This window comes from Cyprinodon tularosa, unplaced genomic scaffold (genome assembly GCF_016077235.1).
Source record: "Cyprinodon tularosa strain WSP-4 unplaced genomic scaffold, ASM1607723v1 ctg45, whole genome shotgun sequence".
Taxonomy (NCBI): Eukaryota; Metazoa; Chordata; class Actinopteri; order Cyprinodontiformes; family Cyprinodontidae; genus Cyprinodon; species Cyprinodon tularosa.
This window is the reverse complement of record NW_024039174.1, coordinates 646,411-787,840: the sequence shown is the minus strand read 5'-3', so window position 1 is coordinate 787,840 and position 141,430 is coordinate 646,411. Positions and strand designations below refer to the sequence as shown.

Below are 141,430 nucleotides of genomic sequence, written 5' to 3'. Positions count from 1 at the left end.
TACAGATATTTTAAATGCTATCTTGCAAATACTTATAGGGTATTTCCAGAAACATTAAAAAAGAAACCACTGGACTTGTTTTCCAAGTTTGAAGACATTTCGCTTCCCATTCAGAAAGATTTCTCAATTCAAAATGTCTGGAGCAGCATTGAGTTTCAGGCTTAAATTGTGGCTCAAACAAAAGCCTTAGACTTAGAAAACATGCAAATTGAACTGAATTCATTTTGAATTGAGTTACACCACACTTTAAAGATAGTTTTGCAAAGTACAGTATTGTCTGCATGACTTTTATTAAATGTTGTTATTCACCTGAGCATCCCTGTTAGAATCAGGATTTAGGAAATTTGGGGCCCAAGGCAAAGACAGGCAGGGGGCCCTCTGAATTGAGAAGATAATGCGTAAAACAGACGCATTATACAGATAGAGAAATGTTAATAGAATAGACATACATTATTTGTTCTAGGTTTTGTCCCTCTCTTCTTATCTTCCTCTCTATGTTTTTGTACTCAGCTCACTTTTCATGCTCTCTCGAAAGGAATGAAAGATTTTTTCCAAGCACTAAGCTCACTTAGCTGATTGCTGCTTCCTGTGTTTCCAAAAAGGCGATGGCAAAAACAAATAACCCAGTCCTTCTTTTCACTGTAGACAAGCCATGATCTGCTTATCTGTTCTTCATTTTTCAATTGGATAAAAAAAATAATAGCTGCATGAATCATGACAGCAGACAAGATAGCGAAGAGCAGGAGGTGGGGTTAACAATCTACTTGCTCTGGAGAGCAGAGTTTGCTGCTTTTTGATGTTGTCGACAAAGTCTCCATTAGCAGAAAAAAGTCGCTTGATTTGGCTCTAGGCGTTTTTTTTTTAAATCAACTAGAGGGGTCTGAGATACACTTAATATTATAAGCATTCTGATGGAATTTTAGCCAAAGGATTTTTATCAAAAGCATAATTAATGTGCACAAATAAGGAATAGTTGTAAAAACCATACATGTAAACAGAGTTTTATGGGGCCCCCAGGAACTTGGGGTCCTAGGCAACTGCCTAGTATTGCCTAATGGTAAATCTGCCCCTGTTTAGAATGGCTTTCCCTGGTCTCCTTATGAGCTTTCTCCTGTTGTCTGCATCCAAAGGAGTGAAGTTGCAATGAGGCTCCCTCCCATTAATGAGGCCCTCCTTCCCCTCATCAATGTTTTATCTACCATTTGAAGCGCTTGTGCAGCAGAGGGTGGAGTTAGGCCAAGATAAGTGATCGAATTGCGGAAGCCATGCACAGGTATGATGAACTGGGAAGGGTCAAGACAGCTGTTAACACGAAAAGAGAGCTATGGAGTTTCACCTTCAAAATAAAAGCCTGGCTGTGGAGACTCATTACAGAAGTCTAATAGAATCAAATAAAACTGAAATTGTTTTACAGCCCAGATACGCATATAAGAAAGTCATAGTGCATCCTAACCTGAAATCTGAAAGGGAACTTCAATGCATTTTATATTTCATGCAATGATTATTTGATTTTATTAACTGAACTCTTGGGAAATCTTTAATGTTTTATTATCACCACTGACCTCTTGTTAGGAACATATATTTATTTAGCAACATGGAGCTGAATATTTTTATGAAGCTTTGTTGTACACAAAAAAAAAAAAAAACAGAACAAATGTTATTGTTACTAATGCTTTTAAATTTTTATCGTCATTCATGATGTTAACTTAAATTATGCAGCATTTTTTATACCTATGCTAATTTGCTCATGGTAGAAGATAAAAGGTTTAACTGTTTTGAGCGTTTATTGCACATTGAGTTAAGAGTTAGTGGCATTTTAAGTACTATTGCCCAGTTATACTCCAAATTAAAAGAATGGTTGCAAAAATAAATGTTTAGTTTCATTATAATAAAATACGAATAAATGGTTTAGATATGTACAGACACATTTTTATTATTTACACAGAGTAAATTAATTAAATCCAGCTCAGAATTAAGGCAAGTTTATTTGTATGGCACAGTTCAGTACATGGACAATTTGAAGTGCTTCACATGAAGATAAAAACAAAAACATAAAAAACATGAGTAAAACAAATAAAACAGTTGGAACACAACCTTAAAAGAATAATACTTCAGTTAACAGTTTAACTTCAATGAACAAAGGCAGCTCTAAACAAATGGGTTTTTAATTTAAGAGCTTATGCTTTTAGCACTTTTACAGACTTCTGGAAGTTTTTTCCAGAAAATTGGAGCATAGAAAATAAATGCTGCTTTTCCATGTTTGGTTGTAGGTCTGGGCGTACAGGGTATGCTGGATATCCAAGACCTGAGTGGTCTGGGAGGTTGATACACTGACAACAAATCTGTTATGTATTGCGGTGCTGATCCATTGATTTATGGACTAACAGGAGGATTTGAAAGTCTATTCTCTGAGCTACAGGGAGCCAGTGGAATGACTTCAGAAACAGGCTGATGTGCTCTACTTTCTTAGTTCTAGTGAGAACACTGGCAGCAGCGTTTAGGATCTGCTGCAGCTGTCTGATGGATCTATTAAGCAAACCTATGAAGACACTGTTGCAGTAATTAATTCTACTAAAGATAAATGCATGAATGGGTTTTTTTCTAGATCCTGCTTGGACATTAGTCCTTTAATCCTGGAAATGTTCTTCAGTTGATAAAAGGCTGACTTTGTACCTGCCTTTATGTGCCTCTTAAAGGTATAGTGGGAGATGTTCTTTTTCCAGATGGATCATCAAAATAAGTGGTCCTCCTAACTGTCAATCATTCTGATGTTATGTTTACTTAAGGCAGTCCTATGTGCTCATCCCCATTTTCACTAACCGATGGTGAGTCTGACATAGTGGAAAAATTGCAAATCTTATTTTGGAAAGTATGCTTGATGAGCGATGCAACAACAGCTTTTAAGCAGAGCGTGCACGAGGATAATGGGCTTTAATAGACGTTCCCTCTCTAGAACGGGTACAGGGTTTTGCATGTGCATTTTTTTTTTAAAGTGGAGAGGGTAGGTTTGTTTAAAAAAGTTGCAAAAAATCCTCCACTATATCTTTAAGATTTCAGCCATAATAAGTGGTTTCTAGCTGTAGGAGCTAAAGCTATGAGCTAACTCTGGATCTCTTCTCCTAAGGATACCAAATAGCTGTGTATGTTTTCCCTACTAATACTGAAAGCCCCCCCCCCCTAAAAAAACAACACACAAAAGGCTACCACAGTATGATTTCAAAGAATACATAAAAACAATAGTTAAAAACAAACTACCCATTCTGCTCTGCTTGGATTTAGGTGAATTTACAGCAGACTACTTGTCAACACAATAACTTAGACCAGATTTTGATTTTGAAATTTTAAAAACTGAGATACATTAAAGTTGCAAGACTTTCAATAATGACCACCAAAATATACACACAATCCAAGCCTGTCAAGCGTGATTCAAACAGTGAGGGGGTTATCATCATGACTTCTGCATGTTTGCCTGCACTGATCTCACATGCAGGGGCGGAGCTAGATGGGGGACCAGGGGTGGCCATGGCCACCCTTAGCCAATCATTGGCCACCATTACCATTTATTTTCTCTTAAGTAAAATATTCAAAACCATTTAATTTTATATTTATAAAAAAAAATTCTTGACAACAAAAACACTGTGGTTTATGATGTACATCAATATACCAACATTAGAGATAATCAGTACAGAATTCATGCTCTCAGAACAAAATTTTGTGTTATATTAGATTAGATTAGATTAGATTAGATTAGATTAGATTAGATTTAACTTTATTGTCATTACACTGGTACAGGTACAAGGCAACGAAATGCAGTTTAGGTCTAACCACAAGTGCAATAGCAGCAAGTGCAGGATAAATAATGGTTCCATAAATACAGGACATGGGTTTCTACTGAATACGTATAGAGATGAATACCATTATGAACAGAATCTTACTGATAGATTTGTCCTATAAATATAATATATAGATAACTAGTGTTATGAACCAAATTTACATGCCATTTATATGCCATAAAGAGAAAATTATGAGTCTTCAGTGAAATCATATATACTGTAAATAACTATTTTGGTAAAAACCTTTTTAAACTACCAATTTATGTAGATATTAGTACTTGTAAATATCAATTTAATGCAGGATGATATTTTTTATCCAATATACCTTTTTTCCGGACGGATGTTTAAATATATGCGTTTATTTGTTAGCAAAGGCTGTAGGAAACTATAGTTTGTCTTTTTTAGAAATATGGACGTTGTGTTTGTTCCTGTTGGAACAGTAGATTGACCCTGAGGTTCTGGTGCTGATCCGCTTTTGGCACCTCCTCAGTGTACATTGGTTATTGCCTGGCTACCCTTATAAAAATGTTCTGGCTTCGCCTCTGATAACATATGGTTAGAATGTTTTGCTGCAGCCATGAAAAATAAAAACAAAACACCACTGTAGGAGGAATTAGGTTTTGATAAGGGAATAAAGGGAAACAATAATCACAATGAAACACAACAAAAGGACAAGATTAGATTAAATTAGATAAGCTTTATTGATCTCACAGCGGAGAAATTCACTGGTCACATATTGGCATAGTAATTAAAGAAGGTGCAAACAAGGAGGAAAAAGTTGCATTAAGAATAAACAATATATATATACAGTATATCAAGATAAATAAGGATTAAGGTGAAAGTGTACATGTATCACACACAATGGAAAACAAAATAAAAATAAGAAATAAAAAAATAAGAAAAAGCTAGTGGCTTTTATATTTTATGGTGCCCCTAAAGGCTGGTGTTATTTTCAATTTATATTAGTTTTGGTTGACTAAAGAGAGAAGCAAACTTGTTATCCCTTGCTCTGTTGGTGACCATTTTTGCTGACAGAAAACTGTCTTAAATTTTATTTTGAAGGTCGTACCGGAAGTTGGGTGGATCTGCGTCTTTGTTTTGACGTCACCTGCATGGATAGACGGTATTTGGATTTTCAGCCAACTGAATGCGGCCGTGTGTTGGAGGGGATCGGTTAATCGCTTTATTTTTTGTATTTACAGACATTTTTATCGAGGTAGGCCCGTCATTTTGACACGTAAACATAAAGCCACGTAGGGTTGAGCGCGTTGTTTAGTCCAGCTGTCTCCATTAAAAGCGTTGGCAGCATCCAGCAGAGCAGGTTAGCTCGGTCCTGTCAGTCTCTGGTTCCTGTTCAATGACCTGCAGCATCGACTTAGGAAGTTTAGTGATAAGAAACGTTACTGATAAATTGTTATTTGTTATTCTTTTGACGTCGAAGTGATTAAAGTATAGTAACGGTCGCTGTTGTCGATCAAATTCAGTGTGTCATCGGATGTAATGCATGTTTAAGGTCAGAGAGTGCTGACATGTTGCATTTTTCTTTCGCTTTAGTTGGGTTTTTACGGTATGGACTTAGTTAATAACGTGGTAGTAACTCTGCGTTAAACAAAGCTGGATGTGTGGATACAGGAAGTGCAGTAAGCCGTGTGTCTCTCCTCCATACATCCACAGCCATGTCTCCATCAGTCGCCCTGCAGGAGATGATCCGAGCCATCCGGTCGGCCAGGACTCAGTGTGAGGAGCGGGGGGTCATCCAGAGGGAGTGTGCCGCCATCCGGGCCCAGTTCAGACAAACCGACAACGGCGGGCGTTCCCACAATCTGGCCAAGCTGCTCTACGTCCACATGTTGGGCTACCCAGCTCACTTTGGTCAGGTGAGGGGAGATTTGGCTAATTCCTGTCATGGGTTCAAGGGTTGGAATCCATCAAGGGTCTGGTTTCAGTTTTATACTTTCATTCACCAAGTCTCAACTCCTGCATGCTGGGCAGTAAGCCCTGTTGGTGTAGGTGAAATAAAAAAAAAGTACTTTTAATCCCCTGTGAAAGCACTCAATTCAATTCAGTTTATTCATATAGCGCCAATTTACAACACGTCATCTCAAGGCACTTTATAATTCAACCAGATCATACAGTCATATTGATTCATTTTTCTACCTCATTGACTCTGATGCAATCCCTCACACTAAGCATGCTTGTAGCGACAGTGGAGAGGAAAACTTCCCTTTTAACAGGAAGAAACCTCCAGCAGAACCTCCAGCCGAGGCCAACTGGGGTTCAAGGAGACAGAAGCAGAGATACAAAAAGCAGCTGTAAAAGGCGGCCCCGTCCAGGAAACATACAGCCAGGCAGACGAGCTCCAAGCCAGCTCCCATTTCAGAGGATGAAGAGAGCACATCCAGCCAGTCACAGTCAGAGAAACAGGACTACATTGGAAAAACAAGCTAATATCCAACATCTATAAACAAAGGTGTTGATGGCAGCAGCACAGCTGATATTTCTCTCCAGGATGGTGTCACAGCCAAACAGGAACAGATGAGGTGAAGCTACTATGAGAAAAAGCAGAGAGAGCATAAGGTTAGAGATTGAAGTAACAGATTCTGCAGAGTGGAAGAATAGATATATAATTAAGCAAAATGATGAAATAGGGGTCCCTATGTCCTCCGGAAGTATAAGCCTATAGCAGCATAACTTTAGAGATAGCTCCGGATAACCTGAGCCGCTCTTAACTATAAGCTTTATCAAAAAGGAACCTTTTAAGCGGAACTTTCCTTCTGTTGTGCAGGTTTTCACTACTTTGTTTTCATCTAACAAATAAAATCCTTAATAGAATTATGAAAAAGTGTTAAAAAGTTAGGAAAACCTTTCAGAAGAATCAGTATAAATTGGTAGGTCCATGTCTTTTTATAACCTTCAATAAACTGTTTTCTGACCAGTTTGAACTGTGAGGAAGTCCCTGAAGCAAAGCCTGTCAGAAACCAACAAATCTCGTGTTTGCAGCCCACTAACTCTCCCCTTTCCCCGCTCAGACTTCCAGGTCTGCTCAGAGCGGAGCAGAGACTTTGCCTCTGGGCTTCAGCAAGCGTCAGCATTTCAAGTCGTTCCACATATCACAGAGCTGTTGCTTTTCATTTGTAGATGGAGTGTGTTCGGATGATCGCCAGCCCGCGCTACAGCGAGAAGCGTGTAGGATACCTGGGAGCGATGATGCTCCTGGACGAGAAGCAGGATGCGAGCCTGCTCATCACAAACTCCATTAAGAAGTAAGGACAGTTGGTACTGACTATTTATATGACAATCTGGGTTTATGTAAAAGAAGTGAGCCTTAACAGCTTATAAATACAGCAAATGTTGACATTAGTGCAGCTTTGTTTCCTCTGTTTATTGCTAAATGTTGTAATTGTGTTTTTCATACTAGAAATGTAATCACAGGCAGTGCTGCCTTTTTATATATTTTTATTTTGGCCTTTTTATCGCACCTTAATGTTTCAGATATTTTTAAAAGTAATTTTCACATCAAAAGTAAGACAAGTAAATAAAATATGCAGTTTCAAGTAGGTATGCACGATATTGGGATTTTGGCCGATATCCGATATGCCGATATTTTAAAACTCATCTAGCCGATAACCGATATCGATACCGATGTTAAAGCTGGACAAAAATAAGTAGTCATTGAAAATAGCAGTTTTGTTTTCCGTTTCTGACACTTTGAAAAATAATATACTCAAATATATTTTCATATGCTGATATCAAATAGATTTTTAAAAACGTGGTATCGATCTATTTTACTTTCAAAATCTCGTGAAATTTCATTGTTCTGTTACAAACTCTCGTGATATTTTGCAAATTCTTATGAGATTTTGTTAGGAAAATAGATCGATACCGCGTCAATGTATCAACATATAAAAATATGGCAAAATTTTGTGATGATAACGATGACATATAGCAATATTTCATTAGTAAAAGAGATTGATATGGTGTTTTTAAATGGCAATATATCAGCATATGAAGATATTGTGATATTTTAATGTATCAATATTTTTTTCCTCGTCTTTAGAAGTTTTTAAGTCTGTAAAAAAGAAGTTTTTGAGGAAGAAGTAGTAGTATATATATATATTTTTTTTTAGACTTTAGAAACTCAGAAGCTGATCAAATATCGGGTTAAATATTGGTGGGGTGGCCGATGTCCGATATTCAGTTTTAAGGCCGATACAGGCCGATACCGATAGGGGGCCGATTATATCATGCATCCCTAGTTTCAAGCTTTCTAAGGAGTAGTCCTCCAAGAAATGACTGGAAAAAAAGAGTTAAATAGTTTTTGGGTTAAAAAAAAGCCTACTCTGGTACTGAATAACTGATCTGCTAACAACTACACATCAAAACTGATTTGATATTCTAAAAAAAAAAAGTAAAGTTGCAAAAAATATATATTCTTTTTTATGTAAATGCTTTTTAATAAGTGCAAATGCTGTTTTTTTCAAAGAATATTTCAAAAATAGCTCCCATCCACCCCTCGTATTCCTGGCTGTGGTGAGTGGGTCGCTTCTTCATCTCAAGTGGAATACTTAAAATATATTCCGATATATAATGTATTGTTTATTATAAAAGTGAAATCAATAGTCACTTCATTTTATGGCGTAAAGTTTAAAATGGGGTAAGTTATTTCATCATATTTTTATTCAGGTGAAAGTAATTAGTACAATGGAATAAAAATCCCCCTTAAAGCATTTTTCTAAGTTACTCAAATAAATGTAACTCAGTAAACATAACTAGCTACTAACATCATCTGCCCTTGGCAGTAATGACTTCCATCAAACAAAATTCAAGACATCATGGCGCCACATCATGGCGGCGGCCAAGAACAGCTCTCAACAATTTCACGGAATATGCCGTTCAAAACGTTACAAACCAGGCAGACTGCTAAATGCTGCATAAAATGGGATAAAAAAAAAAAATCGCTGAATGTTGGAACTTTAAATCATATACCAGTCTTATGTTTGCATTTTATCACTGCTGCACTTTAAAAATAGAAATGTCTTGTGAGCTCTACTGAACAAAATTTCATCATAATAATAATTTAATCTTTCAGTAATTTTTTTTTATTATCATCAATGGCCTCTTTATTGTAAAACTACAGTATCTCAATTGTAAATAAAGTCCTGACTTTGACTAGGTCCCTCCAAACAACCTCAGTTTTTATTTTCAGGAACCAAGTTGTTGGGTTCCTGGCTTATTTTGAACAAGAGGTTTAAAAAAGCAGCTTCAGACCAACGCACTACAAATAACATATTTGATGTTTTTGTTTCTAAAATGTTCACTTTGTAAAGGTTTCCCCATGCCTCACTGATTAACAGACTTCTTATTGTAAAACATTATTTTTCTGCCCGGCTGTAGCTAATGAGAGTAAACCCAAAAATGTGGTTGACAACAGTAAATGATTTAACAAGAGAGCTGCTTAGTTTGGCCGGTTTTTCTCTGTTATTTAAAACAACATTTGAATGAACTCTTCTTTTTTTTTTTTTAAGATTAATGTTTTTATGTTTGAAAATGTTTTTAAGAAAAATGACAGAGGGAAAAATAAATAACTTATTAGAAAAGTTTCATGATAAGACATGAGTATAGTAAAAATATGTTTTTATTTTGAAATAAGCTCAGTTCTGTCTTGTGATCCGTCTTTTTTGTTGTTTAGTGACTTGTCTCATAGCAACCAGTATGTGCAGTCTCTGGCTCTGTGCACACTGGCCTGCATGGGATCAGCAGAGATGTGCAGGGATCTGGCCCCAGAGATCGACAGGTTGCTGCGATCCTCCAACTCTTACATAAAGAAAAAGGTAAAAACACACATAGGTGTATGGTTTTATATCCAGTTTCCTTGGATGTGTGTTTATCTTTTTGTTGTTTTTTTTTGGGTGCTTCTATTGTGAATATTTAAAAGTGATCATTCCACATAGTTTGGTTCAGCAATGTTGGAAAAAACACTGCAATAATGAGGGAAACATGTTTGGTAGAGAGAGTGTTTTGTGTTTTACTTTGAACGATAGTTTAAAGGTAATTGGGGCTGAAGCAATTAATCAAATTAATCATGATTAATCGATTATTGAAATAATTTTCAACTAATTTAGTCAATTAATCGTTAAATTGAGTACAGAGACTGTTAAATATACCTTTAGCTGAAGGCAGCAATTGTAACAATATTGTACAAAATATATAAAAATGTTGCATCTAAGAAAAAAAAAAAAACGTTTTCCTCTGTCAATATGCTCTTTTTTAGTTTCACCTGGTTTAAGTTCATAAAAATGTCCTTAAATGAACCTTTGGCTATCAGATTATTAATCGATTCATCGAAAAAAATAATAAACAGATTGATCGATTTGCAAAATTATCGTTGGTTGCAGCCCTAGTGAAACATTTACTGCATTCTCTGTAAAAAAAAAAAAAAAAGCAAGTTAGCTATCTAATTCTTTCTTTCTTTCTTTCTTTCTTTCTTTCTTTCTTTCTTTCTTTCTTTCTTTCTTTCTTTCTTTCTTTCTTTCTTTCTTTCTTTCTTTCTTTCTACATTATGGAAAGGGTATATTGTAGGGCTGCAACTAACGATTATTTTGCAAATAAAGTAATTTGTCAATAATTTTTTAGATGAATCGATTAATAATCTGATAGCAAAAGTTTCCTTAAAGAAAGCTTTTTACTGAGTTAAACCCGGTGAAAGTAAAACTTTTCTACTTGAGGAGTTCTGGATAGAGCATATTGACATATATACTTAATACTTAATATTGATATCTTGAATGCAAAATTTTTATAAATTTATTTACAATTTTTATATAATTGTTGCTCTAAGTGGGTTGCTCTGTCACCTAAAGGTATTTTTTTTACAGTCTCTATACTCAATTTTATTATTAATTGATTACTAAATTAGTTGGTGATTATGTAAATAACCGATTAAGCCGATTAATTGTTTCAGCCCCAGTGTATTTGCAGAAGCTATAAGCTTATAATGCTACTGGTCTTTGCATGAAAAATGCAAATTCAGAACAATTGAAATGTATTATCTATCAGTCACTGCACTCTAAACAGTGCTCTGGGACATGAACAATGCACACATTTATCATGTGATGGGAATGTGTGATTTACTGATGGTTATTCTGTTGTTTTACTGCTCCTCTAGGCTGCTTTGTGCGCCGTTCACATTGTGAGGAAGGTCCGGGATCTGGGAGAGCTCTTTGTCCCCTCTGCTCGCTCCCTCCTCTCTGAGAAGAACCATGGTCAGTAGGTTTCATCACCGTCTCCTAATAGTTGCTCCAATCACCGTCATGTTTTATTGTTTTTTTTTTTATCTTTTGCCTGCAGGTGTGTTACATGGAGCTGTTGTGCTCATCACTGAGCTCTGTGGGCGGAGCCCAGAAACACTGGAGCGCTTCAGGAAGGTGAGAAGTTTCCTGATCTGATGGAGTAGTGTGGTTTATCCAATAGATTAGTATAGTTTATTTATTTCAGCATCAAATAATTCAGTGAAACACATGTTATAGATTATTTACTGGTGTTTTTTAAGCTTTTTTCCCTGGGGATTTATTTTGCTAACAGAGAAAAAAAAAACATTTCTAATACAGAAATGGGATTTTAAATGTCAATTCTGATTTTAAATTACAAACTGAGCCTCAACCTGATGGCTTGTATGTGTGCTGTGACATTAATGTGTATTCTGCTTTTCAGACGGTGCCAGATCTAGTCCAGATCATGAAAGGCCTGGTGATTTCAGGTTATTCCCCGGATCACGATGTTGCAGGTGTCAGCGATCCATTCCTACAGGTCAGTCTTTTATTTTCAGATTTATACTTTTTAATGGAAGCTTGCACTGCAAAAAAGGTGTCAAGACAGATAAAAACACTAAATCTGAGAGAAAGGGTACCCACAACAAGTGTCCGTGCAGCAAGGGGATTTTATTTGACCTTTCAAAACCCACCGACCCGTTTTAAAGCGTTTACAAATAATAACTCTGGTAAAATGTTTACCAATATAAACATGTTAGACATCGTTGGAAAGCTTAAATTCTCCACCAGTTAATTGCATGGACATAGCGAGCACCAAAGCACAATTAACACAGATATAGCAGCATGTCAAAATGTAAACATGACAAAGCAGCCACAACAAGCAAGCATGTCTTTATTACTGCTTTTCAAAAAAGACTTATGATTTTCGAGAATAAAAAACAACAACTTTGAGTCATGTTTGAACTGATGCAGCTTGGGTGTTTTACTCACCCAATTTTTATGTATATATTCAGAAACTAGAAGGTGTTAGCTTTCAAATAAGGTATCACACATGTAAATTGGGCTTACAGTTCCTCAGTTATTTGCTTTTCCATTTGAGTATGCAAAATAGGTGAATTTCCCAGAAATTAGGTGGATATTAAGAGGTTAAGGATGTTTGTTGAATTACTATTCAAAGTTGGAGAATTGCAAAAAATTCACTCTTAAAACAAGCTTGTTTATCTGTCTCTTATAAATCTAAGTTATTGTATTTTTATCTTTTTGTAGAAAAAAAGATTTTCAGGCCAGTTATCCGTTTTAATGTCACCGCATATTATATGAAAATAGCATTGAAAATAAGCATAAACCCAGCTTGGCGTCTGTCATGCTTTATAAATCTCTTGTCAACATTTGAAGGTTAAATGTTTGAGCAAACCTCTTCATAACCCCCTAACCTTTTCACATTTCATCATTTCAATCCCAAACTTCAGTCGGATTTAATGGGTTTTATGTGACTGGATCTTTCTGCATGGGGTCTGCATGTGCCCATAGCTGCCTGCATTGTTTTTCGCCCCCCAATAAACCCCATGGATGCAACAGTGAACCACTGGTTTTCTGAAGTTGTATAATCTGACCCTGCTCTGATCTGCTGGTGCACAGAAGCCTCCTAACAAATCTCTAAGGCAGGGGTGGGCAGCTCCTGTCCTGCAGGGCCTGTATTCTGGAACTTTTAGACATGTCCTTGACTTAACACACCTGATTTGAGTAAATAGATAATTAATAGGACTCTGGATAAACTGATTGCACACTGGGGAGGTAATTACACCATTTGATTCAGGTGTGTTGGACCAATGAGGAATCTAAATGTTGCAGGAAACCGGCCCTTAAGGACTGGAGTTGCCCACTCCTGCTCTAAGGGCTTGATGGAACAGCCAGATTTAACTTAATAAATTAAACATGGTTTCACATTGAGATGACTCCTACGGCACTTGGTGGCACAATATTTTATTTAGGGGTATCAGAATAAAAGGGGTTGACTATTTCCTTTTCTTTTCACAACTATGCACAACTTTTCAATAGCTACATGAATACAGGTTAACTGCCTCTCCGTTTGGTCACCTCTGAGTCAGTGTTCCTGCTCTCCCATCTCTTCGCTCAGGTACGCATCCTGAGGTTGCTGAGAATCCTCGGTCGGAACAACGAAGCAGCGAGTGACGCCATGAATGACCTCCTAGCTCAGGTTTAGTTTTTCTTTATGTTTCCAACCAAGCACCATCACTGAAATCATGAGAGATATTTTGTTTTGGACGTTTTCCTCGTCTGTTTCAGACTGAATTGTTTCTGTTTTCTATTGCTAAATGTATTTTATTTTATTATTATTATTTCCAAAATTTCAGTCATTTTTTCTTAAAATAGGAGCATTTTTTTCTTGAATTGAGGAGGTAAGTGAGAAACTTTGCCAATGGAACAAGACAATTTACATTTAAAATAAGAAAAAAACAATTTAATTGTCTTATTTCGAGTGTATATTATCTAATTACCTTATTTTAAGAATAAAAATCTCCATTCCATTGGCAAATCATCTTATCAGCCTACTCAAATTAAAGATAAATCATCTTAATTTAAGACATTTTGACTAGATCGTTTTTGCAGTGTGTCACAGCTAGCTGAGTGATGTGTGATTTGTGTCTAATAGGTAGCGACCAACACAGACAGCACCAAGACTGTGGGTAACGCCGTGCTCTACGAGACTGTTCTCACCGTTTTAGACATCAAGTCAGAGAGCGGCCTCAGAGTGAGACGCGCTCACCTTTTCACTCTATTATTACATCAGGAATGATTTACTTAATGACCTGCCGCTCATGTGCTTCCCTTTGCTCCTCTATAGGTTTTAGCGGTCAACATCCTGGGAAGATTTCTACTGAATAACGACAGGAATATTCGGTCAGTTAACTCCTCTCACCACTGATTTTCTCTGATCTCACTGGATCCATTTGCATTCTGTTTCAAAAGTTCATGCTGACTCTTCTCCTCCCCAACAGGCTGTTATCATCTAAATTGAATAAATACTTCCCTTTTGAGCACATGCTTAAGATCCACAGTAGCTCTTAGATTACATGTGGTCACCGTGTATCAGCTCCTAGAGGCTTTGTTAGTGTTTTCCACATAAGCCTTGTGGTAGAACAGGTCAGTCTAGTTTGCTCCTGCAGAACCACTGATTGTCTCTGTGATTGGATGACAGGGATGGGATTGTTTTATTCCCCTGTTAAACCAGCCTCACTGGATGGTATCTTTCCAAACTTGATTACTCATTGCGATGTTAGAACTGCTATAAGTAATGTCACTGCCGTAGAGCTCAGGTTTCATCAGAGCCTGCTTTAAAATGTAATGTTCGACTTGCCACATTTATGCATATGCAGATACATCGCCATGACATCTCTTCAGAAGATCGTCGGGACGGACCATAATGCAGTTCAGCGGCACCGTGGGACTATAGTCGACTGCTTGAAGGACCAGGATGCCTCAGTTAAGCGGTAAGCTTTAACTCCTTTGTGATTTGGGTGGATAAGACTTAGACTTAGACAGATTTTAATTTGTCATTTTGTACACACAAGTGTATCCTAAAAGAAATAAAAGAAAAAAAGAAAAGGATAAGCTGTTAAAGCAGATCTTGCATCTTGCGTCAGTCTGAGATGTAGATATGGGATTTTTATGGGCAATAAATCCATGTTTAGTTGTTTTGATCATCCAGTTTGATTATATGCATGAAGAAATCTGGCTTTACCACAGTCTAATCTCTAATAATGTACAAGGTATGTGTTAGATCAGATTTAGCATAACTAGGTTATACCTTGTCGACAGGATAGGAAATAATGCAGTTTTAAATAAATTATCTCTAAGGTTTAATTTCTGGTCAAACTTTCTGATACTGTTTTATGTAAAATTTAATCTTTAGCTCAGGCTGGAATGTCACAGATCATTTGTTTTGCTCATGATACAAAAAATAATGAAAGCTGTACATCTGAAAGATGCCCATGCATCACTGCTGGGGAATTTATGCACATGCTACTCAAATGTAAATGTGTACTTCGAGTTGCATTTCTTCAGCATATTTAAAACTAAAGATGAACAGGATGCTTTATAACATAAAAACAAGCAGCCGAGGAAGTTAAATATACAGCAAGAAGGAAAACAGATTAATAAGATGCAGTTTGACTAAATAAAGGAGATAATCACAGAGAAAACATCTGTAAACAAGATTTTTTTAAATGTCACAATTATAATCCCCCTGCAGAAGCTGTTTATGCATATTGTTTTTTTTTTTTGTCATTTTGTGGGGGCAAAAGTTTCTCTGGAAAGACAGAAATTCTCTTTAGATGGAAAAGTCTTATTAATCAAGTATTAATCATGTTTATGGTTTTTTTTTTTATTGAATATGAAATTGGTCAACAGAAATGTCTTTCAGTACAACCATCAGTAAAGTCAGGCACAGGCCGCCTGTGATTTTGCCGCTCTGCTCGATATAATTAAGCTTCTTATTTTGGTACCGTATTTTCGCGACTATAAGGCGCATATAAACGTCTTTTTTTCCCCTCAAAATGTGCGGCGCGCCCTATTGTGCGTTGCGCCCTATTTGTGTTGTTATTGCGGATGTTGTTGAGACCGCCATGAGAACGTTAAAGGGGGAAGTGTGGGCGTGGATTTGAAAGATATTTAAGAGAAAGACTTTGCCTAAAGCAGTGGTTCTCAAACTTTTTCTGTCATTCCCCACTTTGGACAAGGGGGAATTTTCAAGCCCCGCCTGTCCCCATCGCCCCAACACAATGCTAATGAAATATGAAACAATCTTAAAATGTTCCAATTTTATTGAAGTAACAAGTAGTATCTAAATACAAACTATCTACATCAAATAACAGCAAGCTCAAAAATAAAGAAAATAAAAATGCAGCTGTGTCAAAATTTGTATCAAGCTCAAAGATAGAAAAAATTAAACTGCCACTCTGCAATCTGTTAATAAAAGAAAAGAAGTGAAATCCATCTGGCAAGACAGGTCTATTTATCCCTGCATTAGTGGCTGCAATGAGCCTGTTTTGCATTGCACAGTTTCTCAAAACGGGGTTGCAGGCTTGATACTGCCACTCTCAAGTCATGCTTTGTTTTCAGTGAAGCAACAGCTGAAAAGCCCATCTCACAGAGATATGATGTGGCAAAGGGAAGAAGAATGCACACAGCTCTCTGCCCGATGAGTGGATACTCCCTCTCCACTCCAAACCAGAAACATGAACATGTGGCTGTGTGAATCAAACGCCGTTATTCATTTAAGATAAAATATTTCAAATTCAGTTATTTATGATCAACCTACACCGTCAATCCCGGCGCATGTGCGCTTTATTTGCAGTCTGGACGCTGAGGGTAAACATGCTGTGTCCCTTACTGCAGCGCTGAGAGGGACTCCTGCGATAGCGGGGGAGAACGGGGTTGGGAGGGAGGAGGCGCCCCACGGCAGCACCTGCCGCTGGAGGACAAGAAAAGGAACAATACGTGCTTTCCCGTAAGTACGACGGAGTATAAGGGCCACACATGAAGAGAAAAAATATTTTTGCCATGTCGACATTAAACTCAACATTTCGAGAATAAAGTTGAAATGTCATGTTGAGTTTAATCTCGCCCTGTCGACTTTAAACTCGCCATTTCGAGAATAAAGTTCAAATGTCATGTTGAGTTTAATCTCGACGTGTCGACAATAAAGTTTAAATTAGTTCAAGAGAGCCAACCGCTGCACAGGTTACATGCACAGAATCCTATACAGTTGCAGCACGTCAAAGACTACCTTCACTCTTAAAACGCAGACTGCAGCTGTGGAGCGCGGTTGCTCTTTTCTCCAAACTTTGGAATGTCGAGATTAAAGTCGCCACGATATATCAACTTTATTCTCGAAATGGCGAGTTTAAAGTCGACAAGTCGAGATTAAACTCAACATGACATTTCAACTTTATTCTCAAAATGTTGAGTTTAATGTCGACATGTCGACTTTAAAGTCGACATGTCGAGTTTAATCTCGTCATGGCAAAAATGTTTTTTCTCTTCATGTGTGGCCCTAATACTCCGTCGTACGTAAGAGTCTCCAAAAGTCGCTAGATTTGTCGCTACTCGCTTTTTTGAAAAAGAGTCGCTGGAGGGGTCTGAAATATAGCGACAAAGTCGCTGAGTTGGCAACACTGGGGCGCGAAAGTTTATTCCGTTACAAATAATATGCCGACGTCACGTCAGTCATTATTTTGGCACTTCAGTTCCAGGTGAAATTTTTCTCATATCTAATGTTCTTTTAATTAGACTGCATGTAGGCTAGTAATGATTACTTTGTGGGTTTGATTGGTCTAAAAAGCGGCAACATACAGCTATAAGGACAGTTTGCTCTCACAAGTTCTACATTTATAGTCACACAACACACACACACACACCGGAACTTGGCGCGCCCCACCTGTCACGTCTCAATTCCCCACCAGTGGGTCGCGCCACACACTTTGAGAACCGCGGGCCTAAAGAGACTTTTCCAGCTGGAGTCGTTATTAAGGCAAATGAAAAGGGCTGGATGGATGAGGAGATGATGAAAGAGTGGCTGAGGCAGGTGTATGTAAGGTGGTTTTTTCCACTCATCACCATCGCTGTTAATCTGTGACTCCATGCGTGCCCATCTCACAGCCGATGTGAAAAAAAAGGTGAAACAAATGAACGCTGTGCTCGCTGTTATCCCGGGAGGTCTGACAAAGGAACTTCAACCGCTCGACATCGGTGTGAAGCGGCCGTTCAAAGTAAGGCTGCGAGCGGCGTGGAAGCGATGGATGACCAACGGAGACCACAGTTTCACGAAAAGTGGGAGGCAGCGCCGGGCAAGTTTCGCCACAGTTTGCGGATGGATTGTAGACAAACGTGTCTGCTGGCTCTGTTGTTCGAGCTTTCACAAAAGCCGGCATTATTTCTGAGGAGCCGCGCTGCACAGAAATTGACTCTGACAGCGAAGAAGGGGAAATTGGCATGTCTGATTTAGCGCAGCTGTTTAATTCAGAAACAGAGGATAATGACTTTGATGGGTTTGGTGAATACTTTGTAATAAATACATATATAAAGCACAGTCATACTCAGTTTTGCTCCCACTATATTTTTAAATACGCAGTAGAGGTATTTAAACATAGTAGAGGACATGTACCGGTAAATAACACCTGCGCCCTATAGTCCGGTGCGCCTTATGTGTGTGTTAAATACAGTAATGGCACACATAACTGAGACTGCGCCTTTTAGTACGGTGCGCCTTATGGTCGTGAAAATATGGTACCTGTTTTGTCATTGCCATCCATTTTCATTTGTATTTTATTGTTTCTTTTTTTTTTTTTTTTCAGGGAAGAGGGGAACAACATACATTAAGAACAAAACTATGTACATACAATGAGTTTGTCACATACATATTCATACAATAGGAAACTTTTTACATTCTGGTAGTATAAAGGCTGTTAGGCCACTTGGCTGGAGCAAAAAAATACAGTTTTTTTTATTGTTAACGGGAAAGGTTGTGCATTAGTACCCAAAGTTTTTATTTTATTTTAATCAGCCTTCATTGAATGAACATATAAACCTTCAAAGTGTCCCTCAATCATCACATTAAGAGATGAACCTCAGAAATGAATATTTAAAGATGTTTCTTTTAATGTCAGTGAGGGCTGGATTAATTAGCACCTTTGATCCTCCGCTCCCATCCATGTAGGCGGGCTTTGGAGCTATCCTTGGCTTTGGTGTCAGCCTCCAACATCCGTTCTATGATGAAGGAACTGCTCATCTTCCTCTCCTCCTGCCCTCCAGATCTCAGGGCTCAAGCTGCCAGCGGCATATTTAACGCCGCCGAAAGGTAGGCGGCCATTTTCAAAGAATCTTTGGTAGATTCCAGTTCGTCTATAAAATAAGCTCTGTAATGACTCATTTATTGCTGCCATATTGAACGTATGCCAGCACAGATACTTTACATCATACATGCAGATAAATTAAACATGTTTTTAGGGGTGGGGTTTGGAGCAAAAGTGGGCCGGTTATTGTGCTTTACAGTTTACTGATCCCAACGGCTCGCTCAGTGACAGTACTGTCAGACAGACTCTGTGACAGTGAAAGCCTTCTGTGTCTTTACTGCACAGCACTTATTAACGCATCAACAAAGCAGAGACAGATTCAGTGCTTGTCTCGCCACTGCTCAGCCTGCTGTGTGTGTTTCTGTCAGGTATGCACCCTCCAAACGTTGGCACATTGACACCATCCTGCATGTTCTCACCACGGTAAGTGCACACCTACCCTGCTGCCTCTCATCAAGTTTCCTCCTTCTAGTTCTGTTGGAGGACTGGATGTAGTAACACTTACAGAGCCTTGTTGTCTAACCACTACAAACTTCAGTGAATCAGTAGGATTTTACAGGACGTATCAAAAGCTCTGCTGGTCCCTCAGGCTCAGCCTTTTTCCATGCATTTATCTGCATTCTCTAGTCCTGCAGAAGAGAGGTACTCACACAGCATGATGCCCCCACTCCTGTGTTCCACTATGATTGTTACATATTCTGGGGACAGGCATAGCCTTTTGAGTCATATTTCTTTTTTTTTTCTTCATATTTTTATATTTTTTTCTCTATATCAGTTGTAACTAAGGGTCATTTGCAAGATTTCTTTTGAACCTTTCTTATGAAGGGAATATTATTGACAATATGTCTGGAAGAAGGATGTCTGATGAATGCTGGACCAGCCTCTAAGCTAAAACGATCCAGCGCATTTTCTGTTTGAACGGATTTGTGTAATTTCTACCCATACAGGCAGGGGGCGATGTCAGAGATGAAACTGTGCCTAACCTGATTCAGCTCATCACCAACACCTCAGAGCTGCACTGTTACACCGTCCACAAGCTCTACCGGGCGCTGCTCACCGACATCTCTCAGGTCTGTAGGTCAGATTATATTATTCCAGCTTAACTTTAGGTCTGAGTCCTAAACTGTTAGATGGAAACAGATTGGTGTTTGAAAAGCAGTGAGGTGTGCTGCCATGTGTGGATCGGCAGAGTTGATCAGCTTCTAACACGATAACTGTCTGTGAAATTTGGGAGGATTTTTGCTTCAAGCTGTTTTCCTTCTGTGGTTCCTATAAAATTCTTATAAGAACATTTGTGTGCACAGCAACCTCTGGTGCAGGTGGCCTGCTGGTGTATAGGAGAGTATGGAGACCTGCTGCTGAAAGGAGAGTGTCAGGAGACAGAAGCTGTGCAGGTAAAGTATTGCAGATGATGGAATCATGATATCACCAGACGTAAATCTTTAATCAGAAAAACGCTAATTGCTGTCATAGAAACAATGTTTATTTTTCCAATTATCCATAGATTAAAATGTGATTAACTTCCAAAGAATTAAAAGGAAAACAATATTGAAATATCCTTTTTTTATTTGCTTTAAAACTTAACTAAAATTATATGTTTTGTAATATGTTACAGAACAGTTCTTATTAAGTTGTTTCTTATTTGCCTCTTCCTCAGGCCACAGAGGATGACGTCCTGGATGCTTTAGAGATAGTTTTACAGTCACACATGTCCACTCCTACGACCCGCGGCTTCGCGCTCACCGCCACCATGAAACTGAGCACACGCATCACAGATAATGTGGAGTAAGACAACAACCTTTTTTTGTCACTAGCGTTGCAGAGTGCAGCAGAATCATACGGAGTCCACCATCAGCCCAGATTAACTCAACATCTGCCTAAACAATAGCTCTGCTCTTTCTCCCCCATGACTGCCGCTGTCCTCCTGCAGCCGCATCCGAAGCATCGTCAGCATCTACGGCAGCTGCATAGATGTGGAGCTCCAGCAGAGGGCGGTTGAATACAACGCACTCTTCAAAAAATACGACCACATGAGGTAGGATGGGAGCAGAGGTGGGTAAAAGTAACCAAACATTTTGCACTAAGTAGGAGTGAAAAAGTATTCATCCAAGAAATGACTCATGTAATAGTAAAAAATAATCTGTAAAGACGGCTAGTCAAGTATTTAATGCTGCTTTCATATTTAAATGATAAACTCATCCAGTTATGTCAAAGTCTGGTATTTCAAGCTATTCAATAAATATACCGTAATTTTCGTACTATTAGCTGCACCTGAATATATAAGCCGCATAAGCTAAATTGCATGATTTGTACATATACAAGCCGCACCGGACTATAAGACACAGGTTTTTTTATGTTTAACACAAACTGTCTTACGCTCGCAATGTCCATCTTTCTCGCTGTCGTTCCGTCTCGTACCACTCGCGGTAGAAGTCTGCTTCCGGAGGACCTCCGCATTCCCGTGCGCGTGGCTGCCGTACTTGTGTGTTGAAGTAAATGTGATGTCAACATGGTGGATGGTAAAATCCATAGATTTAGGTATTACCCTAGTGGCCGTTAGCTGTAAAAGTCTATAGATAAGCCGCATTGTTATATAAGCCGCAAGGTCGAAAAATGGGGAAAAGGTTGCGGCTTATAGTCCGAAAATTACGGTAAGTAAATAGATAATGATTCCAAAGTCACAAATTTATTGCAGAAAAAAAACATGGTTTCAAATCTTTACAATACTGCATATATGTCAGGAAGGCATAGGCAACTTTAACTAATGGGCTGTAGATTGAGCAGAAATGTTACTCATGTAACTTCATACGATTATTGCTTTAGTAAAAGTAAAAAATACAGTAAAGTAAAACTAAAAAAACATTTTTTTTCTAAGAATTACTTTAGTAAATGTAACTAGCTACTGCCCACCTCTGTCTGGGAGAGATAAGCATCATGTTTTTCTTTCTTATGTATTTGTTATGTTGAACAACTAGCTTACTTTACCTCACATGAGGTTTTCTAAGGTTTGGACTTTATTCTGGCTTTTTAAGCCTTCTGGATAAATATGACATTTATTTTATATCTATTCAATCACTGCTTTTTTTTTGCCGATTATGAATATTCTAATTATAAATAATAATAAAAGTTTAATCACTGTTGAAAAATTGTCGATTCATGGTTTATTTTTGCATTTTTAATTGAAGTACACAGTAAGGTACAAAAAAAACCCTAAACAATGTTTCAAAAAAGTAAAAAAAAAAGAAGAAAAAAAATGCCCGTAATGACTCTGCCCAACTAAACCTGAGTTCAACTCAACCCTAATTCTGACAACGTCTTCAAACTTGGAAGCAAAGTCCAGTTGATTTTTTTGTATTTTTTACTTTTTTGAAACCGCTATGAGCTGGATAACTGAGAATCTTCGCCAGCGTACCCCAAACCAATGGAAATATGAGTCAGAAAAATTAGGGAATTCTGACCTGAAATAATGTGCAGCAAGCAGGCTACACATTATTTCTTCTAAATGTTCATTCAAGATATTTGGGCCGATTTCTGCCCTGAGTTTCCCCCTTCAATAGGGTCAGATTATTGATGAGAAAACTAGGGCCGCTCTGATCCTAAATCAGAGAAATTTAACATGTTTTTAATGACCCAGTATGATAGCGTATACCCACGCTGTCTGTGGTTCCTCTATTCCTCTAAAGGAGGGTGATCCTGCACCTTTTAGATGTGTCTTTTCTTCCACACATTAAAATTGAATCAAATTGCTTCATTAACTCCTCAGTGTGCAGTCGGGCTCTCCAGAGACCTGCTGATGACCTGATTATTTGACTTAATTCATCAGTTTTGATCTGTTACTAAAATAGTATTAACTTGAAAAAATATTCAAGACCAAGAGTTATGTGCTTATTGATTTTCGCTGTAATCAATCACAGAAGCTACACTTAAAACAAAGCGTGCATTCCTGTTTGTTTGGACCAAATAAAAGAGAAATGACCTCCAGCATGTCGACTCCCAGCCTACGCTGTCTCCACTCCTATACCCTGTGTCTTTTTCTTTTGATACAGCTCTGCATGTTGTTAATTTTAAGATTTTGTACCACATTTAAATTTTGTATTGAATGTAAATAACTTTTCCATTTACAGGCACAAAACTGTACTAAATGCAGCATTATTTTACTAATAAAAAGGTGAGCAGCTAATTATCTGTTTAACTGAGAATTAAACTGAAAAGACAACATTCCTTTGACTTAAAATGTTCCTTTTTAAAGAGCAAAGATGAAAAAAAAAACTTATCTCACTATTGCACTTCTTTTGTAACCTCTTAAGAAGTTTGAATTATAGAAGAAATTTAATTGGATTATTTAGTGATTTCAATACATGACTTTTGTTTATCTTGAGATACTCAGCAGACTTTGCTTTACCTTTTATATAGAACAAAATACAGAGGGATGGATTAGTAGTTTGGGTGGCTACTAGAAATCAGCAAGGCTATCCAGCAAATATCTCTGGTTTTTTAACTTGGGAAATGCTACTTCAATTGTGTTTAATTAAGTCTTCAATGTTTCACTTCTACAATTTACTGATTAACCATAAATACTATGTTGTTAAATTTGACTGAGTTTTAATGCTTTTTTCCCCACAGAGCAGCTGTGCTGGAGAGAATGCCTGTGATCCAGAAAAACTCTCTGGGTCAGACCAACGGGGAAGTTAGCGAGGAAACCATTAAGGAGACGCAACCTGGCAAAGTCAAACAGGAAGAGGCGGCTCAGCCACAGCAACCAGCTGGCCAAGTATTAGACGTTTAGACTTCTTCCTAATTTTATTTGTTCTGTTACGGTTTTTTATTTTGATTGTCAACAGGAGGTTTTATAATAGAGCGGTCAGGCTATGTTTTGATCATTTAATGTTGCTTCAAAAAAGAAAAATAGAAAACAAACAAACAAAATATGGGCTATTGGATTTTTGCTTTTTTTTTTAAAACAAAGTTTAAGTAAAAATGCAAAGGTTTAACTTTTCCTGTATCAAAAACAGGTGATTGAATTTTTGAAAACAATTAAACTTTCATTTTGCATTTCAGATACAAGAAATAAAATAAAATAAAAATGAATCTAAAACAGAAACCAAAGTAAAACCCCCTTCAAATTAGTTGGAAAGTTTTGCTTATCCCTTTTCGACAGAAAAATAAAAAAGCTTTGTATTTTAATTTCACTTTCTGTATTTCAACGTTGTTTCGTTTTCTGATATGTGTTTCTATAAGAAAGCCAAATGAGCAAAAGATTTACAGACGCAGAGAAAACATGCAAAAAATTTTATTATTCTGTTTTAAATTCTCTCATCAGTATAAAATGTTTTCAGCTCCATAAAAAAAAAAAGAAAAAAAAAAAGAGTTTCTTTTGTTTGGACGTAGATTCTGTTATTTATGTTCCTCCTCCAACTGTACCGTCCGGCTGGTTTTGATCTATTTTTACTGAGGACACATCAGATATGTATTTTCTTAGCTCTATGCTCTTTATTGTGTTTTATTGCCAGGTGGTTGACCTCTTGGACTTGCTGGGTGGTTCTCAGGAGCCTTTGGCGCCCAGCTCGTTGATAAGTATCACATCATCAGCTCAGCCCATCACTGCCACCGGCAGTGCTGGAGGGGACCTCCTGGATTTGTTGGGTGGATTGGAGCCCACTCCTCTGACACCAGGTCAGTCCTTCGGATGCAGACTGTCGTCCCTTTTAGACAAAACCTATTTGACTGTTTCTCAGAATGGATGTAATTCTTAAATATAAACCTATGTCTGCTTGTAGCATGTTTTGAATGCTCTCTGCTCTCCTCAGCTCCCGGTAAGACAGTGTATGAGAAAAATGGTGTGACTCTGACCATAAGCTGTGAGCAGCAGTCAGACTCCGGCCTGACGGTCATGCTCACCGCCTCCAACTCCACTGACTCAGACATCAGCAGCTTCACCCTTCAAGCTGCAGTACCCAAGGTCTGTAAGAAACATTTTCCTGCGCTAACCCCCCCACTGCTAAACGCACAATAGAGTGAGAGACATTACTAGATGGAAAGTAGGTTTTAAGTTATTGGAAAGAAACGTCTTAGTAAGATGATCAACAACGCTGGTGGGAGACAGGGTAAAATCATTCATGAGACAATGATTTCATGAAATAATGTTTAAAAAGGATTATGATATAAAATACTGGCTTTTTTATTTAGGTTTTTGTTTTATCTCTCTAAAAAATAACAACTACCAAAAAGACTTATGAAGGCAAAACAACCTTGTTTTATTTATTAGTGGACATTCTCCCCTCAATATCTAGAACTACACCATTTGCTTGGAATAAGTTTAGTGAGACGCATCCTTCTATGTGTCTGTGGCTGAGGAGAGGTTTCTCCGGCTGTTTGATGGGTTTAGGGCTGAAGCGAATCATCGGAATAATCATTAAGCTACAGTCCTTTTACACTCCTGTTGGTGGGGGGGCCTTCAGGGCCCATCATTTTCTTGTTGGTATACAGTAGAATCAAACTAAACAGCATGATTACTGCAAAGCTTCCCCTTCACAGTGTTCTTTTCTTTCCTCCAGAGTGTGCAGCTACAAATGAAGGCCCCCAGCAGAGACTCTCTTCCTGCGAAGGGTGCAGCTAAACTGACCCAGCTGGTGGTCCTCAACAACCCGAACAAGGTGGGTTCATAGAATAGAAAAGCTATCAGCAATATATGTTGGAAAACCTGTATTACTTTTATCAGAGTGAAAATGCTGCTTTTTGTCCTGTTGTTTAGAGAAAAGGGTTGTTTTAATCTGTTCATACTGTATCTCTGTTGGTCATTTCGCATAATGCAGTACTCGCCATGGACAGATGTGATTGGAGCCGGCATTCCCAGGCCAGTTATACTTGCAGATAACCGAAGAGATAAACATGACACCATTAGACATCTAGAACTCAGGGGTAATCAGATGTCATCCTCTGATGTCTGGGCTGATTTCTCTTTAATTTCCCCACCATGTCACTACATGAAGCAGTTTGTTGTTAAGTAATCCATGTACAGACGAGCTTCCATTTAACTTAAATTGTTTCGATCAGTACCTTATAAGGCTAAAACATTATCTTGTTGACTTGGAATTCAATATTAAGCTCCTAATTGACTAAAACAGGAGTGGTCAGATTTTATAGCTGAGCTGAGGTAGGATGCGGTGAACTGCCCCAGTGCTCTTTAGGAACCATGTAGCTGTTTACTGTGATCAGAGATGAAGAATTAATGTGTAATAAATTGTTGCTGATGTTTCAGGTAAATCTAAAGATGAGGATACGTGTCTCCTACAGCAGCCTTGGCTCGGTCGTCCAGGATACAGTTCAGGTGGATTCCTTCCCAGGAATCAGTGCTGCTGGACTCTGAAAGGAAGCGTCTGTCTGAGTCTAGTTAGGTGTTTTTTGTTTTTGTTTTCTATATCTGATAATACGGAATCCACGGACTTACTAAAGGAGTTGGGTTTTGTTTGTTTTTTACACCTGACAGGTAAAGAAAACAGGTTTGCTGATTTTATATGAAAGGGTGGGGCATTTAAAATGAAATGATCACTATGTTTGCAGGGAGTTTTTTTTTTACCTCAGTGTTAGTCACTTTGAAGAAAATAAATTAAGCAAAAAAGAAGGACAAGCTAAAAATGGTGAGAGAGAGGGGAAATATTTTGAAAGTAAGTTAAATATTTGTTGAAAAACTTGTATAAAAAAAAACTAAAGAAAAGTGACATTAAAACAAAATTAAAATGCTGAGAATGAAGTTCAGAAAGCTAATTTTAAAAACAGGAGTAATTAAAAATGAGACGCTGAGGTTGTAATCATTAAACCTCAGGTAGAAAGGCCCAGGTTGGTTCTGATTAGTGTAAATGAGGTTCTGACAGAACACAGGAGTATCCACATCTATTCCTTTTCCTTTAACATGTTTCCTCGTTACTCTTAACATGCAGTTTTTTAAATTAAGCATTAATTAAACAAGATTTATACAACAAAGACACTACCTGATTATTTTCAGTGTAAAATAAAACTTACGACCGAAGTTCTTATGTCGATCTGAACATTTTTTAACCCTTTATATATTTCAGCTCATATCAAACAAAAAACATAATTGCTTTCCTTTTTACATTTTAGTCATAAATATCTGGCTAAAAAAACGAATCTTGTTGTTTATCAAGTGATTGAGGTCTAGAACTTGTTTTAATATTTAGTACTTATGTCTGTAGTTGTTTTTGATGCATCTGGTTCTGAAATACCAATATTTTTTTAAGTTATAAAATTAAAAACAATTCAGGTTTTATCTAGCTGGAATTTAAAGGTATAGTGGAGGATTTTCACAATTTTCTAAAAGACCTGCCCTCTCTACCTTTAAAAAAAAAATGCACATGCACAACTCTGTACCTGCTCTCGAGAGGGAACGCCTATTGCATGTGCGAGAGCGTGCATGAGCCCATTTCTCCTCGTGCACGCTCTGTTTAAAAGTTGCTGCTTGCATCACTCATACAAGCTTACTTTCCAAACAGAAGATTTGCAATTTTTCCACTGTCAGACTCACCACCAGTAAGTGAAAATTAAAGGTACACTATGCAACCGGTGTTGATTTTCCAGTGAGGCTCCCTCCAGAGGGCGAAAGTAAAAGTGCACTGTCGTAAATATGCTCAGCTGTTCTCCTGGTTTCTCCGTCAAGCCAGGCGCGGTTGTTTTGAGCTTAGCAGCGAATGACTAACGCTGCGTTCACACTGGACGTAGCTGGCGCGACAGAAGCAGCGAGTTTACATGCAAAGTCAATGGTTGACGCGCGTCAAGGCGCAGCAAAAGGTCCCGCGGCGCGTTTTGAGCACCAGGCGCAGCACGTCTGAGCAGCTGAAGCAGCGCGTTGGCTGCGTTTAACGCAGGGAGAGAGACACAGCGCTGATGATCTCTCCTCTTAAAGGAATAGTACACCCAAAACATGATTAGCCTTCATTTTCTACTCACCTCCATGCTGAACAACACTCTGGAGTACTTTTTTGATATCTCAAATGCATCTGGAGATCTGGGAGGCTTCTTGCTGTCTGCTGACATTCAAATAATGGAGGTCCATGGCGCCCGAGACAGAAAGGTCCATAAAAGTCCACAAAAACGTGTCAATATTCCTCCATACTGCTCGTCCAATGTAATCCAAGTGTCCTGAGTGGGTAGCATCCAGAATTTACTCGAAACGAAGTCATTTAGAATGTTTTTAGAGCATAAACAGTAGTGTATAGGATTTCCTAATAGCGCCCCCATGCGCGCTCACGATTCTACGGAAGCCGGCAGACCAAACCAGCGCATTCAGCTCGGCAAAGAACTCATGCTCTTCCTCAACACTGAAGTCCTCAGACATTTTTCTTTCGTTGTTTCTTTCTTTGCACAGGTAAACAGCACATTTCTTCTTCTACGCTTGCATTATCGGCAGACCAGACGCTGAATGCGCACTTTCTTCCGGTTTGGTCTGCCGGCTTCCGTAGAATCGTGAGCGCGCATGGGGGCGCTATTAGGAAATCCTATACACTACTGTTTATGCTCTAAAAACATTCTAAATGACTTCGTTTCGAGTAAATTCTGGATGCTACCCACTCAGGACACTTGGATTACATTGGACGAGCAGTATGGAGGAATATTGACACGTTTTTGTGGACTTTTATGGACCTTTCTGTCTCGGGCGCCATGGACCTCCATTATTTGAATGTCAGCAGACAGCAAGAAGCCTCCCAGATCTCCAGATGCATTTGAGATATCAAAAAAGTACTCCAGAGTGTTGTTCAGCATGGAGGTGAGTAGAAAATGAAGGCTAATCATGTTTTGGGTGTACTATTCCTTTAAACAGTTTATTGACGCCTAAATTAACTTAAAATGCAGAAATCTGCCGGCAGAATATGCAGTTTGGATTATTTAGATGAAAACCACCTACCAGCTGCCGCGGTGAACCGCTGCTGATGAAGGGATCCATACTGTCGGCGCCCCGCTGGTATGTGGGGGTCTGAGCGGCTCCGACAGAAAAAATATGGAAGGCAGGATAATAATCTGAATGAACTGACTGCACTGATTACGTTTTCAGGTGGATTTTCTCACTTAAACACATATTAAAACTACTTAAGACCCACCATTCGAGTCCAACCTTTATTGAAAAGCCGCTACTACATTCAGTGTTTCACTCCACTTATTTCTGGCTTTCTATGGCAACTTCTCTCTAAGTAAGGATATATGTATACATATTTGCTTTTTGCACTGTTTTGTAAGCAGACACTAATAGATAAGCCTTTAACCACTACTGAAGTTTTTATTTAATATATGAGCATACATTTAAACACAACCATATAAGTTGCCTTTACTTATCTCAGAGTTTGCCAGTAATCCAGGTTTTTCCTGACCATTCCCCCTGTGCCTTTTATCCTTCTTTTTTTCTTTTGTCTTTTAAACATCCTTCCTTCAGAGGCCAAGATTTAGTTTGACTCCTATACAAGCAACACCTCTCCTAGATGTTTTAAATGATCTATTGTTTACAGATGATTCAAACATTTATTTATGAAGACTATGTACAGTAAAAAGAAGAAATTTAGGCACATTGCTGCCTACCAGATGTATATTTTGGATAATAAATGTTGAAGCACAAGGAAGAGTCTTAACTGTATGGAAACTTCAACCACTTGGAGGATAAAGCGCTGCGAAAAACACGTCGAGCTTAAACCAGCGTGTCGATGTTAACTCAGTGATTCATTTCATGTTCTCTGCTTTTACAAAACATTCAGATCACACAACTCCGCTCCAAAGGGTGCGGATATTATCGATTGTCTTTGAATATTCTGTCTATTGCTGTTTTCTAATAAAGGAAATTCTCAGGAGTGACTTATTCTGTTGTCTGGTGGTCATTTTATTCAGAGAGGGGCAACATTAGAGCTCAACTTTCACCTTTAATCCCAAACAAAGTTCATACAGGCTTCAAACTGTGGTGCCACAACTATTCAAACCCAAGTAAAACAGTGTAGAATAACACAAAACAAATCTACATGTGTATTTGAGCGTCCATTTCTCATTTTTGACGTTTTAAATGTATTTTTTCTTGGTAGCAGTGGCCTAATTAGCTCTAACACTGTTATGAATGCCGTCATGTTGGCACTCAGCAGGCCTCAGGTCAGCAGCAACTCATAAGGATGGGGAGAGGTGTATGCAGCAGCTGTGGGTTTCTGATCCGCCTCTTAACGCCAACACAAGATGGAGCACCGATCCACCCTGGATCTTGTAGTCTGCAGCTGTCTTCTCATCGTTCCTAAAGACAGGAGGAGGAGGGAGGTCTGGTTTTAAAGAAGGACACACAGGGATTAATCTTAAAAAAAGTGAAATAACTCACATCTGTTTCCCGCTGTAGATGAGCCTCTGTTGCTGAGGAGGGATCCCTTCCTTTTCCTCAACCCTTTCCTTAATTCGCTCCACCTTGATGTCAAAGCACATAAAGACAACATTTTAGAGCAATGGAATCAAACTTTACTGAATAGTTAAAACTGTACTTCACTTTAAGAGGTTCACCTTGTCTGTGGGCTCGATGTCGATCTCTATTTCCTTTCCAGTTAGGGTCTAAACAGGAAAACATCAGCAGCATAAATGAGAATGAACCATCCCCAACAAACAGGCTTCTAGTTAAACAAAAAGCATTTGAAAGGGATTCAACCTAACATACAACATCACTGTGATTTTTAGCAGCTTATAAGAAAAGCTGGAATTATAATTGGATATAAAAACGTAGACAGAATTTAAGCAAGCAGCTTTTTATAATCAAAGGCTTAGTTAGCTGTTTTGTGACGATTGATAAAACGATATACATTAGTAAGTAACGTAGGTTTACTAATAAAACATTAAATGCTTTGAATATTGAGAAACCCACTGCCAGCTTTATAAAGCATACATAACGTACTCATATCATATCCCTTGAAAATTGGTAATAAACTATGATGAATCCATATAAAACATTTTGAAAGAAAAAAAATTGCCTTAAGAATAAACACGTAAACTTTTAACATATCTGTCGGCCGCCTATCACATAAACTGCGCCAGTTTAACATCTGGACCAATAAATATATATGTTTAACAGTTTGCAAGTGCCATATTAAACAGCTATATGATTAAATAACAGTCCTTAGCATAAACTTAAGTATTGTTTCATTCTCCTGAGCAGATGATTAAATAAAACCCCTGAGTATTGGACTGGACATATCCCCGAAGAATAATAAACCGGGAACAGTTAGCGAACATTAACGAAGTTAAGCCCCAATAACAAATTTCTTACCTTAACCTTGATCAGCATGTTGAAGAACAATTATATTTCTACTAGAAAGAGAATTAACTTCAAAACTGAACAAAACAATTGGCAAATAAACGCGTTGAAACCTGCTCGTCAAGCTAACTTTACTCTACTTCCTGTGTAGCAGACCAACACCGTAACCGTGTCGGGTTGTCGCCTAACCCCGGCACAATGGTTCCGCTACATTAAACCCTACCATAGACAGGCATACGTATGTATGTCACACTTTTAATATTATTATTATTAGTAGTAGTAGTATAATCGTTATTATTATTGTTATTTTAGTTAATAAAACATAGTTAATTAACTCAGTAATCTTTTTTCTCAATAAAGATCTAAACATCTAAGCTTCTTGAAGTTTTTCTATATTTTTACTTGATCAAAGTAAAACATACAATAAAAAAAAACATAATTATATACAATGTAAATATAGTATTTGGATATATATCACACCTAGTGATAACAGAAAAGTAGGGTTCATTGCAGAGTGTATCATTTGTTCAAAGCCATATTTAATAAGAAGAAGTTAACCTAAAAAAAAATGAAGCTTAAAATTGAATTAGTAAAAAATAAAAATAATAATAATAAATAAGAAAATGGAAGAAAAAAGTTTTTGAAATCATAAGCAGAGATAAATCAGGAGATTTAGTTTATGTTTCAATTAAGAATAAGAACCAAATTTTGTTTTTAGGATTGCGGAGAATTTATTTGTTTTAAACATCTAGGAAATAATTGTATTTTATTTTTAAGGGCAGGTTATATGAGGTGAATTTAGTTACTCTGTCTTTGTGTATAGAAATTCTGAATAGTTAACATTTTTATTTACAAATAAAACCTTAATGTAATTTTTATTTTTGAGATTTTGCTTCTTTTTAGCAACATTTTCTCAACAGAACCTGTAAACACAGCCAGAATCTAATTTCATATTATTATTATATCAAGTGGTACCTATTTGTCAGATAATAAAGATTCAGGTTCATGTCAGTGTTGTCATTCAGTATGAAATAAACTGTACTCATAGTTCTTTGTAAAATAACCCACTTTTGTATTTTTATTTTTTTATTTTACTTGTAAATAACTTAAGTGAGAGGGTTTCATGTGAAATTTTATATTTTTATGGTTTTCAATCCCTGTAAAAGCACACCTCTAAACACTGCTGCACTTTTTTTGTTGCTTGTCATTGTTTGTGTTTATTTATTTATAGATTTATCAATGTATTCATTTTAAATTAAGTTGATCCCAGGACAGTAAACACAGCACCACCCAGACAACCTGGCCTTCACACAGGTGTTGATTATTCAGCTAATTAAGTGAAAGGTGTATAAAGCACATCAGTCTGGTTGTGGTTGAGATCCTATAGTCATGATAACTCATTTCTGTCTAGGTGTTGCTTTCCTGGCTGCTTTGGCCACTGCTGTTGCTGATCCAGGTATTTCTGACACATCTGTCAAAAAAATTATTTATGTGGAGGGTTTGAGTGAAATAATCCTGGATTTTTTTTTCTTTCTTTTCTCCTTCTGCAGGTATTAAAGTGGTTTGTGCAAAAGACTCTGTACGAGTCACATGGAAAGTAGCTCCCCAGTTTGTGCCTTATGCGGCTCGGTTCTTCCTTGGAAGCTGCATGCCGTCAGGATGGAAGGTCCTTCCAAATGGAGAGGGAGAAGCAACTTTTAACTACAAGTTCTATGACTGCAGGTTTACCAAACAGGTAAGAAGCATCTATATGATTTATCAGCACGCTTTCTGATCTTTTCTAAACGTTTCCTTCTCTGTAGCTGAAAGGAAAACATATTATTTACCAAAACCGGCTGAGCTTCAGACCACAGGCCAAACCAAAGCCAGCGATCTTCACCTACCCCATCAACTGTGTCCAAAAACGGTAGTGGTGATCAATTTTAATTTAATGTGACAAAAAAGTGCACATTTTAACTGCTTCACCTGACCCCTTTCAGACCTGAACAGGCAAAGGCTCCCCAGTTCCTGGATCCTGGTACGGGTGTGTCTGAGGGACACAGTAAGCTGGTCTTCCACATGGAACTCCTGAATGGTCCGTTCTTCTTTTGCTTATAAAATTGTAGAGATTTTTAGACGACTAACTTGCGTTTTGTTTTAATCTTTTTAAAGAGCAACTAACAGAAATTTCAAAGACTAATGTGATTCCCATCGGTTCATTCATGCCAATCTGGGCAGCAGTGGAACAGAAGTCTCATCAGCCTCTGACATTGCTAATGGATGAGTGTGTAGCAGCCTCTACACCAGACCTGCAACCTGGAAGCCAAATTTATCCTCTTGTTGTAAATCATGGGTAGGTGTTCGATGTTGTTCAAATTGTATCCTGGACTAGATGTTGACTTGTGTTTGGGTTTACTAGGTGTCTTCTGGAAAGTAAGAGGGGAAGTGCCCTGTTTCTTCCTCGGTACCACTCATCTGCCATCGTTCTCTACCTTCAGTCGTTCAAGTTTGGGATGGGAGAGGTCAGTCCAGTTGACCTGGTCTTTCACTTTAAATTTTTTTCCCCCCAACAGTGAACTAATGCTTATGCTCCTTAGGTGTACATTCATTGCAATCTGATTGTTTGGGATCCAGATTCATTTGATCAACGCAAGAAGGCTTGTCATGTGAAAGATGGCAGGTAAATTGGCTTTAAGTTAAATATATTAAGTATTTTTGTTTGACTGACTTAAACAAATTTACCTAAAAACTCTAATCAGTTGGGAGCTACTTGATGACCCCAATCAGAGCTTTCTCTGTAACTGCTGTGAAACTTCCTGTGGTCCACGCCGCAAAAGAGCAGCTGCTTTGGGTAGGTTTTAATTAACCCCATTTTCATTTTACATACAGTGTGCACAAAACATTTCTTTTTACAGCTGTCATGACCTTTCTGTTTAAAGTGCAGCAGTGATCAAATGCGTATTTTAAATGTTTTCTGTCCAGAGCCTCACGGCAAGCATTTTAATTCTGTGTTGGGACCCATCGTTATAGTCGACCAGCCAGGCTCTATGACAAATGCCTCCTTGCCAGAGACTGCAGCAGCTGGCGTATTGGTAAGAACTTGAGTGAGTTTTGCTTTTTTTTAAAAAGTAAATTTAAATGTTTGTCACTAACTTCATCCTCTATTTTCAGGAAAGTCTACATCTAAGCTGACTCTAGTCTGCAGGCAGAGCTGTGATTCCTGAGACTTTGAACACGAGGACCTGGCTTTGATAAAGACCCTCTATGGACTTTTTGTTTAAAGAGAAATTTGTAGTTGTGGAATAAATGTTCATAATTTTGACTCATTTGTTTATATATTTTTTTTAAGACTTGGCACGACACATTAAACCCGTTTTATTTTAACTTTGAAACCATTTCAGAAAATATGAAACATGAAGTTGAAGCCTTTATTTCATAGTTTTAGATCAAAGCTGAATCATTGCCCAGTGGTCAAAATTCCTGCTTCTATAGGACTTTCATTTTGAAATTTGGGTCCCACAGACTAGGCACAAAACAATTCCTGGACATTGCGATGCGTTTAAACCAGTTTCTAAAAAAAACAAAGTGACAAGCAGTGAGCAACTTCTCAGTAGGATTTAATTTTCCAGTAGGAGTTCCCGTTTAAGCTACCAAACTCTACTTTAATGAGTTACTGATTTGAAATGGGTGTGGAACTAGGGGGTAGATAGCTGGTATCAAAGTAACATGGGCTTCTATTGGACCGTCACAGAACCAGAGGCTAATGCCACACTTGACTAGCACTATTGGGTCAACCCATAACTGAAACTGGCATACCTGAGAACTTGTCACCCTGTGTGAATTTCAGTAAAATGAGTGCCATTTAAATGAGTTACTGACTCATGATGGAAATTTCAAACTGCAGTGTAGGTTTTTTTCTAAAAATGGAATTGCTTATAGGGAGGAAAGCTTTAACAAATCTGGCAATACCAATGCACTACAGCAAATTTGCTTAATTGTGCAGTTTTGCCATGCTAAGACATCACATTCAGTGCTGGAGTATGAAGGTGTCGACTTCCAGGTTTTAACTTGACTCATGCTTTTTATACTAAGTAACATTTTGATTAAGTTATGGAGTTATTTGGTAAAAGTAGGAAGTTTAAAGATTTCTAAGGTTAAAATAAGATGGAATACTGATCTGAAGTTACTGGTTTCCTGTTAAAAGGCAGTTTTTCCTCTCCACTGTTGCTACAAGCATGCTTGGTGTGAGGGATTGCCTTAGAGTCGATGCAATCAACTAGTTTTCCTTCAACTTTGAATCAATCTGTAGTTCAATTGTTTCTATAAAGTGTCTTGAGTTGACATGTTGTGAATTAGCACTATATAAATGAACTGATTTGAAGTTATGATCCAGTTCATGTCTGAATAAACCATGAAGAGCTTTGCTTTTGTACAAATATTTGTACAAATCAAATTGTCACTTTGTTTTTATTAGGTTTTGAACACCATATTCAACCTTTCTTTTTTAGGACACCATTTTAATCTTGTAAAATCCTAAAAAAAAATGTTTCCAAGAAAAAAAAAAAATCGACATGCATTTTAAAAACTGCACAGCAATGATGATGCTGGGGATCCAGTTTTTGTTTAAATAGCTTTACTGTGTGAAGTTCTGTACAGTCTGGTTTTCCACTATGAGATTAGCTGACAATAGCTTGATACCTGTGGCACCTCATTTTCAGACAATATTCAGTAGCTCTTTTAAACTTTGCAAATGTAACTATTCAACAATTAGACCCTATTTGAACTAAAAATAAAGCTATTCCTAGACTTGAACTTACTCTTTTGAACTTGAACTCTCTTACTCTATTATGGATCCCTTATGCAATAATCTGGATGTGAATTCATCATAAGGAAACCACACACCTGACCTGAGAGTCATGTTTTATGGACTCTACAATTTGTGTTTGATAAACTGGAATCAAATTTCTTAAAAAAGCACTTCTCAATAAAAAATGAATTTTTATTCATATGTGTTTTCTTAATGAACATGTGAGCAATCTCTCCTTACTTCAATATATTAATAATATATATAATAGTACATTTAAAGCTAAATGATGCAGTATGTTGTATGCAGGTAGTCAAACTTTACAATTAATATTTAAACCAGATTTGTTTGGAAATATTTTTAGCCACAATAAATGGCCCTAGATAGGTTTGGAAACAGTATCTCATCTTTCTTTCTATTATGTGTCTGCGAATGGTCACACCAGCAACAGTAGAAATCTGTGAAGGTGATAATATCGCACATGGATCTGCAACACTACAAAAGCAATAAGTGTGTGTTTATTATTATTATTGCAATGAAGTGATTTGTTTGGATCTTCTAGGAGGAAGTTGGAGCCCTGCTGCAATTAGACAGGTTACAGTTCAGGTGTGACGGTTGCTGAAAGCCAACAGGTGACAGTCATTTACTGGATTGAACCTCACCGGTCGGAGAGAATAAAGCCAGTGGAGGGACAGCTGCTCAGTATTCAGTCATGATGGCTTCCTTTGGGTGTTGTGGGCTCCTTTTCTGGCTGGTGGCTTTTGGTTTGGCTGCTGCAGGTAATGATTCAATTTTGATTCTAGAAATGCTCTATTTACTGCTCATCTATCTTTTAATTATTTTTTTAATCTTTTCTTTGCAGATATAAAACTGGATTGTGGGCCAGACTACATGACCCTGGTTTGGTCAGACAGCAGATCCCAGGCTGATCCGTCACTGTTCCGTCTTGGTAGTTGCTTCCCCACCAGCTTTACCCTGAGAGAGGCCTTTTTCAGTGTGGAGCTTGATGACTGTGGCTTCAGGAGATTGGTGAGTTGGAGATTAGTGGTTGACTGGAGGCAATTTTTAGCTTCTTTGTACTTTTTTTATTTTTATTTTTTTTTTTTGGACAGGTTTCTGGCAATGAGCTGAACTACACCAATGATCTGGTTTACACTTCATCTCCTGACTCCTATGTGGCTCCCTTCATTCTCCCAGTGGTCTGCTCTTACCAAAGGTGAGTCTGTAGCATTCCTTAAAGTCTTAAATGGCATGGCGCTTAACTCTTTACCTATATTCAGGCCTAAAAACTGGTACCCAATGATCTACGATCCAGTCTTTTCCACATATGGGGTAGAGGACCTAGTATTTAACATGGAACTCATGAACGGTAGGACTTGTCACTAAAATAAATCCCGGACCATGGATGTGTATAATTGAAGAAAATGTCTCTGGCTGCTTTTTAGCTGACTTTTCAGGCCCTGCTGAGTCTCCCATTTTTCCTCTGGGTTCCATGATCCCCATCATGGCTAGTGTGGCACAGGTGAACCACCAACCCTTGCTAATCCTTCTAGAGGAATGTGTTGCTACCACCAAACCAGACCTTCAGACTGATGGTGACATATACACCATAATCACCAATAAAGGGTATGTTAACCTTATGTAAGAATATCTTTACCACATCCTAAAACTAATAACTTTTTTTTTTTCTCAACCTTACAGGTGTCTTGTTGACAGCAAAGCTTCACGCTCAAAATTTGAGCCCAGGCTGATGGAATCAGAGATCCGACTGTCTCTTCAGGCCTTTAAATTTGGCCTTGAGCAGGAGGTAAATTCTACTTTTTTTTTATATATATACTTGTGGGCTGTGAGTGTCTAAAGATATCAATCATTCAGGTTTACATCCACTGCACCATGGTTGCTTGGGATCCCAATGGTCTTGACAACACAAAGAAGGCCTGCCATTTTGTCAAAGAGCACGGGTAATAACAAATTGCCTTGTTTGGTAAATGTCCTTAAGCCCAGGTTAACATCTTGCTTGTTTTATTCAGCTGGGAACTACTGGATAACCCTGCGTTCAGTGGTTTATGTGATTGCTGTGAATCTACCTGCAAGACTAGGAAAGCAAGGAGTCCAGGAGCAGGTATGAATATTGCACAATTAATTGCGTTCTCCTCTTGTACTAATGGAATTTTTCTTTTAGGGAAAGGCTTGGTCAAGAAGGCGGTGATCGGGCCGCTTACCATTACCGACCAGGCTGCCTGAGATGAAAACTTATGAACTGGAGTTGTGTCACTGTGAATTTTGCTATTAAAGTCTTTACAATTGAATAATTTGTCCTAGTCTCTCTGAAAATAACCTTATGTAACAGAATTTAAATTAACCTAAAGTCAACCAATTAGATGAGCCCTTGAATGATGTATTGCCTACTGTAAATTAAGTGTCAGAGTTAAACAGTCAAGGAAGAGTAAGTTGAAGCATAACAATTATATTTAGGTTGATAAACTAAAATGTAGGTGCCAGTATTGGCAGTAATGCCTCGAAGGTTGGACCAAAAAAATTCTTCAAGAGTCTAGAAGCATTTGTGTGTGTGTGGGTTTTTTTTTTTTTTTTTTTTCCCCTCCCTGAAAAGGGATCACTTGGGACAAACTCTTTAAAACACTTCATGACTTAAATGTATTAGGTAACCATGAGAAATGACGCAATTTTGATAGAAATTGTAATCTTACTCGGATCAGAATTTGCTTGGAATGTACAGAAGGCCGCTGCTCTCCTCTCAGGAAGTGGCCCCAATTAACAGTTAAGGCATTTTTATACATCTCCAGTCTTCCATATGCTAGATGGGTGGCCGTGGCCACCCCTGCCCCCCCCAATACAGATGGTGGCAGCAGAATTGCATGCGTGGAATATTCAAAACATTTAAATTTTTTTTGTGGTTAATTATACACACCATATATCAAATAAGTACAGAATTCATGCTCTTTTCAGAGCTACATTTGTTTATATGGGATAAAACTGTCTCTGCAAGTCATCTAGAAGTCTTCAGTGAAATAAGTTATTAAAATGATCAAATTTTAGATATTAGTGCTTGTAAATATCAATTTTATGCAGAATGTTTGACAATGGAAAAGATTTATGCCCTAGAACTCAAAACTGAGTTTTATCCACTAAACTTTTTTTATCTAGAAATTACGGAAGTTTAACAAAGGCTGTAGGAAAGTATAGTTTGATTTTATTTAGAGCTTTTGGTGCCTATCTGATTTCGGTCCCCCCTCAGTGTACATTGGTTATTGTCTGGACACCCTTATAAAAATGTTCTGGCTACTCCTCTGCATCATACACGTTAGATGATTAGACATCCATGGCTCCAGTCTTATCAAAATATTACACTTTGTTCTTAGCTGAAGGACATCGCCCTCATTCCATTTCAAAATCTTTGCCACGTGCAAAATGAAAATTATAACTGTATATCCGGACAGAGGAAATGTCCTAATTAGATTAACTATTGTGGAAAATATCAGTTTTGCCACACAACAGGCAGCCAACACCAAGGTGTAATAAACTCACACATCTTCAATGATAATTATCCTATCAGCTTGAAATTTGGATTTTCGAAGTATTTTACTGAGTGCCCTATAAAGGCTTAACTTGCTGCAGCGAGTTGACAAAGTGAACATTGGATGAAGTTATGGCTGTTGGCAGGAATAAAAAATAACTGCAGCCTCTAAGGTAGAGAACGCGGCAGTGGGGGGAAATATTTGGTTCTAGCAGTTTGAACATGTCTGCAATATTTTCTGCTGATTTGGAAAACAATGCAATGGAAGCCTGTTTCCGCCACAAGACAGTAAAAAAAAAATGCCAATAGGTAGTCATAATTTTGACTTTCAAAGTCCTAATTTCAACTTCAAAGTCATAATTATGACTTTGAAAGTCATTACTTTCTATTTGTCATTTTTTTTACTTTTATGTGGCGGAAACAGGCTTCCATACAATACTGGTTTTCAGCTTGAATATTAAGCAATTTATGAGGTTTAAATCTACAACTGGCCATTAAAAGGAACATTACGCAAAGTCCGTCTTTTATTATTATTTTTTTTATATAAATTTGATCTACTGTATAACCACCTGTCATATTTTTATTGGTGTATTTTGCTCATTAAAACGGCTACTTTATATTTTTTTTTATATTTTTTTTTTATTTTAATTGTACAGTTGTCCATTTAAATGGGTGGCCTGTAGGCCTATAACACAACTAAGTCGAAGATTAATGTAAACTTTTTCTTTGAATAAAGTAGCACAGCTGCTCTGGTTGATTCTGCTTAAAATCTGCATTTTTATTCCATCCTTAGGAGTTAATTAGTAACCTTGAAACTGAAGCTTATAGTAGAGGGTGGGATTTTTCTCGAGGAGGACAGGTAATGGAAAAATATTTTAATTTAACATAAGCTGCGTTTTTTAGTCAATTATGCTCTGTTAACTTCCCCTCTTTAAAAGCCCGCAAAATGCTAAAGCTAGCTAGCTATTCTGTTACTCTCCATTTCTAGACGGAAACGTCTTCATGTTGATGCAGGAAAAACAAAACGAGTTTTGTTTCCCTTAACTATTTACTACTTTATATTAACCCCACCTTAAATTAACATGTTACTGTGAAATTTGTCATTTTATTTAGAAGCATTTAAATCTAGTATTGCTAGGGCTAAAAAAAATGCTATAGCTACAATTGTAATGGGTTAGGTTAGCTAGAACTGGATAAATGGGATTTAGTTAACTTACCAACAAAAAATTTATTAAAATGGGTAAAATATTTTGAGCTGGAGTGCAACTAGTCACATCCCACAAATCTGCAATTTATTAAGAATTGTGAAGAGGATGACCATCCTTGAAAGGTAGTATAAAAAGTCCTAAAGGGGTAAATGCAAAAACATGAAAGAGAACTCAGTTTTTACCACAATGCAAAAAGTGTGAAAGACTTTGAACACTTTAATTACACTATTCAAACAATATAATCAATTATTTGTGTGAAACAAGTGTTGGTTAAAAATCATTTAAATGGGGAGCTTGTTATATTGTAATTGTCCTTCATCCCAAAAGGGAAACATGGTAGGGGCAGCATCATGCTGTGGTGGATGCATGTAATACAGGGTACTTCTGAAGAAGTCGAGTACAGTAGTTGCCATTCAAAATTTCCACATTTTCCCTTGGCTGGTCCCCTGGAATTCCTTTTTAAATATCAATCTTTTTACTAAAATATTCTTTCTGTTATAATATGTGGATTTTGAGATCTAAAGAGAAGTGTCATCTCCTGGTCAGACCCTGTAATTCAGTGAAAGGGTGGAGTTAGAGTAAAAAGATACACACCCATCAATGGCTGCTACTCTACCTTTTCCCCTCTTATGCAAAGTTAAGCACTGGAATGTTTTTGTTCAGTACATAAAACCCAATAGATTGCATTAATAGTTGCAGATTTTAGCATCACAAAATGTGAACAAGTTCATTTCTCACCAAAGGACCGCACCCCAACAGGAAACTGTAGAAATCAAAGATGGACTGGTTCCACTGCAACCAGTGCTTTAAGAAAAGCGGGTCGAAGTTTGCCGTCTCTAGCTGTGGCCACATCTGCTGCGAAGGTTGCATTAAATCAAGTGAGGCAATTTTCTCCTGATTTGTTTGGCTAATTAAAAAATCACTTTCTGGTGTTCCGATGATGTTCGATGCCTCTTCTGTTCTGTTCTTTCTGCCCTCAGACCAGTGCTGCATATGCGGGGCAAGCTGCAGTTACCTGCCCATCACGGATGGGGTTTGTTCATTTGACTTGATCTTCGGTGCATGTTAGAAGTTGGACAACATGTCATCTCTTTTTACTTTTATTTCCTCAGATGAAGACACCGGAAAAAGTTTTTTTCATGGACCCTGTGAAACTCCTTCAGTCGACCATAGCAAAAATATCCCAGGTCTGTCTTATCTTTGTGGCTTCATCTGTTGATTAATGATGCTATTTTTTTTATTGTATCTTTGAAATGTTTGTCATGTGGCACAGGTTGCTGTTTTCCAGCAGAAGCAGATGGAGAGAGTCATATATCACTTTAAAAACAAATCCTCTGAGCTGGAGAGGCGTCTGCGGGAAGTTTCCGATCAGGGTCATAGGTGATTTTTTGTTGTCGTGCAGTAGCTGTGCAAAAAATAGAGAAGGTTGAGATGGTGACTCTGTTTCCTCCCACTCCTCTTATCACAAGGCAACTTTCAGAGGTGAAAAAAGAAAATGCAGAGTTGAAGAAGCAGCTGTTGGAGCTGAGGAGAGAAACTGCCGACCTGAGAAAGCCACTCTCTCAAAGGAGGGCAAGTGAAGAAAAAAACAAACCACACCTTCCTCTCCCATGTAGGATTTTGATAAATACTTTAGTCTTTATTTCTTTTGTGCCACAGATTTCTCCTGGACAGTTTCAATCTAACGGGTAAATGTTTCTTCGCCTCAGTAGTGGATCACAAACTGTACAACATTAGACATCAGCTCTTTCTGTTCTGCACCACAGAGCTCAGAGGGTTTCTCTGCCTGTTGCTGTCACCTCTCCAGGTACGCCCATGGATTCCCAGTGGGGTATTTTTGTTTTTTTTTACCCATAACCTTTTCAGAGTTGTTTTCAGTTTCAGTATAAATTGCTCCAATGGTTGGTTGTTTATTTTAACAGTTACCCCTCGATCAAGAACAACCAGGTAGGCCACTTACTTTACTGGGCGCTATCCTTAAAAAAGTTGGTATATTTTTTCATTCATTTTATGAAAGGGAACTTGTTTATTATTTAGATTTATTATACAGAATATATTATTCAACTTCATTTTTTTCATGTATGTAAAATAAATAAAAAAATGTTGAAAGATTGTGCAAAATGTTGATATTGTAAACTTCTTAAATAGCTAATTAACTAAACATTTGCAAACGTTTCTCAAGCCTCACAGAGTTCTGTATCCAAGCTTATTTGTAGAAAGTTGAGGGGAAGGAAAAAGTGAGGTGTAAAGGGTATCAGGAATAGAGATATCTTTAGAGGTTTATGAGGGGGGGGGATCAACCACTTGGACGCCACTCCCCCCCCCCATAAATAATAATTAATGCACAAATGAGCTTTTTAAGATGTTGAAAGGACATTTGCCCATCTATCCTGCACATGCTCATCAAGTGACAGGCCACCTTTTTCTGTAGGTGGAGGTTCAGGTCTGAGTACATAATTACACCCAGATTTCATACACTGCAAAAAACTGAAATCTAAATAAGCAATTTTTTTCCTTAATTAAGTGCATTTTTATTGAATTGAGGAGGAAAGTTAGACACTTTGCCAATGCAGCAAGACAATTTACATTTAAGATAAAAAAGCATCGCATTGTCTTATTTGAAGTGCATATTATCTAATTATCTTATTTTAGGAGTAAAAATATTCATTCCATTTGCAAATCATCTTATTTACCTACTGAAATTAAGACTAAATACACTTAACTTAAGAAATAGTATCTTATTCTAGATTGTTTTTGCAGTGTAAGCTATTATTAGCTGTACTTAGTCCTACACGTGGGCTACAAGCATCTGAACTGCACCTAACAAAGCTCCATGACAATAAACAAACACAAAAAGCAACTGATACAACAACAAAACTAGAGTTTCTCCTCAAAAGGAAGCAATATCAAGTATTAGCTGTATAGAAATGAACATCTTGATATTTTTGTTTAAAATATAATTTTCTGACACTGAATTTTATATTTCATATTATGAGTAAGCCTTCTTAGTTACAAGAAAGAAAGGCTTGAAATATTTCAACCTATAACTAAACTATATGTTATATTCACTTTGAATTAAGTGGAAACCAAATATTGAATTTATTCAAAATATTTAAATGTTTTGTGGTTTCTCTGTGCTCTCTGTTTTAAACAGGCTCATATCAATTTATTAAAATATCACAGAAAAGTCCAAAAAATATTTTAGTAAGTCAAACCATTTTCCGTCAGGATCATTTTCCTAACACGCTGCTAAAGAACACGCCTTTTACATTCTGGTGTGATATTGGAAAGCTGAGTGGATGGAAAAAAGCGTGTAAGAAAAATGTCCCCAAGCTAACCCCATTTCAGAGCTTCAACAGCCCCCACAGATAGATGTGTCTGTTATATGTTAACACTGTTATTAAAGTAACTCTAGCTTCCCTTATAGCTCAGTAGAGCAATACGTTTATATTATATTAATTTCCCTGCATTAATGCAAAAAATACCCAGAGCAGCTATTCAGTGCATACACATAGACATCCAATGTCATGCAATATTAGATTAGATTAGATGAGCTTTATTGATCTCACAGCTGAGAAATTCACTGGTCACATATTGGCATAGTAATTAAGAAGGTGCAAACAAGGAGGAAAAAGGTGCATTAAGAATAAACAATATATATACAGTAGATCAAGGTATATACAGTATGTATTTCTTTTGTCTAAAAAAATGAATTGTTTAGCTAGATGCCATTATCAATAAAACACTAAAGATTTTTGCTTTGAATTACTTTAAATAACTAATATTTTCTTCTCTTTGTAACACTTTAAAATGCATCTTGCCTCAGCCTTGTAGGGTCGGCAGAGTCTCAGCGGTGGAACAGAGATAGAGGGATCTCTCTCACTGTGTGTATTCAAAGGTTTAAACACACTTTTTATTCTTTATTAAATTATATGCAGAAGCATTTGACTCTTTTCCTTCTATCAGACTCCTGGATCCATTGCCTCCTTGTCCAGCCACAGCCCGCTTCATGAATACAGTGAGTCCCACTGAAAATATTGATCAAAGATGACTCAATCAAATCTAATAATATCATCATCATCTATCTGTCTCTTTCTTTTAAGGGACACCGCGATCTTTGGGCACTCCTACGAGGTAAGGAAGAACTTCTAGGGATCCTCTAAACTTAAAATTGAAGTGATTTCCACTTAGGCTCAATCCAAATACAGCAAATCAGTAAGGACTCTTAAGGCAAAGCTGGTTTGCATCATATGGGCTGTCAGTAAAGGAAGTGGTAGGGAAAGAAAGCAGGATGTGTCCCATCAATTGTTCATTAAGCATAGGGACCTAATGACATGCCTGTCTGGTACTTAGGAGCTCTATGGATTCCCACAATCCTGTGTGTGTCAGGACGAATAGGCACACACTAATTCAGGGTTAAACAAAAATACATTGTCTTCACATGTACTGTGTATGAAATGCAAATCTACACAGCTTCACATATTTTCAGTTCTTCACTTCATGTATGTGTCTTGCTTTTTGTAGTTCTTTTTCAGAGTGGGTTGTAGTCCCAATTTGACTCATTTTGTGATTTTTATCACACAATGATATCTGTAAGAGTGAAGGCTTCCCAGGTTTGGCACAGCGGTCCGGACTTCTTGTACCCACAGTTGTGTTCTTCATGTTGACCCAATGAAAGGTAAAGGGGGGAAAAAAAGCTAAGGCCTTTAATTTGCTGCATACTGATAGACCATAGCTTCCACCTCCTTTTTGTTCCCCTTCTGTGGGGTGAACAGTAAAAACATCCAGGGTTGGAAAGGAACTCCTGACTGCTGCCTTACTAACATCATGTAACGGAAACACACAAGGATGAGTTTGTCAAAGCAAGGACTATAAACTTCATTCACATTGGGAGGTCCCCAGTTGTCTAGTTTAAAAAAAAAAAAAAGAGAAAGGGAATGGTGGAATGTTCTTTTTTTTTTGGAAGCATACATAGCGTAATTAATATAGTCTATTAACTTAAAGTAATATGCATGGTATGGTTGTTACATGTCAGGTGCGCCGGTCATTGACCTTGACCAAGGCACCTTACTTGGCCATCACTTCCCCTACATAGTTATGGACAAATTTCCAACTGGGATCCGCTTCATAGTCATGGTAGGCCACTTCTTAGATTTTATTTATTTTGCTCAGGCTACTCCTAAGCCCACAACCCGCCAAATGATGAAAGGGCAATAGTATTGCCATTACTGCTTTTAGAACTTTTATACAATCAGTAATAAAATGTCACATAGGATGGTACGGGGGGGTGGACACTTTAGAAGGGGGATGCCATCCCCCCCTCATCTGGAGTACTGTAGGTTCCTATGCCAATTAAACCACTGCATATCCAGACAGCACTTATCATGGCAACCACTGACTGTCTTTACAGATTGCCATAATTCAGATGGACCCCTAGAACTTTTTCCACCATAGAAATTAATCCGTTCCTCTTTGTCATCCCCAGAACCCAGACCCCTGTTTTCCAGTTCCCATTTGCATCTGGACTCACACTCCCATCCCCCAGGCAGTGATTAATGGGAGCATCTTTGAAGAGCATCGACCATTAGTTGGGGATTTATTCATCTAAGCAACAATATAAGTTAAGCACAAATACATTGTATTTGTGCTTAATACCCTTGTAAAATTTACAATTTTAATCGTTGGCATGAGTAAAACCCTATGTAGAAACTTCGCTTTTGAGTTTTGGCCATTTAATTTCCTCGAAGCACATGTTAGAACCAGTTTAAAATAGAAATCATTTTATAGATTATTTTCAGAACAAAATTTACACACAACAATCTAAGCACATGAGTCTGTATTCATAACAAACACACACAAAGAAAAATATCTCTGTACACTTGATTATAATGCAAAAAACATTTACTTGTTTCCAGTGACACAATTGTGCAAAAAAAAAATTCTCTTTTCAAACTGGAGCGGGGGGAAACAAATGGAAGACCTTACATGTACAAGCTTAGATCAGCAGCATTGCATTATCTTTTCATGAGCAACAGGAGGAAAAGCATTTGTGACACACGGTTTGTGAAGTTCCTGGTTGTTCAAACATTTGGATGAACGTTTCCCAAAGAGCTAAAACTCTTTCAGCGAAGACAATTTCTAAAGATGTGCAGCTGTTGTATAGTTCTTCCACTCTGTGGAAAATTGGTAAAAATCTTATCTTTTGGATTTTTGGTTCATTTTTCCTTCCAAAAACCTGCCTTTTGTCCTTTTAATCAGACAAAATGTTAATCCTCAACATTATACCTTATACCTATTAAGGAATCAAAGAACTATACTCATTAGATCAACGACTAGAACATAATCTCTGCTGTAACTTTTATTGTAGAGAGATGCTTTGGAATGCAAATGGTAGGAAAATTACCCAAAAGGAAAGTAAAGCATTTCAACAGAGTGACAAGACTAATAAGGAAATGTGTTTGGTTCTGCAGAAGGTAGTAAAAAAAATATAAGAGAGAGTAATTCGCAGAGACTGAAATATTATGACCTCATTAACATAGGGGTAGCAGGTTGGAAAACCAAAGTGCTAGATGTTTTATTACAAGGAGCAAGTCCAGTGTGCTTTTCTTTAAAACATAATGGCCAGAAAGGAACGGTTACAATGATCAGTCAACAGGTTTGTCAGTGTAGTTTTTTTTTCTCTGGATCTACAGCTATTTAATTGCTGAAGTTATAATGCTACAAATACATTAGAACAAAAAACCAACAAAAAAACAAAACAAAAAACACAATTGTAGTGATGTTTGAATGAAAAAGAGCTAAAAAAAAAAATACATATATAGCAAACCAGTGTACAGGTTACTGCTCTATTTCCAGAAACTGAGCCAGTAGAAATATAATTCAGATCTAAATATATTAGGATAGACAGGAAACGCAATGTATCTATATATATATAAAAAAAATACACAAACCTCACTTTGGGTTTGTTCTGGGAAGACTGGATCTGCCTCATTTAAAGCAACATAAACCACAATAAAATTCAAACCTGTTGTGTTAGAGATGTTTCATCATAAGGTCCTAGGACACAACTATTTCTTTGTCGGTCTCTCCCACCTCCTGGGCCGCAAACCAGTCTCTTACTTGCTGGTAGCTCATTCTTGATTTGTTGCATAGTAGGTCAAGGTCTTTTTCGTTTAGTGTGCCTGCTGTGAGGTAATACGATACCAAGGGCTGGATATCAGGAGAATCTGTATTTGCTCTGTTGAGTTTTCGCTTGCGCCTGCCCCCACGAGTGAAGGATCTAGATCCATTCGACAAACCGCTGCCGCTTTGCTGAGCAGCGAGTTCTGCTAAGAACTGCTCACGGACCCCCTTCACCCAGCGTAGTTGGCCATTTTTGACCGCATAGCGCGTGTCGCCGAACCACTGAATAACATCTGCCCTGGGTAGACCTGTGAGCTTGACGAGTTCGGTGTATTCCTCACTAGAGGGCCACTGGCACTTCAGAAAGTGCTGCTTCAACACGTCCAGCTGCTCCTTCGTCTTCCTGGGACGTCCCGCAGGAGTGAGCGCAGGGGATGTAGACGTGGAAGCGCCAGAGAAGCATGTGGGTGTCTGCGAGGGACTGACCTTAGCTGAATGCAATGACTTCTTTGATGTGCGGTTTCTGTGTGAAAAGGTTTTATTAAGGGAGGAGGTGAGCGGGGGAGTGTGAGGCGGGGAGGGGCAGGGGGAAGATTTTAACTCTACAACATCTGGCTCAGTCTTGCTTGTCTTGGTCAACTGCAGCGGTTCTTCTTCGACTTGTTCCTCCTCTTTGAGAGCATCTTCATCTCCAGAAAGCTCTTCAACAACTTCATGCGTTTGTCTCTCATGGAGTTTTTCCCCAAACGCTTCTAAACTGTTGGACAAAAAAGTCTGGAAGAAATGGGAATTTCTGATCCCGTTGTTCCTGTTTCCCTCGTGGCTTTTCACCCCGTTGACCTGACGAGATTTTGGATTAGTAAGAGAGAGAGGCTGAGTTTCTGGTTCATGTTTACCTCCGACAGAAGATTGGTGGGAAAGGGTCTGGGCAGCTGCCAGGCTTCCACGACCAACTCTCAACTGATAACGACTGTCACTGAACCATTTACGAATGTCATTGCGGCTCAGACCCGTTTCCTCCTGCAGGCGTTTCAGCTCCGGCTCGGCGGGCCAATTCTCCCTCAGAAAGCTTTTCCGCAGGGCAGCAAGCTGGGCTTTTGACTTTTTGTAGCGCCCGTGCCGATACTGCTGCCCGGAGGATTCTGAGGGGTCAGGGGAGACGTCAGCTGTTGTCGGCGGGGTGTGAGCTGGTGAGCGGTAGAAATAAGAATCCTGAGGCGGTGGGAGACTAGATGTGAAACAGGGGACTGTAGATCTATGAGAATCAGGGGACTCACATTTCAACTTTTTTGTTTCTGGTAGAAAACCAATAATATCACATTCCTCCCTATCGCTGTGCTTATCCTCAGTTACAAGTTCATCCAAATTTTTACTCTTATTTTTAGAGCTACCCTTGTTTGTTTCATCAGGGTATCCAGAAACCTCTGGCACAGCCAACTTCCTCCTGGTTTCCTCAATTTCTTCTGAAGACCAGCTAATGCCATATTTAATCCTCTGCACCATGAACCACACTTTTACTTTGTCCAGGGGCAACATACAAACCCGAGCCAGTGTGCTAACTTCTTTAGAGGAAGGGTAAGGAAATAAGTTAAAGGCATGGACAAGTTCTTCAATGGAGTCTAGTTCTCGAGTCTGATCCGACTGGGTCCATACCAGTTTGAGCCCCTCTGAGACCAGAGGCAGACACACGACAGAGTTATGGTTGGTGGTGAAACTGGCCACGCCGCTGGCATTGCTTTCCGCTGAGCTGGGAGAGCGCCGCAGCTTTTTGGAAGAGCGTCTTTTTTGCGCCTTTTCTTCACTCTCGATCTCTATTACGTCAACTTCAAAAGGCTCGTCTGGGTCCACAAGAGGTCCGTCTCTGCCGTTGCGTTCGTTGTACGACGCCACACCAGCGTATGACGTCACGTCGGCGATTAAAATATGTTCCGCCATCTGGAAGAGAGAAAAAAACAAACAAACAAAAAAAACAGTGATAAAGTTAATATTTTGCTCCTTTCACAATCTGTCAGCGATAAGATCACAGGGCAAAGAAGGACAATCTGTTCGAAGGAATAAACTGTTTTCAAAACTTTCTGTTCTTCATTTACTCTCAAAGTCAATTCACGGACAACACTCCTCTGTCGTTCTCCTACTTTTTTTTTTTTCAAGCTCTCAACAAAACCGTGTCCAGTCCCTCTCCCCTCCCCCAAAAGCGTGGTGAATGACTTTTGTTTTGCGTGAGCTAGAGGGGATCGGTCCTAAAGGGGTGGGAGCACAAGGAATGAAAGTCTACAAGGAATCCACCAGTGTCTGCTTTCTCACCCTGGCTGATTGGCCTTTGTTTCACTTCCAAGTTCTCAGTCCTGAGAGATGAGGCAGCCTCTTCGCAGGGAAAGATACGGCAACAGAAACCTGAAGAAGAAAGATTAGTCAGACACACGTCTACGGCTAGACAGGTCAAACGCATAAACAAGTAGGATTCAATAGTTAATATGAAGAAAAGAAAGATAAATTGTCATTAATCAACAGGTGTTACCTTACTGCAGTTTTTAATACAGCTTTTTACACATCAAAACCCCTTTAGAGTTAGATTTACTATACAAAGTTGTCAGGAAATACTTTCCTTAACTTTTTTTTCCCAACAAAGAAGTGATTTTCTCAGAACAAATGAGGAGTTTTTAGTCAGAAAGGCTAAATGAATCACTAACAAGTAGCTGGAACTGGGCTCATGTGTTTTTTAAGGGAAGAAAACATAGGTCACATATCATGGTGTTAGTCACTGATGAGACATTTAAATCCCACAGGGAGAGAACACCCCCACCCCCCTTCCTCGGTTTCGGTACTTTCAACACACAGAGACTAGTTTATTGGTTCTTATGTTTTATGTGTTTCGATAAAAAGCTGTAAAAGTTTGAGTGTTTCAGAAACAATAGCGGTCCAGTATCTCTCCCCCTGCTTCTTTGTGGCGTACTAACTAAAACGCTTCATTGCTGCACAGGCGCACTTCGTCGCCAGACACGCTTCAGTGAAACATAAAAATAAACTTACCTAAATTGCCGAAATACCCCCAGAATCCCCCTCCGGAGGTTCCGCTCCGACCAAACTCGACTCTATGGACTGTTCCCGGTGGATATATGGCTGAAGTTAGAGGCACCGGGCGAGGAAACAATACCGTCCATCTATCTGGCTGACCCTTGGCTTATTTTTTTTTTACCGACCGCTTCGACGGATTACGGTCAGGATTCAAAGATCCGAGGCGGACAAGTTTCCCCTTTCGCCGTGGGAGTGGAATCGCTGCTTGATTCTCACTGAAGACGCGAATATGTCGAAGTTGGGAGGTTTAAAAGCTGGTGTTAGAGACGTCGTTTGTTCCTCCCCCTTCACTCGGTCGGTTCGTTTGCTGCTTTTGTTCTGAACTGCCAAGTGTTCCTCCCCCTGTCCGGCCAAAGCGAGGCGAGGCGGAGCTGAGGAAGCCCGGAAGGCCGACATGATGGCTGGGTGGGTGTGCCAGTCTGGCCGAGCTGGCTGTGGATTGGAGGAAGGCAGGATGGTAAATCCCTTAACCCTTTATAGGGCACTCAGTGAAATACTTTGAAAATCAACATATCAAGCCAATAGTGCTATTGGAATCCAGGACACGACCTTATTAGTAGGGGCGGAGCTAGATGGGGGGCCAGGGGTGGCCATGACCACCCATAAGGCTGATTATACCTCCAAACTAGGTCCTCTGTGTAGGTGTCACAGGGAACTCAAAGACGTCCCCGCCCCCTCCACAGACACTCTGCTGCACTTTTCCCAAATTGTAAGTGACCGCAGACAGGACTCCGGCTTGTTTTGTTTTTACGACCGCAATTGCTGAAAACGACTCATGAAGATGGACCAGCTAGAAGAGCGAGGTGCAAGAGAACGCTGGGGACCTTTTTCCACCTGGATCCCTTGCCTCCGATTCAGGGCTGGTTATCCTCCCCACATCAGTGTGTCGCAGTGAGCTTGACTCAGACATTTTTGATCTATGCTCAATTTTGAGTGTGGTCTGCGCTACGCTTTGAGTCTAGATACGGCCGAGGCAGTGAGGAAGTGGGGGCGGGTTTTGTCCGACAACGGAGGGAACTGAGGGCGAAAAAGAGGGAGGATACAGGTGAAAAAAGGATCCCAACGTTGTCGCGCGCCTCGATCTTCTAGCTGGTCAAACTTCATGAGTTGTTTTCCTCAATTTTGGTCATAAAAACAAAACAAGCCCACAAATTCACTGCAACACACTGCTGCAGAGAGGATATCCAGCCCTTTAGCCAATTATTGGCTACCCCTACCATATTTTTCCCTCTAATACAGATGGTGGCAGCAGTAATACTATCAAGTAGAATATTTAAAACATTTCATTTTTCATATATTAACAATTACTTGACAACCGGTTTTACCAGCCGGTCCACGTTCCTACCCTAACCTATGGTCATGAAATCTGGATTATGACCGAAAGAACAAGATCCCGGATACAAGCGGCTGAAATGAGCTTTTTCCACAGGGTGGCTGGGCTCTCCCTAAGAGACAGGGTGAGGAGCTCGGTCATTCGGGAGAGACTCAGTGTAGAGCCGCTTCTCCTCCACATCGAGAGGAGTCAGTTCAGGTGGTTCGGACATCTTTTTTGGATGTTTCCTGGACGCCTCACTCGGCGAGGTGTTCCAGGCACGTCCCACCGGGAGGAGGCCCAGGGGATGACCCAGGACACGCTGGAGAGACTATGGCTCTCGGCTGGCCTGGGAGCGCCTAGGGCTTCCCCCAACAGAGCTGGAGTAGGTGTCAGCGGAGAGGGAAGTCTTGGAGTCTCTGCTTAGTCTGCTGCCCCCGCAACCCGGTCCCGGATAAAGAGGGAGACGACGAGTACGAGTTCTTGACAACAAAAACACGGTGGTTAATTATGCACATCAATATACTAACATTGATGATGATAAGTACAGAATTCATTATTTTTTTCAGAACTAGATTTTGTGTTTTATGAGGTAAAGAGAAAATTATGTATCTCTGCCAGTCAAGAGTCTTCGGTAAAATTATTGATAAATAATTATTTCAATAAAACGTTTTACAAAATCAATTTATGTACATATTAGTATTTGTAAATTTAAATTTTATACAGAATGAAAGAAACCTGAATTAATTTTATCTACTATACCTTTTATCTAGAAAGCACGGATCTACTTTCAGCCACCCCTCAGTGTACATTGGTTATTTCCTAGCCACCCTTATAAAAAATTTCTGGCTATGCCACTGGTCAAAAGTACACACATTTGTTACTTAAAGGAATAGTAAACCCAAAACATGATTAGCCTTCATTTTCTACTCACCCCCATGCTGAACAACACTCTGGAGTACTTTTTTGATATCTCAAATGCACCTGGAGATCTGGGAGGCTTCTTGCTGTCTGCTGACATTCAAATAATGGAGGTCTACGGTGCCCGAGACAGAAAGGTCCATAAAAGTCCACAAAAAACGTGTCAATATTCCTCCATACTGCTCGTCCAATGTATTCCAAGTGTCCTGAGTGGGTAGCATCCAGAATTTACTCGAAACGAAGTCATTTAGAATGTTTTTAGATCATAAACAGTAGTGTATAGGATTTCCTGAAAGCGCGCGCCTGCACGTTCACGACGCTACGGAAGCCGGCAGACCAAACCCGATGAAAGTGCGCATTCAGCGTCTGCTCTGCCGATAATGCAAGCGTAGAAGAAGAAATGTGCTGTTTACCTGTGCAAAGAAAGAAACAACGAAAGAAAAATGTCTGAGGACTTCAGTGTTGAGGAAGAGCATGAGTTCTTTGCCGAGCTGAATGCGCACTTTCATCCGGTTTGGTCTTCCGCGGTTTCCGTAGCGTCGTGAACTTGCAGGCGCGCCCTTTCAGGAAATCCTATACACTACTGTTTATGCTCTAAAAGCATTCTAAATGACTTCGTTTCGAGTAAATTCTGGATGCTACCCACTCAGGACACTTGGAATACATTGGACGAGCAGTATGGAGGAATATTGACACGTTTTTTGTGGACTTTTATGGACCTTTCTGCCTCGGGCACCATAGACCTCCATTATTTGAATGTCAGCAGACAGCAAGAAGCCTCCCAGATCTCCAGATGCATTTGAGATATCAAAAAAGTACTCCAGAGTGTTGTTCAGCATGGGGGTGAGTAGAAAATGAAGGCTAACCATGTTTTGGGTGTACTATTCCTTTAAGTAGAAGTATAGATACTGCAGTTTAAAAACACTGATAAAAGTTGACCTCTTTACTCAAGTAAAAGTGAAAAAGTAAGGGCCCAAAAAAAAGTATAAAAGTATAAAGTAACCTTTAAAAAAAAAGCCAGATGCCACTATAGGAATTGAAAGCTCAATTTTTCGACTATTTTTAAAAATTCTTTGAGATAGGGCCAAGGATGAGGGAGGTCTTGCTGGTCTCCGTCTCCATCTCCCGATACGCTCTTACCTGTGTCCGACCTTTCAGACATTTCAACATATTTTTCTGAATCCAACATTGTAGCATGGTATATACAGTTCGCTTTTGAAATTTGAAGAACACCTGCTTGCTTCTGATGATTTCCTTTAGCTAATTAATGAGTGTTTGCATTATATGACTCATCCAATTACACTAGTTTTCACTAGATGTGAAATAGTGCCAATTATCTGCATTAGATGGCTTGAAATAAATATTTATAAACATTAAACATGGAGCGTGGAGGTGGAAAAGTGGTTAGCACGCACAACCCATGTTCGGAGGCCTTAGTCCTCAACGAGGCTAACCCAGGTTCAATTCCGACCTGTTTTCCTTTGCAACATGTCCCTCCCTCTCTCTCATACCCCCTTTCCTGTCAGCCTACTGTCGAAAAAAACTCATAAATTCAAAACCAAAGCCAAGGGTAACGAGTAATGTTGGTTTTTAAAATGTAAGGAATAGAAAGTACAGATACTTGTGTGAAAATGTAATGAGTTTAAGTCAGAAGTAGTAAGAAAAATAAGTAATGGAGTAAAGTATAGATACCTAAAAAGTACTTAAGTATAGTAACGAAGTATTTGTACTTCGTTACTTGACACCTCTTGAATCCAGGACAAGACCTTATTACCTTTGTAACATTTAAACAAATATGGATATTTTGATGGCAAAATTAATGTAATTAATGAATGTCAATGTAATAACAAGAAACACCAACTTGCTCTAATATATTAGGACAAATAACAAAAGTGTTTCTATAAAAAATTCATGCCAAAGTGAAAGAAACACTTTTTTTTTTTTTTTTGGTACAACATAACCTTAGAGGCATTAATGCTGATACTTAATTTTTTTAGTTTATAAACCTAAATATAATTGTTAACTAGGCCTATTAACTTTTTAACATTACTTTTTAACTTTTCAATTAGCTTTTTACCTTTTTTTTTCTTGACTTGTTAACTTTTTTTCCCCCAACTTCATTTACAGTAGGCAATATATCATTCAAGGGCTCATCTAATTGGTCAAATGCCAAAATAAAATGTACAGCCATGTAGCTGGATCTTTGCTGAATGGCTGGATATAGATCTTGTGCTTCTAGACCTCACTGAGGGACGGGTGGAATGCAATTGATCAAAAACACTAACTTGCCCTATAAAGGGTTAAAGAGATCCAGCGCCAACTGCTCTGCTGGTAGCGTCAGAAAGCTGAAACAGTCCAAGTCTAAAGAGTAAATGCAGTTGGGCCAAAAAAAGTATTTAGTCAACCAATGATTGTGCAAGATCTCCTAGTTAGGAGATCCATTTATTTTATTATATTTGTTTTATTCCTTTAAACCTCTGTTGTTTTTATACATTTTTTAATGTAACCTGATATGTACAGCACTTTGTGGCTGCTGTGATAGATTAAAAGGACTTTATAAATAAAGTTGAGTTGAGTAGAAAGATGAGAGAGGCCTGTGATTTTCACCATAAGTATACCTCAACTATAGAGAATTACTTGCCTTGCCTAGAGGAGATTTGCTTGGACGATGGGTCAAAACACCAGCAAGTGTGTCCAGACCCGAACTGTATTTCACAAAACCAAGATAACCTGCTCTTGACCAGGCTGACTGCCAGGCTTACTCAAACCTGCTGTCTTATCTGCTCCGCCAGAGGTGACATAGATTTGAAACTAATGAATATGTCGCTAATAACAATACCTTTACTGTGTGTTGTGATATTTTTTATATCACCCTACATAAAATAAACACTATACTGTTTTTATATAATCAAGAACTTTATTTGTTACACAAGTTAATATGGTAGCCTATACACTGTAGAAAAAAAAAATCTAAGTAAGTTGTTTTTATTTAGAAAATAAGTGATTATTTTCTTAAATTGAGCATTTAAGTGAGATACTTTGCAAATGGAATAAGACAATTTACATTTTAAATAAGAAAAAAACAACTGCATTCTCTTATTTCAAGTTAATAAAATCTTTTTTTTTTTTTTTTTTTGGGGGGGTAAAAATTTTATGTCCCAATTGTATCATTTCAATTCCATTCTAGACTTTTTTGACAGTATTATGTCAAATATGAAATAATTTAAGTTCATTCTTTTTAAAATCTGTATTTATTTAAAGTAATACACGAACCAGTGCAATTAAACATTTGCTATTTGTTATCTCACCGTAGCAAAAGAACTGTTCTTTATCCAACTTCAAATGTCAGACTAAACTAAAAAGTTGTTTCATCTCCATCGGTCATTCTCTTCTTGCATGCAAAATTTTGTATTTTGTTGATTTAAGCTTATGTACTTGGAAAAAATAATAATAATTATTGAACTTTATTGATCTCACATTGGAGAACTTTATCTCAGCATTTAACCCATCCATTTGGGGAGCAGTGGGCTGCCATCGTGGGGCGCCCGAGGAGCAATCAGGGGTTAAGGGTCTTGCACCCAGAGTGGCAGTCTGTGGGAGTGGGTTTCAAACCCACAACGTCAAGATTCCAAGCTCTATGACCTAACCCCTAGGCCACTACCCCCTATTAATCTTGTGATGCAAAAATGTACTCTTGTGTGCACCTTTTTGTTCAAAATCTTGTTGATTGGCTGTGCTGCAGCTCACACACACAGACAGAGTGAAATGAATAAATGGTGCACACCTTTTGAATAGCAGGTATTTAAGACTAGATTTGGGGTAAAAAGAAAGTAAATATTTTCAAGTATCAGGTTCAGAATTTAAGTCCAAGTCAAAGTTGAAAGTCTCCATAAACATATTTGCAAGTCAAGATTAAATTCATTGAACTATTCACTCATCTTACCTGAGTCCAAGTCATCTGACCTGAGTTCCCACCTCTGTTATTACTAAAAGCTGCAAACTGTGCATCTTAAAGGAATAGTACACCCAAAACATGATTAGCCTTCATTTTCTACTCACTCCCATGCTGAATAACACACTGGAGTACTTTTTTGATATCTCAAATGCATCTGGAGATCTGGGAGGCTTCTTGCTGTCTGCTGACATTCAAATAATGGAGGTCTACGGTGCCCGAGACAGAAAGGTCCATAAAAGTCCACAAAAAACGTGTCAATATTCCTCCATACTGCTCGTCCAATGTATTCCAAGTGTCCTGAGTGGGTAGCATCCAGAATTTACTCGAAACGAAGTCATTTAGAATGTTTTTAGAGCATAAACAGTAGTGTATAGGATTTCCTGAAAGCGCGCGCCTGCACGTTCACGACGCTACGGAAGCCGGCAGACCAAACCAGCGCATTCAGCTCGGCAAAGAACTCATGCTCTTCCTCAACACTGAAGTCCTCAGACATTTTTCTTTCGTTGTTTCTTTCTTTGCACAGGTAAACAGCACATTTCTTCTTCTACGCTTGCATTATTGGCAGAGCAGACGCTGAATGCGCACTTTCATCTGGTTTGGTCTGCCGGCTTCCGTAGTGTCGTGATCGCGCATGTGCGCGCTTTCAGGAAATCCTATACACTACTGTTTATGCTCTAAAAACATTCTAAATGACTTCGTTTCGAGTAAATTCTCAGGACACTTGGAATACATTGGACGACCAGTATGGAGGAATATTGACACGTTTTTTGTGGACTTTTATGGACCTTTCTGCCTCGGGCGCTGGGCACCTCCATTATTTGAATGTCAGCAGACAGCAAGAAGCCTCCCAGATCTCCAGATGCATTTGAGATATCAAAAAAGTACTCCAGAGTGTTGTTCAGCATGGGGGTGAGTAGAAAATGAAGGCTAATCATGTTTTGGGTGTACTATTCCTTTAAGTCTTCCAAAGGAACTAGTGCCATCTCTGACACATTTTAATATTAATTAAACAGTCCCTTTCTCATTCTATATGTGTTATATATTCCACTGTTTTATTTAGCACCTATTACTTGGTGGTGCTAACCAGACTTGTTGAACTCTGTGTATTTTTGCAAAAATGATCAACAGCAAGAGATAAACAATCTTTTATTCATTTGCAATACAGTTGAAAAATATAACAGGTAGAAAACAGGCAGAAATGTCAAAATGCTGTCAGCTTGTTTGTTAACATGGACCAGTTTTTATGATGTAAAGGCAATGAGATGGCAATTTTTCCCCACTAGAGTGGCTGTTCCTGCTGGCTGATGTGTATGAAAATACAGCCAGGAAAACACCTCCTCATTCAATGGGAACCACTGTTTGCATATGGAAATATTAAAAATAAACTAAAATGTTATATTAAATTTAAAATCATACTTATTTTCAGCTTCTGGTTGGGTTATAAAGGTTTGCTATGAAATACAGAGTTAGAAATGGGGGATTTTTTCCTGCTACAAAAGGCTCACTAAGTATGGCTCATAAAACTTCATAACTGACATTCAGGAACTTTAGTTCCGGCTTTAATTTATTACAAATTTAATAGATTAAATGCAAAAGTTAGTGCAAAATTAGTTTTCAATTATTTTTTTTTCTTAAGCTGCACAGCTTCATAGAAAATATCACACTGATGTTACAACACACACTGAGGGGTTAGTTTTGGCTGATATTAGTGTACATGTTAAAACATTCTTCATGTGGACCTTCTTTATTGCGTCTCCCCTTCTGTATGATAATCTAAAAGTCCCATCTTCATAAAACAGTCAAGAGCTTATTCATTTAGTTAATTAGCAATGGTTAGGATAGTATAACTGGTTTATAGAATAGTGGTTTGGGGATTGATGCAGGGGGACTTTTAGAAGCGACCGTTAGCCAGCGTGAGCACAAAGCGAGGCAGGTGAAGAAATGACGGGATGACTGCTGAGAGCCAGGAGAGGTACGGGACCTGGCTCAGGAGGAATTTAAGGGAAGTGAAATCCAGTACATCCCGCCCTGAAAAAAAATCATAAGAGCTTACTTAATTAGAATACATTTTTGAAGGTAGAACCTGATTCTGTAACCTGCTGCAGTCTGGTTGTAAAGCATCTAGTCTCTAATGCCAACCTACCATCGACATCTTTAAACCCATAGCGTCTGGCCAGGTCACACGTCATGAGCACCTTCCCAGTCAGAGACATCAGATTTTTATCTATCAGAGAAAAATAAGTGAAAAAAAGTTAGATCAGCATTTCTAAGATATCAGTCAAATAATCTGTTAAAATTACAGATTTTTGAGACAGAAAATAAGAGAATGATAAGTCCTAAGAAACATTTCTTCCACCTTTAATGTAACGTATATTTTGTACAATTCAACCCAAAAACAATCCGACCGAAACCAGACATTTTATCGAGGATATAAAAGTTATTCACTTATGGTGATAAACTACATTATAGCCACTGCTGCACTGGGGCAGACTGACGGAAGCGAGGCTACCATACTAACAGCCCTCTCATCACCAGCAGCAGGAAAAGCAGGTGTAGTGTCTTGCTCAAGGACACAATGACTTAAAACAGACAGAGTTGGGGCTCAAACTGGCAACCCATAAGTTGTGTCTGGATGTGTTTTCAAACTCACTCTGATGCTGAAAAGAATAAAACAACTCTTCACCTTCAGCTCAAAGCCCTGAGAAAAATCTTAGATCCATCTGAAGAAAAGGAGCTGCAGAGCATAACGCTGCCACCACCGTGTTCTGAAGTGGGCCGTGCTCTTTCTGTACCATTTCTCCCAATTTTCTATGTCTGTTTCCCACCATAACAAATATAATCCTGTTGATTTTTTTCCCCACCTTTCTTCCTTTGTGGATTGGTTTTTTGCTTTGGAGAAAACTCAAATGTAAAACTAAAAGTTTTACCTTAATTTCTCATATTTCACTCTTAAAGGCATAGTGGAGGATGTTCTTTTTCCGGGTAGATCATCGAAATAAGTGGTCCTCCTAATTGTCAATCATTCTGGTGATATGTTTACGTAAGGCCATCCTCCCCATTTTCACTTACCCATGGTGAGTCTGACATAGTGGAAAAATTGCAAATGTTCTTTTGGAAAGTGAGCTTGTATGAGCGATGCAAGCAGCAACTCTTAAACAGAGCGTGCATGAGGAGAAATGGGCTCGTGCATGATCTCGCACGCGTTTAATAAGCGTTCCCTCCCGGGAGCAAGTACAGGGTTGTGCATGTGCATTTTATTTTTTTTTTAAGAGAAGAGGGCGGGTCTTTTCCAAATTTTGCTAAACTCTCCACTATACCTTTAAAAGTGTATGCTGTTCAGAATAATTGTACACAATATATGTTAAGTTGAAAGGTGGACATTTTTATCACGTCTTGATTTTGTTTTTCAAGACTGTTGACTGTGATAGAAAACACATTCCAAATGTTGACTGCAACATTAAGGCATTACATTGCTGAGATAATAACTAATTTCATTGTTTACCATTAGCAAGGCTGACAATGCACTTCCCGCTTAGTTCTGTGGTTTCCCCGTTGGAAAATACGTCCTTAAACTAAGGAAAAAAGAAAAAAACAAAGCCAAAAATTAGGATTCAACCGGTTGCTTTTAAAAACAGATTTGCTGTTTAACAGTAGCCAACCTTGGAGTCCAAACCCTGTGGTGTATCCTTCTGGATTACCAACTGTGACACAAGCTCTGTTTGTACTGGTCCCGGCCACAGGCTGATGGAAGTCACTCCCCGGCTCTTCAGCTCAACCGCCATGTCGGCTGCCAGCCTGTCACACTGGAAACACAAAAAAGAAAACAAAGCGGGATTCTTTTTATTGACTTTGACAGGACTTTTAGCAAGTGTTGATAATGAAATCAAACTTGATGGGAAAGTAAATCATTGGAAGAACTTACAGCTGCTTTACCAACCCCGTATGGCACATTGAAGAGGTAGCGCAGCCCACCCATAGAGGAAATGGTCACTATTAAACCCCGACCTTGGGCCACCATTAAGCGGGACCCATAAACGGAGAAAAAGTAGTGCCCCCTAAAAAAACAACAACAAAACAGAACAATAATATGTAGGCATATTTGACCATTTATTTTTTGTTTACAACTTGAATTTGCTAAGTAGGTAAACTAAACCTCAATAAAAAACAACTTCAACTGATCGTAAGGGAAATAATAAGGCATGGAAAGGAAATTGTGATTTAGATAGTTGAAAGGCTAACAGTACCTCAGGCCTGTGTTGTTGACAGAATCCCAGATAGATGGATCCGTTTCCCAGAACTTCTTCCCCATGTTATCAAAGATATCCTGCAATTACAATTTTAATGAGGCAAAACATCCTGCATGAATCCCTGCTTCCTCTCTTTCCTTATAATTAAGGAAACACAAATTAGTCTTACTTCAAAAATCAATAATGCACCTAAAACAGTCTCTATTTGTTTTTATAATGCAAACCTTAACTCCAGCATAGGCATTGTTCACCAAGATGTCCAGTCTGCCATCCTGCTCTTGTTGGATCCTTTCAAAAAGGGCCTTAATGTCTTCATCCTTGGTGGAATCACATATCACTGGAATACACTTTCCACCTCTCTCAGTCACCTACATTGTAAAAAAAAAGGAAAACAAAAAACAGAATGGTCAAGTGTTTTGCAAAAGCTTGTTTGGAAAAATATCTTTTGAATTCACTATAGAAAAAAAAACAAAAAAAAACGGTTTAAGTTGCACCTCTGCAGCAGTTTGTTTCAGGGTCTTCTCTTGCCGCCCTGTGATGTAAATGGTAGCTCCGGCCTCTGAAAGCTGGAGCGCTATTCCCCTGCCGATTCCCCTGGAGGCACCAGTGACCACACACACCCAGCCAGAGAGGGACATCTTCACCTGTGGATGGGGTGGATCGTCATACGTTCTAAACGTTTTCTGAAAAGAACCAACTCAGTGCATAAGGACGGTAAAAGGAACTTGACTCTAATATTTAGGACTATTGTTTAGTCAAAAGTATTGAAAAAAAAGAAACAACATTTATTATTTTACTTAATTTAGGGATGTGGATTAATCTTATTTATACTGAGCTATCAAAATGTCCAACTTCAAACATGAAGCCTGATGCATTCCAACTCAAAAAGCCAACCTCAAAATCCAATATGGCTGCCACTCGTACCTGCTGCTGTATTAAACAAGTTTTTTTTTTTTTACACCAACCCTTTTATACATTCATTCAAATCAGCTAAAGTACTGTAAAGCCTGTGTTCTAATCAACTGCTTAACTGTTAAGCTACGAACAACATGACCTAACAGTAGTTAGCCAGATTGCTAAGCAATACATTCTGTATTTTAAACAGGCATCTGAAACAAATTAAGTTGGAATATGGTGATATAAAACATCCTGAAGATCTTTAAATTACCAATAAAAAATAAAGATCCCACGTAAAATGAACATATGTATTAGGGAAGGGAAGAAATGATCCGCTATTGAATCAAAATTAGCAAAGCCCTTCCAAATATTTTCAGGCTGCAACAATACCACCATTAGATTGCAACTTATGTTATTACAAGATCCAAGTTCTGACCTCAGAAGTAATGTGGAGTAAGGATAAATACAGGTGCATCTCAATGAACTAAAATGACTTTATTTTTTTTAGGTCACAAACTGAACAACCAGTACATACATTTCACCTTACTGAAAAGATGTACTGTACAGAGTTTGAACTTAATAGCATATATTAAGGCATAAATGTGTTGAGCAATGAAGGCGATCAGCCTGTGGCTCTGATGAGGTGATCAGGAAGCTCAGGTTGATTTGATAGTAGCCTTAAGCGTTTCTGCATCATTGGCTCTGAGGTTTTTGGACAACACCTTGGCAACTTGTCCGACCCTGAAGAGCCAAAGAGAGCATATTATGTTATGAAATAAAGGCAAAAAGAGGAGTGGCGGCCTAGTGGTTAGGCCATTGTGCTAGGAATGCAGAGGTTCTGAGCCCTACTCCCACAGACTGCCACCCTGAGTCCCTGAGCAAAGACCCTTAACCCCACACTGCTCCCCGGGCCCCGCACGATGGTGGTCCACTATTCCCTTGCATTTAACCCATCAATTGGGGATGAATGGGTTAAATGCAGAGAGTTCATTTCGTTGCTCTGTAGTGGTGACAGTGTAATGACAATGAAAGCTAGAAAAAAATATATATCCTATAAAAGTGCACTGAAAGGCTAAAACTTGCTGATAAATGGCATCAAAGTATTAATATTACAGAAGCGTGTTTTTTGTAAATTATGATGAAAGAAAAAGGTTTATTTATACAGCAGCAAACAGACTTTTGAAAATGTATATATGGGTTTAGGTCAGGTCCGCTTGCTAGCCAATCAAAACCCAAGCAGCTTTTGTCTCTTTCCAGACTTTAACTTCAGCTTTACGCTAACTTCCAACTAACATGTAAGTTTACTCTAATCTGAAAAGAGGACTTTGGACAACAGCTCCTTACATTTTCACCTTAAAGCAGATAAGAAACTTTTTTCTTCCACTCAACTTTTTACGAATATGCTTCACGAAAACACAGCCTGTTTTCAATGATCTTTTATGAACCTTAAGGATTTTTTTCTAAATAACTTAATGTGGTTGTTTGGGAGACAAGATTTATTATATGACAATTCTATATCATAAATCTCTTTTTTGTTTTGTTTTTTGTAATTACGTGTTATGGTTCTGATGTTCAGAGGCTCCATTTTATCTTAAAAGTGTCTGTGTGTGATGAATACATACACATTAAATCCCTAAAACAGATTAAATTTCAATAATATTCAAATTTATTCGGACATGCCTGTAGTTCCACCCACACGTAGCTCACTGACATCCTCAAAATATTCAGCACTGAAACAATCTGTAATTGTTTTTAATCAAAAACAACTCCTGATTTTTTTAACTGTTCATGCTTTAGGCCCTACATATTTAACTCAATTATATGTTGTTTTTTTTCCAGTAAAACTAAAGAGTATCTTTTGAGGACCACTGCAATAAACTGTAAGGTAAATAAGATTAGATAAAGGTCCCTAAGAATCAGATAGGAATGAAGAGAGATGGAAATAGTTGCATAACTCTCTGCTATGTTGTAGCTGGCTGACCAGAGTTCAGTGGAAATCTGCAGGCAGCATTCTGTCCTACAAAACTACTTTAGCTCTAGTCACCATTAGTCAGCAATAGTTAACAATGCATGAAGCAAACCCGCCTATATCATAATAATAAGAAAGTCTGTAAACAAAATAAACATAGTATTTAAGAAAATTAGCAGTACTTCGTGTTTAAAGTCTCTGGTTTTACTGTTTTCTCTTTCTTTGTGACAATAACTCCACTAACTTATTTTTCTGCAGGAAATTATTAGTTATTAACAGTATTTATATATGAAAAAAACGCATAAACCACACCAGTTGTAGACAGACGCTGCGGGGACCTCACTTTGCAGCGCATTGATATATATATACAAAATGTAATTAGATTTTAAAGAGAGTTTTAAATAGTTAAATTATATATATATAGTCATGTCATGTGTTTAGCCTCTGTTACTCTAAAATTCATTAAACTGTTGAAACAAAATAGCCGGCATGAAAACAAAGGCTTACCTTGTAGGAGAGAGGGACGGATCAGGTTTGTCTGCTGGCTGTTTACACTAACTGGATTTCTAAGGAAGAACGAGAGAAACTGGAAGCGTTGATTCACGGTAGACTGGACGCCAACGCTAGTGTAATGACGTCACATGTTTGGCAGTCAAACGGTGCGCTGTTATCAAACACACAGCTGCTGTAAATAAATATCGCGAGAAACAAAGTTGAATAACTAGTCCGCAAATTGGATTATCGCGAGACTTCACATTCATAGGGTATGCACCATAGATATCCATAATAAAGGCTAGATGTCTCGTCCGCGCTGCTGGCCAATGGGGGTCGACGTCCGCACGTGGCGGCCATCTTGCCACAGGCAGCTCGCTCATTCGTAACATTGTGTTTTAAAGGCGCATGTACTTAAATAACCATAACTTCCTCAATTGTCTTACGATTCTCAAACTGTTTGGTTTGTTAAACAAAAGTCAGACATGTAGTTATGAAACTGCACACTTATGAATAATTATAACCATGGAATTTCATATGAAAAGAACATTGAATAGAACATACAGGTGCAATAAATATACACATGCACAAGGTATTTATGTTAAATCAATATACAGGTGCTGGTCATAAAATTAGAATATCATGAAAAAGTAGATTGATTTCAGTAATTCCATTTAAAAAGTGAAACTTGTATATTATATTCATACATTACATACAAACTCATATATTTCAGATGTTTATTTTGTTTAATTTTGATGATTACAAATGACAACAAATGAAAATCTCAAATTCATCATATCAGAAAATTAGAATATTACTGAAGACCAATAAAAACAAAGGATTTATAGAAATGTTGGCCAACTGAAAAGTATGAACATGAAAAGTATGAGCATGTACAGCACTCAGTATTTAGTTGGGCCTCCTTTGGCCTGTATTACTGCAGCAATGCGGCGTGGCATGGAGTCGATCAGTCTGTGGCACTGCTCAGGTGTTATGATAGCCCAGGTTGCTCTAATAGTGGCTTTTAGCTCTTCTGAATTGTTGGGTCTGGTGTATTGCATCTTCTTCTTCACAATACCCCATAGATTTTCTATGGGGTTAAGGTCAGGAGAGTTTGCTGGCCAATTAAGAACAGGGATACCATGGTCCTTCAACCAGGTACTGGTAGCTTTGGCACTGTGTGCAGGTGCCAAGTCCTGTTGGAAAATGAAATCTGCATCTCCAAAAAGTTGGTCAGCTGCAGGAAGCATGAAGTGCTCTAAAACTTCCTGGTATGTGGCTGCGTTGACCCTGGACCTCAGAAAACACAATGGACCAACACCAGCAGATGACATGGCACCCCAAACCATCACTGACTGTGGAAACTTTACACTGGACTTCAAGCAACGTGGATGAAGTGCCTCTCTTCTTTTCCTCCAGACTCTGGGACCTTGATTTCCAAAGGAAATGCAAAATTTACTTTCATCAGAGAACATGACTTTGGACCACTCACCAGCAGTCCAGTCCTGTTTCTCTTTAGCCCAGGCAAGACGCTTCTGACGCTGTCTGTGGTTCAAGAGTGGCTTGACACAAGGAATGCGACAGCAGAAACCCATGTCTTTCATACGTCTGTGTGTGGTGGTTCTTGAAGCACTCACTCCAGCTGCAGTCCACTCTTTGTGAATCTCCCCCACATTTTTGAATGGGTTTTGTTTCACAATCCTCTCCAGGGTGCGGTTATCTCTCTTGCTTGTACACTTTTTTCGACCACATCTTTTCCTTCCCTTCGCCTCTCTATTAATGTGCTTGGACACTGAGCTCTGTGAACAGCCAGCCTCTTTAGCGATGACCTTTTGTGTCTTGCCCTCCTTGTGCAAGGTGTCGATGGTCGTCTTTTGGACAACTGTCAAGTCAGCAGTCTTCCCCATGATTGTGTAGCCTATAGAACTAGACTGAAAGACCATTTAAAGGCTTTTGCAGGTGGTTTGAGTTAATTAGCTGATTAGAGTGTGGCACCAGGGGCCATCAATTTTGAACCTTTTCACAATATTCTAATTTTCTGATATGATGAATTTGAGATTTTCATTTGTTGTCATTTGTAATCATCAAAATTAAACAAAATAAACATCTGAAATATATGAGTTTGTATGTAATGTATGAATATAATATACAAGTTTCACTTTTTAAATGGAATTACTGAAATCAATCTACTTTTTCATGATATTCTAATTTTATGACCAGCACCTGTATGCTATTAAAACTCAGTGTACTGAATGGCAACATGATATATAGATATATCTATAGATATCTATACATGTATAAATATGTGTATATATATATATAAAAATATGTATATATATAAATATGTGTATATATATATATAAAAATATGTATATATATAAATATGTGTATATATATATATATAAATATGTATATATATAAATATGTATATATATATACATATTTATATATTTATATATATATATATAAATATGTATATATAAATATATATATATATATATATATATATATATATATATATATATATATATATATATATCTATATATATATATATATATATATATATATATATATATATATAAATACTTTTATTTTGGGTGTGATTAATTATTTCACAGTCCTAATTTATTTATATTTACATACATACTTTATAATATGAATATTATTGTTATAATAAAATATGAAATGCTGACAAAAAAGGCTTATTGTGTGGCAACCTGTTGGTGTAGAAGCATAATCCAGGTTTCAAATTAAAGGTAACACTTTGAAGTTTCATGTAGACTATTCGGATTAATATATTATATCAGGGGTAATTACACAAAAGTTCCTATTTTTAAACCATTATAAAAGTGACATTTATTTGCCAATAAAATTGGTACAATAGTCCCCTTCACAAGTATATATAGATGTAGCATGTTGAAATCCCCAACTACACTACTGTGATGGTATACACATGGAAGACAGAGATTTAAAAAATGACCCAAAAAACATAGCTTGGCTAATGCCCTTTGAAAAGGAAGGTTTTATTGAGCTTCTTTATAATGTACAAGAGAGCGTTGTCCACAAGGCCATCAAAGCGGACAGGAAGGTAGCTGTGGTCATGTACTAGTGCAGGAATGTCAGCAAACGGGGATGGAAGATCTTCTCCTCCTGCTTACACATTATATAACCTGCAGAAACAAAAACAAAAGTGACCAACAACAATTCACGGTGTATAAGATTGGTATATCAATATGTGATTAAATTTCAATGATACACATGCCCTTTGAAGATGAGCTGGAAAGTTGAAAATGTTTGGCACAACACCATCTTTAAGTTGTCCAAAGGAAACTAATATAAACTTATAAAAGCTTTGAGTCAACAACAATCTTGTAATACTATTATGTCATAGCAAAAGTCTGGCATCTTCCTTTTAATAAACCCAGCAAATTCCTGTAACATAATGTAAGATGTGTTGACAAACCAAATCGATTGGAAATCATGTTCAATTCTGCCTCTTCCACTGATGTAAAGTTGCTGGTTAACGTTAGCAGCTAGCTAAACTGTAACGTTAGCTGCTAACTTACTAACGTTAGGTCTCACTTTGCAGCTTCTTGTTATTAGCCAGCTAACGTTAGGCTAATAATGAAAATACAACAACACTCAGATTATTGTTATTAGCCAACTAATAACTACAACCACATCCACAAATATTGTAATTTACACCAAAGATTAATTGTCATACAATTGTTATTGGTGTCAGTAAAACCTATATAATTGACTAATAATCTCAGCCTTGATAACTTGCGCAAGTAGCCGTGATGCACAACTATGCTGCGCGATTAAGTCATTTTTCGACAAGAAAATCTGCAATTTCGACATGTTCAAGCATCAAGAATAATAGCCACGTTCATAATGTTTGTAAGAAACCAAACTGTTTGTAAATCCGTCAAGAATTCAGTGAGATAAGAGTATTTGTGTTCGTGCTGATCACTCACCTTACATTAGGTACCACAGAGCACAACAGAAAGCCTGCCTGAGGTAAGATGGCCGCCGTTGATGCCGTTTGAGACTCCGCCGTAAGACATCTAGCCTTTATTATGGATATCTATGGTATGCACACGAACTGTATTACGATAGCTTGATTTTTTCATGTTTTACAGCTATATATTATGAATAAAAATAGTCTAGGAGACCGTTTGACAAAAACGTTAATTTTATTATCAACACAACAGCTGATGCAACTAAAATATATCAAACATTTACTGCTTTGAATGATAGCAGAGGATAAAAATACGATTACACCAGAATTACACCAGAAGATGGCGCTGTTTTCCGTGAAACAAGTAAACAAACTTCTATTCAAGTACACGCCTTAACAAAACCCCTGCAAAAAGAAGTTAAAATGGAGCAGTATTGTACTGATATTTGTCAATAAAATATAAAAACTGCACTTCTGGCAATATAGTCTTTTTGAAATACTGTTAAACCTTGTATCGCATTCTGGAAATGATGCCCACGTGTCCGACTCCCAAAGGATATTTCATTTGGATCCAATGTTTAACGAGATCCACATGATAAGGCCAGACTTAACTAAACTTAACTAAAATGTCATTTGACGTGTGCTGCACCGTTTTTGAGAATTTACCTTTTCCCCCTAATCTTAAAATATACATTAGAGTTGCAAATACTGCCTCGTGACCATGGACACAGCATAGCAAACAATTTCAAGCCATTCTTCATTCCTTGTGTATTTCTAGAAAACACAGACAAAGCCTGATCTCAGGATGGTCTAGATGACTCCATACAAGCTTCAGCAGCACAAAAAGACCTGCTGATTTTAATGCTACAAAAGATGTACTTGAAAAGCAGTATTAATGTTTTTTTTATGATAATGTGACACTGTTTTTAATGCTTGTTGTTTGTGCTTAACATCTATCCACTACAGTTGCTGAAATATTCAGAGAACCCGCACTCTTCCATTAACGTCATGTGGTGCTGCTGGGTATGGGTTTAGTAAACTGATTCTAGAAACCCTCAAATGTCACTGCAAAACATCAGATAAGTAATTATCCTGAAGACTTTTTGAATTTTGAGAAAATGTGTGGTTTTTAAACAAGAGAAGTGAACTAGAATTTGAATGTGGCCCATGACTTGCAAAGTACTTGCTTGACACAGACTAGATAAACTAATCTAGGTTAAAGCATTCGATCCAACTCATAATTATTTTTAAGAAATATATTTTAGTTGGGGTCATGCTTAAATCCCCAAAATGCATGTTATAGTCACTCAGAAACAGCGGAGAACATGCAAACTCCACACGAAAATGTTCCAGCCAGGATTTAAAGGATTTAAACTAAGAACCATCTCCCTGTGAGGTGAAAGTGCTAACCACCACACAGCCATGCTGAACCAGAGTTTGTATGATTGTAAAATCCAAATTACTTCTTTTTTATGTTTGGGTTGGGAAGAGTTTTTAACTATTTGATAATCTGCGTATTCAGACATGCCATTTTAGATATTTAGCTAACCTTTCTGAGGGTGCTTGCCACACTGTGTCAATGTAATACAGCTTTAAACTACAGTAACTCAAGAAAGGCTGCCTGTATTCTTTTATTGCCCATTATTTCTTTTATTTTTCAAAAAAGCATTTAAATACCAAATTTATTCCTTTTTTGAAATAAAACCTTTGTATTTCCACCCAGATACTAATCTCATCCAATGTTATTTTGACATTCTATTCTTGTGCTTGTACTCCTCATCTCCTACTATTCCAGTACGGGTCTTGTGAGAAGCAAGAAGCATCTCCAGCTGTCCTTGCATGATCATTTGCAGAATCATCTCTGTTACTTATTTACCAGTCAAGACAAGATACTTGTCAGTTTGTTATGATCATATTGTATGTCTTGGAACAAACACAGTAAAGGTGCATTCAACCCTAATGCAAATTTCACCCCCAGGATGAACAGTTTACATGTTATCCCTAGTGAGTGGTAGAGGGCGGCTCAGGAGCCCTGCAAAGTGGAGCGAGGAAGGTTTCTAGCTTAACGAAAGGCACGTTTTTTGGAAAATAAAGTGAAAGGAGGAGGATCACCCGCCATAGCGCCTGGAATCCCCAAACTGGGAGCATCTCAGGTGCTGAACCAAGGGAGGCTGGCAGCTTTGTTTGGCTTTCCAAAGAAAATACAGTAACATGTTTCACTCCGTAAAATCCCTGTCTCCCATCTTGAGGTGAAACCGACAACCATCAGAACTGCTTTTGCCAGGCAGGGGAATTGCTGGCAAAACATCAGGTGAGCAAAAGCACATAAAACTAGCAATTCTTTTGCAGGTCTGGGTTCGATGTGAATGCCATAAACAGATAGAGATAAATAGATACTTTATTAATCCCCAAGGGGAAATTTAAAATCTCAGTAGCTTACAGACATCACACCCAATTTAACTTCATTCCCAACACATTGAATCTTAAGGCACTTTACCATTCAGCTAGATCATACAGCCAAATTGATTCAACATTTTCTACCTAAGGAAAACCAGGTGATTGCATTGACTCTGAAGCAATCCCTCACACCAAGCATGCATGTAGGGAGAGTGGAGAGCAAAACTTCCTTTTAACAGGAAGAAATCTCCAGCAGAACCAGACTCAGTGTGAGGGGCCATTTGCTGAGGCCGACTGGGGTTCTAAGAGACAGAAGCAGAGATACGTACAAAAGGTGTCACGTCTTGGTTGTGGTTTAGAGGACCCGAATGCAGAGGCAGAGAGGCTGAGGTGAATTCTTGTAGATTTAATCAAAGGAAACAGTTTAACAAAGGCAGGAATCCAAAAATCCAACTAAAAATTTAAAGCAAACCAGAACCACGGAGGCATCAGGGGAAACCAAACACGAGGAACCAGGGAGAGACGAGGTATGAAGACAACAACAAGAGGAGCCTGCAACGACAAGAAACCAATAAGGAGTGACTGCAGAGGGACAGTATATGTAGCTGACTGAGACAATGGCAGGGCTAACGAGCTGACAAGGAGCAGGTGTGAGGAGACAGAGGGAACCAAGGGGAAAGGAACACACACGCAAGAGGGCAACAGGAAAACAAAAAAACATGAGAACAAACATAAATCTAGAAACTACAACAAAATAGGAATTAAACCAATAAAACTAGGAAACATGGAGCAAAGTAAAGCGCAACATAACCAAAATCATGACAGTGTCGTTGCTGGCTTCTCATGTTGTTGCCTTCATACCTCGTCTCTCCCTGGTTCCTCATGTTTGGTTTCCCCTGATGTCTCCATGGTTCTGGTTTGCTTTACATTTTTAGTTGGATTTTTGGATTCCTGCCTTTGTTAAACTAGCCTGACGTAGTCCGACTCAATTCTAGTCAGAATATGAGTCTGATACTGCTCCATAGAGCTGTGATTATGGGGCGTGTTTCGAACGAACCAGGAAAAAAAATGCCTCTGCACTCAATTGGATAGACCTACAACCAATAAGAGCAACGGAGTGCGTGACGTATGTTAATCGAGGCATAGTTGTTGTCCACAAAAATCAAAGCGTGCAGTTACACGCCTAGAATAAGAAGATCAGACTTGATCGCGTTTCTCTGTTCCTCTTTTAAAATTAATTTGCTGTCGATATCTTCTAGAACAGACCTAATAGCAGAATCTACTCACCCAAACTCTCCAGCGGCAGCCATTATTGTTGTCACCGTAGCGCGCTTTGGTCACGTGGTTGATTACGTTACTCTTGATCATCTGTCCATCATCGTATAAAGTCCGCCCTGACAATTTGATTGGATCGCCTGACAGTGGGCGATAATACTCGCGCTACTATGGAGCAGAGCCAGACCGAACTTCCCCGAACTCAAACCTTGTGGCCGGGGCTAAGTTCTGACTGGCACCCAGGCTATTGTTAAACTGTTTCCTTTGATTAAATCTGCAAGAACTCACCTCTGCCTCCCTGTCTCTGCATTTGGGTCCACAAACACCAACCAAGACGTGACAAAAGGCAACCGTGAACCAGCTCCACAGTTGGCCCCTTTCAGGAAAGACACAGCCAGACAGACTTGCTCTCAGCCAGCTCCCATGTCAGAGGATGAAAGAGAATACACGCAGTTAGTCACTGTCAGAGAAACAGGACAACACTGAAAAACAGGCCAAGCTTGAACATCGATAAAACAAAGTGTTGATGGCAGCAGCACAGATGGTGGCTCAATCCCAAACCAGCCCCTAAGCACTAACCCTCCATTTGCGCATTCCCAAATGGAGGGTTAGTGCTCAGGGTTAGTGCCTCTTTGCGGAGCCCACTAAGAGGCACAATAGGATTAATTGGGATACCATTTAATCAAGCTAAGACTGAACAGTAACAACGAAGCCACAGCAAGTTGTTTAAGCATTAGCTGCCTGATATACTACAGTAACTTTATGAAAGAACAAAGCTGATCTGAATATATTCTGAATATATCTGAATATATTCAGATCACCCTGAAAAATCTGCAGTCACATCACCTACAAGGGCTGCAGACCAGAGAAAATAACCTTAAAGACCTTGAGAAAGTATTAAGATAGTTTAAAACAGTACGACCAAACCTGACCTTTACAGAAAAACAATACACATAAACCTTAAGGATCAAAGGCGCAGGAGGACAAAGCTTGGATAGGAAGTAGAGACTGACACGGGAGTGGATTTTCACTCCTGTCCCGTCCCACTCCCACAGAAAAAAATGGTGTCCCGTCCCGATCCCGGGCCAGAGTAGAAATCTAAATCCTGTCCCGTCCCACTCCTGGTGAAATTACTCCCACTCCCATCCCGCTCCCATTCAGAATGACTCCCGCTCCTGCACCACTCCCATTCTTGTTGTTTTTGAGCGCGGGTGAAAAACTCAGAGCGGAAGTTACTATTGGTTTGCTCCCGCTCCCGTCTGCTCCCGTTAATGTTTAATCCTGTACCGCCCCAATCCCGTGATCATTACTAATACTGACTCCCATCCCACGGGAATCCCACGGGAATCCCGTGACCCATGGGATTCCCGAAAAAATGTCAGTCTCTAATAGGAAGCTTTGAAGTCATTGTGAAAGTTAAAGAATCTGCTTGGTGAGGCAATCCCAGGCATGGGCGAAAACAAAAAAGAAAAAGCAGGAGAATATTGAGACATACCAATGACTCAAACAAGAAATAGAGAAGTTCTGAAAAGTCAAGACCTCAGCTGAACCGATGGCCCTTGGAGCAAAGGTCCTCCATGGAGGTAAGTACGAGGCTGGGTTCAAGACTGCAAAGAAACCATGCAACTTGTACAACCGAATCATAAATCATTTGTGGAATCTCTGGAAATATAAACACCCTTTAAACATCTGCTTCATCTTTTCTTCTGCAGCCATTCTTTAATCCTAAGTCTTTTTGTGCATCCAAGGTTTTTGTAGATTCTTCAACACTTCCAGCTTCTGCAGTTGGATGTTTAACAACAAAATAGGCAGCTACAAAAACAAACTACCTTACTTCCACTTTTTTTTATAGTTTATAGAGCTTAACAGAAATGAAAGTTTTTACTCACAGTGAAGCTCCAGCGCTTGAGACCTTCAGATTCTGTAACATTAAAAGAAAGCTTAAAGTTTATAATTACAGCATTTGTCTTTAGTATTTAAAATCCACTGTACAGTTCTCTACTGGTATCCATGTTACTGCTGTCTTAACTAACATTTTTTCTGTCCTTTGTTTGCAGTTGGCTTTGTTTCATTTTCAGAAACTGTACCTCCAAATGACCCAGACCTCCTCCATGATGCATAAAGAAATCTATCCATTCAAGGTCAGTAATTATGTTTTTAAAATAATGAAAAAGGTTTGTTTTAAAAAAGTTTTTACATCCCATATGTTATACAGTCTATTATTTCTCCTAAAACAAAATGAAGCATGATGAGAAAAATCAGTTTAGACTGACAGTTTATCCGTTTCAGAGCATGAGGGCCTTCATAGATCACACAATCTGATAAAATAGCTTAACATGTTCACATCTCGTCTACATCATGTAAATATTGTATTTTTATTCTTGTAGGGTGTCCTGAGTGTTTAGATCCTTTGTTCCTTTAAATATCTGCACCACTAATTAGTTTTAATCAAACTGAACACCACCACTAAGAAGTATTGTTCTTAGATAAACAAATGAATGTCTTCACAGGAACTCAGACTCGCCCATCTTTGAGCTATCTAAGGCTCTTAGACACGTCTAAAAAAAAAAACTAAAAACTGTAAAAAGGGTGCAGCATCTGAATCAACAAACACATTTTTTTTAATAGTATTATCCATCTGTATATTATATTCGGTACATATTTAGCTGTAAATTTAGTTCATAACACTAGTGATTTATATATTATATTCATTATTTATAATGGTATTCATCTCTATACTCATTCAGTAGAAATACCCATGTCCTGTATTTATGGAACCATTATTTATCCTGCACTTGCTGCTTTTGCACTTCTGCTTAGACCTAAACTGCATTTCGTTGCCTTGTACCTGTACGTGGTAATAAGAATAAAGTTGAATCTAATCTAATCTAATCTAATCTAATCATATACATCCAAATCAGTAGCCCCCTGCCACAATGCTTGGCAGCTGATGTGATGAGTTTATGCAGATATTTTGTGTTAGTGTTAAGCATAGTGATACATATACATCCATCATATATAATGAGAACGTAGTGGCCGATGTATTTTTTTTATTATTATTTCAGATGAACACTATCAGGAAACCGAGGTCGAGGTTTTAGCTTTTTTTATATAAGTTTAAAAAAATTTGATAGAGGTTCTATAAACCCAACTATATAATCAAAGCCATATTAGTAACCTTTTCTTTTTACAATAACTGTTCACACAATTTGTGCATTTCTCTTTTATAGTTCAGTGAATCCAGAAACCTTTATAGATGTGGGTATGTATGTCTGTTTTTACCTAACAGTAGTTACAAACAGCAGTATTTATTTGCAGATCAGAAGTATAAACTTATATTTACTGATCATTTTAACTATTTTGTAAGCCATCTGAAAAGAAACCCAAGTTAATCTGTTTTGCTTATGTGTTCCCTCTGCAATTTTGGGAAGTTTTCCCACAGAATTCCAAACATAACCTTCCTAATACTTTCTTGTTTACAATATGTGGCAACACGTATTGTTAATCATGAACAAACTACGATGTTAAATATCATGTGCCTCTTAAAGGTACACATTATGAAGGACATTATTAAGTGTTGCCCCTAAATGATAATTTTACTGAAACCTTGCTTTGTTGTAGTGAAATTATCTTATAGTATCGGTTACAACCCTCAAAGTATTACTGGTTAGTTTTTGTTTTTCTGTTACTGAGCAGCGTAATTCTGTCATCCTCTATTTTCCTAGTGATTATTTTGGGCTTCTTTCATGTAAAGTCTAAAAATACCTAATGCCTAAACAGAAACATGTCTTTTTATCCTGATAAATGTCAGATTAAAGCATTTTCCTGCTTTTAGTGTGTTTTTCCGTAAACACTTTGACCATGATTGATTTTGATTAGCGTGGCTTCAGTGTTTGCTTCAAATAAACAGTAAGGGCAACATAATCACAGTGACGAAACCTAATCTGACCTGCATGGACTTACCAGAACAGATGGGCCCCTGCATATCACCGGTAAAAGCTTTGTATTTGAGCTTTCCGCCTTGTTTTAGTTTTGGTTATTGCTCTGTATTCCTCATCCTGGTTGACCCTTACCACACATCCTAAAGTTACAACACATTTTCCCCTTTGAAAACAAAAAAATCTGCTGAAACTACAATTATTAAATGGGCGTATGCCAATTTATAAATGCACACAACTATTGCACATAACGTACAAGTCACATTCACAGAGCCTGTAGAATGGCAGTTAAATTCCAGCTTCTCTCAAATTGCAACACAAAGCAGATTTTATGTGATGGACTAACACAATCCAGTCATAAACTGGCATTCAAACCATCCAGAATCCATGTAGGGAACAAAGCAAGAAGGTGGAAGAAGGTGCTCTGAGACTAAATGAAACTTTCATGGTAGTGGTTACTGCAAAAATAATAAAAGTAAAAACTGTTCAGAAGTGATGGGAAAGGAGATGAAACCGAGTAAGCCTATAAAAAATCTGTTATTTGCTAAATACAATCATGGGGCAGAGGTCCTGCTAGACAACAACCCTAAACAAACAGCCAGAACTACGCTTGGATCATTTAGTAATTGCCATGTGTTACATTTTGTCTATTCAAAGCCCAGACCTAAATCCAATTCAAAGTTATTAAACTTAATGTTTACAGATGTTTACCATCTAATGTGACTGAGATTCAGATGATACCTCCCTCCATACTTGTGAAGAATTTATAGAGATATACAGCAAAGGATTTACAGGTGCAGTCAAAAGTTGCTGTGAGAAACTTCATAAATACATCCTGCACTGATTATAATATTAAATACTTTTATGGCATTAAATACCAGCTACATGCATGAAAGATTTTGGTTTCCCAAATATGGAAATCCAGGGTGTATGAATACTTTGGCAAGGCGCCATACACGACCTGTAGGGTTGTTGTGGTAACTCAGACAAAAAGTCTGAGTTATTATTTTCAATTATTTTCAAAGCAGTTAAAATGTTCGGATCTTGCATTTCTATCAATTCGATTTTCTTTTTACACTGTCTGCACATTTGGAGAAAAAAGAAACATTTAAACATTTAAAATCTTGTTTTAAATGTTTTCTTGTGAATATAAAACCATGTGCACGGAATAAATAGTGCAAAGATTGTTTGCATTTACTTAATCATATTTAATAACTTGAACAAATTTTTTGGGGGGTAGGACATAAAACAAATTTGTTAAAGTAACTAAATATGATTAAGTAGATGCCAAAATCAGTTGCATTGTATTTGCTCAGTGTCTCTCTCTATCCCGTTCACTTTTAACCTATTTGAAGTAGCAAGAGTCAGTTTGCTCCTCCCTTCCTGGGAAAGCCCACTCCATCTCACACTGTTACTCACCCAGGGGGTAAAATATAAAGCACATTTCTGGTGCTGCTGCTGCAGGTCATTAATGTTTAGGAGAAGGAACAATGGCTGGAGGTTCTCGCTTCTTGTCTGCCTTTCTTCTCTTCTGTGTTTTTGATGCATTTGACAACAGACTAGGTAAGAGGCTCTACTTTCTGGTGGATATAAAATATTAAAAATGCTGTGAAATCTTATTTTTAATGGTGATTTTCCTGTTTTCAGTGCCATACAATGTGGGGGATTGCACTGGTAAGTGCTTCTTTATATAGAGGCTTCAGGATCCTTAATTTTGCTGTTCAACTGTAATTAAGCTGACATACACTTTTGTTTGTCAGAGATGAGAGAAAAGTTGGATTCTGTGACCACACAGCTCCAGGAAACAACCCGGCGTAACAGCCAGCTGGGTGAGTAGACAGCATATCCTTCATGGGTTGAAATGCCTTCTGCAGCTTTGCTATGCTTCATCCTGCACACTCCCTCACAGATGGGGAAGCCCTGGTGTTAAGGAGGGAGGTCGGGAAACTGAAGCTCCAACTCTCCACTTGCAGTTCTGTGTTGCCGTACATTAGTACCTGTAAGACTTTTAAACCCTGAACTACAGCATCTTTGCAGGTGAATTCAACAAGCACAAATCTAAAAATGTTTATACAATTCCCTGGCAGCACATTTCACCCAGCTGCAGAAGGAAATGATTAACCTGCTTGAAGCCATTGATAGTGAGATGTCTAAAGGTGAGACTTCCTGAAACACAATTTGACCTGCAAGTTTGTTCATTTCTGCCTCTAGACTCAGCGCATTTTAAAAATCCAATAATAAAAAAATATATTTCTCCTAGTTTTAAAGATCACGGCACTGACCTGGCATGTTAAAGCTTTACAGAGGAGTGTTGAATCTGCTTCCAACTCAACTGAAACTGAGATAAGAGGTGAGCAGTTTGGTAGATAGATAGATAGATAGATAGATCGATAGATAGATAGATAGATAGATAGATAGATAGATAGATAGATAGATAGATAGATAGATAGATAGATAGATAGATAGATAGATAGATAGATAGATAGATAGATAGATAGATAGATAAAAAGTAGTGGTTAATCATGAAGTGGGAGGAAAATAACAAGTTGCTTTTGAAATGTAAAGCCAATTTATTGAATGCAGAATCTCACCTTTCAGTACATTTATAGCTGCATGTCTTTTGGGGATCCAAAATAAATATTCAGGTTTTGCTTTGCGTCACTTTTGTAAAATCAGGAATACATGCATGTCTCTATTTGCCCAGTTAGATATAAGAGTTTTGGGGTAATTCCAGTAGTAAGATATTCATAATGAATGAATGAATTAATTTAACTTTGACGTCTTATTTGCTGCTCTCACTGAGCAAGAAATGACAACTTGCTTTTCTTTAACTGTAAAATCAATATTATTACTGGAAAAGTTTCAAATCATTTTCTAAAACATTTATTTACAGATTACTGGGTGAGCAACTCCAGCCTCTTATTCATAGTTTGATCATTAGAAAGGTAATAAGAGAAGGGGATCTAGTATTAGTCAGTGGGTGGGACAAAATTGCATCATCATTATCAGTTCGTATGAAATCGTACGAAAAGTTATGCACAGTATTTCGTACGTTTTTGACGTTTTTCCTCGAAAAAACAGATCAGTGCGCATGCGCAGCCAGAAAAAAGCAGATTCTTGATGTCTCTCACTAGGTTGCTTGTTGTTTTGTATCTTAGGGTTAGGGATAGGGTCAGGGTTAGGGTTAATTGTACGTTAAATTCTATGTTATTGAATGGTGCATAAGATGCGCATGCGCAAGGATATCTTGTCTTTAGGCAAGACGTAAAAATACGACGAAATACCACGAAAAAAACGTACGAAATTACTGTGCATAACTTTTCGTACGATTTCATACGAACTGATAATGAGAATGCACTGCATCAGTTAGAAATGAATTCCATGTTTTCTGTGGCAATACTGACTTCAGAGTAAAGAGAACCAGGAAGAAATTCTTATTTGTGAGAAGCAGCCAATCAGACTTCACAGTTTCTACAGGAGTAGCCTTAGCTCATTTTTTTTTGGGAAGTGTGAAAATTAAAATAAATTCATGCTGTGCTTCAGCACAAGAACATTAATTAATTAAAATCATAAAATATTTATATTAATTTCTTCAAATAAAATCAATACATGTAATATGGAGGGAGTGGCGTCCTAGTGGTTAGGGCATAGAGCTTGCAATCCTGAGCTTCTGAGTTTGAGCCCAACTCCCACAAACTGCCACTCTGGGTCTCTGAGCAAGACCCTTAACCCCACACTGGTCCCCGGGCGCCGCACAGTGGCAGCCTGCTCCCCAAGGGGATGGGTTAAATGCGGAAAGTTCATTTCGTTGCTCTGTACACGTGACAGCGTAATGACAATAAAAAGCTAGAAAAAGAAAAAAGAAATTTCTATTAAACAACTGTGTCACAGTCACTCTTACACATGTTCATGAGACCTAGACTCAGCTTTGATGTTCTTCCGAAAGATTTTCAAGACTTTCACTGGAAATGACTATTATCTGAATTCACGTTGAACAGCTCTGAAAGCCCAACTGAGTGCAAAGACCGCCGACCTGGACGCTGAGAATGAGAAAATTAACAAAACTGACAAAAACTGGGAATTAAGTAAGTTTTGAGTTTCATTGTTCCGAATTCCAAACAAAGGGAGGTCCTATTCTCTGGTGATTCTCTGTAATTTGCTCAGTCCTAGCGATAATCTCCCAGCAAGTTGAGATTGTGGACCTGTGGCAGACTGAATTTCTAAGCCAAACTTCTGCCAGTGTTGATGAAAGAATTATGGGTAATATGCTCTGTCTCTGCCTAAAATATTCAAAAACCCTCTATTGAATAGAACTTTAACTTAAGTATCAATGCTATCATTTAGAATGGACAAAATGTAATCCATAACCCTTTGACTTTCACCCTCTGTCTCTTTTAAACCCCCCTCAGCTCTGCAAGAGCTGCTGGACAGGAAGCTTGGCGAGCTGCAAAGGAGAGAACACCCCCTCTATGATGGTCAGTTAGCATTTCTTTAAACGTCTTTAAATGTTAGAGATCAAGAAATAACAATGTTTTTCTGATTAATGCCACAGTGCTGAAGCTGATTTCTGTGCGCACCGAGATTAAGATAATGGAGAGAAGGATCAATATCCTGAATGATAAATCCAAAATTGAGGTTTCTGGTGAGCCTTGCCCTAAATGTTTGCAACATAACCAACATATGTCCAGTTTTACATCTTGAGCTTGGTTTTCATTTTCAGATGCTAAGCGGCAACTGAGGCAAAAAGTTGAGCAGCTGCAAGGAGCAATTATGCAGCTGACTGATCGGGAGAATGACAAGAATCTTAGTAAGCCCGCAGTGCAACCATCTCCAATCAGGTTGCTGTTTTAAGTTTGCGCTGATCCAGTGTGCTTTGATCTTTCAGCGAGGGAAATTCTGCGGCTGCAGATAGAGGTGGAACGTTTGTCAAATTTGATTTCGAATCTGGACACAAAAGGACCCAAAATCACAGGTGAATGGAAGCATGGAAAACATCCAGTGCCTTAGAAGGCAATTCATTTTATCCAGATTTTATTGATATACCACCACAAGATTGTGCATAATTGTGGATTAAAGAAAATAATACATGGTTTTCTAGTTCTTTTTCACAAATTAATTAGTAATATACATATATGTAATTACAGATAGAAGTCATTTGGGGCACATCTCTCCTACAAACCTACAAAGAAATATTTCTCTCCATTTTTCTTAGACATAGACTCAACTTTATTTATCCCTTAGGATTACTCCTTCAGGGAAATTATGGTTCTAGTAGCTTACATAGAGTACAAAGAGTTAAAGCAAGATGCCATTAAAGATAAAAATACAACAGACGATATGAAAAGACTATATATAGTACAAAAGAGCATAAAAAAATTGTAATGTCCTGGAATATGTGTCCTTTAGATATAAAAATATCTGCACTGTAGAGAGCCAAGGAAAGACTACACAGCTTTGCCAATGTTTCAAATGTTTTCCAGCGATTCGCAGGGTTTCTTCCAGACATGTTGTGTAAAAAACGCAATGCATCTCCCATCGGCTTTGATCAGCCTCACAGAAAAGCCTCTCCACAGCATGATGCTTCAACCTCAATGTTTCGGGTTATGGATGGTGTGTTCAGGCTGATATTTAGTGTCAGCTTTCCATCATAAATATAATTTTTAAACATCAGCTCTTACTGATGTTTCCTGGTTTTAGGGAGACTTTTTTCTGCTGTTCTTTCTTATCATCCATACTTCTGGTTTTCCATCCTGAGCTGAGGATCTCTGCAGAGTTACCATTGGCCACTTGGCTTTGATTGATATTTTCCTTTTTCTGCATGTCAGCTGTGATAGAGTTGTGTTATATTTCTGTATAATCAAAACCTTCCTTAACTTCGGCGAAGCTTTAAACCCTTGCCTATGAGCTGCGTTCCTTCCTTATCATGACTTGATGAGATCAAAAAGTCACTTTTCTGAACCACTGGATTTATACTGACTGTAAATTACCAACACGTGGACTCAAGTCATTGTTTAAGCCACTTGCTCCATTGATTTCTGGCTATCAGTGGAAAAAAAGCAAGCTGAACATGAATTCATGTCTCACTTTTTGGATTTTGGTTCTAAAAAAGAATTGAAACCATGTACTATTTTTATTCTTTTACAGTTATGCACTACTGTCACAAAAAAACAATAAACACAATTAAACATTTTTCTGTAACCTGATAAATCTCTAAAACAGTTATTTCATGTTAATTTGTCTCATAACTATTATGAACTCATCTGCAAGTACTTGAAATTGGTAAATACAGAAATATATTAAAATAAGCTTTTTTTTTATCATTACCATTATTATTCTAGAACTAACGGAGCAGATCGAGGAAAAGAAGAGAGAAGAGATTTTTTTGATAAATTTAATGAGAAATGCGGACAATGCTGTTTCACAGCTGAGTGAGTACGAACAGAAAGGAGATTGGTCTCTGCCCTTGCAGAAAGTTTAATATATAATTCACCACAGAAGGTAAAAAAGCTTGTGCTTTTCCTTTAAACAGTCATGAGAAGTATCGTCATAATGGAGGAGCTGAGACACCTACAGCCGACTACTGGTTCGCAGGGTGAGTATGCCTCCAATTATTTTGAAATATATCAGATTATTGTTGACATTTATGCCCATTTACTATCTTCTTACAGATGTTCTGACGCTCATTCAAACCTATAAACAAGACTACGGCAACGCTCAAACTGAAATACAGAGTCAGCCTTCCTGAGCAACTTTATCTTTGTGATATTTATGACATTGTTTATATAAAAAAATTCGACAACTGAGCAATTTTTTTGTTTTTTCCCCTTCCAATATAAGATCTGAAGAAGCAGCTGAATTGGACACGTGAGCAATGCTCTGGACTCCAGGAACAATATAAGAGTGAGCAGCTTGAGTGCAGCCCGAACTGCAGATTTGTTGTTGTCTGATCTAAAGAATGATCCTGTTTTTTTCCTTAGGGTTAACGGGTGACCTGGAAAATAGGATCGAACAGCTGAACAAAACTGGAGACTCTCCAGCTGCCCTCAGTCAGTAATTTGTTCACATTTCTATTGAAATTTGTGTTCCTACTTAGTTTCTATTTATGGTAAACTTTTCTCATTCATGTTCGACTGTCAGTTCTGAGTTTAACAAGCATTCATGATGAAATCAAGACTTTAAAGAAGAAGATCTTAACCTCAACCGATCCAAATGACAATGCAAGTAAGTACCAGTTAAACGTATAAGGGCAGCTTTAAAAAATTTTCCGTTTTAAACTTTTTTAATTGGAAAATGACTGTAACAAATGGGATTAGCTACCACAAACATTCTGACTGATGGACTAATTTCTTTAATACTTCATCATGAAAAAGTACGAAATGTCAAAATATTTCCTGTAAGTTAGCATTTCAATGATTTTTTTAAATGATTTTTTTTTTCAGATCTCCATGAAATTTCCATTTCTACTTCTTAAAGCTTATTTTTTCTCCCCTTCATCTTCCCCCAGGGCTACAGAAGCTGCTGCAAGAGAAAAAAGAGGAGCTGAACACCAAGACTGCAGACATAGAGAGACTGATTCCCAACTCACAGATAAGTGCGTCTGTAGTGATGCTTCCAGATCATTTACGTTTAATTTAGATAATTTTCTAGCCTTAAAGTGCTCCTGTTTGACACATTCAGTAGAGTCTCTCCCAATCCCACTGGGATGCCAGTGCTTACAGATCTCTGGGCTTAGGAAGCCTGGACATGCTATTTTATTTCTTAAGTAAGTGGATTGATCATGTCAGCTGCTTAATAGGATCTTTTTTGCTGCAGCCGAACAATGGAAGGATGACCTCTGCTTTGCATCCCCTGGGCACAAGCCTTAAATTAGTTCATTTGGAGTCCTGGCAACAGGAAGTGGATGTAGTTAGTGCCGCATAACGTCAACATGGTCAGACGTATTTTAAATTAACTGCATGTTTACGACCATTAGGAAGCTCTCTCTGTGGTCTTTATGGAACCCAGGAGGTCTACGATACTCTTCTAACAAAACTAGATGCATTTAGCATTGACATGCATGAAGTATAGATTAAACTATTTGTGGTTTTAGTACACAGTAAACAGAATAACTGTTTAATGTTGTATCCCCCAAACTCTCCTCTATTATGTTCCAGTTTTGATGATCATCAACCTTCTGAATGACGTCTGGGATCTTCAGAGCAAGTATACTAATGGGACGACTGAGGAGATTACAGGTACTTTAAAATGACGAAATGTTGTAATATTTTTGCAGGGAGTGTTTTAGAGATGCGACTTAATTGTTTCCCCCCCAGCAATGCAAGAGAGACTAGAGGGACTGCTCAGTGAGCTGGACAGCACAGAGGAGGGAAACATGAAGCAGCGTGAGTGAAAACTGCTTTCCTCCATATTTAATATTCCATACTGTGTTTTTTTATTCTAAGGTTGTGTTTTGCTCTTTGATGCCACATAATAACAAATATTCTTGATTCTTAACCCCTTTCCGACTCTTCTATCCATCTTATTTATCTGTAGTGTTTGGGGTAAATACTTATTTTTGATATACTCTTTTCTTTTTTTATATATTTTGTGCTTCAGTGATGACAATCCTGATCATGCAGAGTCAGGTGGAGTATCTTCAGAAACTGCTGCCAAAAGCGGAGGACTCAAAGACCCAGAAAGTTACTCGTACGTATTTCTACCTAACTGGACTAATATCTATATGGAGGTTTACTTTGCCCTCCAGAAATATTCATAACCCTTAAACTGTCTCATATTTTTGAATTACTTTTATCTAAATCTGGTGGTTTCACTTTTTTCACCAATAGAGAGTGTTTTAAGTCTCCTCAAAGTTCCAAAAAAGTTATAAAAACAATCCACAGAACTTAGTTTCCAAGTTTGAAGGCGTTTCACTTCCCATCCAGGAAGTTCAAGTTCAAGGCTTTATTGAGTGGACCAAAACTAAATCTCTAAGCACCCTCTCCAACACATCTTACATGGTTTCTAAGATTTAGAAAATGCAAATTGAACAGGAAGAATGGGTCGGCCCTTTAGGAATGGGGAGTCGTTGCGTTCCCAAGAGAAGGGCCCGGTACTCTGACCTGGATGACTAAGAATCTTCACCAGCACTCCTCAAAGTTAGCACTTATGGGAAAATAGGAAAATCTTAGAAACCATTTAAGATGTGTTCTGTGCTCAGATAAAACCAGAGCTGGACTAACGCTTTAAATCCCACTCAGAACACCAACACCAACCACAACATGCTGGAGGAAGGTGTTTCTTCTGCAGCAGCAGGGACACTGCTCAGTGTTGATGGGTAGATAGACTGTGTGAAGTCATCAACCATCCAACCAGAGCCATAGCATAGGGCTATTTTGGATCAAAGCATATTTATGAGTTAATTCACTTCCAAATTCTACAAAATATTTGCTCTTATTCTGCTATTTTATTTATTTATTTGTTTGTTTTTTTGTTTATTTAAGGATCCCTGGGGTTAATTAAATAAATAAATCCTTCCTGGGCTCCATTTTTGACCAAAATCATCACAGTCAGTTTATACAACAATGTGTATGTCCCTAGTTAAACAAACATAATTTTCTTATTAATTATATATTTCTTAAGATTTTAATTCAAAAGAGATATGATTTTGTATAAATCTTATATTCTGTGGCAATATATTCCACAGAGAGATTGTGTTTTAATACATTAGTTCTTGGCTGAGACAGAATAAAAGTCAGATTAACAGGTTGTCTTTTATTAAGACTGTGTCTCCTATAAGTAGGCTCTAGTTTAGAGAACAGGCTGAAGGGTTTGGGTGAAGTCCAGATTTTATGCAGAGACACCAAATAACACAATACCTATGTCTGCTATTCAAACAGATGATGGAAGAAACGACCACACTCGTAGAAAGGTGGTTCTGCTGTGTGTTGAGTCTAGAAGTACAGATTGCAACCTTAGTCTCAGAAAATGTTCAAACCATCATAATTTTCCTCCCACCTCTCAGTTATCCGTATATTTACTTAGCTGAATCCCATGAAAACAAATGAAAAGACTGTTTTTATTAATATTGGGTGTATTCATGATCTCCTGCAAATGACTGATGTTTTTATTTCTTTTTTTTTGATAAATCAGAGCTCAGTAATGAGCTTGAAGCCAAGCAGGCAGAGTTGGATCAAGTCTTCATGGAGATGGCTAAAAGCAACCAGAACACCACTGATCTATGTAGGTGACACAGGAAAAAGTTGTTGTAATCTTTAGTTTTTATTTATTGTCCATCTGCCACTTGTCAAAATATAAGTACCTATTATATGTTAAAATACATATCTACATGTTTTGTTTCTTTTTTCAGTGAAAAACATCTTTTCTCTGCAAAGCCGGCTCAGGCAACTGGAAACCGACAAGGAAATTGAGGACAAAGCTATTATATCCAGTAAGTAGACTCTTGCTTTTTACTGTTATGAACAAATCAATAATAACCTTTAAGGATCAGAAAGGTAGTACAGAACGTCGTTATTTATCTTGTGATAAATCTTTTTTTCTTTTTTTTAGATTTGAGAGAACAACTGAAGATGAAAGAGAAGGAGAACGTGGAATATCAGGCTTTGATCAGAAGTACGTCTAGACAGGTTTTTAGACCTAGTACACATAGAGACCCCTGGTAATGTAAATACCTTATGAATTACAGTTTTATATTTGTAATGTGAAGCTCTGCAGGTTGCTTTGAACCAGACTGATGTACAGTGTTCTCAGGATGAGCAGAAAATTAAAGGTGAATACTATTATTTCTCTTGGCTTGATTTTACAGCAGATGTTCTGAGCTTAAACGAAAATTATTTCGTACCTTTTTTTTTAGATCTGCAAAAGCGTTTGGACGCCGCAATTGAGGAACTCGGTACCAAGTCAAACAGAGTGACATCTCTCAGTAAGTCATGTATATTCTGCCTAAATTATTTCTATGGATATAAGGATCAGACGCTGTCAGTACCGATGGAAACCATGTCACTTCCTTTTTTTTAGCTCTTCAAGTTTCTACACTGACTCTGCAGCTGGAAGAACTGAAGAAACAGCTGGAGAACTCTGTTTCTCAATCTGTAGCTAAAGGTGGGTCACGAGAACAGTGCAGCCAAGTGTGCAGTTTAGATGCATTAAGAATCATTGCTGTTACTGTAAAAGGGTTTTGGCAACTTCAAAGGCTTATGTTGATGTTAAAAAATTATTTGCTGTAGTTCAGCCCTAGCTATCTTTATTTCAGTACAGTTCCAGCTGAAATCAATCAGCTGCCTCAAAAAGAAGTTTGATGATTGAGATCTATGTAGTTTTGTGTTGCCCGTAGTTACCTCCAGCCTTGCTGAAGCATTCCCATATGATCCAAATGTGCCGAAGATGCAGATATGGATGAAAACACCCCGTAAAAGCAGCTTTTTCCAGCTAGTCGGGTTTTATTCTGTGTATTTTCCATCAGAGTGGAGCCCAGTGTCCACAGCCACACAGGAAAAAGAAATGGCTCAGTGATCAGAACTATGAAAAGCTTAGAAACTGGTCAGTTTGCAGAAATCAGTAAAGGGAACAAGTTGTGATCATCTCCAAGCAGTAATCAGATAGGAACAGGTCTCTCTTTTTTGGCCTCAATATTGAGATTACAACAGGACATATTAAAAAGTAGATACAAAAAACAAATATCCAATAAATGACGATATATGCCCTTGTAAAATAGATTTAAAAAACAGCCCAAAAGGTATACATGCAGAATCAATAAGCGTATATTACAATTAACATTGGACTAGAGAAAAAGATGGATACCTTTATAATGTATGCTAAAATATGATTATTGCTGTTCATTACATTCTCATTATTCATAATCTTTAATCACATTTTTCTTAAATATGTTTTTAATCCTTACTAATTTAGTGCAATTGTTTGACTCCGACTCTGTTTAAGTTGTTCCATACATCAAGAAATACAGTTGTTTTATATTTATTCATGGTTTTCTGAACATTTTATACCCTCTAAGATCATAAGCACTGTCTCTGATCCTAAACAGGCCTCTGAATATGTACTAGCGACAAAGTGTTCTTTAGTTTTTACACAATTTGAAAAGTTTTAAAGTCAACCAAATCTTAAACTTTTTATGTTTTTAGATTGAAAAAAAAATTTATTTGTATGCTTTTCTATAATCTGCTTCATTCACAATTCAAATAGCTCTCTCTAAAATGATAAACAAAGGATTTATATTAGTTTCAATGCAGTACATCAGGTAAGGCAAAAATAAGGAACAGTACAAGAGATGTAGCTTTATTTAATTTAAGAAAATCTTTAACTTTATATAACACCTCCGATTTTTTAGAAAATGTTGATCCAGCTTAAATTATTTTCTGTTTTTACCCCGAGAAATTTTACATAACTTGCTCTTTCAGTATCTGTGAAAATTATAAATTCACACTACTAATTTAAATAACACAAAACTAAGAAGCAATAATAAATAGAAATTTTAAAATGATAATTTAGTCAAATAAAATATTAATTTTTTTATTTTTATTTCAAAAAAATATACTAAAAAAAAAAAAGACGGTCCCAGACAAATGAAAAGTATCTTGCTCATAAACAGTGAACTAGCATACCGGTCCACAGGAGCGGAAAACACCTGATTTCACTAATTGCCTCAAAGTATTGCTCAACAAAATCTTTAGTTAAGAGCTTCCTCTGGGTCAAATTCATGATTTCCATTTTTTAAATAATTTTTATTTATTATTTATTGTCAGTTTTGATTTACTTTATTGGCAGCTGATTGTTTTCTGTCTTCAATGGATGGGTATTTAAACTTTCAAGGACAGCTGTATTTACCCCACTAGTCGGTTCACCCAAGGCAGACAGGTCCTAGGTGAGGGACCAGACAAAGAACAGCCCAAAGACCCCTTATGACGAGCAAAATAAATGGATTTGTGTTCCCTCGCCCGGACGTGGGTCACCGGGGCCCCACTCTGGAGCCAGGCCTGGAGTTGGGGCATGCCGGCAAGCGCTTGGTTGCCGGGCTTTTATCCACGGAGCCTGGCCGGGCACAGCACAAAGAGGAAACATGGGTCCCCCTTCCAATGGGCTCACCACCTGTAGGAGGGGCCAAAGGGGTCGGGTGCAATGTGTGATGGTGGCAGTCGAGGGCGGGGAACTTGGCGTTCTGATTCTCGGCTGAAGAAGCTCTCAGCCCTGGTGAGGTGTTCCAGGCACATCCCACTGGGAGGAGGCCCAGGGGGAGACTCAGGACACGCTGGAGGGACTATGTTTCTCGGCTTGCCTGGGAGCACCTTCGGATTCCCCCTGAGGAGCTGGCCGAAGTGGCTGGGGAGAGGGACGTCTAGGCCTCCCTACGGATGGATGGATGGATGGATGGATGGATGGATGGATGGATGGATGGATGGATGGATGGATGGATGGATGGATGGATGGATGGATGAACTTAAAAAAACTCCTTTTCACTGTAAAAAAGACCTTAGATTAGGGATGTCAAAGCTATGGAGCAGGGGCCAGATGAAATGTTTTTGTGTGGATTCTGGCTGTAATTCAAGAAAGTGACATAACAAAAAGTATGTACTTTTATTATCTATGTTTTTTTGTTTGCTTACTAGTTGCCTTTTTTATTAGCTGATTCAATTTCAGCACAGCTGCATTAAGGACTAAGGCCTCCATATTCTGTATGGGTCACACGACTTAAGCCTGAACTACTGTTAGACACTAACAGAGATGGCAAAAGTACTCACTTTCCGTACTTGAGTAAAAGTACAGATACTTGTGTTAAAAAATACTCTGGTAAAAGTGGAAGTACTGATTAAACTTCTTTATTCAAGTAAAAGTAACAAAGTACAGGCTTGTAAATTTACTTAAAGTATAAAAGTAAAAGTAGAAATCACTTTTTTCATGCCATTGCCTACATTTTAAATTGATGTCTGCCAATAGGACTAGATCTCTGTTGTGTTCATTTTCAATCATCTCGTCGTCCATACTACTATGCTAACGCCACCGCCACCAAGCTGCAATGATTTGCCGCGAATGAATACCGCCGAATCTGTCGATTCATCTTGTAGTGGTGCTTCAAATGCAACGTAGATTCCCATCCAATTAGATTGAATTTGGTATTGATGACGTGAAAAATAATAACGGTAACTCCATTGAAATGATTCAAAACTAAAGTAACGAGCCAATTTTTTAAAATGTAAGGAGTAGAAAGTACAGATATTTGTGTAAAAATGTAAGGAGTAGAAGTAAAAAGTCGCCATAAAAATAAGTAGTAAAGTAAAGTAAAAATATCAGAAAAATCTACTTGAGTACAGTAACGAAGTGTTTGTACTTCGTTACTTCCCATCTCTGGACACTAACAACCATGTCTTTCATTTCAATCTCCCAGTAAAAAGTACCGTAAACATCCAGCATCTTTTACTTAAAGTCAGATGTGGATCAAACAAATATTCCTGTCTTTCTTCTGTATATAGTTTAAAAAACTTTTGTAGGCCAAAAAGGAAAAGAATCATTGATCCAAAACATCTCTAAACTGTATATCTGTTCATTAAATCAAAACGTTTGGACACCACTAGTTTAAACCATTACTTTTCTATTACTATGTCAATGTTTTATGTTTTTTTTTAAGTTGTCCATATTTAAATGTCCTGTTTATTCAAAAGATCTTCAGAGAAGTATTGCTCAGCAAAGTGCAAAGCTGGAGAACAAAACAGAGGAGCTGAGAAAACAAAGCACTGAAGCACAAAGACGTGAGTTCAATACAAAACAAAAAACATAAAAATCACAGATTTTTATGGGTGATGCTGATGTGAGGTGAGATTAACAAAAACAGCTCTTTTAGTTTTACAGATTATTGACACACAAGTAAAGATCGAGCAGCAGACACTCACTGCTTCGAATGAATCCGATTACGCCAAGGTCAGAGGTGAGTCGCATTGAGCTAAAGCTGCAATCATTTCTAACTGATCTGCATAAAAAAAGCAGTGTTACAGTAAAATAATGATGCGTTTCTTCGTTTTAACATCAGCTCTCCAAGACCACCTCAATCACTTGATAGATGGAATTCAGGATACAGACAATGAAAACACAAAACTAAGTAGGTGCAACTGAAATTAATGCAACATGCTGTGCATGCCTGCAAAGGATTCCATCTGATCTTCTTTTCTTCCCCCATCAGCTTTACAAATTTTGGTTCAACAAGAAGAAATAGCAAGACTGATAAAGGAGCAGGAGAGCCAGCTGGGAGCAAAGGCCAAAAAAATTAAAGGTGTGGCATCAAAGATGGTTTGGAGGTGGGGAGACATAAGGGAAACACCTGACGATTTTGTTTTCTTTTTTAAAGATCTGGAAGACAACTTAGAGTTGGTCAGAAATCAGATGCAAGCAAAAACTGATTTGCTGAAAAAAAGTACCACCAGGATATCAAATCTGTGTAAGAAGAATCAAGCCTTTATTAAAAATGAACAAAAAAAACCCATCATTATTACATACTAATGACATTTAAGTGGCTTAAAATGTTTGTTTTTTTCAGCCGCTCAGATCATGGAGCTCCATGAGAAAATTGGACCACTGCAGGAGGAATTAGCAGACCTCAAACAGACATATGCTGAAAATCTTGCAGGTAAAACAGCAGCAATTATGCTAATATAACATAAAATTTTCGTTCTTATCTCATATGCCCAATTTTTACATCCAGATCTTGAGGAGAGACTCAATATCACTAAGAACAAACTGCAAAACACTGAACTTCAGCTCAAGAATGCTAACACAGAAAACTATAATCTAAGTATAAATTAATTTCTAATGATTAATGTAACATGTTGTTATCTCCACATGGTAATAGATTGGTTTTCTGTCTCTGACAGTAAAGAAAATAGCAGATTTGAAGGCTGAGCAGAAAAAAGCCAAGGAGGAGGCTTCCCAAACTCTGAAGAAAAGCACTGATGGTTTGTTATTTTGTGGATCTTGGGAATCCTTACCAACAGGGTGCCTTAAAAAAGGATTCATATGCCTAACTCACTACACACACAAACTTGTATGCAATTTATTGGGCTGTTATTTAATAGATTAATATAAGGTAAGGCATCATTTCATAGGGAAATGAAAACTCTCAATTATTTTTTTAAACCTTAAACTGGGAGATAAGTGTGATGTATGTTGACATTCATCCAACTTGAGTCAGAACAGTGCCTCATGTTGCTGCAATTACAGCTTCAGCTATTTTGGGAAATGACTACCTGCTCTGCATGTCTATGAAATAACAATTTTGCTCCCTCTGTTTTCCAAACAGCTCCGATGTAGTCTTACCTGACGTATAACGTTTAAAATTTTTAAGTCTTGTAGATTTATATGGAGTTAATTAAGTTCCATTACTGTTGCAAGCAAAGAAAACGTTTTGTAAATAGAAATTTGAAAAACAAAGAAACCAAAAAGTTTAACTTAAAGAAAAAAAATTTATTCAAAAAAAAGTTTGAGTATTTTTGCTGTTTTCTCAGATTTTTATTTATTTATTTTTCATATGTTATTATTTTTCAACTTTCATTAAATACAAAATACAGTTTTCAAAAATATAAAATCTGATATATTTTTAGAACATTTGAAATTACAAATTCTAAAAAAAACAAGGTTACTTTAAAAATATTTTTGATACAATTTTTTGTTTCATTTCGAGATTACTTTTTTTTCACATTTCAATTTATAGAAAGTGTTTTGTATTTTTTCATTTAGAAAACTTGATTCTTTGTTTGCAACAATAATGGAACAAAGCTCACTCCATACGTTTAGGTCTGGACTTTAACTAGGCCATTCTAAAACATATGAAGGCTATGATTATTGTTTTTATCCTGTATTTAACTCCACCTAGCTTCTGGTCAGCTCTGACCACCTTACCCCTGCCTTTTCAACAATAGTATCCCCACAGCATGATTCTGCCACAACCATGCCTCACTGTAGGGATGTAGGTTAAGGTGATGTTTAGTGTTAGGTTTCCAATGTACATTAGTTAGCAATGCCAAAAAAAAAATCAAACTCACTTTTATCTGACCCGAACTTGGTCTTGATCTGGTTTTCTACTGACAGACCATTTTGCGGCTTTATCATAGCAATGATTTCCTTCTGCCACTATACCATGAGGGCCAGATTTGTTAACTGTACAGCTAATGGATGTCTTGTTAACGAATTCTCTTACCTGAGCTGTGTAGCTCTGCAGCTCCTCCAGAGAAGCTGCTTCTCTTAAAAATGCTTACATCTGTCCAATTTGCTGCTAGGTTTGTTTTGTTAGGTTCACATTTGTGCCAAACCCTTATTAATTTCTGATTATGAAGGGAAAACATTAACAAAGTTAGCATTTCCCTTATATTTCAGCTGTGTATCCGTGGTTTTGTTGCGTTGATTGTCACTTAAGTTCTCTAACAGACTTCTTAGCCTTAACAAAACAGCTTGATTAACACACGTGGCTCATGTTTAAGCTCATGTTGGTCTAGTGGTTAGAGCAGTAAGCTTATGAAGGTTGCAAGTACCCCACAGCCTGCACTCTGGGTCCCTGAGCTGGACCCTAAACCCCTGATTGCTCCCCAGGCTTCAATTATTATTACTTGATTTAACGTAAGGGTATATGACTAAAGAGGGTAAATTGTAATTTCATGCTACATTGTTCAGATTTGAAAGATATGCTGTATTTTTTTTTTAGATTAGATTAGATTAAACTTTATTGTCATTACACAGGTACAGGTTCAAGGCAACGACATGCAGTTTAGGTCTAACCAGAAGTGCAATAGCAGCAAGTGCAGGATAAATAATGGTTCCATAAATACTGGACATGGGTTTCTACTGAATAAGTATAGAGATCAATACCATTATAAACAGAATCTTACTAAAAGATGAATATAATATATAGATAACTAGTGTTATGGACTAAATTTACAGCAGGATATGTACCGAATATAATATACAGGTGGATATCACTATAAAAAGGGTTTTTACAGCTATGTACAATAGCATATATACAGTTAGGTTTTACTATAAAATGAATAAATAAAGTTTGCACAGAAGCTATCTAAATTAAAGTGCAGTGGAAGGTTATTGCGTATTACAGTTTAAGTACGTTAATGGAAATGTGTATGTAAACAATTGGTACTGTGAATAAACAGTCAGCAGTGCAAATATAAACAGTCAAAAATGCATTCGCCAAGAGTCTCATGCTCTACCGACTGAGCTAGCCGAGCTTTTTCCTCCCATTCCAGAGCTCCTTACACATACGAAAATGCTTGTGATGTAAAACAATGTTCAAGGGGTATGATTACTTTTCCGAGGCACAATATATGTCATAAGAAGGTCAAAGAACATATGGCACTTGGTTCAGGCAATGCTTCTCTCTTTTCAGCCCAGGAACGACGGAAAAGGCAAGAAAAAGAGAACAACAGACTCGAAAGCACCAACAGAGGTACAAAGCTGGCAAAAAGTCCTGTAGCTTTATGTCTGTTTAGTCTCAGTAACCTTAACGAAACCTACATCTCAACATCTCTCAGTAAACCGATTGCTTCCTCTGCACTAATCTGAAAATGGTTACTAGCCAGGACAGATAAAAGCTTTATTTTCAAAAAATAAATACATCTAGGGTTGAAAAGTATATTTACATTTTAACTTTGATTTTGGAGAACTAGATGCAAGTTTAAAGGGTTTAATTAGTAGTAACAATAATTGCCCTCATGTTACCCTAGAGTCATTAAACCAACAGATGAGTTTGTCTATGTTTTGGTCCGACTTGATTTATCTTGAATAGTTTTCTTTATCTCATAGTTTCTCAATCTTCTAAGCTTACCATTTGCATTTCTTGCGTTTGTTGGTTGGATGGTTTTATAACTGGGAAATACTCTCAATCAGACTTGAAGCAACAGGTGGAAGAGCTGGAAAACTGCTGCAAAGCCAGCCCTAACTGTGAAGGTCAGAGATCATCAATGACTATCACTGCGTAGATCAAGTTCTACTGATTCGTTTAGTTGAATTGTTTTTTTTTTTATTGAACGTCTCATATAACAGACCAAAATAGACAGCTGCAGCAGTGCCAGGAGGATGCAGATCTTCTCCATCAGTTCCTTCAGGAAAAGGACGCCGCCCTCAAACAGCTGCAGGATGAAATCGAGGAACTGCGCCAGGAGAAGGATAAATTGCAGGATGACTACGACAGTACGTTTCCCTCAGAATCACAAGCTAAATATGTGCTCAGACCAGAACCATCAAGGCATGTTTTGATTTATTTTTTTGCTCAGATCTAGTGAAGAAACTAAATAAGGTGGACGACAGGACCATCCATGGCGGTGAGTCACAATCAAGGGTTTTCACTTAAAGTTTGGTGACAGATTTTGCATGCATACTTTGTGCTCTGCGTTTTTTTAAACATGTGGTGAATCACTATTTTTCTTTTCCAGAGAGAGTCACCTGGGATCCAAATACGGCACATCCGAGAATAGTTCTGTCTGCCAACAACACCGAGGTATACACCACCAACAGGGTCCGGGTCCGGAACAACCCCAACAGGTTCGACGTGACACTCGGCGTCCTGGGTGCCACCGGCTACTCAAGCGGCCGCCATTACTGGGAGGTGTATGTAGCGGAGAAGAACTGCTACCACATTGGGATGGCCAGCGATGCAGCAAGGAGGAAAGGGTCGTTAACCTTCAGGCCCTCATACGGTTACTGGACCATAGTCCTGAACAAACAGCAGGAACTCAAAGCCATTGATAGGAGATCTCACACTCTGAAGGTTGATAGGCTTCCTGTCACGCTGGGAATTCTGCTAGACTATGAGAAGGGACAGGTTTCCTTCTATGACGCTACAGCCAGATCGCATCTGTACTCGTTCACGGGTCACGATTTTACAGGCAACATCTATCCCTTTCTCAACTATTGTGTTGAAGATATTGATAATTCCAACCCAATAGTTTCACTTAATCCAGGATCAACTGACTGGATTAATTAAGCTACAAGTTCGGTTTTGTCACATTTGTCTAACAAGCGTCTCCCTGGTGAACAAATGTTTTCACAGTGGAATATTCTACTGAATTAAAGGGCATTTACACATTTTGTCTTTGTGATTGTGATTATTTGTGACTTGTTTCTCCCGGCATTGTTAACATCTTTTCAAAAAAAAAAAAAAACGGAGTGCACCCAGTCTTATAAACTTGTTTTAATGAAACCAAACCATCCAACTTCATAAAAACACAACATGGTTTTAATATTAACATGTTTGTCTTGAGAAATATTACAAATCTGTAGAAAAAAACTCACATCAAGTGATCACAAAGGATTCATCACAGTAAAGAACGGAGTTCTCTGAGTGTAAAAAACAAAAAAGGGTTTGGTTTAGAAAAGCAGGGACACTCTAGTAAACTGATGGAGAGATTTCCATCAATAGTATCCAATGAAAATATAATAATATCTGAACAAAGAACTCCCAAAGTTCTGGTTCTACATAGACATCAACTGAAATCACTTAAGTTTATTCACTTATTTTACTGAGCCTAATAAAAATTTGGGATATTCTCATAATTCCTTCATTCCCTGGTCCCTACTCAAAATGACAAAAAAAAGCTGAAGCCCATTTTTTCTCTTTGGTGCATTGCAGCCCTTTCAGAAATAAACAGGAATTGGTCAGAGTCGGTAAGTCAGACCTCAAAGGAAAACTGAAAACCTTTATCAGCCAGGAAAATCCTCACTGGTACGGCTCCAGAGAGAGTCTAAGAATTTTTTTAAGACTTTGACCACTATTTGAAGTGAAAAAAACAAAACTATTCATACAAGGTAATTTATTTCAGGACCATATCCCCTGTCCAGTTGCCTGCATAAAAAATATCTAATGAAGTTGCTCCAATCAGTTTGCATTTAATGGGAGTTTTTATTCAAAAAGAATGCGCCTCTGTCTGTCTATCCATCCATGTACTCGTCCGATGGTTATCCACCATCCATCAGTTCTGTTTGCATTGACAGTTTCAAAAATCCACATTAGAAGTCTGAACAGTGTATAAACCTTTGATTTAATTTCATACTTAACTTTGCTTTTCTAAAGTTGGCTGAGAGATCTAAATATATGAATCTGGGAAAAAAAATGTAAACTCATAGGTGTGGGAGAACCCTAAAGAAACCCTACCACAGGCTCCCTGCAGCCTCTGATGGATAGCTGGTATTATTCTCTCCCTGCAGTGCCTGCTACACTCCTGTAAAAGTGGGAAACAAACATGGGGTCCTTCTCTTCCAGCATGTGCAGAAAATGATTCCTCTCATCTTCCCCCCAGGACTCAAACCACTGGGTCCACAGCCGCAGCTGGCACTCGAAGATGTTGGGAAGTTTGTCTTTGACCTGTCAGAATGCAACAGTTAATACAAAAAATGTTGTGTAATCCCAAAAGGTGTGTCTAGACCAGAGGTGTCAAGAAACGAAGCACAGATACTGTGTTAGTGTACTTAAGTACACTTTTTAGGTATCTATATTTGACTCCATTACTAATTTTTCTTCCTACTTCTGACTTCTACTCATTACATTTTTACACAAATATATGTACTTTCTATTCCTTACATTTTTAAAACAAATGTTACTTGTTACTCTTGGCTTCGATTTAATGTTTATAAATATTTATTTCACGTCATGTGCTCCATCCAATGCAGATCATTGGCTCCATCCACATCTAGTGAAAACTAGTGTAATGGGATGGGTCATATAACGCAAACACTCATTGGTTAGCTAAAGGAAATCATTAGAAGCAAGCAGGTGTTCTTCAAACTGCAAACATGAATTGTCTTTGCCATGCTACAATGTTAGATTGAGTACAAGATGCTGAAATGTCAGAAAGGTCAGACACAGGCGAGAGCGTATGGGGAGACGGAGACCAACAAGACCTCCCTCATCCTTGGCCCTATCTCAAAGAATTTTTAGAAATAGTCGTAAACTGAGCTTTCAATTTATATAGTGGAATCTGGCTTTCTTTCTTTAAGGGATATTTTATACTTTAAGTAGTTTTTGGAGCTCATCCTTTTTCACTTTGACTTAAGTAAAGAGGTAAAGTTGATACTTCAACTTTAACCAGTATTTTAAGAAAAGTCAGTATCTATACTTTTACTTAAACCTTTATAGGGCACTCAGTGAAATACTTTGAAAATCAAAATTTCACTTGAAAAAATATGTAGATATAAGTACAAATTTCTTAAATTAGGTGTATTTACCATTTAATTTTAGTTGGTAAATTAGATAGTTTGCCAATGGAGTGAGTATTTTTGCTCTTAGAATAAGATAATTGGATAACATGCACTTGAAATAAGACAATTAAGTTGTGTCTTCTTATTTTAAATGTAAATTGTCTTGTTCCATTGGCAAGGTGTCTCTTTTGCCTCCTCAATCCAAGAACAAATGCACTTATTTTAAGAAAGATTAAATTTAAATTTTTTCCAGTGTTCTTGCTAATAGTGTTATTGGAAACCAGGAAAAGAACAATATTACCTTTGTAACATAAAAAAACTGGATATTTTGATGGCAGAAATTAATGTTAATGTAATAACAAGAAATGCCAGTTTTCCCAAATATATTAAGAAAAATAACAAAAGGGCTTTTATAAGAAACTCATGAAAAACACTCTAAGAGTGAGAGAAACACATTTTTTGGTACAGCATAGCCTTATAGGCAATGGCGTAATGACACAACAATAGGCAACATTATCTGGGTGCTCCCCATGTGAAGTACACCACCCGGTTCACCTGACACCAGTTCATCTGTTATTTACTCCACCCTGTGTTTTAAACCTAGCTGGCTTGGCAGCCATTTAATTAGGTGACGTCATGGTTATGGTTTCAATCTAATCTGGATTACCCATAATTCCAAGTTGTAGCGTAAAAAACCCCCCAAAAAATAACTCAAATACGTCGTTCTTTTAATATCTTTATTGCGGTTTGAAACATATTATATGAGTGTATTTTTTTTACCAACTGTCTAATGAACTATACTCAGTTATTAACATAGTAATTAAAAGCACTGTCTGCTTTGCTATTGGTGTTGTGTTTGAACGCCTCACCATCATGTTGAAATCTGGCATGTGTTGGGGTATAAATAAGGTCCGCTCAGCTAAATTAGGAACAGAAGGGTGTAAGAGAAATTTTTCGCACCATTACATTTGCAAAGATACGTACGACCTAGTCCACAATTGCGCAGGGGGGCTACCAGGAGTTCATGACGGGGCCCCTAAGAGGTCAGAAGCCCCTATGCAACTGCAGGCTCCGCTTACCGATATTTACACCCTTGCTAAGAGGCATCAAACCTAAATGTAATTGTTAACTTTTAAACTTTTCAATGATTGCCCGATTTTTAACAAGCACGTCCAGATATGAACACATTACCCCTGTGCTGTCGTGACTCCACAGGCTTCCAGTCCGTTTTAGAATTGATTTTAAACTTCTGCTGTTTGTTTTTAACGCCATTCATGGCTTGGCCCCCTCTTACTTGTCTGAGATTTTAAGTTTTCGCAATTGTGACAAAGCTTTGCGCTCCTTGGGTCAGCTTCTGTTAGAGGTCCATAGGTAAAGACTCAAACAGTGGGGCGATCGTTCTTTTGCCATCGCTGCTCCCAGACTGTGGAACAAACTACCCCCTGACATCCACACCACTACTGACAATAGCCTTTTTTTTTTTTAAAAGCTAAAGACCCACTTTTTTTTAAATTAGCATTTAATTCTGACTAGGGTGTTATGTGTTGTTTTATGGTTTTGTTGTAAAGTACTCAGGGTACCATTTGGCTATTGTAAAGGGCTATACAAATAAATTTGATTGATTGATTGATTGATGAGCTTTTTACCTTTTTTTTCTTGACTTAACTTTTTTTCTTCAAATTTAATTTATATTAGGTAATATATCATCCAAGGGTTCATCTAGTTGGGCAAATACCAAAATAAGATGTGCAGCCATGTAGCAGGATCTTTGCTGAATGGCTGGATATAGATCTAGTGCTTCTAGATTTCACTAAGGGACGGGGGGACTCCATTTATAAGGGGTCTACAAGTGATCAAAGATGGTAACTTGCCCTATAAAGGGTCGAGTAACAAATGTGTGTAGTTTTGACACCACTGGTGTAGACCTGGGACAGTTATAGGATTACCTGAAGGGTACTGAGTGAGTCTAGGAGGGTGCACACTTTCCCCGGCACGGCTTTCCCGACGAGATCCTGCAGGAACCTCTCCTTCTGGGGAGCATTCCAGCCTTGGAACCAGCTCAGGACGCAGCGCTGCTCCTGGAAGGTCACATAGGAGATGGGCTCCGGTTGTCTGTCACGGCCAGAACAGGACAGCTTCTCCAGGCTGGGAGGACTTGCTGCACCGGGAGGAACCGATGGGAGGTCAAACGGGCCCGTGGAGGACAGGCCTGCCCCGCCGATGCTCTGGATCGCTGATCCTGCTGGAATACTTGTGGGATTAAAGGGACTACTGAGGATGTTGGAGGCTGTAAGTCGTTGGCCGTCAGCGGCCTGCTGCTGGTATGGACCCTGACTGACCTGACTAAACCACGACATTTCTGAGGAGGTAATTTCAGTCAGGAAAAGTTTCCTTAACAAGTCTGAAAGGCGAGCGGCAGAAAAAAAAAAAAAAAACCTCCCTGCTTTGTTTACATGTAGCTTAAATAAAAGCACCGCCGGGGCGCTGATTTAAAGTGAGCATCTTTTAACAGCAGCTGTTTAATTAAGAAACGTGGCGTTCTTCAAACTTAAACTACGTCATTTTTGCTCATATTTTCAGCACAGTAACGTCTGCTTGGCAGTAATCCTGTAGCTGCAGAAAATACACAGAAAACCGGAAGCCGTCTACAAGAACAGATCCTCGGGGGGGGGGGGGGAGTTGCGCACTTTTTGCGCAAGATGTTGTTTTTAATTTTTAAAAAGATTAAAAACACGAATGAGAATGTACGATATAGAAAACATATGAATCCATGCTATTGAATTGTGTAATCTGTTATATTTATTTCATATCGATAGTGTTTATAGTTGTAAGAGGTGTTGTGTCCAAAACTGTTTCCATCAAATATTCCACCGCGTTCAAGCTGTTGCGTTTTTACTCGACGTTTTACGGCCACTGGCAATAAATCGTCATGGTGCATTCAAGTACATCTTGTACAGTAAGATATATATTTTAATTTCAAATACGGTCCTATTAAAATAAATATATTAGGCTACTTAAAAACCACTCTGATACATTTTGATACATTTCTGATACATTTCCATGAATGAAATTGATTGTATGATATATAACTTATTTTTTTTTATGTTATTGAATAAAAAAGAAAATGACAAAACAGTTATGAAGGATTAGGTGGTGTTTTAATGTTTCAATTTTGCCTTTTCTTGCTCAGCCCGAGAGTACTAGTCTTTTCACCTTGTAGATAATTCAAGCAATTTTCTGATTTATTGTCCTCAAATTAAGCATAAGAGCAGCAAAAAATTGGAATTATCTTGAAGTTTCAAATGTGTATTTCGAACTCTGTAAGCTTTCCGTAGTGTGTACAAAAACTTAAAATGGACATTTTTGAGTTACAGTTCTCATTGAGGCTACCAGGACCATAGTTCACCCCTTAAGTAGCTGCTATATACCTTTCTCCTGTTTTGGCTTTACCTGAGTATTCCTGATTGGAGAAAATACATAACAATCATAAAATTATTTTTGATATTTTAATCTAATAGGCGATTTGACATTATGGAAGAGGATTAGAGCCGGTGAAAAAATTAAAAATAAGTTAACTGTTTTTTTTTTTACTTTTAAATAAATTTATTATGGGGAAAAAGTCAGAATTCTGTCAGAAAGTCAGAAATTTTAATCTCAGAATTCTGACTATTTTCTGAGAATTTAGAATTTTGACTTTTTGTCTGAGAATTCTGACTTTAATCTCAGAATTCTGACTTTTTCCTCATAATTCTGACTTTTTTCTTAGAATTTAGAATTCTGACTTTTTTCCTCCGAATTCTGACTTTAATCTCAGAATTCTGACTTTTTCTGAGAATTCTGACTTTTTTTCTGAGAATTCTGACTTTAATCTCAGAATTCTGACTTTTCTTTTCAGAATTTAGAATTCTGACTTTTTTTCTCCAAATTCTGACTTAATATCAGAATTTGACTTTTTTTCTCAGAATTCTGACTTCAATTTCAGAATTCATATTATTTTTCTCAGAATTGTGACTTTTTTTCTCAGAATTCTAAGATTAAAGCCAGACTTCTGACTTATTTCTCATTATACTGAAATAAAATTTTAAAATTAGTTAACTTTCTCAGGATTCTGACGTTTTTCTCAGAATTCTGAGATTAAAGTCAGAACTCTGACTTTTTTATACTGAAATAAAATTTAAAAATCAGTTAACTTTTTTTTTATTTTCAGTGACTCTAATCCTCTTCCGTATGACTTTAATGCAACACTGAAGCCGTAAAACCTAGTGCGAAGCCGCAACTGAAAGGCGAAGGCGCGTCGTAACAGGGCAACTCGATTTGTTCCACCACCGGGAAGTGGAAGGCCGTGACGCAGGGTGGAGGAAGGCGGTGCTCGGCGTACTCGCTGGGAACTGACTAGAGGAACGGAAAATGGCGGATCTCGAAGACGTTACGCTGGACGGGAGACCGCTCCAGTCGCTCCGCGTAGCAGACCTTAAAGCGGCTCTGGAGGAGCGGGGGCTGTCGAAAAGCGGACAAAAGAATGCTCTCGTCAAAAGACTTAAAGGGGTAAGGGTTTTACCGCAGAATGCGGTTCCGCTGGTGGATCCCGAGCTAGCGTTAACGCAGAGACGGGCTGATGCTCTCTGGAGAGGGCCGATAACTGAGTGTCGTTACTGCCTAGATGAGGAGTGGAGTTTTACAAACGGACCTCAGAGGTTTATTGATTGCTTGTTTGGTATACTTGCTCATTGCAGTTCTGTTTCTCCAGCCCAACCGGTCTCTTAGCTTGCAGCGCAGTTCAGTTAACTTCTTAGCTAGCCCTAAACTGTTTGTTGTGCTGTTAGCCTGTTAGCTTCCCGTTGCTAACGCAGCGAAATGAGCGCTGGCCTGAGCCGCTGGCTCGCTGCTGTGTACACACTGCTGTCCACAGCAAAATAAACCCAGATAGTGAGCTGCGGTGGCCTCTTTTTGTCAGTCATGTTTGTTTGTGACACTTTGTATTCGACAGATTCCGCCATGAAACTTGGGATCATTATCTGTCCCGTCAAACACCGCGGTCTGTGCAAGCTGTGCCCGCTGAACTGTAGTAAATAATGTAGTACACAAATGTCAGTGCTTGAAACCTTTTGATAAATATACTTTTTAGTTTATATATGAAGTGGTAAATGTCAACAGAGCTTATTGACATTTCATATGGCAAAGTATTAAGGTTCCTTTGGGACTTTATATCACTTGTTGCTACATTGTGTAAATGTTTTTGACACATTAAGGTTTTATTTGAACAATGGTAGGGAGAAAATAACGACACTTTTCATTATATTAAATTTTTAATTAATATTTACTAACTTGTGCTTGCTTCTTAAATTGTGCATGCATGCAGTTAATTAATCTGCTGTATATAAAACTTAGACTTATTTAGTTTTAGTCATTTTTTTAAGTAGCTCCCTGTGTCAATTTTAATTCAGTTTATTTCTGTAGCGCCAATTCACGACACATGTCATCTCAAGGCACTTTACAGTTAACCAGATCATACAGTCAAATAGATTAAAAGTTTTCTATCTAAGGAAAACCAGTGGATTGCATCAACTCATTGACTCAGATGCAATCCCTCAAACCAAGCATGCTTGAAGCGACAGTGGAGAGGAAAAACTCTTTTAACGGGAAGAAATCTCCGGCGTGACTTAAATTACTCTTGTTTACTTTTAATAAGCTTGCTTAATTTCTCTAAACTGTATCAATAAAGATATACAGATATCATATCACAAACTAAGAAGATGGATGAAATAATTTGCTTACATAGTGTTTTGCAAAGATTTAGGCCCCATTGCCTTTTTAAAATTTTCTCACATTATATTCTCAGAATGGAATTATATGTTTGTGGCATTTTATGTGATGTAGATATACACCACCCTTTGCATACATCTTTTAGCTGCTTACTTCGAAATGTTCATGTTTGATGGGATCTGTTTGATGACTGTTGGCCTGGAAGCCTGAAATAAAATTCAGTGCAGCCAGCTTTCTTCAGAAGTCATTAAATAAGTATTCAACCAGCTTTGAACTTCACACGGAGTGTTTTAGAAATGGCCTTCTGCTTAGCCTGAGCATGCAAGGATAGGTCAATTCAGATAAAAAAATTATCTAAATGTTGTTGCGTAACTACTAGGGGTTTCTTCAGTGAGTTGTTGGAGATCTTGATGGAGTTAGGGGAGAGGGATCTTCAGTAGCAGCCTGCCTTACTGCAGATATGGAGAAGCCTTTGACTGACACTGTTGTTGCTTAACAGTCTACTGAGGAGGATGCCCACGTCTCTTCATGGGGTCCTTCATTTTATGAAAAATCCCTCTTTGTAAAATCTCTAGATTGTGAAGGGCTTCCCTGAACAAAACTGTCCTTTTTTCTGAGCTTGTTCAGCTTCTTTAAGTCATTGGCTTTGAAGCTGCGACCCCAACAGATGCTGGGAGAAATTAACAATCACACCCACAAACATTAGGATGCATATTGTGACTGTGTTAGTGTGGGAGTAACTCTTGATAGGACAACTGCAAATCATTTGCTCTCATAAATTGCATATAAATTAATGGAAGCTTGATGAGAAAAGCCATGCCAAACTATTCTAAATGAAAGCTTAGTGATATAAAAAATAAAAATCACTACACATCTGTCTGAACTTATAATCCCCAGAGTAAAACCTGCTTGATAGTAGAACCGTGGTTTCTAAAAACCATAGCTGAAAGAACAGCATTCCCTGAAAAAACAAATACCTAATTGTAATGCAAAAACTTCAGCAACACTTCAAGTACTTTGTGTTGAAGTTTTCACTTTACCAGTTTGCTGATCCTCTTCATCCACCAATTTTCGCCACCTCTCTTGGATCCAAACAAAATGTAATGCACATAAAATCTAAGAAATACCATCCATTTACCAGTCTTCTCCTGCTTAATCTTGTCAGGGTCCTGGTGGTGGTGGGCGAGAGGCCGGGTACAACCTGGACAGGTCACCAGTCTGTTGCAGGGCAACACGGAGACACACAAGCATGCACACACACACACACACACACACACACACACACACACACACACACACACACACACACACACACACACACACACACACACACACACACACACACACACACTCTTTTAATTTAAATTTAGAGAAGATAATTAACCTTACAGGCATGTTCTTGGACTGTGGGAGGAAAGCAAAGTTATGAGAAATACCTTTTATCTTTAAAAAAAAAAAGAAAAAAGGGCTCCATAGACACCATTAAAATAAATAAGCGATTAGATAAATTAGGGGTATCCCACAATGATCTAAGCAGTTACTAACTAAAAGTATTCCTGTTTCAGAATGGTCATGGCAGAGGGAGTGTTTGAGTTTTGATACCGGTCTGTTTTTATTAACCGGACTCTTAGTTCCCTACCAAATGTCACCAGCCCAAAAGACGATGGCAGAGGATGACTTAGATTTTTGTAGATCTGAATCACTGTTTTCCTCAAAGCCCATTTATGTAAATCTGCAATAAGTATTTTGTGGTGACTCTATATTTTACTGGTCTGTTTTACAACCTGATAAAACTCATCTTCATTGGAGAATCTGGTTGACGGTTTTACGACTTATTCTGCATCCATTCTGACTGAGAAATAATTAAAAAAATCACAGTCTCACTATATGCAGTCCTGGTAGACACACTCTGAATGATATAAAAGTGTAAAAAAACAAAACAAATATGGTTCTAATAAGTACAGACTCATGCACAGATGTAATTGAATAGCCGAATTTTTCAGATTTTTTTATTTCCAATACTAAAAGTTTTTCCTTTGCTTCATGCTTATTAATTACGTGTTTATATATAATTTTTTAATACTGGTAAAATTCATTAAGAGGTGGGCTGCTTAGTGGTGCTGTGGGTAGCACAGCTGCCTTGAAGCAAGAAGGTTCTGTATTTGATTTCCAGCCGGGGTCTTTCTGCATTGAGTTTGCATGTTCTACCTGATCATGTGTTGGTTCTCTCTGGGTACTTCGGGTTCCTCCCACAGTCCAAAAACATGACTGGTAGGTTAATTGGCTTGTCTCCTTAGGTGTGAATGGTTGTTTGTCTCTGCGTTGCCCTGCGTTGGACTGGCGACCTGTCCAGGGTGTACCCCGCCTCTCGCCCCTAGACAGCTGGAGATGCCCAGCATCCCTCATGACCCTGTTTGGGATAAGCGAGACAGGAAAAGAAATGGAATGAAAAAAAATCATAAATTGTTTTGTTGTAATTCAACACAATGTTTAAAAGCAAAATACTGTAACTTAATTTCCGGGAGTTGTACTCTCCATGTTTCTCCCTTAATAATAAATATTCTTGTCTCATTAACAGGCTCTCATGCTGGAGAATTTGCAGAAAACCTCTACTCCACATGTTGGACTGCAGCCTAACTCTCAGGTAAACCTCAAAGATGCTTTTATTTTCAATTCAAAGACAGACATTCTTTTTAAGTACTAATGTCTGATGTATAAATAACTGAATGTGTGTTAACACAATTCTTCATAGATTTTTGGTGAAGGTTCATTCAGTTGGCTCTGCAGGATTGCACCTGCTAAATTTTTTTCCTCTTTTTTTCTCTTGTAATATATCTATATTTAGATTGGTGAGGAAATGAGCCAGAACAGTTTTATCAAACAGTATCTGGCCAAGCAGCAAGAGCTCCTGAGGCAGCGTCTTGAGAGAGAGGCCCGTGAAGCACATGATACAAATGGTAAGAGCTGTAGGAAATCCCATCAGTGTTATTTGTTGTGGACTTTGTTGGATTGTTGTAAAAAAAAATTGTAATTTTCCTTTTGTAAACAGAGCAAGAGGTCCACACACAGGTTAACAACAGTACGCCATGCCCTCCTCCTGCACAGGTTCGGATGTGTTTTTTTTTTTTGTTATGTTTGTTGTTGTTGTTAGTTCATGCATGCAGAATGTTTTAACATTTCCTTGGGATACGTCAATGGGCCACGTATAAATCTGCACCTTAAACTGTTTAGCATTTTTGCCAGATTATAATCTTCAACTTTGACCTTCTTTGTGGAAAGTTGAAAAAAATATGGATGTGTTTTTTTTTTTGGGTTTTTTTGGTTTGTTTTTTCCCACTTATAAACTGAAAGGTTTGGTATTCATTTGTATTCAACAAGTATGAGTCAATGCTCTAAAGAATGTCTTTTTGCTGCTGTAACTGCGGAGAATTGTACTTCCAGATGTAGATATTTTCCCCTGTTTTTCTGGTATTTGGATTATGCTAAAAGTGAGTAAGATTAAAAGAAGAGAGTCTTTGAACATCACACATTTAAAGTCTTGCTACGTATATCATAATTAGATTAAGATGTGACTATTGACTGGGTCATTCCCACACACATGCTTTCACCAAAACCTTTTAATTGTATTTCTTGGTGTTGGTGCTTGGTGTTTCTTGGCTAAAACAACTAATCAGATTAATGGTGATTTATTGATTATTGAAATTATTGTCAACCAATTTAGTAATTGATTAATTGTCAACTGAAGTATAGTCTCTCTAAAATATACCTATAGCTGACAGGGCAACCCACTTAGAGCAGCAATTATATCAAGATTGTGTGGAGAAAAAAAATGTCTGTCAGTTTGCTCTATCTAGAGCTCCACAAGTGGGAAAGTTCGAGATTTACCTGGTTTAATTTCATAAAAAGTCTTCTTTAAAGATTCATTGGCTATCGATTATTAATCGATTAATCTCAGAAGAATAATCAACAGATGAAATAATTTACAAAGTAATTATTAGTAGCAGCTCTATTGTATATAAAGACTTGTTGTTCTGTTAGAATGGGAACTTTGACCCTAGTTTTGATTTCTTTTTTTGCAGCCTTACAAATTTTCTTTATAGTAAGTTCTATGGACTATTTTATTAAATCTGACACGCTTTTTTTTCCTCCCTTCTAAAAAAACAAAAGCGTAACATTATAACATGACCACACACCAGAGTCAGAGTGCTCAGATTTCTGTGCAATGTTATTTTTTTGCACACAGAATTTTGCACATCAGAAAAAGTTTGTTTTGGTGTCATCTAGTCAGGACACCTTTCTCCATGGGTTTTCTGTGATTCCGTTGTTGACTTATGGCACACTTTTAATGGCACTTCTTTGAGCAATGTTTTGTTTTTCATAAAGGTAATTTACACATGTGGACTAAACAGACAATTCCTCTTTAGCCGACATATGCTTCAACCTTAGCTTTTGATCTCTGCAGCTCCTCCAGACATTGTATTAGTGTCTTGGCTGTGTTCCTGTTAAATGTTCTCATTGTAAAGTCTTTCAGATAGGTAGACAGGCAAGTCAATTTTAAAGGCAGTCTATTTCACTGGGTATTGTGACTATAAAAACTGAATTAATTTAATAAGCAGAAATGTTTACATTAGTTTGGTTATATGGTATTTTGCCTGTATAAACCAAATCGCTACCATTAATGCATTGAAGGGAATGTAAAACTTTTGTGAATCATTTTGCTAATTATGATTTTCCTAATCAATTTTTATTTTGCTACTTCTTAGGAAGTCACACCAGCAGGGCAGCACAGACCACCTGGGTCCTCAGATGGAGAGGGATTCTTTGGTTCAGTTAATTCAGGACAGGGAAACAGGAGTCAGGAGGCAGATGTGTCCAGTCCCCCTGCTTCTGGCTCTAAGGCCATGCGAGCTCCTGCCTCAGAGCAGAGGTCAGAACGAGGTTCGGCTTCCGGTGAAGTTGCAGGCGAAAGCGATGATGATGACAGTGAGGAAGATGGCGATGATGATGAAGACTGGGGAAACAGGGCTCCAAGAAGAAGCCTCAGAGAACCAGCCAGAGTACCCGCAGCACGGTCTGGTGCAGCAAGGTCTGGTCCAGCACGTTCCGGTCCGGCACGGTCTGGTGCAGCACGTCATCCACAACCTCAGCAGCAGCACATTCCTTCCCTTTTGTCACCTCAGCTCCGCCAACCAACACCACCTCCATCCCCACCTCCAGAATTATCATTTCCCTTACCTGACACCCCAAAGCAGAGCCCACCTAGTCCCCCTGTTGCCAGGCACTCGCCAAGCTCTTCCAGCTCTGGCTCCTCCAGCAGCGGCAGCCGCAGTAGCAGCCCAGAGCCACAGAGAAGTGGCCATGCTGACCGTAAGCCAGGTCCTCTTACCCTTCTGGCACGTAAAATGGAGTCTGAGGGTGCCTTTTCTGGAAGTTGGCACGGTGCGGATGGTAAAGGTGATGGGCAAGATGGCGGTTCACCCTCACTTATGGCGTTTCCTGGCAAAGGGCCACCAGATGGTCTAGGGTCTGCCAGTATAATTCCAGGCACACATTCAGCCCACATCCAAAAATCTGGGAGAGCACGCAAAACAGCTGCAGCCCAGGAAAGAGAGAGGGAAAGGGTGATGGAGCTGGAAAGACAAAAGGCACTTGAGCTGGAGAGGCAAGAACAGGAGATGATTGAGCAACAGTTGGCTTTAGAGAGAGAAGAGAGAGAAAGGGTCTTGCAGCGAGAGCTTGCTCTTGAAAAAGAGAGACAGGAGCGGGAGGAGGCTTTGGCTAAAGAGAGGGAGGAGCAAGAGAGGGCGATAGAGATGGAAAGGCAGAGAGAGCTTGAGAGACGTAGAGCTTTGGAAGAACGTCTGCAGAGAGAGAGGGAGGAGAAGGAAAAGCGTGAACGAGAGGAGATTGAGAAGGCCTTAGAGCTAGAAAGAGCCAAGGAGAAAGAACGGATAGAGAAAGAACGGGCTCTTCAGCAAGAGAGGTTGGAGAGAGAGCGGGTGTTGGAAGCCAAGAGAAAGGAGAAGGAAAGGCTTGAGAGAGAGAAAGCTCTTGAGCAGGAACGATTGGAAAAGGAAAGGATAGAGAGGCAGAAGGCACTGGAGCAGGAACGATTGGAAAAGGAAAGGATAGAGAGAGAGAAAGCTCTTGAGCAAGAAAGAATGGAAAAGGAACGTATTGAGAGGGAGAAAGCTCTTGAGAAGGAAAGATTAGAAAAGGAAAAGAGAGAGCGAGAGAAAGCACTGGAGCAGGAACGATTGGAAAAGGAAAGGATACAGAGAGAGAAAGCTCTTGAGCAGGAACGATTAGAAAAGGAAAGGATTGAGAGAGAGAAAGCTCTTGAGAAGGAAAGATTAGAAAAGGAAAGGATAGAGAGAGAGAAAGCCCTTGAACAGGAAAGGTTGGAAAAGGAAAGGATAGAGAGAGAGAAAGCACTGGAGCAGGAACGATTAGAAAAGGAAAGGATAGAGAGAGAGAAAGCACTGGAGCAGGAACGATTAGAAAAGGAAAGGATAGAGAGAGAGAAAGCTCTTGAACAGGAGAGGTTGGAAAAGGAAAGGATTGAGAGAGAGAAAGTTCTTGAGCAGGAACGATTAGAAAAGGAAAGGATAGAGAGAGAGAAAGCACTGGAGCAGGAACGATTAGAAAAGGAAAGGATAGAGAGAGAGAAAGCTCTTGAACAGGAAAGGTTGGAAAAGGAAAGGATTGAGAGAGAGAAAGTTCTTGAGCAGGAACGATTAGAAAAGGAAAGGATAGAGAAAGAGAAAGCTCTTGAACAGGAGAGGTTGGAAAAGGAAAGGATTGAGAGAGAGAAAGTTCTTGAGCAGGAACGATTAGAAAAGGAAAGGATAGAGAAAGAGAAAGCTCTTGAACAGGAGAGGGTGGAAAAGGAAAGGATTGAGAGAGAGAAAGTTCTTGAGCATGAACGATTGGAAAAGGAAAGGATAGAGAGAGAGAAAGCTCTTGAGCAGGAACGTTTGGAAAAGGAAAGGATAGAAAGGGAGAAAGCTCTTGAGCAAGAACGCTTTGAAAAGGAAAGGATAGAGAGAGAGAAAGCTCTTGAGCAAGAATGCTTGGAAAAGGAAAGAGTGGAGAGGGAGAAAGCTCTTAAACGAGAGAGAGAACAGGCTTTACAGAAAGAAAAAGTAGAAAAAGAGAGGGCTCTAGAGCAAGAAATGCAGGACAAGGCAATGGAACAAGAGAAAGAGAGAGGGGGTAGTGTTTCTCCTCCTAGAAGTGGCTCTAAGCTGGGTGTCAGTACCCAGGCTGCCCCAGAGCAGCAAAATGTCCGTACTTCTTTGGCACAGACTGAAGCTCAACCAGCTAAGTCTATTTCCACAACTGTCTCTCCACAATCATCATTTAAGAAGTCTCGCCTTTTCAGGGACTCTCCAGTACGACCTCAGTCCGGTTCAACCTCGATTGTTATTAAGCGGCCTCGTACATTTTCTGATACCCCCCAGCCTCGAGCCCCTCTTGCCACCTTACCTACAAGCGCTGGGGAACGTCAGCCAGGAGAACACTTGCCATCAACTGACCAAGAAGACGCACAAATTCATTCCAACCAAGATGTTAGCACTGCACCCGTAGCATCTACAAGGACTGGTTCTGACAGCCTGAACGCCAACCCAACTGCAGCTCACTCAGATCCTAAAGAAGAAAGGCCCATGATGGCGAGAGAAGAGGCTACATTGCCAAAGACTGCAGAGCCTGTTGAGGCAGAAGATCAAAGCATAGATTCTTCAATCCCTGAAGGAAAGCAGGACAGAGAAGCAAATAAAGAAGGAAAAAAAGTACGACGGAGATCTTTATCGGATGATTCCTCTTCCTCAGATTCTGATTCCTCATCATCACGGTCATCTGGTTCATCGTCATCTTCTCAAGACCAACCAGTCTCCACCTCAAGGAGTAGACCGGTAAGCCCTCCAAATTCCAACTTTTTATCTAATTTTTTAATTTTAAATTATGTATTTGAAATTTATACTGCTCAAAATAATTAAGGGGATACTTAGAAAAATGTGTTAAATCTAAATTAAAGAAATTGAAAAAGATAAGAAATCAGGCTGGATATCAATACTGATATAGAAAGAGTAATCTGTTTTAACCTGGGGTGATTGCCTTTTATCTAACCTGATCAATGCACAGAGCATTGAAATGATGTAGAACCCTAGTTCTGTCTGCGTAAATGGCATTGCAGCAATGCATCCTACTATTGTAGAGCTATTCCAGTCCTGCTACCTTCTCTGCTCTGCTCTGCTCTGGTGTTCTCTCTGCCCAGCCTTTTGTTCTGCACTCCTGCTCCTCCTCTCTGAGCCCCTGAGTGCATCCTTGCCCTACCGCTGATATCTGGGGGATATGTCCCTAAAGCGGAATTACAGTTTTCTGGTCCTGGTCAGCTAGTAGTACTGTGGTCCAGTTGTAGTTCCTTGGCTTTCGAATTGGGAGCACATTTGGAGGATACGGTGGACCCAGGGGCAGTAGCATCGATGGTTGGATTTTTACATTAAATACAGCAGTGTGACTAAATCTTTGAGCGTAAGGTCCACCATGTTAAGTTGAAACAGTCAAAGCAGGTAGAATCTCTTCTTATTTATAGGCTGGTTAAGCATTATCACCATTTGCGCCATTGTTTGAAAGTCTAGACACTTTTCTCTACCCTGTGTAATGGAGGCTTAACAGTAGCTTAAAAAAATACCAAATCAATCACTGTGAAAAAATGTGTGTCTGCACCATATGTTGCATGTTTGTAGATGCTAGATGGCAAATGCTGCTGCTCCATTGGACTGGGTGATTTAGTACCACATATGGAAGTTGCTGTAATGGGATTTTTTTTTTTGGTCAAAAAATTGGAATGTCCACATTCCAAAAAGGCTTTGTTTTTGGTCCACTCCATAAAGCCTCGAATTTGATGCTATTTTGACATTTTGAATCGAAAAAGCTTCCTGGGTGGGAAGTGAAACGTCTTCAAACTTGGAAATATACTCCAGTGGATTGTTTTTTAGCTTTTTTGGAATCATATTAAGGCCATTACAACTCCCATTAAAAAGAAAATTCAGGTGTGGGGTGCATTTGTCAGCTTTATGAATGTTCGATTTAACTTTAACTGTAGAAAGGGTTCTGTGTTCTTCTTGACCTCTGGATGAGTCATGAATTGGGTTTGGGGGGAAGTTTGCTTGGGCAGCCATAACGTCACCATTTATTAACCCCGTCATATAAGTGAATAAAAACACAAAACACTGATGAAGTTTCTAAGATGTTTAAGAGCTTTTTTTTTTTACAGCTTTGTGTACCAATTCAAAAAGGAAAAAGTTCTATTTTGTCAATTTTATGAGAATTTTTATTCATTGTTTTTACTTTTTATTACAGGCGGAGAAAGATGAAAGAGGTTTATCAGGACTACCTGTGGAGGCTACAGAGTCTCAGTCTGAGAATTCAGAAGCAAGCCCCAAAGCCTGCCTTAATAAAAAAGAACTGCCTGTTGACAGAATGAATACTGCAGATGGAGATGTTCACACTATGGTCAGTGAATTATAGTATGATTTATCCACAATGTAGATAACAAAAAACACAGAAAACACTTTTTTTTTTTCATTCTATTGACTTGAAATTGATCTGATTGTTTTCTTTATTGGGTGTATTAAATGGGATTTCCAGAATTTGGTTTAAATTACAGTTTAGTTTGTTCTTTTCCTTACGTCTTTCTAGTGAGTTAAAAAACTAATTTTGTTTTAAAACGTTAATTTTTTCTTTTGAATGTGTCAGGTTTCTGCCTTGTTACTTTTTTAAGCCAACCATGTCTAACTTATGTCCAGTTATATATATATATATATATATATATATAAATATAAATTATATTTATTTTGTATAGCTTGAGAGCCCAACCACTTCCAAAAGTGCTCATTGTGTTATAGGCTTGAAATACAAGAAAAATACCAAAGTCTTATTTGTATTTTTATTAATATCTTATTGGCTTTAAAACATTTGCATATTTTATGCCAATAATTTGATTTATAATTTGAAATGGCTTTCTGTCACGCATCTTGAATCAGGTTGAAACATTTAACATTCTCATTTAGGAGGCTTAAACTTTCAATTTGCAACTGTTTTCCTGTTTTTAATTTTTTTTCCTTTTTTTGATGACCAGAAACAAGCGGCTGAGGAAACAAGAAAAGAGGAAGCAAACAGGAAGAGAAAACACAGCGAGAAAGAAGAAGAAAAAGAACCCGAGGGGTCTGTTTTGCTGCTTTGGTGTTCCTAAACATCACATTAGTTGTTTCCACATTGACGTTGATGTTTATCTGTGCAACCTTGATCTGTAACACTGGTTGCTTTTAGGTGAATCAGATACAACCAGCTGATGCACCTTTACATTTTTTTTTAGGTCTGGAAAGGAGTGGATATAATTATAGTTCTAGACTTAAATCATTTTTACATGTTGGATGTGGTTAATGTAGAAAGTTATAAACAAATCCACAAGTATCTACATGGTAAACATTGGAGTTGTGTTTTTAATCCTACATAGGCAGGAGACAGAGGCTCCCACTACAGATCCAGAGAAGCATTCAGAGTCCAGTGAGGAGGTAAGCTGCCAGATAAGTCCTAAACTATGTTGGATGGAAAAGACATGTACCAATATAAAGCCTCAATAAATTATGGGTTTGGATTTCTCTGTCGTTAATATAGTTTTTAAATTAATCTGTTTAATTCATTGATTTATTTATATCAATACAATGCTTCTGAATAGTGACGCACTGCATATCTGCATTAATGCTGTGTTGGCCAGTGTTGGTTATTTTAAGCGTATCAGCAGCGGTCAGATAACTTGGCTGATCTTGTAGTTAAAGAAGGTGGGTTGTAGCCTCATGATGGTTACAGTTTTATTTTTGGCCCTTTGATTTTACTGTCTGTCTAACAAACACAGGCAACAATGTCTCTTTAAGACAGTTTTGCAGCAGACTCTGTTTTATGAACCGCTACCTGCTTAATGGGACACAAGAATTTAGATTAATCTTTAAAACTACAGTTAATGTTTCTCTAGATTGCATGAAGCTCGAGTTATGTTTTCTTCATGTGGACTAAAGAGAGACCTGCTTTTTTATGTGGCTGCAGACACCATTTAACTCAATCTTGTGGATTCAAGAGCAGAGTGACTGTTAAAAACGTGTCTGGTTTTGATCTTATAGGTTCTTTCTTTCGTCTTTTTGGTTAGAGTGTGAAATCTCTAAAGGACTCGTGCCAAAACTCATTTCAGCGCCTTGAGCCAAAACATCTGGCTATTGCTCTTAGAGCTTAGTCCGATCATGTCACCACCCAGTGATTGGACCCTCGTTGCTTTCGTACAAAACATGCAGCGGTGCTTGGACTGTAACGTTTCCCTAGAAATATCAAGTGGCTCTTTCTATAAATGTTTTTATAATGTTGGTGAGAGACTCAGATGTAAAAACAGTTCTTCTGAATCATTGATAAACTTTTTAAAAAAAACTGCTGTTCAGACACATTGGTAATGAATCACTGGTCTTGTAAATGGAAACTTTTAGCTTCTGTTTATTGTCTATTGAGTTTTTAAAGAAACAGATGTCCATCAGTTTGCAGCATTTCTTTCAGTTTTGTAGCTTTCAGCTGCCCTCCACTTACTCTGGACTGATTTTTATCTTTCCAAATTGTTCATGTTTTTTCAGATACCAAAGGCTTTCTCCTCACGAAAGATCTCTCTTAGCAGTAAGTACATTCCTGAATGTTTAAGCTCTTCCTCTTCAAACAGCAATAGGTTCAGTATCAAATGTATTGATTCTGTATGCTTGGAATTACCAGGCAGTAAGCCGTCACCAGGCAGCACGGAGGCCGAGCACGAGTCTGGGGCCGGGGCAGGTCGCAAGAGGAGGTGGGGCTCCAGCACAGCCGTCACTGCCAAAAAACCCTCCATTAGTATCACCACCGAGTCACTCAAGGTATTTACACCAGCTTAAGATACAAATTACTTTTTAATATACTTTATCCTGACCAGTAGATTTTTTTTGAAAACTTCTATGAATAATTGTAAAAGTTCCCATTTGCCTTTTAACTTTTTCTTGTTTTGTCAATTTGAACTGCAAACGTTTATTACATAATATGTGTCCAACACAAAGCAAATAAGTGTAAGGTAGAAGACTCATGCTTTTCTTTCTTTCTTTTTTTTCTTTTACACCTATGGATAATATAATCTATGCATAAATTCATCTGTTTTTTAAAGGCCTCAGAGGTTTGTTAGGGAACATTGTTGATGAAGCAGCATCATGGAAACCAAAACTGCAGAGATTCACAGTTCAGGCTGAATGTTTTACAGGCTGGAGGCTAGTTGTTAACTTTTGAAACACGGGAGGTTAGTCAGAAGATAGCTGTGAGACTTTTGGCCCATTTATTGGTCTAAATCAAAACATTATAGTGATATATATTTAAAAAGTAGTTTAAAACATGGTAGTGGCAGCATAATAATAAGGGGATGGCTGGAGACGGGGAAGCTGAGAGGAAGAGATTCAAAGATGGATGGAGCTACATTAAAGGTAATATCTGGAATAAACACAGTCGGTGGCTTTAAGTACTGAGCTGGGACTTCTTTTTAGGACTTTGGACTTTTTAGGCTCTAGATGTTAACAGCTATTAGAGACATACCCCTAAACACTTATCCGTCTTTCAATTAGCAAAAGGGGTACTGGTAGTAAAAGCACCAGGTATTGCTTCAAATAATTTTACAATTACTACATCATGAAGTCCCATCCATCCATTCATCTCCTCCCACGTATTCCGTTAGGGTCACAGTGGAGCCAGTGCTTATGTCCGGCAGTCTATGGGTGAGAAGCAGGGTACACCCTGTAGAGGTGACCAGTCTTTCACAGGGCAACATGGAGACACACAAAGACATATAACCACACACACACACTCACAGCTAAGGAAATTTATATAAGACAATTAACCTAACATGTTTTTAGACTGAGAGGAAGCAGGAGTAACTGGAGAGAACCCATGCATGCACAAAGAAAACATTCATACTCCATGCAGAAAGATCCTGGGCCGGGAATAGAACCCAGAACCTTCTTGCTGCTAGGCAACAGTGCTACAAACTGTGCCACATTACAGCCCATCATGAAGTCCCACTAAAGAATATTAAATGTTTTAAAAATAGAAACTGTAGCTACAAACGTTCTACTGTTCCAAATGTTGCCTCTGTGCTCAGAAACTAAACACCAGTTCCTGTGTTTCTCCTTTTATTTTTATTTTTTTTTCTTTCCTCATTCTAGTCCCTGATTCCTGACATCAGGCCGCCTGTCGGCCAGGATGCTGTTGTAGATCTTCATCTTGAGGAAGCTGTTCTGTCCGGTACCGAGGAGGAAGAGCGGGAGCGCTCTGACCAGGACCTTCAGATCCGACGCACCGTCACACAGGTGATCCTGCTGCTTTTATGCTAGGTTCATGCAATTTGAGCAGCAAAGAAGCATCTGCTGCTTCATCTTTGATGCTTCTGCACATAAAGTTTTGAAGATGCTCTTGAGACACATCCAGTATCATCTGTAGAGATTCATCTGATGCTTCTGCTGCTCCTGTCTTCAATGGGAGAGTGGCTTTGCTATACTTGGGGTGATAAGTTGGTCAAAAATAGTTTTAATGTTTTTTAAGTGAGAAAGTACACCCCAAAACATGATCTGTGCTGTCAGATCATCAAGATCACACTCCTTAGATGCTCATTTAAAGGGGGGAGTAGTATTAAATCCCTTTGTTTTGCCATTCAAACCTTCACCTACTCTTCTCTTTGCAGGTGGTGCCTGCTGAAAGCCAAGAAAATGGCCAAAAAGAAGCAAAGAGAATAAGGCGGGAAGACTTTGAGGAAGATGATTCTCAGGTAGAAGGGGGAAGTATCACAGCCCATGAGGAGCAGATGGACACCTCTCTCCCAGCAGCTGTAGAAACTCAGTCACCAACACTACCAAGCCAAGATACCGAAAACAACACTGGTAATATGGTCACAGCAATGGGCCTGAAATCAATAATCATAACTTCATAGTTTGATTTTTACACTGTTTGGATAAATGTAATAATAAAAAAGGTTTGACAAACCATTTTCTAAAGTTGAACGCAGGGATTTTGTTTACTGTTTTATTAATCTTAAATATTAAAGTTAACTTTTTTAAATAATTGTCACCTAAAGTTTCTCTGTCTTTTAAAAAAAATACTAGTGACACCCAGCGACACCCTCATTCGACGCTCCATCAGCCAGCAGAAAACAGGTGTCTCCATCACTATCGATGACCCTGTCCGCACAGCGACGCAGCCATCACCACCGCGAGGCCAAGCCTCCAACATTGTTCACATCTGGAACCTGGTGAGAACATCTGGGTGATATTGGTCTGCTGTGTCATAATGAAGAAATCAGCGGGTCTGTGAAGTCCTGATATGTATGAAGTTAGATTATGGTTCAGTTTTAGGTAAATATGGAAAAATAACTGAAAATAATTTATTTTTAAACAATTAATTATCTCTACTTAGAATTCCCATTGATTAATATTTTCATTTTAAACTACTGTTTTTTGAATAAGTAAATCAAACCAAACTTATTGGAAAAAATCTTCTGCAGGCTTTTAACTGGACCTAAGGTCTATGAGCTAAATTAGGTTCAGATGGCAAACGGAGGTTTAAAGGGATCTTAGGGAAATTAGGAGTTTCTTTTGGGAGTAAAATCATACTTTTAATAGGATTCAACTTTCTTTGCAACTTTTTCTAATATAAATGGATCTATAATCTGAAGCTTTCCTGTTTGGTAGTTACTCTGACCAGAAAGCATGTTCCATTCTCTGCATGTTTCACTCAGGAGGATTACCGGTGAAGCACCCCCTCTGTTGTTTTTATAAATAACCGTTTGCTTCTTTGAATGTTTGTTTACTCAGCCAAGAAATGCATAGATACACCAACAATGGTGTTTAGCAACAGTTTTTTTTTTTTGCATATTGTTGTATTTTTCCTCTTGTTTCCTGCTGTCCATAATCGAGTTGTGATGTTTTGTTCAGGTAAGGCCGTTCACACTGGGACAGCTGAAGGAACTGCTAAGCAGAACTGGCACCCTGGTGGAGGATGGCTTCTGGATAAATAAAATCAAATCCCACTGCTATGTTACTGTAAGTTATTAGTTATGTTAGTTTCTTTTGTCCATGATTATGTTTATAGTGATGATCAATGAAAGTTTTGCTATCTAAATCTTTCTTTTTGTAGTACTCTACTATTGAAGAGGCAGTCGCTACACAGGCAGCTCTTCACGGAGTGAAATGGCCTCAGAGCAACCCAAAGTTTCTTAGAGTAGACTTCTGCCAGCAGGAGGAGGTATGTGCCGGTTCATTTATGTTTTTGTTTGAAACCATGACATCTTTGTTATTGGTCACTGCATGGTGTCAATCTGCTTTTTTTAGTTGGACCACCAGAGAAACCCCTCGATGGCCGTGGACAGACCTGGAGGAGAGGACACAGGACCTGCCCCAGTGCGTGGACGAACATCAGGTCCGCCGCCTCTCCTCCCCGAGCGGGACCAGTGGGCCGAGCGCGAGCGTGAGATGGAGCGCAGGGAGCGCGCCCGAGCAGAGCGGGAGTGGGATCGAGATAAGGTTAACGAGTTTGGGAAAACCGAAGGTGAGAAGGAGGGAGGCTCACGAAGGTCACAATCCAGAGAGAGACGGCGAAAGGAGAGGGCAAAGAGCAAGGAGAAGAAGATGGAAAAGAAAGGTAAAAGCTGGACATCACACAGGATACTTTGGGAAAACAATAATAGTTCATAATGAATCACAAATATGTAATCATAACTGTTTTGCAAAGTATCTTTCAAATGTGTTATTGTTGAGAATAATTGCTAAACTTTGAATTTTATAAGAAGCGCGCTACTCTGATACAATTTTGAGGGGAAGAATTCAGCCTTGAAATTAGACACAGTTCCTTCAGCTGCTGGTCTGACCTGCAGAAGCAGAGAATAACAAACTGCTTCTGTGAAAGGATACTGATATAGTTGTTCTAGCTTAGAGTTTTGTGAAGGCAGATTGAGGAGTATGACTGGGTGTATATTTAAAGCAGATGAGGTAACTAAAGCATGCTCAATCTGCTTCTGAAGGATGCTTATTTTTTTCTTTTGCAATCTCTCTTTGGATATATCCATTAATAAAAAAAAAGATTACATTTAATCTCTGAGTTTTACTTAATTTTGACGACTTTTCTCTGTCAATCAATGAATGTAAGGACAGAATCTTTTACTGTCCAACCCTCAGCTAGATTTAAATCTGCATGCAGTGTATTCAATAAAGCATTCTTGTTAAATGATTTTGTCTTTCTCTTGGAACAGCCGAAGATCCCCCCGCAAAGCTGCTGGATGACCTGTTCCGCAAAACTAAAGCCGTTCCCTGCATTTACTGGCTTCCTCTCACAGAGGAACAGGTGAGGACAAAACCGCTCACCGACTTCTACTCAGCTATTTAAACAGGACCTTTTTACGTGTTATTTTCTTCCATTTACGCCTCTACTTTTTTTTTTTAAGCAAGTTCCTCTTTTCCATTGAAAACCCCGGGCTTTTTATAACCTGGCTAATTGAAATCTCGATTAATTTATCATCTCGCTTTTTTTCATAACTCTGAAAGTGCTCGGGACAATCATGCTAATCCCCATAGCAAAATGGTTGCCAAAAAAACATAAAGACCACATGTTTGAGCGTGTACATGGGTCTGTTTCATAGGAGCACATCGAGCTGGTCATACCATGTCTGATCCGCTGAGGATGTTGTGGTCCTTCAGCCTCATGTAGTTCTGTTCATTTTCTTGAGTTTTTCGCACACCTGTTTTGTGGTGTGCAGAACGTTTATTTCAGACGGTCTGGCTCAAGTGGCGTAGATGCGTTCATTGCGCATCGCCGACTCAAACTCCTGCTAAATGACCTCATCAGCAAAAACGCTTAAAAGAGCCTGAAGCTCAATATCCGTCCTACAGTCATTGCTTCTACTCTTCTGCTTCATCATGTATTTAAGAAATTAGACAGTGGTAAAGAACACAACTGCAAAAGCTGTGTGTGTGTTGGCGGTATAAAAAAACACCTTTTAAAAGATGGCAGGATGGGCACATCCTTGCATGACTCATTAATCAGAGCAAACTACTGGATTGCTCGAGGGACTTGGACAAATTTTATTGTCATTTTGTATAAACAGAGTGTATACAAAACGACTAAAGCCCCCTGAAAGGAAAGCACGGGTAACGCAAATTAGTTGGGTGATTCCGTATGAAAAAGCTTAATTAGCTTTTGAGCGGCAGTGGAAAAGGGGCTAATAAGTACATGTTTTGTTGTTGTCTAGAAAACATTTTCTTTTTTTCATGTTAGGATTATGGAATCAAGATCTGCACTGCCCCTCACCTAGTTCCCTAAGCAAAAAAAAAATCGGTAGCATACATGCAAAAATATAATGCATTACTATTTATTATTGGAATGAACACCTGCCTTTCACAAACACTGAACTACAGCTGACAGGACAGACGACTAACAGCCAGCATGATAAAACTAAAATTCTATCAGGATGCTGGAGCTTTAAGTATTTAGTTGTTTTTTTGTTTGTTTTTTTTTGTCATATTCTTCTTATCTAAAATGAGCCAAAATGCTAATTAGAAGTATTTTACCCAAACCAGCACTTTGTAAAAACACAGAACTCAGACCTTAAAAGGATTCATTCTACAAGGAGCTTCAAATAGGCTGAGCTGAGGAAGTGATGTTTTGTAGGCTGAAGATCTACCTGATATGTTTAAAAGGAAGTAAAATAGACCCCCCCCCCCCCATTAAAAACCCAGAGCTTTTTAAAAATATTTTTCTTAAAGTGATGGTATGCTGGTACCAAAACTCATGCAAGTGCCTGCAGGAGTATTTAAAAGATTGGTGTCAATACCTTTGAAAGTCACTGGTTTGTTGCACAGTTGTGCTGAGATACACACCTAAATGTTTCTTTGTTTCCTTAATTTAGTTTGTGCAGCGAGAAGCTGCCCGAGCAAAAGAGACGAAAGAGCGCGAGGAGCGGAGGAAAGAACGCGAGAAGAGAAGAAAACAGGAAGAAGAGGAGGAGGAGAAGAAAAGGGAGGAGGAGCGCAAGGAGAGAACGAAAGCAGCCGCCGCCTCGGCAGAAAACCGGAGTGAGGGTGAGAAGGACAAGGGCCGGGAGAGGGACAGAGACCGGGGTAGAGACAGGGAAAGGGACAGAGACAGGAACAGGGAGAACGACAAACGCAGGGAAGGGTACCGTAGGCCAGGGGGCAGCGGAGCGGGATCCAGCCGGCGCTCCCGCAGCCGGAGCGAACCAAGAGAAAGGAGGCGCTGATGGAACTGTCATGGAGTCCATCCTCCTGCATTTTGCCTTTCACTACATGTACTTTGTTACAACAAAGACCCAACAGAGGACCAACTGATGTCATTTCCATCTCTCATAAAGGCCCCTACCCCTTATTTTTTAAAGCACATCTGTGCCCACCGTATTGCGTACGGAGAACACGATGATTGCAGTGTTGTTTTCCAGAGTGTCCCAGCCATTTTCTTCATGCCTTTTCCCGTCTTCTCTTTCAGTTTTTGTTCTGATTGCGTAGCAGAAAGGCACACTGGACAGTTTAAAACTACTACAAAATCCACTTTCTCTTCAAAGTGTAGATGCTGATCATAATTTTTAGCAGTGGTTGACTCCTCTGGGAGGTGAGCATCCTGCGATGTGCTGAGAACCTCTTTTGTTGCTGCATGTAGTACTAAGCTACTTCTGCCAGTCCTGCCTAAAGAGAAAATTTATTTGTCTGCGCAGAGGCTTGCAGGAATAAAAAAAAAAATATAGAAATCCATGTTTGGCATTTTGTACAGACTTAAAATATCTGCAAAATCAAGTCTTTAAATGAGGCAGCTCTGGATTATTTTTCACTTATTGTAAAAACTACTAAGACAATGCAGTGTTCCTGTTTCTCTGTTAAGAGATGAGAAAGTTCTCTGTGGGAGAGAATATGTCACAACTAACTCGAGTTTTCATTTTGTCCTTGTTGATCCTGCTTTCATCTTTCTCTCCTCAATCCGGTTCTCTTAACCTGACCTGTCAACACAGGTCCCCCCCACCCCACCCACCCACCCACCAGAGAGGAGAGTGCATTATACGTTTCCCACCAATGGTTTTAATTTTGTTTTTTAAATCGTTATTTTATCATTTTAGTACAAAGATTTCATTTTGTTTTTAATTCTTTAAGTACGCCTATCAGTGGTGAATGTACAAATAATAAAAAAAACATTGAAATTTGAAATGATTGTGGTATTTTCATTTTCTATTTTCAACATAAATTCTGTATTTTTTATTTTTGACCGACAGAATATCTGAGCCTATTTCTGCAAATAATTAAGGATTTCTGCATTTTTTGTTTTGAAGTCACATCCTCCGGTTATCAACACATAATCTATCATTTAGATAAGCTAAGTGAATAAGAAATTTAGTTTGCCTTTGTTTAAAAAAACAAAATCCAAACCAACCTGACCCACTGATCTCTATTCACTGGATTGCCAGTTGTTATGAAGTCACCAGCCGCCATATTGGTACTCCCTAGTTAGTAAGGGTGTGCAAAATAATCGTCATATTGATGCATCGCGATTCAAATTTTTGTGATCTACTGCATCGATTCTTGAAGGCAATAATAGATTATAAAAATAAAAAAAATGAACAAATAAAATACATTAGTGGTTGGCGCACATCAGCCAAATTAAGTGGAATACAACTTCCAGTCCAGCAGATGTCGCTGCGGATGTGTTGACGCCCGCTGCTTTGCGTCACAAGCATGTCAGGCCGCGGGATACTGAGACGAGTCATATGAAATAAAACATGGAGGACGCTATGAAAATTCGCCCCGCGGCTCCATAACATTTCAAGTCAGATGCTTGGACGCATTTAGGCTTTAAAAACAAAGAAGTAAAAAATTTAATTGATAAGACACACGTCATTTGCAAAAGGGAAAATATACATTTGAATGTTTTCATTTAATTGGTTTAAAGGACCACTGAGGCCATGTAAATGGCACTGATTATCCTTATTTTGGTCTTTCAAGTTTGATGAATCCTAAGATCTTTTTGTCAGTCTGTCCACGCCAGTAGTAGTAATATTTCTGTCCAGTATTTGTTTTCATGGCAACACCTCCAAAAGTAATTTCAATAAATACAGCTAAGTATGAATTCAGTTGCTTTCAGTTATGTATCAATTAAAGACACAATCCAGATCATACCCAGCCAGTCAGCCACTGGTAAGGGCTGTATCTTTTTCTTGCAGTGTTCAGTGAAAAGATCGCAATGCATCGCAATATTTCAAGTAGTATGATGCATCATGATAGAATCGCATCGTGGCATGTGATTCAAATCGAATCATGACTTCTTTGCAAATACCCACCCCTACTAGTTAGACCGGTCAGAATGTAAAAAATATGTGCGCTACAGCATCGAAGAAGATAATGTTCACATTTTCAGGGGCTTAAGAATTGTAAAACAAAGATAAAGTCATCACTTTGACACAGACACACCTTTCCAAAATAGGTACATCGCATTGCATGGTCAGTTTGAAGTCCATGAAGTCTATAAATCATCCCGTAAAAGTTAAAATATCCACTGGACTTGGTTTCCAAGATTTTTAATTTTCCAAGAATTTTAATTTTCCAAGATTTCAAATCTTGGAAACCAAGTCCAGTGGATATTTTTTTGAACTTTTACGGAATGACTATGACCTGGATGACTGAGAATCTTCATCAGCATATCTATAAATCATGTAATACAGCATATACAAATCCATCACAACTAAATATGTGTGTTAATGGAGCATAATAATACTGAAGCAAGACATTAAGAATATTACACACACACACAATCTGATGATGTGCCAAAAATACTAAATTGATGATGTATATGTAATATACATATATTGATTACATTGTTATAGTAATTACATTACAGGCATTTTTATGGCACGACTGTGAAAGTGGGGAAAAACCAAGATGGTGGCAGGTGACTTCAGTTTTTTTGCTCCATCAGCAATTCAGAGAATAGCTAGAGATCAGTGACCTGACCCTGCATAAAAAAGTAACTGCTCTTTTCTAAACTTAACTATTCCTCTGGAGGAGTCTTTGCGTCCTCTTCTTCAGCAGCATGTAATATCTTTCATAATGAGCAGCCTGTTTAATTCCACACTGTTTAAAGCCGCCTGCTCTTCTGAGCTTCCTCAGGATTCGGACCATTTCGGAGTTTATGTAGATCAAACTGTTAAAACTAGCGTCTGTAACCTTTTTAAACCTGAAGAGGGTGCCAAAGAGAATTTAAGACACAAACAAGAATTGCAACAAATATGCATATCGACAGGACTACAAGACATCCATGAACACGTTTTATAAGAAGAAAAAAACTGTTTTGGGTTGAGATATAAACTAATAGCTGGACTTTCTTCAAGAATTCCTGCCAGAGAAAATTCATCCAAGTCCTGAAGCCGTTAAGTATTCCCAGACCATCACACTGCCACCATCTGGCAGCTTTATATCTGTGCTCCAAAACACCAAAAACTGTTAACTGCCAGGCATCTGTAAAACCTGCTAACATGCGGAGGAGGTAATTTAGACTTTTTTTTTAAGGTGTGTTGGAGCAGAGACGCACGCAACAGCTGTGTGATGGTGACACTCTAGAACAGATGATGCCTTCCCCTAAACTAGACTGAACTGTAGTTAACTCTCATGGATGCTTCTCTGTTCCAACCTCTTTCTTATTGTTCCATCAGAAACGGTGAGGTTAACTGATGAAAGTGAGGTCTGCAGTGCTTGAGATGTTAGTTATTTTGTTAAATCCAGTAAGTCAATGTGTTCTTAATTGGCTAGTCGCTCTGTTTGTCCTCCATTTGTGGATAAAGGCTCTCTGTGATTTCCTAGAAGTGTTAAATATTTCTAGGCCTTTCCACACTGATGTCATCTGTTCTTTAGTTTGGGACATGATTGATTGTTTTGAATTATCTTATTTAGCAAACAATGTCACGCGATTGATTTTACAGGTCAGGCATTAATCAGGCCTGTTTATTTTGAATGCAGAATTCTTTAAAATATGGTTTCAATTTTTATTTTTAAAAGCAGTGATCACGTTTTAAATAGGGACGGTTTAGTTTGGTCTTCATCGCCAGATTATACATTTTAAATGTGACAAGAAAGCAAAAAAAAAACAGCAAACCTGATGAGTTTTTGTACCTTTATTCCGCTGCAGAGGGGGAACAAGTAGACACAAGATATATATTAGAGCTACAACTGAAGATTTTTTAACGATTAAGATTTTTGCAAATCTGTTGATTATTTTTTCAATAATATCCCGTCTTTAAAGAAGACTTTTTATGAAATTAAATCAGGTGAAACTCAAACTTTTAAGGTTAAGGAGTTCTCTATAGAGCAGAGGTCTTCAACAGGGGGTCCGCGACCCCTAAGGGGTCCGCAGAGGTACTGCATGGGGGTCGTGAAAGTTTTTTCCACTAATTGAAATGTCTTTAAATATATATTAACATGAATTCAACACACTGATGTAAACAGATAAATGGAGGCAGAAGATGTCTTTCAGTCATCAATGCACACATTCAGCGACACACAGGAGCTCTTTTAAGCTGGGCACCGTTTCATTCACAACACCATGTCCCATCAACCAGGAATCAGAATCAGAAATACTTTTATAATCCCAGGGAGAAATAACTTTTGTCACATTACTTCATCTGTAATAAAGTGACTATAGGAGCAGTTTGATATAAAGCAATTTCATACAATATGTATAATTAGGGGTCCCGCTCCATCTCGCCCTCAGTTTGGGGGTCCTTGGCCTGGAAAACCTTGAAGACCCCTGCTATAGAGCATATTGATATACAATTTGTGTTTAATCTTATATGCAAAACGTTAATATATTTTTTACAATTTAGGAAAATTTCATCCCTAAGAGTCTATATACTCCAGTCAATGATTAATTGATTATTAAATTAGTTGACGGTTTTTTCAATATTCCATTAATTGCAATTAATCTGATTGTTTCAAGTTGAGCTGTAGGGCAGAAAAGCAAGTTTCTCACAAGGGGGAACATTCTCTTGATAAAAATGCACATACAGTTTAAAAAGGATAAATGTTAGTGTTTAAAAAATAGTAAACTAACATGGAAGGGAAACAAACTAATTTTTTGTACAACTGCATCCATATTGTTATTCTGGACACTAACCTTTAGCTCCACAAGGGGTCAGTCATACCATGCTAGCTCTGTCAGAGATTTTGGAACAGCCTAAAATGCATAACAAAGTTAAAAGGAACTGAAACCAAACATATTGATCCAACTCACCAGGTCTCTTAAGGTCTACTACCTAAATAAAACATTTCCAGCAGCTTTCAGTTTTACTTTGATTCTGCTTTTTCATTTTTTCCTCCCAAACTGAAAACATTTAAAGACAGTAGTTACTTTATAAATATCCACCATTTACTGCACTTCTCCGCCTCCCTATTTGTTCGCCTCAGCCCATCTCTCTGTTCTTGACGTTTATCCTGCAAGGCTCAGCAGTGCTTCTATGTAATTACAGTCCTATGGTCGCTGAGACGAACATTTTTCCGGCCTGATGCAACTGTAGCTCTGTGTCTGGACCTTCAACTGTAGCATCTCCTGGCAGCCAGAGAGCAAAAGATTTTTGAGGGGCAGCCAGGCTGCACTTAGAAATTTGGGGAAAATAAATTATTTGTTATCTCCAATATGTGCTTTTTAGCAGGCAGATTGGGGTTTTAGGTCCTCAAGTTTCATCTAATTTTGCAACAGAGTTCATCAAAACGATCAGTTAGTCAGAAGGGAAGCTTGACTGAGCTAAATTTAGGGCAAAAGGTTTTAAGGGTTATGACAGATTTATTACATTAGTCAATAAACTACAATAGTTTCACCTGCTTAAAACCATTTTTCATTCTGTTTGATGTGCAGTACTTCAGTTTTAAAAATTACTTATAAAGATTATAACCTAGATATATAGCCCAGGTATTAACATGTAATACCTTTTTGCCTTATGTGACTTTATTTTTTAATTTTTTTTAATTTTATAAAACAGAAATAATGGATGCCGACGTACGCTGTCAGACTAACAACCGTTTAAATAAGAAATCTGTCATACATTGCACATGGTACCCGATTAAAAATCACACACAAGTGATATATTAGGATACATATACATATATTGGGTCATATTTCCAAGAGAATATTTTAGGCGCTTGGTTTGGAACAGATATGTTTTGTCCTAACTGGGAAGATTTGCTCAATTTATAGACATTAACTTTCTAAAATACATCACCTTAACCTCCAAACATACAAAATGTGAAAACCATTGCTCTTCATGCTACTTTGCAATGTGTCCATTTCAGGAATAAATACACAAATCTGCAATATTTTTTCTGTTTGTGAAACAGGATTTTTGCATTTACGTAACTCGTGTAGCTCACTTACAAACTTTTAATACTAGTGCTTTTAGTTGATCACAGGTTGGCCCTAAAATCTCCATCTTCAGAGTCTATGTTTCACTGTTTACTAGCATTGAAGAAGCCCTACTGGTGGCGACATAACACTAGCTGAATCTCTCACCCTAAAGTTTCTGAAGTTTAGAAAAACGTTCAAATATGCAGAGCTCTTAAAAACCCTCTACATTCAACAGAGCGATCAATGACTTGGGAATGCTAAATGGCCTGTACTTTTATAGAACATTTTTCAAGTCAGTAGACTCTAGCTTCACACTTCATTCAGTCATTCATAGAGTGAGGGTGGCACGCTCCTTTATTTCCACAGCTACCCTGGGGCACACAGAAACAAGCTGTCAGAGATTTCAAAACTTTTAATGTTTATCTACGGAGCCCCTCTGATGACATGGTCAAAAAAAATGTTTAATTGTGGCCACAAAGTAGTATTTCGTGGCCACGCAATAAGTAAAACGTGCGCACAAAATTAATAATTAATAATATTAATATCATTCCTGGACAACTGGGTAAGCAAATCGAGCGCACCTTCTCTAAGGTCTAAGGCGCGCTCGATTTTCTTACCCAGTCGGTCTCCGCCAGTCACGTGACATTTGTTGCTAAGACGCCATTTTAGGTGGAAAAGGCGTAGTGTAAACAACCGCAGTATAGCTAAACGAAGGACTAAAGGCCAGTTTACATAGCAGCCTGTCCAAGATAAGTCATTACAGTTAACATAAGCCTGAAAACAGGGGCGGATTTATTGATATTATTAATAAGTATTTCGTGCGCACTTTAAACTTATTGCGTGGCCACGAAGTAGTATTTCGTGCGCACATTATACTTATTGCGTGGCCGCGAAATACTACTTCGTACGCACGAAATACTACTACGTGGCCACAATTAAACATTTTTTTTGACCATGTCATCAGAGGGGCTCCGTATTTATCACTCAAGTAGAAGTATAAATCCTACTGGTTAAAAACACTTTTGTAGAAGTTAAAGTCCCTTTAAGCTTTTTTTTTATGAAGTAAAAGTGTAAAAGTACCGTTTTTAAAACTACTGAGAGTATAAAAGTAAAATGAATGCACCAAAAATGTTAAGAACAGATACTTTACTGCACTAGCCTTTTTTAAGAAACATTTTGCTACAATTCTGGATGATAATTTCCTTATACTTAATTCCATAACTATAGTTACAGTGTCAAATTTAACTTTGCATCATCTTGAAAAGCAATTAATTTTGATATGTGGCAACAAGTGGGTGCAGCACCGAGTCCAACCACAGAGAAATTAATTGTCTGGATGAAACAAATTATTTTGATGGTTTTTAATTATTTTTTTATTTATTTTTTTTATACCAAGAGGCCATAAGGAAAATCAGCTTAAATAAAACAAAACAAACGAGTCTGTTTTTAAAATTTAAGGAGTAGAAAGTAGATATTTTGCAAAAAAAACGTAAGGAGTAGAAGTAAAAAGTTGTCTAAAAAAAGAATTACTCCAGTAAACCTAACCTGAGACCAAGTCAAGACCAAGAGCAGCGATCCACATTTTGTCACAATAAAAGGTGAACTTTCCTTGAGTGGAAGTGGGGAATGGGTGGGCTTAAGTGACATAAATAGATAAGTGGCAACGAGTTACATTGTTGCTTTGATTTGAATTATTACATTTTACATGGAAAAATTTATTAACTGATGAATTAATATTGTTTCCATAATTTTGGTCTTAGAAGAAAATCTCCATCATAAAGTCATGAGACTGGTCTTAAGTATTACAGCACTGGGTATCATAAGTGGCCACCAGGCCCTCTGAGCACTGCTAGATGGCGTTATAGGTGACATGTCCCAAGGACAGAACTACTGACACAGACACAGCTGCGGTTTAAGTTGATGACGCTCAGGTTGCAGGATAAACTCTTGCATCCTGCACCATTGTTGTTCTTGTATGGCCTTCACTGACGGCCTTCGCTGCATTTGGCTCACAGATTGCAAAATCTTAAAGCGTTTGAGAACCTCATACATAAGCTGCAAAGACTGAGTCTTATTACGAAAGAGTTTAACATCCTCCACCTTAAAGATATAGTGGAGGATATTCTTTGTCCGGGTGGATCATCAAAATTAGTGGTCCTCCTAAATGTCAATCATTCTGATTGTTAAATATGGAAGTTAGGTCCTTCTGAAAGTGGCTGCGCCTCGGAACTTCCCTACCGGTTCTTTACCTGGGAGCAAGTTATTTACTACTCTTAACTCAAACTGGGTAAAACCATATAAAAAAGGACAATAAAACAGGAGTAAAAAAGTAACAGAGTTCATTCCAGGTCAGGTCGTTACAGGACAGAGAAATTGCTTAGGGTTGGCACAGCTGTGGGCTCAAAAAACGTCCGCGAGCGTCCGGCAAAGATTGAGCAAAGATTGAGCCCCGAACAAGGTCATCTCCTCCTTCTTATACTATTCTGTCTAATCTGGCTAACAAAGTAACATAAGGGCATCCTACGTGCTGGTCCCCATTTTCGCTTAACGGTTGTGAGTCTGAAATATTGGAAAAATTGCAAACCTTCTTTTGGAAAGTAAGCTTGTATTAACGATGCAAAAAGCAACTTTTAAACAGAGCGTGCGCAAGGAGAAATAGGCTCTTGCACGCTCTCGCACGCGTTTAATAGGCCTTCCCCCTTTTGGGAGAGGGTACAGGGTTGTACATGTGCATTTTTTTTTAAAGTGGAGAGGGGGGTCTTTTCAACAATTCACAAAAAGCCTCCACTATACCTTTAAGATAAGTCAGGGTTTACCGGTAGAAAATTAGGCCTTTAATTTTGCTGAATTATTATTATATTTTAAACTATCAGCAATGAAACAGCTTATTTCAGCTAAGACTGGCTCTTATTTGAAGTTGAGTTAAGGAGTGTTAGTTACGACCCTTCCCAGGTTGCTGAAACGTCAAACTTTCAAAGAAAGATCTAGAAACATTGCTCAAATTGATATTTCTGTGGGTTTGTGTTTCTTCGTTAACTGCTAAGAGCAGCTGGAAGACCAAAGCAGACCACCACCTGTGCTATGAGGGTTCAGGTCAACCATAGCAGCCAGTCAGCTGAGCAAGGCAGCTCTTGTGCTGGTGAGTGGGCCCTAAAAACAATATGTTTTCGCTCTGTAAGCAGACCCTCCCCTCCAGCTCTCTTCCTGCCCTCCTCTTTAGTATAACCACATAGGTTTATGTGTTAAGAGCTCAGCAGAGAAGTACACCAAGATCCAGTTTCACAGACAACCTCAGACGAGGCCTTTCTGATCTCTGGATCACACAGACTTTCCTTTACTTGGCTCCTAAATGAAGCCTTATTTATTCGTATTCCCATTTGCGCTCTTTCCCTCGTGTCCCTTTAAGATGTCTTTGCGTTTTATTACTGACAGCCACTTGGCAAGCTCCATGTAAACATCAGTCAGCATTAGTTGAAGCGAGGATGAAAGACAGCGACATCTTGACAGCAAGTCTTACTTTTAAAGTTCAAAATTCCTTTGATATATAATACCCCCCTCCTTTCCTCTTTTAATCCCTCCCTGCCCCCTTTCTGCCTCTTTCTTTGTGATGACATGCACAGTCTTATGGAAACCAGATGTAGTCTTTTGCATTGGACGCAACGGCGACAGAGAGAAAACCAAAGGGCGATGCTGTGCGGTAGTTCATTAACAAGATGCAGGAGGGGTGGGAACAGTGAGGAGGAGTTTTGGGGTCCCACTGACACTCTCTTGTGGTCTCAATAAGTGATGCTGTGATTCTGTGCATCTCTAGAAGTTCCAATGATGAGGGGTGCTCCAACAGTGCCATTTATGCAAGGTGTACACATTCTGTGTCATACAAAGATGTTTATGCAATAAGAACTTTTTTAAATAGCTTTTATACCTCATAACCTGATACCTTTATGTATCGCACTGATGGACAATCACAAGGAACTGGAAAGTTGGAAAGGAAAGCTCTGTGCTTTCACCTTGAAGCTTTCTCTCCCAGATTCTTTCCTGAGAAAAGATCACATTCCTCGTTGTTTACTGTTTTGATAGTTTGATAGACCTGAGCAGCTCCCATCCCCCATCATCATGTTGTGTCTGTCTCACATGATGCAGCTGGAATTCCAGATGTTGTTCTTGGAATTCTGATCCATCCGGGGACAGTGGCGTCGGATGTAGGAGTTTGCCCTGAAATCGAAGGATTGACAGTTCAAGCCCCGGCTCTGGCTTTCAATGTCGTTATGTCCTTGGGCAAGACACTTTACCTGCATTGCCTACTGATGGTGATCAGAGGGCCTGGTGGCACCAGTATACAGCAGCCTTGCTTCTGTCAGTGAGCCTCAGGGCAGCTGTGGCTACAATGTAGCTTCCCACCATCAGTGTGTGAGTGTTATATAAGTACAGGCCATTTACCACTTAGAACAAACATTTAAATAACACTTCATAACATATATGTAATAAATAACCATGAAACATGACAACAGATTTAGACAGAAATTGTAATCTTACTTTTGCTCAGGGTTCCAGAAGGCAGCGTTTACCAACCGGGCTCACATATCATTGAAGTCATCCCAGAATCACAGCTAATGAAGCATTTTATGCAACTTTATTATGCCACATCATCACGTCATTACATCATACATGTTTGTAAATGAGGTGAAATCCATGGCTCCAGCCTTATCAACATGTTACTCCATGTTCCAGACAAAAGCACAGAGAACTTGCTGTTAAGAAACATCCACTCTGTCTGTGCCCCTATTTCATTCCTAAATCTCTGTTATGGACATAATGAACATGATAGCTGTATATCCTGAGACAAGAACTTTCCTAATTAGATAAACTGTTTAGTAAAACATTAGTGCAGACATGAAACAGGCAGGTATTATTAAGGTTTAACAGACTCACACATCATCAATAAATATAATCCGACCAAAATAATATTTTTTTTTTTTTTTGCTGAAATTACAGCATAAAGTGTTTAAAAGTACGCCTTTACTAGCTGTTCGTAACCTAAAGGCAGATATTTTTTTGCCTGTAGTTCTAAGAGCGGATAGAGTATTCACAAAAAATCCATTTACAACAGGTTCTCAGTTAAGTTTAGGTCTGGATTTTGATTTTTAATGCAAATTTTTCACTCTGGTTGTATTTTTAGGGCCGTCATGCTGGAAGGGGAACCTCTTTTTCTTCTTCTTCTTCCTGGATTGTTCTGTTTTCAGTTCCATCCATCAACACTGACCAGCTTCTCTGTTACTGTTAAATAAATATTCGCCATAGCAACAAGCTGCCTCCAAAATGTTGCACAACTGAGATGGCGTGTTAATTTTACCGCGTTGTATTCATGCACCAAAAGTGCAGTCTTACCACAGCCAATCATGTAATGTTTTCTGTGTCCCTGAAATGACAAACTGCTTACAGGACCTTTTCTTTAGCCTTCTTTTTGCTACTTTGTCAATCCCTGCTTGTAGAGTATCAACAGATTTGTTGTTTACATGACTCTGGCTAACAGCTTGTCCAGTTACCATGTCAGCATTGCTCTTTGGTCTTCAGGATGTTTTTCTGTTCTCTGATGTTCTCTTAACCTCTGAGCCCCGCTCAGAACAGCTGGATTTATGCTGACCATAATATAGATACACATAGAAGGACTCTGGTTCTTCTCAATTGGTTATTTTCCCTGGATTTTATTTATTAATCTTTTTTATTTGTGAAAACTATGCATTGATTTTATAAATGAAACAGTACCTGATCGTCTTCAAGGAATATTTTTTAGCCAGATCAATGTGAAAAATCTATATCAATTCCCTTTCATTCTCTGCTGTAGTTTTTCCTTCCAACACAATAGCTTCTCAGTATATTGTTTAAAGTTTGCTCCCTTTGCACCACACCCAATCAAAGTGCAGACCCTGTGTTGAGTTACAAAAGCAGTAATTAAGGCTTAAGTCAAGTTTTCAATACATTTAGCGACGAGAGGTCTATGGCAAAAACAAACATCTCAAAGCAAACGCACGAAGAAAGAGAAAGCTGAGATCAAGACGACTGTGGAAGAGAGGAATACATTTGAATTATGAAAGGGGAGTTTATTTTTCCACTCATAGTTTCATGTGTTGCTAAACGGAAAGCCAACATGCAGTCACAATGGAAAAATGTATTGCCTATTAATCCATCTTTCTTTCTCTGGCAATGCAAACCACAAATAAAGCGAAAATGGGGAATATTAAGTCAAAGTTGGAATACCTTATTTGAGGGTCAGCATACTTTCAGCTATAAAAAGCCAATAATGAGCTTAAACTGATAATTATATGTACAGCAGAAAGCAGACAGATCTAGTGAATTAACGTGGGAGATTTTTGATTTCATTTACAGAAGAGCTGCAGGAAATCTCACTCACTGTCTCTGTTAACATCATTTGCCGTATTGTATCCTGTAAAGGTTTAAATATCAAGGAAGATTATTATTGGGGCATTTTTTTTTATAATGAATAAGACTCAAAATGATATATATCCGTATATATACATTTTAAGTTTTTATATATCTGGTTATGTTTCCAGAATGTATTGTTTATTTCATTTGGATTTTCGTCAATCAACATAAGTTGCACAACTTTGTGCGGTTTAAAAGCAATCAACGCATGATTTAACTAAAATAATAACAAAGCTGCACAGTAAGAAGTAAAGTTTTTATTTTATTATTTGGTTATTACAAAAAACCCCAGAAAATAATATTGATATATCAGCTTTCCTTGAGATTATAAATGTTATAAAATTTTTACCCTGCTTCTTTCAGTTCATCTTGTCAGTTGGAATAACTTCCAATATTAGTGGAGAACAGGTATCATTTATACACTTCCTAGGAAAGGTTTTCCCTTCCCCCCTCATTGGACTTTCCCAAAATTGAAATAATGCTTTTGTGTATTTCTGTACATGTTCTGCAGAACTAAGAGAACGCAATACGCCGTTCCTCTTCCTATCTGCTATAGCAGTGGTGGTTTAAGATGTGGCAAAGCTCTAACTAACAGAAATGAAAACCAGATGCCAACTTTATATCCCTGCATAAATTCCCACCTTTTCCATGATCTCACTTTTTTTTCTGTGTGTGTTACGAAGCAGAAAAGTTTAACAGTAACCGTTTTCTGTTGGTCCTTCTTTCTCATTCTTTGTGGGATTTACAATTAACATCATGACAGAGTTTACGAGACATGGAGCAAGAGCAGGACTTTCCCTGTGACACAGTTTGTATTCAGGAGGCTGCAGGCAGTTTTCAGCCTCACAAAGGGAGCATGCAGCCCAGTGACATGCAGACACTTAAAAAGAGTCTGGTAATTATGATGAATTTGACTGAATGTGTGACAGGGTTCATTCAGGTTCAGGCTGGATGCACTGTGAAGATGCTTTGTATGTTGAAATATGTAAAAGAATCTAGAGGAAGGACAAAGGCATAACGCCTTCTGTCGAGGATCTGTCTGTTCTGGGAACTAAATGAAACAAAATTCAGTTAAGTGTTAACATAAAAATACTTGTATTAATATGTTCAACAATGTCTGTGAAAGCTTTCATACCATTGATCTTTTTAACAGTTTCCAACCACAAACCACAATGTAATGCATGGAGAAAAACATAAAAGGTTACTATTGCAGATTTGCCAGAATTTATAGGAGCTCGAGCAAATTATGAAGATTCTTGTGCTTGTATGAGCTGGAATTTCTCTTTCCTTTTGGCCTGCTTTTAAAATACAAAATAAGGGAGGAGTTTAACACCACAGGCCAACACACTCCCTACTGTATAACACGGTATAGGCAGCAAGATGCAGCGGGATGACTTGTTTGGAAGGGACATTGAAACGGATAAGAGTTTGAAGGGTTTGATAAAGTTAAATTCAGGCAACTTGATTTAAATAAAATGGGAGAGGCTGCAAAAGGGTGACCATATTCAGCATCTACCTCAACAGTTAAACATTTAGCTGTGGAACTATACTTAATGATTGTTTTATGAAAATATACTATAGAAGTAAGTCTAAACTTTGAGCGTCTGTGGCTGACCCATTTCCATCCAATCCAAATTAGCTTTGGATGTTTGATATTTGAGACCTCCATTTTGTATTATTTAATTTCGGAGCTATTTACATGCATTTTATATCAGGCGTCAATTTAAAACATTTCTTTTTAGAAAAAATCCTGCTACTTCTCTGTTCTCTTCAACTTCAAAGAAGTCTGGATTTAAGCACTTCCAGGATTTCACTCGAATAAAAGATCATTTTAACAGTTGCCTACTTACTAATATATGCTGTGTTGACCAAATTCAGTTTGGACTAACATTTTCTGCAGCAGTCTAACATTTTAGTTTGCAGGGTTTCGTCTGGTTGAAATGACAGAGAAGATGGCTAAAAGGAGGCCGGACATGTTGGTGTGGTCTTTTGTTAGGCTTTGTTAAAAAAGGAGTGAGTCATTTCCCGGACAGGGAAGAAAAGTTCTCCAGTTACAGAGAGGACTGCGGGGAGAAGCTATCCTGAAGCCATTATTTTCTCCTCTCTGCAGAGTCAGCTGGTACATGATAGAAAACATCAAATATTTACCCACAGCTAAATGTGTGACTTGTTTGGCAGACACAGAGAAAAGAGATTAAGCCGGCCAAAATTAAAGAAATGGAACATGTCAAAAAGCTGCTTACATTCCTCGTTGTCTACTGTTTTGATAGTTTGATAGATCTGAGCAGCTCCCATCCCCCATCATCATGCTGTGTCTGGCTCACATGATGCAGCTGGAATTCCAGATGTTGCTCATGGAATTCTGATCCATCTCTGGCCTCCAAATGGGACTGAACCCCCTCATGCTCCTCCTTCCTCCCCCCCTAAATGCCTCGTGACTTCTCTCTCCAAAACACTGGTAAGAAATGGACAAAAAAAAAATCGTGAGCGCCCTAAAGCTTTCTAGCACAACGGAAAATTACTTCATCATTTCAACAGCATGAAGCCCCGTTTTCTGTAATCTTAGCATATCATAGAGGCCACTGACCTATCTCTTTACAGCAAATGGATAAGCTGTGGGGACATGCCGAAGTTCACAGTTAAATTAGAGCATAATGTAAGGTTGTGCACACATACACTATCAATGACGCACAACATCATAAAATGCAAACTTTGATGACTTTATTCATCAATGAAAGGAAAGAATGCATGGTTGTTTGCAGATTTGCACTTAGAGAAAAAGCAAAAACAAAGTGTGCATAGTTCATAGTTCCTCTGAAACTAAATAAAATCCAGTTTGCAGAAATCAACTAATCCAGCTGTTCTGGGAAGGGTTTACAGGTTTGCTAGAGAGCAATATGAAGCAAACAGCCTCACTAAGTTCAGGGAACGGATCAGAAAAGTCGCTAGTTTATCATTTTTCACCACTTTATCTTTGTTTGTGATATGAAATATAAAGGCAATATAAAAAAATTGAGTTTTGCAGTTGTAATATTAAATACAATGTAATGTAAAAGAGGTAGCAATACATTTATAAGCAGGGAAACTCCTTTATAGCTCTGAATAAGACAAGCATCTGTCCTCTTTTCTCTGTTTAAGGTCTTTTATTTTCTAAGTTCCATTAGTGGTTTATTAAAAATGGGCAACTTATCCCTGATTTGCTGAAGAAAAACCAAAGTCCTTCACTTTGTAGAGTCCTCATTATCCTGCACTTCCCTTCCATTTATGATCCTCATAAATATAGTAAGAACACACACACTCCCTCTTTCCCTTTCTAATTGTATAGTTTAGATATGTTTTTCTGCTGTGCAGCAACGGGGTTTATACAATCGTCCTCATCCCTGTTTCTACTTAAGATTTGGATCCGCTCTGTATTTTCCGACCCAGTTAAAGGGCCTGCCAGTTTCTGAGCCCCAGTAATGCAGTGGTGCGGTTGGGGAACAAGAAACCTGGAGGTCCAGGGAGACTGGGGAAGACCAGATGGAAAAGAGACACGATCCGAGCTAACGACTCGGCTGAAACTTCCAGGTGAAAGCCGGTTCATAGGTAAACATTTAGAAAGATAATTTACCGGATAATAATTAAAGCACAGAAAGCCTTTTGAAATTACTTTATTTATGTAAGAGGAGAGGGGGAAAGAGGAGGTACACACAGTCTTGTTTAAACCAAATAGTTGTCATTATAATCATAATTACTACTATTATTGTCACTGCTGAACTCCTTTTAACCCCCGGCTAGTATAGTAGCACCATAATTTAAAGTTGCACAAGTACAATAACAAAAAAGGAGTCATTTTTCTTAAATCTTCAATTTATTTTCATTTGAGATAGATTCAATGTATATATAAAAAAAGAACAATCAAGTTTCAAGCATACAAAACCCGATTCCCCTGTTCACTATCCCCCCACATGTATAAAATTAAGGCCACTTTCCAAAGTGTATGTCTCTGTCCAGCAGGACGTTTTAATGTCAATTTACAAAAACAAAACAAAAAAATGACATTCAACAACAATAATAGTAACAGTCATAATGCTAATGACAACATCACTCATGACAAAACTCATCATGGAACACAAAGGTAATTAATCAGCCCGTAGAAACGGCGTAACTTGAGAGTGTATGTCTTGCTTTATGAGGATGTCAGCAAATTTGTTTCCCTTTTATGGTTCAAACTGGCTCCAACATGTTTTTTTAGTGGAAGATAAAGAAACAAAGCAACTATGTCCCTTTGGATTTCAAGTGTGTGTGTGTGCTTAGGTGAGTGTGTTCAAGCTTAACAAAGAGGGGAGGATTGGTTGGAGGTGGGCGCCCATGCAAAGAAACATGCTTCACTCTGCGTTGTGGAAATACAGGTTCAGACTGGTAATTCACGAGAACACAAACTTTACCATCGGTAAAAAAAAAAAAAAAAAAACTACAAGCAAGACCTTGAAAAATGACTAAAACAAACAGCAACAAGCTGGCGTCAGTTACCACAGGAGGATGGGTGGAGGCAAAAGGAGTGGAAAACAGAAGGATGGAGTGGTTAGGAGATAAGTGATGGTAGGAATATTTTAAAATAAAGGTCTAGGGTTTTTCCTTCACCTCTTCTCTCTTCCGATTGGCTATCTGTTGAACATTTGCTCCCTTTTTGTTCCTGTTTCTCTCCTCCCTGGCTCCTTTTACTCCTCCACTTACACCTTATCTAGTAGAGATCTTTGGAAGTACAAAATTCGGCGTGGAGTGCCGTACATACGGAAAAACACCAAGGCTGCCAATGTGGCAATCACACAGACCAGCAGGAACAGCGGCAGCACCACAGCCAGTGCTCCGTTCCCCTGACTCGTCTCGATAATAGTCACATCCACTTCTTCCTCTGTCTCATTTTCCGTTTCCCTGTCGTCAGGTCTTCTGTCCTTATCCTCGCGTCCCGTTTCCTTCTCTCTTTCTTTGTCTTTGTCGTGGCCTCCTCCACCTCTTCCTCCATCCGTCTTAGGATCCTCATTGGGGCAGCCCATCCAGTCACGAAGCGCTGATTTGGGGTATCCAGGTTCCACACGCATCCTCTGATTGTCATACTTCCAGTACTTGTTGGCTTTGTAGAAGTAGGTATATGCTGATGGGAGGAAGATTGAAATGTTAAAAACCAATGGCAGCGCTGATGAATACCAACAAGGACAGATGGATATTAGCTGTTGAGCCATGCAAACCTTGATCTTTGCTCATGAAGGCTGCCTTAATGTTGTCAGGAACACCCTGCCACATGTCAATTGGTTTGGGGTAACCGTCATCCACTCTTTTTGATGCTTCATTGAAACGATAATACCTGAGGAAAGGGAAGCAAAGGAACACTTAGTGGAAGCTGCTTATAGGTTTTACACTATGTTAAAAACCTGACAATAAATTATCTAAAGGCCTTTAAACATAAATTAGATATAACATTTGCTCAGGGGGATCTGAAACTATTAGATCTTAAGTGAGATTCATCGTACCAAAAGTCTATGTTGTTTAGCTGGTTTTGGAAACATTTGTTAGCTTTAATGTGTTTATTATATGAATTGATGGTTTTATTCCTTTAGGCTTGGTATAATGTGACAGGTTGGATCTTTTTGCTGTGAAGTTTGTGAAACGATAACTGGTTTAAGCTACCTTATCTATAGTAGACGGATGGCTAACAGCTAAGCTCATGCTAAATATACCAATCATCTGAATTACTGTATGACTAAATATTAACCATGTATAATTTCACAATTGGTGATTGATAAAGTTGTCACTAAACACAGCAATATGTACTTTACAAACTCACTGCCATGTGACACCTGTTAAAGGTTTTAGAGGAGGATTTTCGTGAATTTTTGAAAAGCATCTCCCTCTCCACTTCAAAAATAAAATACGCTGTGCGATATTTTCAATCGTTGCATGCAGCTACATTCAAACTGTGTGACGAAACCGCAGGGTTTTAAGCTCACAGCTCATGATGCATGTTCTCACGCTCCTATACGACCTTACGACCCCCGACCGAATTTCGAACATGTTTGATTTTTCTCCCGACCTTACGATTCCTGATCAGCAGTTGGTCATTTAGAGGCTGATCACCCCTCGTTACCCTCTGCCATATGCGCGATGACGCTGAAACTCAGCCCGATCATAAATTCTCACACGACTGGAGAATCGGCCCGAAAAGGGCAAAAAAAACGTACAGC

At 38.4% G+C, this 141,430-nt stretch overlaps 11 protein-coding genes across 13 annotated transcripts in view; 6 read left to right on the top strand and 5 right to left on the bottom strand.

Moving 5' to 3' along the window:
* Positions 1–4,917: 4,917 nt before the first annotated feature.
* Positions 4,918–26,733, top strand: ap1g2 (adaptor related protein complex 1 subunit gamma 2). The gene is made up of 22 exons (XM_038300549.1): positions 4,918–5,049; positions 5,508–5,710; positions 6,972–7,096; positions 9,523–9,664; positions 10,996–11,092; positions 11,178–11,254; positions 11,541–11,636; positions 13,236–13,316; positions 13,773–13,871; positions 13,965–14,020; positions 14,497–14,610; positions 18,837–18,977; positions 19,341–19,395; positions 19,920–20,042; positions 20,277–20,366; positions 20,630–20,757; positions 20,903–21,007; positions 23,596–23,743; positions 24,483–24,645; positions 24,780–24,931; positions 25,527–25,625; positions 26,231–26,733. The coding sequence occupies exons 2-22, from the start codon at positions 5,510–5,512 to the stop codon at positions 26,336–26,338; spliced, it is 2,400 nt and encodes a 799-aa protein (XP_038156477.1). The 5' UTR covers positions 4,918–5,049; positions 5,508–5,509; the 3' UTR covers positions 26,339–26,733.
* Positions 26,734–29,824: 3,091 nt separating this feature from the next.
* Positions 29,825–31,420, bottom strand: nedd8l (NEDD8 ubiquitin like modifier, like). Its single transcript, XM_038300399.1, has 4 exons — positions 31,259–31,420; positions 30,502–30,549; positions 30,326–30,408; positions 29,825–30,244 (listed from the first exon to the last, which is right to left on the bottom strand). The coding sequence occupies exons 1-4, from the start codon at positions 31,274–31,276 to the stop codon at positions 30,121–30,123; spliced, it is 273 nt and encodes a 90-aa protein (XP_038156327.1). The 5' UTR covers positions 31,277–31,420; the 3' UTR covers positions 29,825–30,120.
* A 1,215-nt stretch (positions 31,421–32,635) lies between these two features.
* On the top strand, positions 32,636–34,175 carry LOC119793318 (zona pellucida sperm-binding protein 3-like). Its single transcript, XM_038300442.1, has 9 exons — positions 32,636–32,702; positions 32,797–32,981; positions 33,049–33,152; positions 33,226–33,320; positions 33,398–33,578; positions 33,645–33,747; positions 33,823–33,905; positions 33,985–34,076; positions 34,165–34,175. The coding sequence occupies exons 1-9, from the start codon at positions 32,636–32,638 to the stop codon at positions 34,173–34,175; spliced, it is 921 nt and encodes a 306-aa protein (XP_038156370.1).
* A 2,568-nt stretch (positions 34,176–36,743) lies between these two features.
* LOC119793379 (zona pellucida sperm-binding protein 3-like) lies at positions 36,744–38,344 on the top strand. The gene is made up of 9 exons (XM_038300539.1): positions 36,744–36,808; positions 36,892–37,058; positions 37,142–37,245; positions 37,310–37,398; positions 37,475–37,655; positions 37,731–37,836; positions 37,905–37,990; positions 38,060–38,151; positions 38,212–38,344. The coding sequence occupies exons 1-9, from the start codon at positions 36,745–36,747 to the stop codon at positions 38,271–38,273; spliced, it is 951 nt and encodes a 316-aa protein (XP_038156467.1). The 5' UTR covers position 36,744; the 3' UTR covers positions 38,274–38,344.
* A 3,180-nt stretch (positions 38,345–41,524) lies between these two features.
* On the top strand, positions 41,525–46,404 carry LOC119793330 (RING finger protein 212B-like). Its single transcript, XM_038300464.1, has 12 exons — positions 41,525–41,650; positions 41,753–41,805; positions 41,885–41,959; positions 42,046–42,152; positions 42,242–42,344; positions 42,432–42,460; positions 42,539–42,579; positions 42,695–42,719; positions 44,599–44,656; positions 44,739–44,790; positions 44,876–44,906; positions 46,258–46,404. The coding sequence occupies exons 1-12, from the start codon at positions 41,551–41,553 to the stop codon at positions 46,322–46,324; spliced, it is 741 nt and encodes a 246-aa protein (XP_038156392.1). The 5' UTR covers positions 41,525–41,550; the 3' UTR covers positions 46,325–46,404.
* An 83-nt stretch (positions 46,405–46,487) lies between these two features.
* homeza (homeobox and leucine zipper encoding a) lies at positions 46,488–51,339 on the bottom strand. The gene is made up of 3 exons (XM_038300463.1): positions 50,925–51,339; positions 50,199–50,288; positions 46,488–49,829 (listed from the first exon to the last, which is right to left on the bottom strand). The coding sequence occupies exon 3, from the start codon at positions 49,827–49,829 to the stop codon at positions 47,829–47,831; it is 2,001 nt and encodes a 666-aa protein (XP_038156391.1). The 5' UTR covers positions 50,199–50,288; positions 50,925–51,339; the 3' UTR covers positions 46,488–47,828.
* A 7,439-nt stretch (positions 51,340–58,778) lies between these two features.
* Positions 58,779–64,930, bottom strand: dhrs1 (dehydrogenase/reductase (SDR family) member 1). Of its 2 annotated transcripts, none has more exons than XM_038300553.1 (9): positions 64,778–64,930; positions 61,899–62,048; positions 61,629–61,772; positions 61,402–61,481; positions 61,080–61,212; positions 60,817–60,960; positions 60,660–60,729; positions 59,301–59,381; positions 58,779–59,185 (listed from the first exon to the last, which is right to left on the bottom strand). In XM_038300553.1, the coding sequence occupies exons 2-9, from the start codon at positions 62,040–62,042 to the stop codon at positions 59,049–59,051; spliced, it is 933 nt and encodes a 310-aa protein (XP_038156481.1). In that variant the 5' UTR covers positions 62,043–62,048; positions 64,778–64,930; the 3' UTR covers positions 58,779–59,048. The 2 variants fall into 2 exon arrangements, with proteins under 2 accessions (XP_038156481.1, XP_038156482.1); XM_038300554.1 differs by having other exon boundaries at positions 61,899–62,087; positions 64,778–64,925.
* A 12,733-nt stretch (positions 64,931–77,663) lies between these two features.
* On the top strand, positions 77,664–96,421 carry si:ch211-14a17.10 (putative leucine-rich repeat-containing protein DDB_G0290503). The gene is made up of 41 exons (XM_038300503.1): positions 77,664–77,897; positions 77,982–78,008; positions 78,095–78,163; positions 78,244–78,333; positions 78,422–78,490; positions 78,595–78,684; positions 80,333–80,419; positions 80,499–80,594; positions 80,744–80,809; positions 80,887–80,976; positions 81,055–81,141; positions 81,220–81,306; positions 82,673–82,762; positions 82,864–82,926; positions 83,003–83,065; positions 83,172–83,234; positions 83,312–83,380; positions 83,472–83,555; positions 83,839–83,925; positions 84,488–84,568; positions 84,647–84,715; positions 84,930–85,019; positions 86,463–86,552; positions 86,680–86,760; positions 86,880–86,942; positions 87,037–87,099; positions 87,184–87,252; positions 87,348–87,431; positions 91,001–91,087; positions 91,180–91,263; positions 91,366–91,434; positions 91,516–91,605; positions 91,681–91,770; positions 91,870–91,959; positions 92,035–92,124; positions 92,204–92,284; positions 94,720–94,779; positions 95,220–95,279; positions 95,376–95,522; positions 95,606–95,653; positions 95,765–96,421. The coding sequence occupies exons 1-41, from the start codon at positions 77,825–77,827 to the stop codon at positions 96,313–96,315; spliced, it is 3,687 nt and encodes a 1,228-aa protein (XP_038156431.1). The 5' UTR covers positions 77,664–77,824; the 3' UTR covers positions 96,316–96,421.
* Positions 96,422–96,507: 86 nt separating this feature from the next.
* cunh14orf119 (chromosome unknown C14orf119 homolog) lies at positions 96,508–101,170 on the bottom strand. Its single transcript, XM_038300502.1, has 2 exons — positions 100,472–101,170; positions 96,508–97,692 (listed from the first exon to the last, which is right to left on the bottom strand). The coding sequence occupies exons 1-2, from the start codon at positions 100,880–100,882 to the stop codon at positions 97,519–97,521; spliced, it is 585 nt and encodes a 194-aa protein (XP_038156430.1). The 5' UTR covers positions 100,883–101,170; the 3' UTR covers positions 96,508–97,518.
* Positions 101,171–102,888: 1,718 nt separating this feature from the next.
* acin1a (apoptotic chromatin condensation inducer 1a) lies at positions 102,889–123,585 on the top strand. The gene is made up of 18 exons (XM_038300474.1): positions 102,889–103,070; positions 106,867–106,932; positions 107,134–107,245; positions 107,338–107,393; positions 109,052–112,204; positions 113,655–113,807; positions 114,433–114,518; positions 114,811–114,868; positions 115,967–116,006; positions 116,100–116,236; positions 117,563–117,706; positions 118,078–118,273; positions 118,496–118,641; positions 119,324–119,431; positions 119,526–119,633; positions 119,720–120,029; positions 120,637–120,728; positions 122,290–123,585. Exons 1-18 carry the CDS (start codon positions 102,933–102,935, stop codon positions 122,638–122,640), a joined length of 5,454 nt encoding a protein of 1,817 aa, XP_038156402.1. The 5' UTR covers positions 102,889–102,932; the 3' UTR covers positions 122,641–123,585.
* A 15,258-nt stretch (positions 123,586–138,843) lies between these two features.
* Positions 138,844–141,430, bottom strand: part of mmp14b (matrix metallopeptidase 14b (membrane-inserted)) — a 15,126-nt gene continuing 12,539 nt past the window's right edge. For both annotated transcript variants that reach the window (XM_038300461.1, XM_038300462.1), the window contains 2 exons: positions 140,438–140,553; positions 138,844–140,343 (listed from right to left, as the gene is read on the bottom strand). In XM_038300461.1, the coding sequence (XP_038156389.1) occupies positions 139,922–140,343; positions 140,438–140,553 (538 nt within the window). In that variant the 3' untranslated portion in view covers positions 138,844–139,921. The remainder of the gene's footprint in view (positions 140,344–140,437; positions 140,554–141,430) is intronic.

Coding starts and splice junctions, on each gene's coding strand:
- ap1g2 (XM_038300549.1), top strand. CDS start 5,510: ATGTCTCCATCAGTCGCCCTGCAGGAGATGATCCGAGCCATCCGGTCG. Junction 7,097..9,522: donor ATCACAAACTCCATTAAGAA/GTAAGGACAGTT, acceptor TTTGTTGTTTAG/TGACTTGTCTCATAGCAACC. Junction 24,646..24,779: donor GCCCACTCCTCTGACACCAG/GTCAGTCCTTCG, acceptor TGCTCTCCTCAG/CTCCCGGTAAGACAGTGTAT.
- nedd8l (XM_038300399.1), bottom strand. Junction 30,409..30,501: donor ACATCGAGCCCACAGACAAG/GTGAACCTCTTA, acceptor TTTGACATCAAG/GTGGAGCGAATTAAGGAAAG. Junction 30,245..30,325: donor ATCTACAGCGGGAAACAGAT/GTGAGTTATTTC, acceptor TCCTGTCTTTAG/GAACGATGAGAAGACAGCTG.
- LOC119793318 (XM_038300442.1), top strand. CDS start 32,636: ATGATAACTCATTTCTGTCTAGGTGTTGCTTTCCTGGCTGCTTTGGCC. Junction 32,703..32,796: donor CACTGCTGTTGCTGATCCAG/GTATTTCTGACA, acceptor CTCCTTCTGCAG/GTATTAAAGTGGTTTGTGCA. Junction 33,321..33,397: donor CCACATGGAACTCCTGAATG/GTCCGTTCTTCT, acceptor ATCTTTTTAAAG/AGCAACTAACAGAAATTTCA.
- LOC119793379 (XM_038300539.1), top strand. CDS start 36,745: ATGGCTTCCTTTGGGTGTTGTGGGCTCCTTTTCTGGCTGGTGGCTTTT. Junction 37,059..37,141: donor ACTGTGGCTTCAGGAGATTG/GTGAGTTGGAGA, acceptor TTTTTTGGACAG/GTTTCTGGCAATGAGCTGAA. Junction 37,246..37,309: donor GTGGTCTGCTCTTACCAAAG/GTGAGTCTGTAG, acceptor ACCTATATTCAG/GCCTAAAAACTGGTACCCAA.
- LOC119793330 (XM_038300464.1), top strand. CDS start 41,551: ATGGACTGGTTCCACTGCAACCAGTGCTTTAAGAAAAGCGGGTCGAAG. Junction 41,651..41,752: donor CGAAGGTTGCATTAAATCAA/GTGAGGCAATTT, acceptor TTCTGCCCTCAG/ACCAGTGCTGCATATGCGGG. Junction 41,960..42,045: donor CCATAGCAAAAATATCCCAG/GTCTGTCTTATC, acceptor CATGTGGCACAG/GTTGCTGTTTTCCAGCAGAA.
- homeza (XM_038300463.1), bottom strand. CDS start 49,829: ATGGCGGAACATATTTTAATCGCCGACGTGACGTCATACGCTGGTGTG.
- dhrs1 (XM_038300553.1), bottom strand. CDS start 62,042: ATGTCCCTCTCTGGCTGGGTGTGTGTGGTCACTGGTGCCTCCAGGGGA. Junction 61,213..61,401: donor GTCAACAACACAGGCCTGAG/GTACTGTTAGCC, acceptor TTGTTTTTTTAG/GGGGCACTACTTTTTCTCCG. Junction 59,382..60,659: donor CATTGTCAGCCTTGCTAATG/GTAAACAATGAA, acceptor TTTCTCTGATAG/ATAAAAATCTGATGTCTCTG.
- si:ch211-14a17.10 (XM_038300503.1), top strand. CDS start 77,825: ATGGCTGGAGGTTCTCGCTTCTTGTCTGCCTTTCTTCTCTTCTGTGTT. Junction 78,685..80,332: donor AACTGAAACTGAGATAAGAG/GTGAGCAGTTTG, acceptor CACGTTGAACAG/CTCTGAAAGCCCAACTGAGT. Junction 82,927..83,002: donor GCCGACTACTGGTTCGCAGG/GTGAGTATGCCT, acceptor ATCTTCTTACAG/ATGTTCTGACGCTCATTCAA.
- cunh14orf119 (XM_038300502.1), bottom strand. CDS start 100,882: ATGTCGTGGTTTAGTCAGGTCAGTCAGGGTCCATACCAGCAGCAGGCC. Junction 97,693..100,471: donor ACTCACTCAGTACCCTTCAG/GTAATCCTATAA, acceptor GCATTCTGACAG/GTCAAAGACAAACTTCCCAA.
- acin1a (XM_038300474.1), top strand. CDS start 102,933: ATGGCGGATCTCGAAGACGTTACGCTGGACGGGAGACCGCTCCAGTCG. Junction 116,237..117,562: donor TCACCACCGAGTCACTCAAG/GTATTTACACCA, acceptor TCCTCATTCTAG/TCCCTGATTCCTGACATCAG. Junction 117,707..118,077: donor TCCGACGCACCGTCACACAG/GTGATCCTGCTG, acceptor TTCTCTTTGCAG/GTGGTGCCTGCTGAAAGCCA.